General features: G+C 45.1%; 2 protein-coding genes, 4 long non-coding RNA genes and 2 pseudogenes across 8 annotated transcripts; 4 read left to right on the forward strand and 4 right to left on the reverse strand.

The window, feature by feature from the left end:
* Window positions 1-3,797: 3,797 nt before the first annotated feature.
* On the forward strand, window positions 3,798-11,199 carry LOC101673898 (zinc finger protein 792). The gene is made up of 4 exons (XM_045075972.1): window positions 3,798-4,306; window positions 6,767-6,893; window positions 7,365-7,487; window positions 8,124-11,199. The coding sequence occupies exons 1-4, from the start codon at window positions 3,917-3,919 to the stop codon at window positions 9,629-9,631; spliced, it is 2,148 nt and encodes a 715-aa protein (XP_044931907.1). The 5' UTR covers window positions 3,798-3,916; the 3' UTR covers window positions 9,632-11,199.
* Window positions 11,200-42,893: 31,694 nt separating this feature from the next.
* On the reverse strand, window positions 42,894-43,670 carry LOC123390956. Its single transcript, XR_006605551.1, has 2 exons — window positions 43,498-43,670; window positions 42,894-43,291 (listed from the first exon to the last, which is right to left on the reverse strand). It is a non-coding gene; the product is annotated as an uncharacterized LOC123390956 (long non-coding RNA).
* Window positions 43,671-43,741: 71 nt separating this feature from the next.
* Window positions 43,742-59,660, forward strand: LOC101672653. 2 transcript variants are annotated; one of them, XR_001181640.2, is made up of 4 exons: window positions 43,742-44,013; window positions 50,349-50,458; window positions 51,379-51,500; window positions 54,848-59,660. It is a non-coding gene; the product is annotated as an uncharacterized LOC101672653 (long non-coding RNA). The 2 variants fall into 2 exon arrangements; XR_001181639.2 differs by lacking the exon at window positions 43,742-44,013 and adding an exon at window positions 48,428-49,907.
* A 3,657-nt stretch (window positions 59,661-63,317) lies between these two features.
* ZNF599 (zinc finger protein 599) lies at window positions 63,318-79,139 on the reverse strand. Its single transcript, XM_004765020.3, has 4 exons — window positions 78,739-79,139; window positions 76,571-76,697; window positions 74,494-74,589; window positions 63,318-65,579 (listed from the first exon to the last, which is right to left on the reverse strand). The coding sequence occupies exons 1-4, from the start codon at window positions 78,754-78,756 to the stop codon at window positions 64,057-64,059; spliced, it is 1,764 nt and encodes a 587-aa protein (XP_004765077.2). The 5' UTR covers window positions 78,757-79,139; the 3' UTR covers window positions 63,318-64,056.
* Window positions 79,140-82,726: 3,587 nt separating this feature from the next.
* LOC101685039 lies at window positions 82,727-91,817 on the reverse strand. Its single transcript, XR_001181641.2, has 4 exons — window positions 91,588-91,817; window positions 91,064-91,211; window positions 86,511-86,925; window positions 82,727-84,682 (listed from the first exon to the last, which is right to left on the reverse strand). It is a non-coding gene; the product is annotated as an uncharacterized LOC101685039 (long non-coding RNA).
* Window positions 91,818-92,696: 879 nt separating this feature from the next.
* Window positions 92,697-93,491, reverse strand: LOC123390957 (annotated as a pseudogene).
* Window positions 93,492-101,161: 7,670 nt separating this feature from the next.
* Window positions 101,162-102,561, forward strand: LOC123391021 (annotated as a pseudogene).
* Window positions 102,562-103,704: 1,143 nt separating this feature from the next.
* LOC106007103 lies at window positions 103,705-112,922 on the forward strand. 2 transcript variants are annotated; one of them, XR_006605552.1, is made up of 4 exons: window positions 103,705-104,226; window positions 104,821-104,940; window positions 108,256-109,264; window positions 110,500-112,922. It is a non-coding gene; the product is annotated as an uncharacterized LOC106007103 (long non-coding RNA). The 2 variants fall into 2 exon arrangements; XR_001181642.2 differs by lacking the exon at window positions 110,500-112,922 and having other exon boundaries at window positions 108,256-109,704.
* The last annotated feature ends 1,234 nt before the right edge of the window (window positions 112,923-114,156 follow it).

Below are 114,156 nucleotides of genomic sequence, written 5' to 3' on the forward strand. Positions count from 1 at the left end.
GAATATGATACAGCCATTAAAAAGGATGAGCTCGTGAGATTTGTGACAACATGGATGGACCTAGAGGGTAGTATGTCAAGTGAAATAAGTCAGATTGAGAAAGACAAAAGCATTTCATTTCACTCATATGTAGAATGTAAAAAAAAATATAATTCCAAATGAATAAACAAATAAAAAGCAGAATCAGACTTATAAACATAAAAATGAATTATGATTAATCCTTCAGGGCATTTGGGACATTAAAAATCTCTGCTAATCTGAATGTTTTTTTCACAGTAATTGAATGTAATAGTTGATATGGTTGGGTTTTGTGGTTTTTCTTTGCCTCACTTGGTCTTCACCTAGTCCTTTAAAAATCCTTTCTACTCATTTATAATCCACAATTTTTTTCTAGTTTGGAAAGCATATGCTTTGATTTTACTTCTTCTTTTAAGCTAAAAATTATAAAACTTATCTTAACATACTGGTGCACAGAGTTATGAAAACCTTTACCTTTCTCCTGGGCTATATAGGGAACTTAGAATATTCATCCCTTTGTCCCATTTTGAGTACTATGATTTATTTTTAAAGATTTTATTTACCATTTGAGACAGAGAGAGAGAGAACACAAGCAGGGGGAGGGTCTGAGTTAGAGGGAGAAGCAGGCTCTCTGCCAAGCAGGAAACCTGATATGGGGCTCAATCCCAGGGCCCTGAGATCATGACCTGAGCTGAAGGCAGACGCTTAACCGACTGAGCCACCCAGGCGCCCCAAGTACTATGATTTTTAGGATATGCATGGTAATGCCTTTGTTCTAACTCCATAGGAGATAATATTCACATTTGATACAGAGAATGCACTATTAGCGGAAGCCACAGACACATGCCTTTCTCAGATCCTCACTCCTCTCTCCCTGAGGATTCTGCCTGGAATTACTTTTTATTGTTCTTAAGTTATAGTCATTAGAATCACATTTTATGTCGGTTACTTTTCCATTAAAATTTTCCTTTGGGTCTTGAAATAATCTTATTTCAGTTATCTTTTTTCTTGGGACACACTTTTGCTATGTATAGAAATTTAGGTTGGTAGTAATTTCTTCAGTAGTTTAAAAAGGTCCTTGCACATGTCCCTGAACCACAGGTTATACTGGGAGTGAGAGGTGACAAGTACCTATTTCGTTATAGTCTCCTGGGATTAGTATAAGTACTAAGTACTTATAAGTACTAAGGAGTATAAGTACTAAGACTGAGATTGAGGCAGTGACTGGATAGGGTTTGGGAGCTGTCACATAAAATAGAGGCAATGAGTGTTGAATGTACAAGAGGAGAAAAAAAATGCGTATTTGGTTAACAAATTGATGGATTGTCTTGAAACTCATGATACGCTCATCCATCTCTCTTTCTGAAAAGGATTTATTTATTCATTTGACGTTCAGACTTCCATGTTACTGTCTGCGTTGTAGCAAGAATCCCAAAGTCAGTTTGACCAGAACTACCCTCTGTATCTGATCACTGGTGATATCTGATCAGGTCCCTCATTCCCCAACACCCCCTACCTGACAGCTGATAATCCCAGTGGGCCTTCAGCAAGAATCCTGTTAGGTTTAGCCAGAACCTCTCTTATCCTTCTATGTCTTCTCTTAGTAACTTCCCATCCCCGAGCCCCCACCTGTTTCTTGACTATTAATTCCCACTTTTCTTTGTTCTACCTGGATCTCAATCCCCCTCTCTCACTAGAAGCTCCTATGGTAGTGGTCCCTATGCCTAGCACAATAGGGCTTGAGAATTGAGTCTGCCTTATCATTCCTCAGCAAGTGTCTTGAATAATTTTTTCTTCAATGCCTACAAATTAGACATGAGTGATGACATGACACCCTGTGTAATGAACTTGACACCATGTCATTTCCATGATGTCCACTCAAGCCTGAGAAGCAAACATCTAACCCTGATGTTCTCCAACGTTGAATCATGTGGCCTGTAAGAAGCCGTCCCTTACACAATAGGCCTACCTCTTGTTTATGAAACTCTCCTGCGTGATGTATTTCTTTCTGATGTATTTTAAATAATAAAATAGCCAAATGGTAAAAAGGGTGCTTTCATGTAAACATTATCACCATCACCCATGCCGTTTTTTGCTGAATTAGAGAGTCATTATTTTGACAAATATCCCAGTTAACCTGTAGAGAGCTGTCTCTGATTCGCCCTCCCACAGTGGGACTTGGGATGACAACATTTTTGCTGCTGCTGCTGGCTCTTACCTACGTAGCAATAAACACGTGTGGGCCCTGTTACGTACCAAGAGAGAGACACAAAAACACAGGCACACACCAGCGCGAGACTGGGCCCCACCTGCAGAATTTCCGAGTCTAGGTTTCCGTTGTAGCCCAAGACCTTGCGTTTTTAACAATCGGTGCTGCTGCTGGTTTGAGGAGCACTGAATTAGAGCTACATTCACTATGAGTACACAGACCCCGCAGATCAGGTGTTGATTTTTCATTAGTCACTGTGAACCTGGGTCCTCCAGAAGGTCTGAAAGTGTAAGGGCCTACTTAGCCAGATCAACTCCACGTCAGTGAAACAGCCATTTTGTTGTTTGTGCAGTAAAACTTACACTGACCTTGCCCCCCCAACCCCCCTCCAACCTGGAGGAACTTACTAGAATCAAGTCTGGGAAACCAGCAAAATATGGTCGACCAGTATCTGATAACGGAGCCCAAACACAAGGTCGGGTCAGGTCAGGGGAAGATAACAGAGCCCAGAATACAAGGACGAGTCACGCCAGGGGGAGACATCCAATCCATAAAGCGCACAGACTATCCACCTAACCACCAAAGAATGTAAACCCTGCCTTTTGGGCGCCAAACTTGGGGCCCAATTCTGACCAGAGTGATAGGTTCCTCAAACAGCTACTACAGGGTAAATTGTAATTTAATTGCCCACCTGCATGTGACCTAACATGACTATGCAACTTCCTCTGTGTGTGTTACAATCGCATTGGCCAGGCTCAACTGCATGGCTTTTGCTCTATAAAAACTAGTCTGTGAGCCGGCGGGTGGTCGCTCTCTCTATAAGAGACACCGGAGCCAGTCGGTTTCATCCTCCTTGCTGGCGGGAAACAAAGCTTTGCTTCACCTTCGCTTTGCATCGGTGTCGCTCCTTTGATCACGGACCCCATCAAAAGGTGCAGGACTCACCTGCACCCCCGCACAAATTGGTCTCCCGTGAGAGTCCCCTAAGGGCGACTGGGACTTGGCTCCAGACAGAGCAGTCTGGGGCAGGCCAGTGAAGAAGATTAAGCTGCGGGACCCCCCAATACCAGAAAACCAGCAGGAAACAGCGAGAAGCAGGAAACCTGAGCACGCACCGCCCCTCCGCGCTGACCTCTCCCACCTAACACCGCCCCGAGGGGGCGCGGCTTCCCAAGCACCGCCCACTCGCCCCGTTCCCGACAAAACCGCTCCACTCCACCGCCCCGCACCTCCCGCACCACAACCCGGCACCGCCCCTTCGCACCACCCTCCCGCTCCGCGTTCTGGAAACCACCTCCTGTCATCCCGCCCGCACCACCATCCAGCGCCCCCGCCGAGGACCGTCCCCCAGACGCATCACTACCCAGCGCCGCCGTCCCAGCACCACCTCCTAGAACTGTCCCCTCACACCGCCCTCCCAGCATCGCCCCCGCTCCCAGCACAACTACTTAGCCCCGATGCCCCCCCAGAGCCGCTCACTGAGCACCTCCATCACTACCGCACCGCCACCCGGCAACTTCCCCAAACCGCCACCCAGCACCGCCTCCCAGAACCGCCCCCAGCACCTCCACAATAAGCACCGCCCCACCCAGGACCCCACCTGGCACCGCCCACCAGCACGGCAGGGGGCGGAACCGGAAACGCGATCCTAGGAGACTGAACCTGGAATCCGCCCCGGGCGACGGGCCAATGACAGCCCGGGATCGCAGGGCCGCTCCAGGCCGGGACTTCCTGCGTTCCAGGTCAGCCAGCCCGGCCCGTGCAGCGGGTCGCGCGCCCGCGTCTCCCTCCCTTTTCGGAGCTAGGTGGCCGAGATCGGGGGATGGGCCCCTGCTCCGCCCGGCGCCCCGGAGACGCAGGTCCGCCAGGTCCGCCCGCGCCTCGCTTCCCGCACGCCGGGATCAGCCGGGAGCCCCAGCCCGCCGTGCCCCGGGGTCAGGCGAAGCTGTTCGGTACCCGCCGACTCGGCTGCGAGCCCCGGCACGGATGGCGGCATTGGGCGCTGATCCGTCTCCGGCGGCTCCGCTGCGAGCCGGGGCAGCGATGGTGGTGGCGACGGCGCTCAGGGCCCCGGCACAGGTGAGTGCACAGGTAGCCGCCGCGACCCCTACGCCCTTGTGCCTGACGCGGACCCGCGAAGGTGGCCTTCTCTGTCTCTCTCCTCTCCCATTTCTCCTCGGCTTTTGAGTCTGGGGAAGCTAGAGGGAAGCTACGCCCAGCCTGGGGTGCTGGATCCAGGCCGGAGGTGGTACCTCCAGAGCGCTTCGCATTTCCGAAATCTAGTGGCAGGAGGCGAGGAGAGGTGTCCTAGACACAGGCACCGGCGTGCGCATACGCTTGGCGGAGAGATTGAGCTGAGTGTTTGGAGAGCAGGTGGGAGACGGTGAGGCCCCGAAAGGCGGGCTGAAGAGCAGTTCTGAGGGTGTTGGGAGCCATAGGCGGTTTCGAGTAGAAGAGGGAGATGATCTGACTTGGGTCTTGACGGGTTCCCTGTGGACGCAGAGTGGAAAAAGGACTTGGGGTTAGGGTGGAGACAGGCAGGGCAAGGAGCGCGTTATTGGAGTAGCTCAGTTGAGTAGTGCAGGTGGCTGGAGGCAGAAGTGATTGGATTGTGGATCCCTCTTTTAAGTCAGGCCGACCAGATTTTCCGAGGTGGAAAGTGAAAAAGAGAAGGGATGGTTTTTGGCTGCAGCAGCTGGAAGGATGGATGCGCCATCAACTGAGATGGGGAAGTTGGTTCTAGAAGGAATTTTCAATATAAGAACAGAAGTGAGGTTTTGGCCCTGCTGAGCTCTGAAGTCCCTGAGACCCCTGAATGGAGTCGAGTGGGCAGCTAGACACCGGATCTGGTGTGTGAGGGTGGTATAGGTGAGGTCAGGAGAGGCCTAGTACACAAAGGGACAAAGGCCAAACCATATATAAAAATAGAATTCTTAACCCACAACCTGCAGGGACCTGCCCAGGAAAACAACCTCTTTCTCTACAACAAAGAACCCAGGACTCTAGCCCGCTTAAATTACACTCGCAGGAAGCCAGATTGCTATCTCTAGTGACAATCCAGAAACAGTACCTTCTGTAACAATCCACCCCACACGACTAGGGCTGGATTAATAACTGCCAGCTTCTCTAATTTTTGTTCCTACTTCCAGTCTGGGACCAAGGAGAGAAAACCAAACACGCACGCCTAACCAGTCACATAGGATACCCCGCATCTAGCTAGCCTGCCTACAGCCTCTCCTGGCCAGCAGGCCCCCAGTCAGGGCACATCTGAAGCCTTCCCTTTCCTACTAAAAGCTTTCCCACTCCTCTGCCTGCCTTTGAGTTTGCCAAAACATGAGTGGCCGGGATGCTCTCCCTTCCTATCACAAGCTCAGTATCAATAGCTTTTGCTCTTCTTACTTGGTTAGTCTTTCCACAGTTAAAATATCTAAAATGTGGTATCTGGTGCATGGACAAGAGTGTGGTTGTGTGTCCAGTTCTAGAGGGTGAACCTTCAGGTCATGGTGGCAGTGGTGTTAGAGGGAAAGAGGAAGGCGGGGCCTCTGATCGGAGAATGGGGTCTCTCACTGGGACACCATGGTTGGTTTGTTGGGCGTCATGGAGACAGAAATGGAGGAGTAGTTGTCCGGGTGAGGGGGGCAGGGAAAGGGGTCTGGCAGGTGGTGTAGCTATGGGAGGGATGGGTAGGCTTAGTAGTAATGAAGGTAGTATTACAGCTAGCCCTAAGCTTATGCTTGTTCACCACTTTGCATTCTCAGCAGGCCCTGTGGTGCCCCTTGATGGGGCCCAGGGGTTTGCATTTGGGTTGGGAGATTAACTCAGTGGCAGTTGGGAGTGGGTGACCCTGAGGGTGAGGATCGGAGAACCCATGTGCAGCATAGAAGAGGGAGAGACCCGAGGGTATCTGGTGTCTGTGTGGCTCTGTGTGGCTCAGGCTGAAGCTAGGAAAATGCTGGGCGAGGAGCCCTTCAAACCATGGGCAGGTGTTGCTCTTGGCAGTGGGAGCCATCCAAGGGTCTGGATGGGATCATGGTTGTGTTTGCTAGAATGTTCTGGTTGTCGTGTGCAGAGTGATGACATGTGAGGGTCTATAGCGAGGCTGTGATGTGGGCTGGGATGGGGAGAGGGTACAGTGACAATGGGGATGCAATGATGAGGTCCAGAGTCTGAGGAAGGTGCAGTCCAAGAAGTGACACGCATATAAGGAGTGAGTGTGAGCTGTTTGCTCCAGGGCCTTGGTACTGGCCGCTAAGGGAGGAGATTGAGTCCATGTTTGTATATGGGAAGGATTATGTTGGTGACATGGGAGGGGCCCACAGAGGAGGGCATTGGGCCCTGGTGTCTCTCTGCCCCCCTGCCCGTTGATGCTGTGGACTGACACAGAGGTCAGGTGAGGCATAGAAAAGAGCAAACAGTGGTGGAGCCAGGGCCTGGGATCTCCTGTGAGTTGGGTAGCTGGGGAGGAAGGGGAGCAGGGGACAGACGGGAGTGCCTGAGGAGAGAAGCTGATCCTGGAATGAACTGTCCCCCTTATGACAGGGATGTGTGACCTTTGAGGACGTGACCATTGACTTCTCCCAGGAGGAGTGGGGGCTCCTTGATGAGGCTCAGAGGCTTCTGTACTGCGATGTGATGCTGGAGAACTTTGCCCTTATAGCCTCGCTGGGTAAGGCCTTCACCCCCACTGGGTGTCCTGAGCTCGTTTCCGCCTGTCCCCTTTTCTTTCACTTGGCCAGCCCTACTGGCACCGCTTCTTTCCCCACTCTCCCAAGATATGCGCTGCACGTTCTGGTCCCAGGCGGAGCGCAGTGTCCCAGCTCCTCCGGGAACTGCGCCAGTACCTGCTGCCGCAAAGCATTGTGGGGTGGGGCCGGGAATGAGGAGTCCTGCGGGTGGCCCAGTGGATCCCGGAGGGCTCGGCCACTCCCTGCCTGGGTGATCACATCCTTTAGCTAACGTTTCCTGGGGCCTGACTGCCACTACGCTGATGCGGTTCCCACTTGCCATGACCACTGGGATGTTCTTGCCGTACCTCTTGTGTGTTCCTGTTGTACTCTTTACGTTCTTTCCTGTGGTCTGTCATCAGGTGGGTCACCTCGCCAGGTGCTGGCCACTTACCTGCCCTGTCTTTCTTCAGGTCTGACGTCTTTCAGGTCTCACGTAGTTGCCCAGCCGCAGATGGGGGCAGAGCCGTGGGTGCCTGACAGGGTGGACATGACATCAGTCATGGCAAGAGGGGCGTACAGTGGACTTGTCTCTGGTGAGTGTGGGATGGGGGGGCAGGTGATGTCACTGCTGTCTTCAAATCTCACCTGCAGTGTTTCCTCGCATTCATCATTGTTTTGGTACTGAAGTCATTGTCTACATCTCTCTTCTACCTTTCCTTTCCTGCTCTTGACGCACAGCCCACTTGTTTCTGCTCTGACTTGCGTCCCCTGGCTCACTCTTTACACAGCTCCCTCTGAGACTGTCTCCAGTGTGGACCTACACTCACTATGTCACGATAGGTGCGTATTCCCTTCTCTGGTTCGTAAACATGAGCTGCTCGGTAGCAGTCAGACTTTCCTGGGCCTGGACACACCGTTCTGCAGGGGGCTCATGTGTTAGCAGCGGCCAAGGCCCTGCCACAAAGCCTTTAGAGAGGAGGGAGTTGGAGACCCCACTTTCCCGCCCAAGACTAAGCCCCATCCTTGTGTCCTTAGGCCTGGCAAGGCCTCCCCTGGCTCGTGACCCTGCCAGGCATGGTACTGCGGCAGACCATTCCTTACCCCGACGTCAGGCTCTTCCTCCTGCCAGCAGTCCCAAGGACTCATGGCAGGGTCAGGCATGATTTGTCACGGGCTGCTTCTTTCCCTCAGGGATCCTGGGAGCTTCACCAGCATTTCTCTGCTTTCAGGTTTTGGCTGTGGAGCCGAGGGTGAGCGTAGTATGTCTGCAGAAGGAGTGTCACAGGACAGGAAGCTCAAGGAGGCTCTGTGCAACCAGAAAAACTACTCCCGTGACGCACGTGGCCTGCCCATGAAAGACGTTTCGCACCTGACCGAACACCTGGCAACACATCCCAGGCAGAAACCAGATGCGTGTGAGGCTACTGGGAGAGGGTCGGAGTCCAGTACAAACCTTCAGCAGCAGCAGAACATAGACAAGCCTGGCAGAAGGGATGAGGACAGGGCCTCCCTTGTGAAGACCTGCAGAGATGACACATCAAAGGAGCCTCTCACAGTCAGGGCGGATGGGAAGGACTTCGCGGGCGGTAGGGCCACATCCGGCTTTCTCCAGCGCCAGGTCGTTCACAGAGTGGAGGAGCCTCCCCAGAGCACTGGCCCACAAAGTCACAACAAGTGCAGTGAATTTGGGAACGCTTTCCCTGACAAGCCCGCACCTGTTCGGCACCAGAGAACCCACACCGGGGAAAGGCCTTTTGAGTGCAACAAATGTGGGATATTCTTTAGCCACGCCTCCGGTCTCTCTCAGCACCAGAGAGATCACAATAGAGGAAAGCCTTATGAGTGCTCCGAATGTGGGAAGTTCTTCAGCCGACACTCTAGTTTCATGAGACATCAGAGAGTTCACACTGGGGAAAGCCCTTATGTGTGCAGCGAATGTGGGAAATTCTTTAGCCAAAGCTCCAACCTCATTCAGCATAAGAGGGTGCACACTGGAGAGAAGCCTTATGAGTGCCGTGAGTGTGGGAAGGCCTTCAGCCAGCACTCCAATCTCATTCATCATAAGCGGGTCCATACGGGCAGAAGCGCTCATGAGTGCAGAGAGTGTGGGAAGTCTTTCAACTGCAACTCCAGCCTCATTAAGCACTGGAGGGTTCACACTGGAGAAAGACCTTATAAGTGCAATGAATGTGGGAAATTCTTCAGCCGCATCTCCAGTCTCATCCAACATCAGATCATCCACACTGGTGAACGGCCTTACCGGTGCAGCGAATGTGGGAGATCCTTCATCTGGAGCTCTGACCTCATGAAGCATCAGAGAGTCCACACTGGGGAGCGGCCTTATGAGTGCAGCGAATGTGGGAAATTGTTTAGCCAGAGCTCCAGCCTCCATAGCCATCGGAGACTTCACACTGGGGAACGGCCTTATCAGTGCCCTGAATGTGGGAAATTCTTTAAGCACAGCTCCAGCCTCCATAGCCATCGGAGACTTCACACCGGTGAGCGGCCTTATGAGTGCCTCGAATGTGGCAAAACCTTCAGCAAGAGGGCTACCCTCGTCCGGCACCAGAAAATTCACACAAGAGAAAAGAGTGTGGAGAATGTGCACCCTCCCCCAGCACAACGATGTGCACAGGTGATAAGCTCTGAGAACAGTCTTGATGAGGGGGCCATCAGCCAGAGGGTGAACCTTGTTCATCCCAATGTCCACAATGGGCAGAGTCCCTATGAATGCTAGTTTTGCTGGAAGCTTTCTGGAACAAAGTAGCTTTTTTCTCACCATGGACTCTACCAGAGCCTTGCCACTGTGAGTGTTTGAGGTAGTAGCCATACAACTCTGGCAGGTCTCCCAAGAATATGTGTCAGCCAGTCCCTGTGTTTGGACCTCTTCCTTTTCTGAGAGGGAATCCTGAGTAGCCTGAGGCCAAGGAAGATGTCATTCCTTCCCTCTGTGACCAGCGTAGCTATGGACATGACCCATCTTTGACTGTGAAGACCTGAGCTGGGTTCTGCTGGCAGCTTGCAGAGAAGGTTTCCCTTCTTTCAAAGACATGGCTGATCTCATATGATGCCCATAATGGATTTATCCAGACTCCACATTACCCATCCCAACAAGCACCTACTTTACATTGCCTTAATGATCAAGCCACCTTTAATCAGATGTGTTTTGATCATTGGGAAGTGGGTTGAGAGCACAGTTGAGGTCTACCAATCGAAAAGGGTTTCTAAATGTATTGCCTCAGAGGAAGAGCAGGATGGTGGAAAGAAAATATCTCTCGTTTCAGATTTGGCCTCCTTTGTGTTGCTACTCAAGGTCTCCTGGGAATGATGGTAGGATTTTGTGGGCCTAATGTTGGGATCTGAGTGGCGGGTATTTTTGTGAGCCAGAGATGACCCTGAGGATGGGGCAGTTGTGACAACCTCCTCTGCATCTGGGAGCGGTATGAATAGGGCCCCATGTTTCCACGGAATGCCTCACATTCCCTAGCACTGTTAAGTATACACTGTTTACCTGACATCTGCCAAGGAGCCATTTGCCTTGAAGTTTACCATCTGGTATTCAGGTGTCCTGTTAGGTTTACTGGCCCAATTGAGACCATAATTGGTATGGAAACACTGGGTGTGAGACTAGAATAGCCGAGTCTGTAGCAAGCTAAAGCGAATGTACCTGTTCTAAAAGTACATCCACAAATATTCCTTTCAATGTGACTGTGCAGGATTCAGGCTTTGCAGAAATTCTCAGGACCTCTAGACTTCTGTTCTATGACTTAGGTCCCTGACAGAGCAAATACCTAAAGCTTTTGTGGTTAATAAGGCTCCCTGCGGTAATCGTGCCACAGCTGTTGCTGCTTTGGCGGGAGAATGGGGCTGAGAGAAGGCAGATCTGTACTCCAGGGGTGCAGCATTTGTAACATAGCCATTTTTCCTGCCAAGGCATGAGAGAGAAAGAGTCAATGTAGGATTGCCAAATCCTCTAATTTTCTGACATGAATGGGAGATGAGATTTTTATGTGCAACAATTTCTTTAAATGCTTTGTTGAGATACAGTTGTCATTCAACAGTCGTACGTATTTGATGTGCACAGTTTAAGAAGTTTTTCAGTATGTTTGCACTCAGGGAACCAACACCAGAACCATGACAATGGACCTATCCGTCACCCACAAAGCTACCTCATGGCTTTTACTATTCCTCCTTGCCTTCCCAGTAAACCATTGATTTCCTTTTCTTTCTTTTTTTTTTAACTACAGATTTGTTTGCCTTTCTTAGAATTTTATACAACTGGAATCATAAAGTATTTATACCTTATTTTTGGTCTATTTTCTTTCACAACATAATCATCTGGAGAATTATCCATGCTGTATGTGTGAACGGGTCATTCTTCTTGCTATTGCATAGTGCTTTCGAGTGAATTCATCAAAATTTTTTATGCTTTATTTTTTAAATTAAAAAATTTCTGGGAAAATACACATAACATAAAATTTACCATCCAGACCATCTCTAAGTGCCTAGTTCAGGAGTATAAGTACATTCATATTGTACAGCCATCACCACCATTCACATCCCGAGCTCTTTTCATCTTGCAAAACCAAAAGTCTGTAGCCATTAAACAATAACTCCAAAGTCTCTCCCTGCTGCCAAGCCCCTGGAAACTGCCGTTCTACTCTCTGTCTCTCTGAACTTGATTACCCCAGGTACCTCCTATGAAGAGAGTCATCTAGTATTTGTCTTTTTGTGGCTGGTTTATTTCACTTAGCATAATGTCCTCAAGGTTCATCCGTATTTTATGCCATGTGTCAGAATTTCTTTTTAAGGCTGAATAATATGCCATTGTATTTCTGTGCCATATTTTTGCTTATTCACTCAGCTGTTGATGGTTATTTGGTTTACTTCCACCTTTTAGCTGTTGTGAACCATGCAGCTGTGAACATGGGTGTACAAATATGACGTGGGGTTCAATCCCAGGACCCCGAGACCACTACCCAAGCCGAAGGCAGCATCCCAACCCACTGAGCCTCCCAGGTGCCCCACTAATTATAAGTTTATTCAGTTATTCTCTTCATGGTTTAGTCTTGATAGGATTTGTGTTTCTAAGGATTATCTATTTCATCTAGGTTCCATTTTTTTGTGTATGTGTGTACGATTGTTCAACGTACTCTCATAATCTTTTTATTTCTGTAGAATTGGTAGTAATGTCTCCACTTGTATTTCTGATTCTAGTAATTTGAGTCTTCTCTCTTCTTTTAGTCACTCTAGCTAAAGATTGGTCAATTTTGTTAACTTCATGAAGAACCGTCTTTTGGATTTGTTTGTTTTTCTCTATTGTTTTTCTATTCTCTATTTTTAAAAATCTCTCATCTTTATTATTTCTTAACTTTGTCTACTCTTGGTTTAGTTCTTTTTCTAGTTCTCTAAGTTGCAAAGTAAGGTTGTTGATTTGAGATCTTTCTTAGTATAAGCCTTCTTCCTTCCCTCCCTCCCTCCCTCCCTTCCTGTGCACGTGCCCATATGGGCAGGAGGTGGAGGGGAGGAAGAGAGGAAAAGAATCTCAAGCAGACTGTGCATAGAGCGTAAAGCTTGACCTGGGGCTTGATCTCACAATCCTGAGATCGTGACCTGAGCCAAAATCAACAGTTGGACACTTAAACGACTGAACCACCAGATGCCCTGTGTTTTTGTTTTCTTTCATCTTGGGTGTTTTCTAATATTCCAAGTGATTTCTCCTTTGTTCCATTGATTGTTTAAGCATGCATTATTTAATTTCCACAAATATGTGAATTTTCCAATTTGCCTTTTGTCAGTTTCTAACTTCATCCTTTTGAGATTACATAGTTTGTATAATATCTTTTGAAACCTATTAAGCTTTAATTTGTGACCTAATGTGGTCTATCATGGAAATGTCCCATATGCACTTGAGAACAATGTTTTCTCTTGATGGTGGCTAGAGTATTGTGTACATTTCTGTTAGATCTGATTGGTTTATTGTGGTGTTCAAGACCTTTATTTTCTTAATGACTCTTTTCCATTATTGAGAGCAGGATATTTAAGTCTCTAACTACGGTAAAATTGTTTTTTCCTGTCAGTTTTTGAGTTTTATATTTTCTTGGTCTGTTAATAGTTTTATAAATGTTTATCGTTGTTATACCTTTTGCCATATAAAACCTTTTATTAGGATAGAAAAATGTCCAAATTTATGTTGTAGACTTACTTGTATGGAATGTTTTTCCATCCTTTCACTTTCCACCTACTTGTGTCTTTGGCTGTAAAGTTAGTCTCTGTAGACAGTATATAGTTAGATAATTTTTTTTTAATATTTTATTTATTTATTTGCCAGAGAAAGAGAGGGAGAGAGAGAGCGCGCGCAAGCGAGCACAGGCAGACAGAGTGTCAGCAGAAGCAGAGGGAGAAGCAGGCTCCCGGCCGAGCAAGGAGCCTGATATGGGACTCGATCCCAGGACGCTGGGATCATGAACTGAGCCGAAGGCAGCTGCTCAACCAACTGAGCCACCCAGGTGTCCCTTTTTTTTTTTTTTTTAAAGATTTTATTTATTTAGTTAGATAATTTTTTAAACATCCATTGTGTCAGTCTGTGTCTTGCTTGGAGAGTTTAATCCATTTACATTGACATAATTACAACGAGGGATTTACTTCTGTGATTTTGCTATTTGTTTTCTCTGTGGCTTTTTTGCCCTCCATTTCCTATATTACTGTCTTTTGTTTTTTTATTTTTTTAATGTGAAGTGTTTTAATTCCCTTCTCATTTCTTTTTGTGTATATTCTATCACTATTTTCTTTGTGGTTACCGTGGAGATTATCTTGAATATTCAAAAATTATTGACACTCTGGGGTGCCTGGGTGGGTCAGTGGGTTAAAGCCTCTGCCTTCGGCTCAGGTCATGATCCCAGGGTTCTGGGACCAAGCCCCACATGGAGCTCTCTGTTCAGCGAGGAGCCTGCTTCCCTTCTTTTCTCTCTGCCTGCCTCTCTGCCTAATTGTGATCTCTGTCAAATAAATAAATAAAATGTTTTTTAAAATTTATTAACACTCTAAGTTGAATTTATATCAACCTAACTTCAATACCATACAACAACTCTGCTCCCATGTAATTCCATCCCCAACTCTTTCAGTTATTGATACTGATACTATACATTTTATGTCCAAAACATAGGCTAATGATTGTTCTTAAAAATGCACAAGCTGCATGAACTTTTTAAAAAAGATTTTATTTATTTATTTGACAGAGAGACAGCAAGAGAGGGAACACAAAGAGGGAAGTGGGAGAGGGTGAAGCAGGCTTCCAACTGAGCAGGGATCCCGATGCAGGGATCCTGGGATCCTGATTGTGATCCTGAGCTGAAGGCAGCCGCTTAATAGCTGACCCACCCAGGTGCCTCCTGCATGAACTTTTAAATCATGTAGAATTTTTTTAAAAGATTTTATTTATTTATTTGACAGAGATCACAGGTAGGCAGAGAGGCAGGCAGAGAGAGAGGAAGGGAAGCAGGTTCTCTGCTATACAGAGCACCTGATGCAGGGCTTGATCCCAGGACCCTGGGATCATGACCCGAGCCCAAGGCAGAGGCCTTAACCCCCTGAGCCACCCAGGTGCCCCAAATCATGTAGAATTTTTAAAATGGTAAATTGTCCATGTATTTATATTTACAAGTGATCTTTATTCCTTCATAATGCCCTTTGATTTCAAGTGGAAGGACTCCCTTTAGCATTTCCTGCTGGGAAGATCTAGTGGTAACAAGCTTCCTTGGATATTGCTTATCTAGGAATTAATTCTCCTTCCTTTTGAAAGACAATTTTACCAGATATGTGATTCATGGTTACCATTTCTCTTTTCTTTTAATATTTTGAATGTACCAGCCCACTGCCTTCTGGCTTCTAAGGATTCTGATGAAGAATCTGTGGATAATCTTACTGAATATCCTTTGTATGTGACAAGTCCTCTCTCCTGTGCCTTTCAAATTTTTCTGTCTTTGTCTTTTGACTGTAATTTGTCTTGATTTGGGCTTCTTTGAATTTATTCTTGAGGTTCATTGAGCTTCTTGGATGCTTATATTCATGTAATTCATCAAATTGCGGAAGTTAATTCTTCAAGTTATCTCTCTACTTTCTCTCATCTCCTGGAACTCCTACAATACGTATATTGTTCTGCTTGAAGGTGTTCCAGAGGTGCCTTATATTCTGTTCACTTTCATCTTTTTTTCTTTAATTTTCCTATCTTGAAGTTCACTGATTCTTCTGTATTGTCACATCTGCTTTTGAATCCCTCTAGCAAATTTTTCATTGCAATTATGGTAATTTTAGCTCCAGAGTTTTTTTTTTATTTATTTTTATGTTTTCTGTATCTCGAGATATTTCCATTTTGTTCATACAGTACTCTCTTGCCTTTCTCCTTGTCTTCATTAGTTATTTGGTCATCTGTAAGATAGTCTTTTTAGTCTTTGTCTAATGGAGCTGCCATCAGATCTTAAGAGATAGTTTCTGATGATTTTCTTTCCCCCTGAATGGGCCATACTTTCCTGTTTCTTTATATGCCTTGTGATTTTTTTTTTTTTTTGAACAGTGGACAATTTAAAGTTAATAATGTGTTAATTCTGGAAATAAAATTTTTTTTAATATTTATTTATTTGACAGAGATCAGAAGTAGGCAGAGAAGCAGGCGGAGAGAGGAGGAAGCAGGCTCCCCACTGAGCAGAGAGCCCAATGCGGGGCTTGATCTCAGGACCCCAAGATCACGACCCAAGCTGAAGGCAGAGGCTTTAACCCACTAAGCCACCCAGGTGCCCTGGAAATAAGATTCTTAATCTTTCCCCAGGGTTTGCCATTTTTACTTAATTTTTAAAATTTAACTGTTATAAGCTGTCTCCGCTGGGGAACAGCCTGTGGTATATCTCAGGTCTTTTCTGAGCCTGTGCCTTGACTTTCAAAATTCTCCTATATATGTGATTGCTTTGGAATGTCTTAATCGTAAATATTTGGCTCCCAAAAAGAGAGAGTGGAAAAATGAAGGGGAAAAAATGTGCTGGTACTTTCAATTCCCTGGAAGTCACTCTGCCAGAGAGGGAGGGGCTTGCAGCAATTGGATAAGGGTTGCACAAATGGCTGCCCACTGTGTGTTTTCATCTCTGCTATCAGGTTGGAGCACAGATCCTCAACATTTGGAGAGTGGGGTTCTACCTAGACTCCCAAAAATTGCATGCAAGGTGCTCCAGGGACACACAAATGGCTGCCTGCTACAGGGCAAGGGGATAAGGGATGGGAGCTGCTACAGTGCTAAGGACTGACATTGACCCAAATTAACTGTCATTTACTACTGCTTAAGCCTTCCTCTGGAAGTTGTAAGCCTTTGAATGGACCCCAGAGTTCCAAAGTAGTTACAATAGACACAATTCTGCCAGTACAGTTTTTGTCAGAGTAGGGAGATGACTTCCTAATGCTTCTTATCTACTGTCTTTGCAGAATCCTTATTCAAACACACTGTAACTTTTTAACATTTTTATATGTTATATGACATGGGTTTTTAGCTATTCAAAATTAAGCTATGACTGTGAATGTACAGGTCTTCATAGGGGCTGATGCTTTTGTTTCCCTTGTGATAATATCTAGGAGTACAGTACCTTGTCACAGGGCAGAGGAATATTTAAATTTTTAGAAATGGACAAACTGTGTTTTAAAGTGCTTATACCATGTTACTTTCCCCCAGCCGTGAATGAATTCCAGTTCTTCCATATACTAGGCAACAATTGCTATGATCAATGTTTTTAATGTTTGCCATTTTAACAGGTAGGTAGAATCTCACTGTCGCTTTACCTTGCATTTATCTAATGGCTCATGACCTTGAGCATTTTTAAAATGTTATTTACCACCCACATATCTTTGGTAAAATGTCTTTGCATTCATATCTTTTGCTTATTGTTGAAATAAATGTTGGTTAATATTCCTCTTTTCATTAACAAGAATACAATGAAACAGCAAAGAACTTTGTTGGAACTTCAGTCATTTATCAATGATATTGGTAACTTATTTACTTTGAGGTAGTAAGTTTGAATATTGAAAATATTTCCTCAAAAAGTTATGTTGTTCCCAGTAGAAAACTATAGACATAGTACCCTTTTAATTTGAATTACTAACATGTCTATTTTCTTAAATCATCACAGCTAATGAAACAATAAGTCAAGTTCTGAGTTAGAGTGTTTACCATGTGGCCATTTTCAAGGTATGACATGCTGTCCCTGACTGGGAAGTTGGAAACTATGTGGACACCATTCTATTCTATTCTATTTCCATCACAGAGATGCAACAGATGTAAATAAACTTATTATTTAACTTAATAGATATAGGACTACACAGGTTATCTATTTTTTTGTTATGTAAACTTCCGTTATTTCTGCCTTTAAAGGAATTTATCCATTTCATTTAAGTTGTTCATTCATTGGTATAGATAGGCTCATGATTTTCCCTTATTCCCTTTCAGTATTTGTATAATCTAGTAGTGCTGTCTCCTTTCTCATTCTTGATATTGATAATGTGTGTATTTTCTTTTTTTAATGTGGTAAATCTTGGCTAGAGACTTATCTATTTTATTTTTCTTAAGACTTTTACCTTACTTTTGCTTTTATCAACCTTACTGTTTATTTCCCTGATTGCCACTTAGATTTTTTATTTTGTTTTCTTTTGCTTTTCTTTCTTTTTTTTTTTTTTTAAGATTTTTATTTATTTATCAGAGAGAGAGGTGGGGAGAGAGTGAGCACAGGCAGACAAAATGGCAAGCAGAGGCAGAGGGAGAAGCAGGCTCCCTGCCAAGCAAGGAGCCCGATGTGGGACTCGATCCCAGGACCCTGGGATCATGACCTGAGCCAAAGGCAGCTGCTTAACCAACTGAGCCACCCAGGCGTCCCTTCTTTTGCTTTTCTTTTCCTAGTTTTCATTTTACTTTAAGATTTATATAAAGTAAACTCTTGACCCAGCGTGGGGCTTGAACTCACAACCCTGAGTCAAGAGTCACATGCTCTACTGACTTGAGCCAGCCAAAAGCCCCTTCTTTTCCCGTTTTGTTTTTTCTTAATTGTGGAAACAGATCCTTTTCTTGATATTTTTTGTGCATTTAATGTTTGTTTATTATTCACTTACCCTTCAGTCCTAACAATTTCCTCTTTTTTTTTTTTAAGATTTTATTTATTTATTTGACACAGAGAGAAAGATCACAAGTAGGCAGAGAGGCAGGCAGAGAGAGAGAGAGGGGGAAGCAGGCTCCCTGCAGAGCAGAGAGCCCAATGTGGGGCTTGATCCCAGGACCCTGGGATCATGACCTGAGCCGAAGGCAGAGGGTTAACCCATTGAGCCACCCAGGTGCCCCACAATTTCCTCTTTTATTTCCTTCTCAATATTTTGTACTTTTACATTTTATTTCAGTCTGTGATCCATTTTATTCATTTTTATTTACAGTAAAAGGATTTTCTTCCTCTTGTGTCTCACATTTGGGCAAGCTGATAAGATTGCCCTATTAGTCCCTTCTTTTGCAAGATTCAAACCATGCAAGGCCCTGCCCAAGCAAGGAAATGGTATTTACCTCAGCCCCACCTTCAGATATTCTGGGTATGCTGGTCTGTTTCTATTAATTTAAAAAAAAAAACTAATTAAAAAAAAGAAACTATATTTTGGAAATTTTAATAATAAAAAGTTATTAAAAACTAATATAGTCCTCTCCAGACACAGAGAAGTGAGCTACATTTCTGGCCTGTTACAATTTGAGCAATAGAAAAGAATATAGACCATTATGGGTTAAAATACATTGAACACATAAAAATGAGCCCAGAAGGAGACTTCTTTAAAAAAGATAAGCAAAAAGGTTTTACATGCCATTACATCTGTATGACATTGCAGAAAAAATAAGTATGAAGCTTTCTATGAGTTTAAGCTCTCATAAAAGGATTAGGCAAAGAATAAAAAAAAATGTAAGTGAAATTTCTATAAAGTGGATACATACCAAATCCACATTGATTGTTACTTCTGGGGAGGTAGAATATGTGAGTAGGTATTCAGACAAAGAAAAATTTCTCAGACTCTTAAAAAAGAAGAAGAGGAAATCCTCCCAAACTTATTTAACAAGGCCAGCATTACCCTGATATCAAAACCAGACAAGAACACCACAGAAAAAGAGAATTGCAGGCCAATATGCCTAATGGACATAGATACCAAATCCTCAGCAAAATATTAGCAACCCAAATCCAACCAACCAAGTCCAACCAAACCCAAATCCATTAAGAAGAACATACACTGTGATTAAGTGGGATTTATTCCAGGCATTAAAGTTCAACAGCCATAAATCAATCAATGTAATAAACTACATTAACAAAATGAATCAAAATCATATGGTCATCTCAATAGTTACAGGAAAAGCATTTGACAAAATTCAACATCAATTTATGATAAAAAAAAAAAAACTTTCAATAAAGTGGGTATAGTGTGATCAATCTCAACATAATAAAGGCCATTTATGGCAAAGTCACAGCAAACATACTCAACAGTGAAAAGCTGAAAGCTTTTCCTCCAAGATTAGGAATAAGACTAGAATGCTCACTCTCTTCACTTTTATTCAATATAGTATTGCAAGTCTTGGCCAGAGCAGTGAGGTAAAGAAAAGAAATAGAAGACATCCAAACTGGAAAGGAAGAAATAGAACTATCACTATTTGTGGACAGTAAGATTTTATATATAGAAAACCCTAGAGATTAAAAAAAAAAAACAACAACCCTATCAGAATTAATAAATTCAGTAAAGTTGCAGGATACGAAATAAATAAAACAGTTGTTTCTATATAAAAACAAACTGTCAGAAAAAAATTAAGAAAACAATCCCATTTATAATTACATCAAAAAGAATAAAACAACCAGTAAATTTAATCAAGGAGGTGAAACATCCTTACATTGAAATTTTAAAGACATTGATAAAAGAAATCAAAGACAAATAAATCTAAAGATATTTCATGCTCCTGGATTGGAAGAAATAATATTGTTAAAATGTCCATATTTGCTTGTCCCCAAGCAATCTATGGGTTCAGTGTAATCCCTATCAAAATCCCAATGGCATTTTTCATAGAAATAGAACAATCCTAAAATTTATATGGAAACACAGAATTTGTACTACATAACCAAAGCAATCTTGAGAAAAAAGAAAAAAGCTGGAGGCATCATATTTCTTGATTTCAAACTGTACTATAAGACTACAGTAATCAAAACTGTGATACTAGCATAAAGCAGATACAAAAACCTACATGATGGCATAGAGAGCCCATAAATAAATCCGGCATACACAATCAAAGTTCTGAGAAAGGAGCCAAGAGTAAACAATTGGGGAAAGACAGTCTCTTCAATAAATGGTGCTGGGAAAACCAGATAACCACATGCAAAAGAATGAAACTATACCACTAACTTACACCATTCACAAACTTTAACTCACAATGGATTAAAGTATTGAATAATAGATGAGAAACTATAAAACTCCTAGAAGAAAACAGGCAGCAAGTTCCTTGATGTTGCTCTTGGCGGTATTTTTTGGATCTGACTCCAGAGGCAATGGCAACAAAAGCAAAAGTAAACAAATGGGACTAGATAAATTAAAATGTTTCTGCACAATGAAAGAAACCATCAACAATATAAAAAGGCAACCTACTGATTGGGAGATGATGTTTGCAAATGACTCATTGATAAGGGGTTAATATCCAAAATATATAAAGGACTCATACAACTAGGTAGCAAAAAACAATCCAATTAAAAAATGGGCAGATCTGAACAAAGATTTTTCCAAAGAAGACATACAGGTCCAAAGAAGACATATGTCCACAGGCATATGAAAAGATGTTTATTACCAGTCATCAGGAAAACACAAATCAAAACCACAATGAGATCTCACCTCACACCCGTCAGAATCGCTATTAGGGAAAAAAAAAAAAAAATAGCAAGTTTCAATGAGAATGTGGAGAAAAGAGAATCTTTGTGCACTGTTGGTGAAACATAAATTGGTGTAGCCACCATGGAAAACAGTATGGAGTTTCCTCAAAAAAATGAAATATATAACTACCATACAATCCAGCATTTCCACTTCTAGGTACTTATCCAAAGAAAATGAAATCACTAATTCAAAAAGATATATGTACCCCTATGTTCATTGCAGTATTATTATGGGAACAATCAATGGATGAAGAGATCATGAAAATGTGGTATTTATATACAATGGGATACTATTCAGCCATAAAAAGAATAAAATCTTGCCATTTACAACAACATGGATAGATCTTGAGGGTATTATATTGTGATATAAATCAGGAAAAAACAAATACCATATGATTTCACTTATATGTGTAATACAGAAAAACAAAACACAGATGCAGAGAACAAATTTGTGGTTGCCAGAGGGGGTTAGGTAAAATGGGTGAAGGAGGTCAAGATGTAACATTTCTAGTCATAAAATAAGTCATGGGGATGTAACATACAGCATAATGCTACAGTCAACAATATTGTATGAATACAATATTGTATGTAGCTTTATATGAGGATAGAAGGAAACTAGACATTATTTCATTTCACACCATTTCACAGTGTATATACAAATGTTGAATCATGCTACATACCCAAAACTAATATTATATGTCAATTATGCCTTAATTTTAGAAAAAAAATTGGAAAAAATGAGGCACTAACACTGCTGACTTAAAACTGTGTGCTTCTAATTATGGTAGAGTTGTGTTGGTTACCATCATTTCATCTGGATAATACCAAATATCAGTATCTATAATCATATTTTTGGATGTTGCATAGTTTACTCAGAAAGGAAACATTCAAACTCCATCAAAATGAGTACTATATAGTAGCAAAATGGAAAAGATAAATGGAGACATAAAAACTCAGATGATGATGTGAGTGGCCATCATGGTAGGGGAGGGTCCGGATGGAAGCTGGGGCTCCAACATAAATACTATGGAGCCCATGGAGTCCAAAATATATAATCAAAGAAGGAAATGGCTATAAATGGATCAGAAGTTGTTGAATGGTCTCAATCATTATTCATAACATTTTTCTGATACATCTAATCTTTCTTGGTCCAGTCATAGGCACGATGATATTTACTGGGAGGTGGAAGATTCATTTTTGACAAAAGTTCAAAGGCAATTCAATAAAGAAAGAATAAGCTTTGCAACAAGTGGTGTTGGAACAATTGGACATTCAAATGCAAAAAAATGAACTTCAACCTGTAACTGCACATATTACACAAAAATTATTTCAAAATGAATCATAGACACAAAATGTTAAACAAAAAACTTTGAGAAGGGAATACAGGAAAAAATCTTCATGACCTTGGGTTAGGCAGAGTTCTTAGATAAAAGTACTGTATATAAGGTAAGCTGACAAAATGGGAGTACATGAAAAATTAAATACCTTTGCTCTATAAACAAGAGTTAAGATAATAAAAAGACAAACTGTATTGGACAAAACATAAATCATACATCTAACAAAGAGCTTATATCTAGAATATATAATAAACCTCAAAACTCAACAGTATGAGAACAAATAGCCCAATACATAAATGCTTCGCAAGATATGTAGATGTTAAATAATCGCTTGAAAAAGTGGTGAACGTATTAGCCACTAGGAAAATGCAAATTAAAAACACAGTGAGGTACTATCAGACACCTATGAGAGTACCTGAAAACAAAAACAAATTGACAATACCAAGTATAGACAACAGTGTAACAACTGGAACTTTCACACTGATGTTGGGAATGTAAATGAGTACAGTTCTTTTGGAAAATAGTCTGGCAATTTCTCCTGATGTTAAAAACATATAGTTACTATATGACACCACATCCACTCTTAGGTATTTACCTGAAGAAATAAAAATGTCCACACAAAACTGAGAGCAGTGCCTTTATTTGTGATTGCCAAAACCTGGAAACAACCAAAACTGGTATCATCTGTCGAATGGACAAATGGATTGTGGTTCAACCATAAGGAATACTTCTCAACATTATATATATATTATATTTATTCAACAACAGCATTTATCAAAACCTCAAGAATTATGGCATACTTAAGGATAAGTTTAACAAAATATGAGGAAGACTGAGTATTACACAACATTGCTAAGAGAAATTAAAGACCTAAATAAAAAGAAACATGTTCATGAATTGGTGGACTCAACAGTGTTAAGATGTGAGTTATCTCCATATTGATCTGTAGATTTAATACAATCCACATAATAACCCTCCAAAGCACTTTCCCCCATAGCAACTGACAAGCTGATTTTAAAATATGTAATTGAAAAATACTTTCAACAAAGCAGTAGCAGTTTTGAAATGTGCAGTAATCAACACTCTTTGGTATTGTTAGAATGATAGACACATGGTACAATGGTATAGAAGAATATTCTGAACTAAATATTACATAGTCTACTAATTTTCAGAAGGCAACTCAATGGGAGAGAGAATTCAAGAATTCAAAACTCATACTGTTGAGTTTTGTCCTAGAACAAATGTGTATGATTGTCCCTTAATAGCTTTATTCATTGCATACACTGTGACAGTAAGCTTTTAGTTAATTCATTTTTTTTTTAAGATTTTGTTTATTTGTCAGAGAGAGAGAGAACACAAGCAGGCAGAGTGGCAGACAGAGGCAGAGAGAAAAGCAGGCTCCCTGCTGAGCAAGGAGCCTGATGTGGGTTTTAATCCCACAACCCTGGGATCATGACCTGAGCTGAAGGTAGTCACTTAACTGACTGAGTCACCCAGGCATCCCAACTTTGTTATTTTTAAAATTTATGTTCCAGGGACACCTGGGTGGCTCAGTTAGTTAAGTGTCTGCCTTCAGCTCAGGCAGCGATCCCAGAGTCCTAGGATCAAGCCCCACATCAGGCTCTCTGCTCAGTGTAGAATCTGCTTCTCCCTCTGCCCCTCCCCTGACTCATGCTTGTGAGCTCTCTCTCTCAAAATAAATAAAAATTTTTTCAAAAACTAATGTTCCAATTACAGTTCTGACCTCATATCGAAATTTCTGATACACAGGCATTTCATTATCTTCTCTGAGTAGAACGTTATTTCATAGCATTTGGTTTTCTCTTTAATCCTAAACTTATGGATACACGTGATCACTTCCCAAATTGAGATGTTAAAAATAGCACTATTCAGATGATTAATTGCAAAAGAAGCTATACAATGGAAAGCTCCAGCAGTGACGACCCTACCAAAGCTTCAATATTTAGTATTACTAATTATGTGAAACACCGATGTTGTGTTTACAAAAAATGCAGAATTATCTTGGAAGTGTTCTTCAGAACCCAACGAAATGTGTAACTTCCAACTTGGAAGAAAATCTGGGTAGAGGAACAAGTTAGGTGACAGTGTGAGGAAACAAACAAACAAACAAAAAAATGTGAGGCATTCTCTAATACAACTTCCTTGGACTTTTCCCAAAAAATCATGTAAAAAAGGTGGGACTCTAGGGTAAAAGGCTAACATTTAGGAATAAAGTCAACAACTTCCTCTTACATGTAGAAATAAACATGTACAATAGAGATGGGGTGCCTGGGTGGCTCGGTGGGTTGGGTCCTTTGCCTTCAGCTCGGGTCATTATCCAGGGTCCTGGGGTCAAGACCCGAGTCAGGCTCTCTGCTCGGCTGAGAGCCTGCTTCCTCCTCTCTCTCTCTCTGCCTACTTGTGATCTCTCTCTCTCTGTCAAATAAATAAATAAAATCTTTAAAAAATATATAGAGATAAAATAAATAAGGCAAAATGTTACCAAAGATGGTGGCAATTTTGCTATTCTTTCAACTTTTCTCTATGTTGAAATTTCTATGAAAAAAAAAGTTAGAAAAGAAATTTCTAAGTGGATGTTTTTCTGTCCCATTATTAATTTTGAACCTATGCTGAGTTTTGGATAAAGAATGTAGATTATATAGGTTGTTCTCAACAACTTCACACACATTAAATCCTGCGTATCTTTCAAGAATTGTTTGATTCAACTTAAGGGATGAGTTCTAAATGAATATCCTCTCGTGTTTCTTTTTTTCTATGAAGTTTTATCCAGAAAGAGTTATCCAAAATTGTACAATGGATAAATATAAGGACATTTCTAAATTAATGACTCCTGCAGGGTCTTACATTCAAAATTTCACTAGCAGTTTTAAAAAAATGCTAATAATAAATAATGAGCATAGATTTTTACAATCACCACCATTTTAAAGCAATGTCCTGAAATAAAAGTAAGGGGCCTACTGCCAAACAGTTTGAAGGTGGTGGCATGACAATGATGAGAATTGACATCTGTGCTGTGGCAGGCTTTCCAATATATAGATAACTGTTCTTAAGAAATCAGGATGAATTTCATGTTCAGCAGTGACTTAAGAGTAACTGGAAGGTTTTTTATTCACTCGTTGATTCAGCCATATCAGGAAATTTCATATAAAATTTCATGCTATCTATGCTGTATTGATGTTTCCCGCCTTTTCCAAATTGGCCATAATCCAGAGTATTCAGATTCAGATATCATATACACAAGAATGACAAATAAAGGCTTTCTTATGTTTTCTAAATTCCATTATGAATTCTCTAATGGGAGATATTTTCTAAAGACCTACCAAGATTTTTAACATCCATGTTTCTCATTAGCATAATGCATTCTCTGATGCTGAACAATGTTTAAACCATATATAATGGACTTTCCAAATTCTTTAAATTCTTAGGGTTTTACATGCATATGATTTCTCGGATGTACTTTAAGGGCTGTACTACAGGTCTTTCCACATTTTTTACGTTTAAAGGGTTTCTCACTGGTGTGTATCCTCTGATGTTCACTAAGGAACGAAATAAGTCTAAAGGTCTTGCCACATTCCTTACATTCAAAGGGTTTCTCACCAGTATGAACACTCTGATGTCCAATAAGTTGTCCATACCTTGGGAAGGCCTTTCCACATTCCTAACATTTATAAGGTTTCTCACCAGTATGAATCCTCTGATGCTGAACTAGGTAAGAGCCAGAACTAAAGGCCTTACCACACTCCTTACACTCATAGGGTTTCTCACCAGTATGAATTCTTCCACGTTGTACAAGGTATGAGGCACAATTGAAAGTTTTTCTACATTCCTCACATTTATAGGGTTTCATGTCAATGTTGTTGTGTTCTGTTCTGTTGTGTGAGATGTACATGTACTCTAAAGGCCATCCCACATTCCTTACATTCATAGGAATTCTCACCACTATGAACCCTTTGAGGTACAGTAAGTTGATGGCAACTAATAATAGCCCTTCCACATTCCTTACACTCAAAGTGTTTCTCACCAGTATGAATCCTCTGGTGTTGACAAGGTACGAGCCAGAACTAAAGACCTTGCCACACTCATTACACTCAGAGGGTTTCTCACCTATATGAAGTCTTTCATGTTGAAGAAGGTATGAGGCATGACTAAAGGTCTTCCCACATTTCTTGCATTTGTAGGGCTTTACCCCTGCATGATTTCTCTGATGTACATTAAGAAATGAACTAAGTCTAAGTCCTTCCCACATTCCTTGCATTCAAAAGGCTTTTCATCAGTATGAATCCTCTGATGTCGAGTAAGTTGTCGATACACAATAAAGGCCTTCCTACATTCCTTGCATTCATAGGGTTTCTCACCAGTATGAATCCTCTGGTGTCTAAGTAGGGGTGAGTTACTACTGAAGGTCTTCCCACATTCTTTCCATTCATAGGGTTTTTCACCAGTGTGAATTCGCTCATGTTGAACAAGGCATGAGAAGGTACTGAAGGCCTTCCCACATTCTTTACATACAAAAGGTTTTTTTCTCCAGTATGAAGATTCTGATGCCGATGAAGCTTTCCACACACTATAAAAGCTTTCCCACATTCCTTGCATGCATAGGGTTTCTCACCTTTATGGATTCTTTGATGCTGAGTAAGGTATGAGCTACTAACAAAAGCTTTTCCACATTTCCCACATTTGTATGATTACATACCACTATGAGTACTCTGATGTATAGTAAACTGACGGCTACTACCAAAGGTCTTCCCACATTCCTTAAATTCATATGGTTTCTCACCACTATGAATTCTCCCATGTTTAATAAAGGCTAAGCCTCTAATAAAAGCCTTCCCACAATCTTTACATTCATAGAGTTCTCTGATGTTGAACAAGGTATGAAAAGGTGGTAAAGGTCTTCCTACAATCCTTACATCTATAAGGTTTCTCACCAATATGAAATCTCTGATGTATGATGAGTTGATGTCCATTACTAAAGTTCTTCCCGCATTCTTTACGTTTGCTGGGTTTTTCACTAGAATGTGTTCTCTCATGTTGAACAGGGTTTGAGCCTTGACAAAAAGTCTTCCCACATTCCTGGCATTAATATGAGTGCTCTCTATTAAGCATTCTCTGATGCAGAGCAAATGGTGGACACTTCTCAATGGTGAGCATTTCTTTAGAGCTGACTGTGTCCTCCTTCAGCTGAAAATCTGAAGGAAAACACACACACAGAAAAAAAAAATCCAAATATTTTGTCTTCCTATATGAAAAAAATGTAGGAATATAGATTCCTATGGAAGAAAAGGTACACACTGAAAATATCTATTAGAAATAAACAACCTAGGGGGCACCTGGGTGGCTCAGTGGGTTAAAGCCTCTGCCTTCATCTCAGGTCATGATCTCAGGATCCTGGGATCAAGTCCCTCATCAGGCTCTCTGCTTGGCAGGGAGCCTGCTTCCCCCCTCTCTCTCTCTACCTGCCTCTCTGCCTACTTGTGATCTCTGTGAAATAAATAAATAAAATCTTTAAAAAAAAAAAAGAAATAAACAACCTAGTACTGTTAAAAAAAAAACAGGTCAAAGAGAAATGCAAAGATTAATGAGAGTTTATTTAAATACTAAGGTTGGTGACTGAATAGGTTTCACTTCTGATGCATGGATCAGAATCTTTGAAGAGCTCTTTGAGAAACTGGTATTCCAGCACCATTCAGACCTCCCAAATCAGAATACACGAGGCAAGTTCCTCGGCACTGATATGTTTAACATTTCTTATGAATGGTTCTGAAACAGATGAAATTTTATTTCCCCCCATTGTGGCTTCTGTTTACACTTCAAATAAAATCCATGTATCTTTCATTAATTAAAATGGCCCCTGCTTACCTATCAGGCCTCATATTAAGTCATAATTTTCTTTGTTCCTTATTTACCTCACTTTCCCATTTCAGCAATTGGAATGTGTCACATATTTTCTCATCTTTTGGTTCCATCTGCAGGTGATGTCATCTCCCCAAAATTCTTTGGCATGTGTTATTTGCATAGGGATCTTTCTCATCCTATATACATTTAAGATAAAGTGTCACTTTATCAGGATTACTGTAAATTGCTGACCTTGCCTAAGGATGTCCACGTTTTACCTTCTGTTCTAACCCTTAGTTCTTATAATTCCTACCTGTTCTCAATTACACAATTATCTCTCTTTGTCAAAAAGTTTAACTTATGTCTCCCAAACCTACCTGCGGTAGATATTTTGACCTTCATGACCTTTGCCGACATCACAGCTGTAAATATGTTGCACCAAATGCCAAAAGATATGTAATTAAGGTTACAAATTAGTTGATTTAAGATGGAGACATTAACCTGGCTTATCCATGTAGGCTTGCATTACATTCTAGGTGACAAAATGGTATGTGGTGTACTATCTTACTAATATTATTTACAGTAAAAAAAGACCACTGAGAGACAAATTGCATACAGACTGAGAAAATAGGAAAACCCGTCGGAGGGCCAATTCTGTAGTGCACTGGGGGTTATGGTGGTCTGGATTAGAATGTTAGTGGTGGAAAGTGGTGAGAAGGTATAGCACTCATAACATATTTTGAACACAGAAGTAACAACATGCTGGTGTTCCTGCTTTGTGGTATTTTTTGAGTAGTTAAAGCCAAGATCAAAAAAGGTAGTCTTAGTCTGAATGTTCATTTGAGCCTAAGATGACCCTCTCATAGGCACTGGTTATAAGAATAATGTCCTTATTCTTAGGATATTCTTAAGTATTAGGGATAAAATGTTATAATTTATGCAACTTACTTAAATGGTATCAGCAAAACTTTTTTATATAGATACAGAACAAAGTAACAAAATACTAAAAATTGGTGAATCTATGTGGTGGTTTCAAGGACTGCTATATTACTCTTTCAACTTTTTGTGAATTTTAATTCAGTTGGCAAAATAAAAAACCAAAACAAACTACCAGACTTGCCAAGACTACCAGAAACCACCAGAAGCTACAAAGAGGCAAAAAAAGGATCCTCCCCCAGAACCTTCAGAGACAGCTTGCCCTTGACTTCTTGATTTCAAACTTCTGGTTTTGAGAATTGTAAGGCAGTAGATTTCTGTTGTCTTATGCCACAAAGTTTATAGTAATTTGTTATAGAACTAATTTACAAATTTGTGGCAATTTATTATGGCAAAAACTAATACACAAAGATAAATATATAATACAGAAGAGAGCTATGAAATACGTGTTAAAGATTTTTTTTTTCTTCAGGTAATTTCCATTTCTGAAAATCAATTCTAATCAAATACTGAATAATTATAGGAATAAATAGAGTTAGTGTCAATATAAAAAAAATAAGTGGGGGCCCACCAAAATATGTGACACAGAATTGAAACTAAATAAAAATTTTAAAGGCAAATGATTATAGACTCTGAAAAAAAAGATGAATTTTAAACACAAACATTTTCTGTTCTTTTCTTTTTTATTTTAAATTATTACTTAGTTAACATACAATGCAATACTGGTTTCTGGAGTAGAATTCAGTCATTTGTCACTTACATACAACAACCAGTGCTCATCAAGTGCCCTCCTTGATACCCAGCACCTGTCTAGTCCATTCCCCAACTACCTCCTTCCATCCCCAACTACCTCCTTCCAACCCTGTTTGTTCTCTATCTTTAGGAACCTTTTATGGTTTGTTTCCCTCTCTCCTTTTTTTGCCCCATTCCCGTCCAATGTGAACATTTTCTATTAGAACTTTTATCAACTTTTTTAAAAAGCTGAATTTCTTCTGTTTGCTTTTTAAATGAAAAAGAATTAGTTTATCCTCCTAACTATATGATTTTCAACCATAGAACTGTATTTGAAATGTTGCAAAAGACCTTCATTGTATCAAAAAGACATGGTCTTTTTCATCACTGCTAGGACACTGCACTTTGTTCTAGGACATTCCTCCTTCCCAGCCACTCATGGGCATCTCTCCTCAGCAGACTCCAGCGTCTATATCTCTTGCCCTCACTTACATCTCCATATCCTACTAGAGCATTTGTTTTTATTAAATTGTGAATGCCACTTAGTTATATATTCTAGCTCACATATTAAGGCTAAATTTCATTGTAAGTTTTAAGTAAAAAAGAACACAGAGGCTACCATGGCTCCCATTTGCCAAATATGAGATAATTTGAATATCAAAATGATAGTAGAAGATTACAACCAAGTGAATACAGTAAGAATGCCTGGATTCACACTGTATTAACAAATGAAATGTTGTTCAAATCGAAGAACAATATGTAAAGGACATGTACTTATCAAAAATGCCAAGGTCAGGGGCACCTGGGTGGCTCAGTGGGTTAAGCCTCTGCCTTCAGCTCAGGTCGTGATCTCAGGGTCCTGGGAGCCCGCATCGGGCTCTCTGCTCAGCAGGGAGTCTGCTTCCCCCTCTCTCTCCGCCTGCCTCTCTGCATACTTGTGATCTCTCTCTCTCTCTGTCAAGTAAATAAATAAAATCTTTTAAAGAAATGCCAAAGTCATAGGCAAGGAGAGACCAAGAAATTTTTTCAAATTAAAGATTAAAGTAAGAAGTCTATTAAGTGAAATTCATGATTTTTGTCTTGGCTACTGGGTTGAATTTTATTTGTTTTTCTATAAAGGATACCACGGAGGAAGCGCCTCCATGGCTCAGTCAGTTAAGCATCTGGCTCTTGCTTTGACTCAGGTCATGATCTCAGGGTTGTGAGACTGAGCCCCGAGTTGGGCTCTGCACTCAGCAAGGAGTCGGTCTGGGATTCTCTCTCACTCCCTCTGCCTCTGCCCCTCCCCCTGCTCATGGGCTCGCTGATACACTCTGTCTCTCTCTAAAATAAAATAAAATAAAGAAAAAAAGAAATACACAGTGAAACATTTAGGGTAAAGGTGAAATCATTTCAAGGGAAAGGGACAGAATGAGAATTATAAAAAGCAAATATACAAAATTTTAACAGTCTCCAGGTAAAGGGCACATGTACATTCTGTGTTATTCTTACAAATTTTCTGGTTAGGAATTATTTCAAAATAAATAGTTTTATAAAACCATCAGTTAAGAACCTTGTACATATTTGTTTACAATCTCGGCTAAAAGAATATATAAATGCAGAATGGCACGGTGATTTTTAAAGATAAGCCAGATTCTGTCTAAATTATAGTCCTAACTAGCTCCCTAATTAGGAAAATTTCTTAATCATTCCAAGTCTTAGTTCCCTCAGATATAAAATACTGATAGCAATCTGAAAAACATCTCACAATGTTGCTGTGAGAATCAATTAGGCAATACGTGTAAAATGCTTAGAACAGGGTCAGGCATAGAGTACAGAATCAATAGAGTAACTGCTATTATCACCACCATTGCTGGCTGCATAAGAGATAATGGTTAAAAAGGGAATAAGTCAGGGGCACCTGGGTGGCTCAGTGGGTTAAGCCGCTGCCTTCAGCTCAGGTCATGATCTCAGGGTCCTGGGATCGAGTCCCGCATCGGGCTCTCTGCTCAGCGGGGAGCCTGCTTCCCTCTCTCACTCTCTGCCTGCCTCTCTGCCTACTTGTGATCTCTCTCTGTCAAATAAATAAATAAAATCTTTAAAAAAAAAAAAAGGGAATAAGTCAGTATAGCATGAGTAAACTCAACAACAAAGATTTCATACCTCCCCTCACTAATTTTCAGGTAATGATTTTTCTTCTTACAGCTCTGAGAAAACACAAGATAAAAGATACATACTCATTCCTCTACTATATCAATTAAGTTATCTATATCCATATCCACGGTCAACATTTTTTCTTATGCACAGGATTCCACCATCTTACCCACCCAGCTCAAGGCCATCGCTTCCACAATAATGTCTCCTCATTCACCCATTTTTACCACTGTGGAACCGTTCCCAACAGCAATCATGCAGGTGTAACCCCCTGCCCCAACCAACCCCATGTCTTCACAGGCAATTCGTCTACAGAACATGGTACTCACTGTCATCACTGCCTCCCCTCATTCTGCTTAAACCTCTCCTGTCAGGCTTTCACTCCTTGATGCCTCTGAGGATTTCCCCTTCGGGGAAGGCCAACTATTGAGGCCAATGCTCATTTCTTGCTTTAACTCATGGTTCAGTGACCATTCGTCCACCTTGAAACATTGTCTTCATTTGTCTTTCATGGTACCACTTTCCTGGGTTTTTTTGGTGATTTTTGTTTGTTTTGTTTTGTTAAGATTTTATTTACTTATTTTACAGAGAGAGAGGCGGGGGAGACACAAGCACAGGGAGTGGGAGAGGGAGAAGCAGGCTCCCCTCTGGGTGGGGAGCCTGATGTGGAGCCTGATGATTCCATCATGACCTAAGCCAAAGGCAGACACTTAACCACTGAGCCATCCAGGTGCCCCCACGTTCCTGTTTTAATTCTGCCTTAAAATGTGCTTTTTCTCAACAGTCTATTTTGTAGCTTCTCTAACAGACAAACTGTGAGACTCCTCTATCTGCACTGGTCCTCTGGGAAACTTCATGTACTCCCCTGGCTTAAAATGCCAGCCATATGCCAATAAAACCCAATGGCTGAGAGCCTATACTCTCCCTGAGCTTAGGCTTGCATATTCAACAGCCTAGTCAGCATTTCTAATTAGATGATTAACAGCCATCTCAAGCTTCACATAATCAAAGCACACATCTTTAGATTTGCTCCCCATCCTGCCTTTTCTCTCTCTTTCCCATCTCAGGCAGCTGTGTCACTATTCACCTGCTAGGGTCAAAACCTGCTCATCCTTTTCCGTGTCCCTCTGGCACCGCCCCCATTTATAATTCACCAGCCTATTGTTGTTCTACGGTCAAAACACATTATGAGCGCCATACCTTCTTACCACTTTCCACCACTAGCATTCTAATCCAAACCACCATCACTCCCTGTCTGCACTACAGAATTGGCCTCCCGACAGCTTTTCCTGTTCTTACCCTTGTCCCCGTTCAGTCCACCCTCTATGCCTCTGTGCAGGAGAAAGCAGAGGGGAGCAATGGAGGGACTCTGCAGACCTGGACTTCAAAATAACCAGCAGATATCCATCCAAAAGGTTAGCAGGCTAATTGGAGGAGAGGTAGTGGAACCAATAGTGAGGTTTGGGGTGCTTGGTAATGTCTGATGTTGCTGGAAGTGATCTATCAGGGAGGGAGGAAAGTGGGTTGTGATTACGTAGAGGCAGGTAAAGAGCTTAAGGGTAGTTGGAGAAGTTTTATCTCCTCATTTGGAGAATCTGGGTGAAGAGAATATGAAAACTCTTTGTATAATTCTGCAATTTCTCCATAAACCTGAAATTATTTTATATTTAATTTATTGTGGTTTTTTAAAAAGATTTTTATTTATTTATTTGACAGAGAGAGAGGATGATCACAAGTAGGCAGAGAGGCAGGCAGAGAGAGAGGGGGAAGCGGCTCCCTGCTTAGCAGAGATCCCAATGTAGGGCTCGATCCCAGGACCCTGAGATCATGACCTGAGCTGAAGGCAGAGGCTTAACCCACTGAGCCACCCAGGTGCCCCTATTGTTTATTTTTTAAAGATTTTATTTATTTATTTGACAGACAGAGATCACAAGTAGGCAGAGAGGCAGGCAGAGAGAGAGAGAGAGAGAGAGAGAGAGGGAGAAGCAGGCTTCCTGCGGAGCAGGGAGCCCGATGCGGGGCTCGATCCCAGGACCCTGGGATCATGACCCGAGCCGAAGGCAGCAGCCCAAACCACTGAGCCACCCAGGCGCCCCTTAAAGATTTTATTTTTAAGTAATCTCTACACCCCACATGGGGCTTGAACTCAGCCCCAAGATCAAGAGTTGCTCACTCTACCAAATGAGCCAGACAGGTGCCCCTGAAATTATTATTTTTTGCTCAGGGTACTGTTTTAAGGGTATCTGCCTTATAATAACTCATTAAGCTATATATTTTAATATGGCTTTCTAGTTTTTATCTCATTTAAAAATTTTTTTTAATTTTAAAATCAGAAAAATATAAATTAGATTGTGGCTTCTACTTTCAGAAAATAATCCAGGTTCCTGATAATTAACCAAAAAACATACATGACTTGGTCCCTTCTGATATCCCCCCTTTTTTCTTGTTACGCTCCCCTCATTAATTGTGTTCCACTCTGCTCATTGCTCCTGAATCACACAAAGCTCATTCCCACCTCAAGGAATACACATTTGCTATTCACTCTGCCTGGAATGTTCTATATAATAATACAACCTAAGCCCTCCTTGTTCTTGTCTCTGTTCAGTTATCACCACCTCAGAATACACAAATAAATCTAAATGCAGAAGAGGAGTTGAAAGCAGTTCAATTCAAAATATAGCTGAAATATTCAAAATATTCAAAAATATTCAAAATATAGCTGCACTGGGAAAATAATAGACCAAATAAGATCTCATAAGGGAAATATGAGAAGGTGTGGGATGATAAAATCAGTAAAGATGAAGTTTTTCTAGAAATTTTGGTGAGATATTCATCTCTTTCCCAAGTTTCAGGCTTTCCGTGCAGGCCTGGTTGGAGCTTTAGAAGGGACATCTCAGAGATGTGTCTACTTCCTGACCCCATGGGTTACTTCCAGTTGTGAGAGCTTCTCTCGCTGACCCGCTCTTACTCATCCGTGTATGGTCTTCTTTGATCTTTCCTCACTATCGTCCACGGCTCTTTCCAGTGTTCCAATAAAGTAATCACATGTGGTTTAGAAAGGGAATGTCCAGCCTATAAGGTAAGAATGCCATACAATGTAGAAAAGAAATAAAGTAGGAATGAAAAAAAAAAAACTTTGAGCTTAGGTTAAACTTGGAATAAACTAAAGGTCAAAATGACATTGAGAAGTACTTCTGGGAAGGGCAAGGGGATTCAAGAATCCAAATAGATGGTCAAAAGATTTTATTTTTAGTGAAATCTATTCTCTCTCTCTCTCTCTCATTCTCTCTCCTGTGTCTTGACAGAAAGCATGACCTTATAATTGAGAACACAGACTCTGGTACCAGAGTGCATGGGTTCAAATTCCTGCTTCTGCCTCCTACCAGCTATGTGACCTTGGGAAACTCACTTAAACTCACTGTGTTTCAGCACTATCATCTGAAATGGTTATCAAAATAGTCCCTATCTCGGGTGCCTGGGTGGCTCAGTGGGTTAAATCCTCTGCCTTCGGCTCAGGTCATGATCCCAGTGTCCTGGGATCGAGGTCTACATCGATCAGCTCAGCAGAGAGCCTGCTTCCCTTCCTCTCTCCCTGCCTGCCTCTCTGCCTACTTGTGATCTCTGTCTGTCAAATAAGTAAATAAAAAATCTTAAAAAAATAGTCCCTATCTCATAGGGTGGTTGTGAGGAGACAAATTAGTTAATACAAATCATATACAAACATTCAAAGAGCTTACAATAGTGACTGGAACATAGTAAACACAACAGGAGTTAACATTATTACTGTTATTTTTCTAGGAAAAAAACCCAAGAAGTTTCTTAAGACATCTCTATCTATAGGATACTCATTTAATCTGAAGTGCAGAGTTCGTGAGTTATAAATTGCAACCACAAAATCAAGGTAATTGTTTTGTAAGAAAGAAAATGAGGTCCCTTCAGGCTTACATGATTTGTTGATCCAACCCCCCACTGTATAAGCTGTGCAGGCTCTTCAGATACGACAAATCAGGACTTTGTGTCTTGCTCTTTTGCCTGAAGTTGGGTCAGAGAGTAATAGTGCATTTATAGCAATTTTGAGCATAAACATAATAGGAAATTTGGCTTTTGTCAATGTTTATGCAATGAACACCCCAGAGTTCTCATCCTGCCATTCTGTCCTTCCCAGCCTAACAAAGCTCAAACCATTTCTTTGGGGAAAGAGGGAAGAAATTACATTCACTTCTTAAGATAGCCCTAAAATGTCTGATGAAGAAAGCATTTTGGATAGAGGAATTCTAATTTATTTGAGAGAGGCAAACTTACCCAGTGAGACCAAGTTACTATTGTTGTCCAACATCACATCTCTGTACGAGTGCCTTTGAGCAGAATTCAGACTCTCCCATTCCTGCTGAGAGAAGGCTACGGCCACATCCCAGAATGTCACTGCCCCCTGAAACTGCAAACCCATGTACATCTGGTGAAGTTTTTTACAAAATGTTTTCAAGATGAAAGAAGAGGAGATAATAAGTTTCCATGTAGCAAGGGAGCAATCACAGAGCAATCAAATAGGCTAGAAGCTTATGATATCAGAAGCAAATGAATCAGAATATCTGCATATTCAGGAAGAAGCCTGTTGCTATAAACAAAATTTTCTGTATGTGTGGGATACCACAGTACTCCAGACCTGCTGCAAAATTGATAAAATAATCCAAGTTCCTCTGTTAAATAAAACAGCATACACAAAGACACTGTCTGCTCAGTACCTAACCTAATAAATTCTCAAGAAATATTAATCTGTACATTATTTTCTCTAAGAGAAATAGTCATTTTTTCAAGCATAAAATCCTTATTTGAGAAAATAGATATTACAGAAATTTGTTAATTTCTCAAGCTTCAGGATTATTATGTCAGATCGTACCATAAACATTTTTCCTTATATTAATGAAATTTTTTTCTTTTTTTTAAGATTTTATTTATTTATTTGATAGACAGAGATTACAAGTAGGCAGAGAGGCAGGCAGAGAGGGAGAGGGAAGCAGGCTCCCTGCTGAGCAGATAGCCTGTTGTGGGGCTTGATCCCAGAACCCTGAGATCATGACCCAAGCCAAAGGCAGAGGCTAAACCCACTGAGCCACCCAGGTGCCTCAATAAAAAAATTTTCATGATGGCATCACAGTACTTCCTGTGAGTATATATCAGAATTAGTCATTATTTTAGATTTAATTCATTCAAATAAAATGTCTGATTTCTCTAATTCAGGTAGTCTGCATTAATCTATAATTTATGATAAGAAGCTCATATTGTCATGCAGCATTCCTCACTCAACACTTCTGCTGTTTTCCAGTTAGTGGATTACGGTGAAGATGATTCAGAATCACCCAAGTCTGACAGGCCCCATTCCACCACAAAATTGACCTACTGCCACTCTCACACACCTGGCAAGAATGATGGTAACGATGTTTCCAGGTCACAGTTATGGCCCTAATGTGTCCCTAAAAGCCTCAGAGAGCATGAGAACTCATCATAGTAAGACTGAGACCAGTCAGTACAAAATCCCATCCTCGCAGGTCTGTGGAAAATGTTAAATCTTCTGCTGTATGGACAAACTCACCAAACCACTGACGCAGGGAGCTCAAATAATTCAGGAAATTTCACATCTTCACTGTTCCATCACAGTCCTTCCACAAAGACTTATCACGTAGGACCTTTTCAGTAATTTGCTCAATGAATTAACCAACACCGAGTAGAGAAGGAGACCTCACAAGGAAGAAACAATTATTTTTGACACTGTTTCAATGAGGAGGAATCAAGCAGATAAAGAGATGGTGCTTCATGAAAATATCTATGTAGTCTAAAAATCCAGTATTTCACAGAGAAACAACTTATATGGGCCATGCTTTTAGAAATGTAAGAACCGATCAGTCTTCCCAGGGGGTTCCTCTACCAGAGAAGTTCAAATTCTAGAAAATTCAGTGCTGAGAGAAGAAAAGGATTTCGTGTTCCCAATAACTTCAACCAATAAACCTTCCTGTCCCTGCACTCTGGCTTCCAAATGATGTTATAACCACCCTCACATAAAATTTTGGAGAACAGAGGGATTCTGGATAAATCCAAACCCTGGTGAACCAAGCCGCATACAGATGGATGCAGAACAACAGTGCTCCTTCACGGAAGCCAGAGTTAGACACGTTGGCAGGTTTTCTGGTCAGGCCCTCATTTTGGGGAGGCTGATCTGGATTTAATATAGGCCTGTGAAGTTCTGCTTTGAACAGATCCTCATACCTACATTCCTACATTATTTTTTTTTTCTTTTGGTTGGAATTTTTTTTTTTTGAAGTATAGTTGACATATTAGATTCAGTTCCTGGTGTACAACACAGTGACCTGACATTTATTCACATTATGAAATATCACCCAATAAATCTATCACCTGCCACCATACAAAGCTATTATAATATTATTGACTATATTCTCTATTCTCTATATCTGTTACTTACTTATTTTGCTGGAGGTTTGTATCTTTTAACCCCTATTACTTCTCTCACCCATCTTCTTCTCTCCTTCCCTCTGGCAACCACCCATTTGTTCTCTGTATTTTTTTTAAAGATTATTTATTTATTTGACAGACAGAGATCACAAGTAGGCAGAGACAGAGAGAGAAGAGAAAGCAGGCTTCCTGCTGAGCAGAGACCCCTGATGCAAGGCTCGATCCCAAGACCCTAAGATCATGACCCTAGCTGAAGGCAGAGGCTTTAACCCACTGAGCCATCCAGGTGCCCCTGTTCTCTGTATTTTTTTAGACTGTTTCTGTTTTGTTTTGTTTTGTTTGCTTGGTTGTTTTTTTATATTCAACATATATAAGTGAAATCATGTGGCATTTGTCTTTCTCTGACTTATTTTACTTAACATAATACCCTGCAGGTCTACCCATGTTGTCACAAATGACAAGATTTTATTCTTTTTTTTATGGATGAGTAATATTCCATTGTATGTATGTACTACATCTTCCTTATCCATTCCTCTACTGATGGATGCTTCCATATCTTAACTATTGTAAATACTGCTGCAATGAACATAGGGGTGCAGATATTATTTCGAATTTTGTTTTTGTTTTCTTTGGGTAAATACCAAAGTGGAATTGCTGGATTGTAGGGTAGTTCAATTTTTACCTTTTCGAGGAACCTCCATGACACTTACTACAGTGGCTGCACCAGTTTGCATTCCCACCAAAATGCACAAAGTTTCCCTTTTCCCCACATCTTCACCAACACTTGTTATTTCTTGTCTTTTTATAATAGCCATTCTAACAGTGTGAAGTGGTGTCTCATTGTGGTTTTGATTTACCCTTCTCCTGATGATGAGTGATACTAAGCATTTTTTTTTTTAACCAAGCATCTTTTTTATGTGTCTGCTGGCCATCTGTACATCTTCTTTGGAAAAGTGTTTATTCAGGTCTACTGCCCATGTTAAAATCATTCCTACATTCTAAATGAAAAAGAAGCCATATCACTAGAACTTCTTTTGTGGCCTCAGAATGTCAAGACATGAGAGAGAGAAAATATTGAAGACATTGATCAGGAATTTACTAATAACTCAGTGGCTCAGTTTTCTCATCATTAAAATGGGGATAAGAACTACTACATATGGTTATCTTAAAGAATAAGATAAGTATTCTTATCTTAAAGAATAAGTAAGAATAAGTAAGAAAATCCATTTAAAACACTTACTAGAATAATGGCTTAACGTGAATTAGCTATTATTATTACTGAAGAACATGACATCCCCCTCATTTCATTTTTTTTTAAAGATTTTATTTATTTATTTGACAGAGAGAAATCACAAGTAGTCGGAGAGGCAGTCAGAGAGAGAGAGAGAGGGAAGCAGGCTCCCTGCTGAGCAGAGAGCCCGATGCAGGACTCGATCCCAGGACCCTGAGATCATGACCTGACGTAAGGCAGCGGCTTAACCCACTGAGCCACCCAGGCGCCCCCCCCCATTTCATTTTTATAAAGGACATAATTTGTTTCCATTTTTTACTTCTCTCCAGTATGTTTTATTATAATTTTAACAAAAATACATAGATCCTGACCTTAAGACTGCAACTTTTCTTTTTCAAAATAGCAGGAAAGATTTCTCTAATGTTTAAATTTTCTCTCTCTATAGAAATGACAGAGAGATTGGCACCTGGGTGGCTCAATGGGTTAAGCCTCTGCCTTCGGCTCAGGTCATGATCCCAGGGTCCTGGGATCAAGTCCCTTGTTGGGCTCTCTGCTCACTGGGGAGCCTGCTCCCCCCTCTCTTTCTGCCTGCCTCTCTGCCTACTTGTGATCTCTCTCTGTCTGTCAAATAAATACATAAAATCTTAAAAAAAAAAAGAAAAGAAATGACAGAGAGGCACCATTGTGTAATAAGATGCAAAACTGAAATAACAAACAAAGGTTGAATCCTGTTCTTTCTGTGCAACTTGGAGATTGGTACACATGTTTATAACTGCTATCATCTTACTCTCTTCTTACATAAATTTGTCACTGGAAGAGTAATTTGTACAACAGATCCTTGGAAAGTCCTTTCACCTGCACCTATAATTTTTATATGACATTCCTATAATCCCATAAGGTGTAAATACTGATAAGGTTTTTCAAACAAGAGTATCACTAGTGCTTCTCTCTTATTCCTGCTGCATGCAAACAATATTGAGTCCTATGGTTTCCCTTTTTTAGTCTAAGAGTCTTTGCTGCTTTACATAATCAATTCGTGTGACTGTATTCTGCAGATACAATAAAACCCTATATATCTGCTAACAAAAAAATGGGAGGGGGAAAATGCACACCAAAATATTATTATTATGTCTGTATTTAGGATACATGCATTGGTTTCCTCTACTCTCACAGTGCTTCTGATACCAACTATGCATTTTTTAAAAAACACATCAATTCTCTGACACCAACTGGATGCCCTACAGTTTAATTCAGCTCTGAGGTCTGACACCATCTACCTGGAATTAGCATCAAATCTCACAAGTTAAGAGCTCAGTCCAAGACTGTCCCCACTTCAGAAATCAACTACACGTCCAAGGCTGTCATCTGTACTTCTGACCAACTAGCTATAAATTGGGGTTCCCACAACCTCCTCCTCAGGTTCAAAAATTTGCTAGAACAGCTCAGAGAACTCAGGGAAACACTAAGTGTACTGGCTTATTATACATTAAGGGATATGATAAAGTATACAGATGAATAGCCAGATGAAGATACACAGGGTGAGGTCTGGAAAGCCTCCAAGTGCAGGGGCTTCTGTCTCTGAGGAGATGGACAGGTGTGCCATGCTCCTGGCACAGGGATGTGCTAACCAGCCCAGAAGTTCTCCAGACCCTGTACTTTAGGGATCTTTATGGCAGTTCATCACATAGGCATGATCAATTATTAACTCATTTTCCATCCCTATCCTGAGACCAGGAGCTAGGGCTGAAGGTTCAACCTTCTTCTTCTTCTTTTTTTTTTTTTTTCTTTAAAGACTTTATTTTATTTTGTACAAGATCATTCCCAGCTATTAAAATCTTTGCTTGCACACTAACGGTTGTAAATATTTTTATCACATGTGCCACCTTTGTTAATTGAATAAATCACAATGTTTTTCTCCAGAAAAATACACGTATACTGAATTCTGAAAGGAATGACCCAGAATCACCAATGATGAACAATTAATACTTCGGAGTGCTCATTAGGTTCCAGACATTGTTTTAAGGAACTTTGCACATATTAATACATCTTATCCTTGTTATATTCCTATGAAGCAGGAACTACTGCTGTATCCATGTGAAAGATTTAGGAAACAGTGTGTGCAGAGTGTAAAGACTGTAAACATCTAGTAGTGGCAGAGCCAAGATTCAAAGCCATCTGGCTTTGAATTTAAGACTCAGAACTCATACTCTTCAACAGCATACCACACCGCCTCTCACTGTCCAATGATATGTAAACAAATTCTCCTGTCAAATCTGAAATAAGGGGGCGCCTGGGTGGCTCAGTGGGTTAAGCCGCTGCTTTCGGCTCAGGTCATGATCTCAGGGTCCTGGGATCGAGTCCCACATCGGGCTCTCTGCTCATCAGGGAGCCTGCTTCCTCCTCTCTCTCTCTCTGCCTGCCTTTAAAAAAAAAAAAAAAAAAAAAAATCTGAAATAAGGCCTAACAAATTTAAAAAAATTAAAACTTTTTAAAAATTAAAATTAGGGGTGTCTGTGTGGCTCAGTCAGTTAAGCGTCTGCCTTCTGCTTAGGTCATGATCCCAGGGTCCTGGGACCGAGCCCGGATCAGAGTCCTGGGGCTGAGCTCCACATCAGGCTCCCTGCTCTGCGGGGATTCTGCCAGTCCCTCTCCCTCTGTGGGCACACTTGCTCTCTATCTCTCTCTTAAATAAATATTTATCTTTTAAAACTTAAAATTTAAAAAACAAAACAAATGACTAAGGACACAGATCTACCAATGTGTTCAAACCTACGATCACATTCCCACTTCTAAAAGTTTCACATGGAAGAGGACTGTTATATGCTACTGAAACTATTGAATCAATGCCTATCTTGCTGAACTTAACAATGAAGCCTTGGGACAAGGTGAGTATGGAGCAGCAGCACTATGCCAACCAAATATCAATACTAATCTTTTTACTCTATTAAAGTCTAAAATAAAGCCCTGAAAGCAAACTTCAGAAGTTGTATTTCTACAACCTACTATCACAACGCTTAGAAAGGGGATCACAGAATAAGATGTAAATGATTTGTAATCAGTAGTGAGAAATAACAACTAAAATGGTAACGAGAATATTGGGTATAAAGAAAGATGAAGGGCCACAGGGAGAAGGAATCCTTCTCTAAGGACCCCATCATTCACTGTAAAGAAGACACAGAGAAGGTCACAATTACGTGGAGCACCTCCGGCAAAGGCAAACAAATGTACTCTTAAGACAATTTAGAGAACAACAAGGAAACACAAGACCCGCCTAAATCTTAATTTTTGGATGTGCAACAACCACAATCTCTTTGGGGTTTTTCTTCTGGAGAGTAACAGAGCTGGAGAAGAGACTTGTAAGACCTTTATTTTTTGGAGTTTAGAATGACTCAGAAAACACTCTGCCAGATCTAACGCGACCTCACACCCTTCTTCGCCCTTAACACTTTTTTACTTGACTTGCTCGTTAAGTGAAGGCAAAGCGGGTGTCTGCGGTCAGCGATGTGTTAATGCTGTGGTTTTCAAACCTGTGAAAGGCCCTCACAAAGGTCCCCACCGGGGAACCCTGTCGGGAGGGAATGCCACTCCGGGGATTTCCCATCCAGTCTTCTCGGGAGCTCTTCTTGGAGAAGCTGCAGGCTCTAAAATTCCCATCTCCGGATCAGCGCCTGGCCTTCCCGCTGGGAAGCTTTGCTTCAAAGGCTCCATTACCTCCCTCTGGCGACCGGCTGTCTAGGGCAGACCACTTGCTGGCGAGAGGAAAGGGGCAGGAGGCAGCAGGAACCGAGAACACGGCTCACGGTGGCACGTCCCTCCCCGACCCCCCAGCCTCCGCCGGGCACAGCCCTCGGCCGAACCACACAAGCGCCCGCCCGCACCCCGCCACTCCAGCACACACACGCGTTGGGGACGCGGGCAGCGCCGGCCGGCCCCTCTTCGCACGCCCTGCACCCACTGTTTTCCTTCACACAAGTCGACGCTGCCTTGTGGGCGGGGTCGGAGTCTGCAGTGCCCTCCTGGTGAGGCTGGGTGTTGACTTTTCCTTCCCACACTTCCAAACTCGCAGCCGCGCCCACCGTCACAAAACCTCCGGAGGGAAAGGCGGACGCCCGGGTTACCCCGGTGGCCTTTGGGAAATGTAGTCCCAGGCTGATCCGGCCTGATTGCAGTAGCCTGTGGGAAATGTAGTCCGGGGCGGTAAAACCGTAGAAGCTATGCGGCCCACCGCCCCTAAGGACCGACCACTCCGCGCCCGGGAGACTTCTGGGAGTTCCCTTCGGTCCTGGGATTACGCAGGCGCGTAGGCTCTCGCTGAGCTGACGGCTGGACCTGATTCTGCCAATTTTGGGGCTGGACGAGTTTGTTGGGCTGGTGGTTGCAGCGCAAAGGAAGCGAAGAAGTACCTGACCTGACCAGGGAAGGCAGAGATGAGGATTCAAGAGTTCACCATCACCCGACACTTGATGCCAAGGTAGAGAGCCAACCCAGGACACTGCTGTACCAGACCTCCCCAAACCATAATAGAATCTTCTAAACTGTGTTATTATTTTTGTAAGGGCCTACTTAGCAAGAGCGAGCCATTTTGTTGTTTATGCAATAAACTTAGATTGAACCTGCCCCTTCCCCCCAAGAGAAAAGCGCTCAGAAACAGAACTGGTGAAATATGACTGACCAGCCCCTGATAACAGAGCCCACATACAAGGACGTGTCTGGCCAGGTGGAAACGTCCAATCAGTGAAAGTGCACGTATTACCTCCCTACCCGCCAAGGATGAGCCAGGCCAGCTGGAGATGTCCAAATCTTTGCTTGACCTTAGCTTTGTATCAGTCTCGTCCTTTTGTCTATGGACCCTTTCTATTTTAACATAAAAATATAGAAAAAAAGGCATTTGAGATTATGTCTTTCTGAATTGTTTACTTTTCTATTACAGATGTTACTAAATCAAACATCCATAGGACTAATAGTGGCAATTAATAATAGTAAGACAAACGTGTGAAACAAATGTTTCTAATCCCTGACACAGCCACTTCCTACTCTTTGAATTTGGTATATTATTTTGTAGTCTTAAGATACATAAATGTAAGAACACCTGTGTGGCTCAGTTGGTTAAGCAGCTGCCTTTGGCTCAGGGCATGATCCCAGGGTCCTGGGAATCCCACATCAGGCGCCCTGCTCATCAAGGAAGCCTGCTTTTCTCTCTGCCTCTGCCTGCCTCTCTGCTTGTGTGCTCGCTCTCTCTCTCTCTCTCTTTCTGACAAATAAATAAATAAATAAAATCTTTTTAAAAAGATACATAAATGTAAGAACTTTAAAAAGAAGAATGTAAATAAAGTAGGACTAATTATGTATATATATATTTAAAAGAAACATTTTTCTAAATATATGCATTTCTATATATATATATACATATATATACACATTTAAAAGAAATGTTTCTTCTTGTCTCATCATACATTAGGATATTTTTACTCTTTCTTTTTCCAATAATACTTGTCTAAACTGTCCATGGGCTTTAAGGCTTTCTTTTTTTTTTTTCTTTTTATGTAGTACGAAAACAATACGAACAATTCACTTTGACTTGCAGATCTTGTCTTTTTCTTTAAAATTTAGTATGTTGAGGGACGTCTGGGTGGCTCAGTTGGTTAAGCGGCTGCCTTCGGCTCAGGTCATGATCCCAGCGTCCTAGGATCTAGTCCCACATGGGGCTCCTTGCTTGGCAAGGAACCTGCTTCTCCCTCTGCCTCTGCCTACCACTCTGCCTGAGCTCGCTTGTGCACACTCTCTCTAACAAATCAATAAAATCTTTAAAAAAAAATTTAGTTATTTTGAGAGAGAGAGAGAGCATTAGCAGGGAAGGGGCAGAAGGAGAAGAAGAGAATCTCAAGCAGACTCCACATTGAACCTGTCACTAGGGCTCTATCTCACCACCCTGAGATCAGTACTTGAGGAGAAACCCAGAGTCTGTAGCTTAACCGACTGAACCACCCAGGCACCCCTGCAGATCTGGTCTTACTAAACGTACATTACACTATTTTTAGTGTTAGCCCATAACCAGTGTTATGATATCAAGTTAAATATACTTTCAGCAAAGTGTTTGCATATGGAATACTTACTTTACTTAATAGCAACACTATGTTTTCAGCCTTGTAAGAATTAGTTTCCAGCTCTCCAAAAATGTCCCTCCACTTTCTGAGCTACAGGGTTTGTGTTTTTCTTGTTTTCTTTCTTTTTTTTTTTTTTTTTTGGTAGAGCACCTATTTGTTGACCACGCCCTTCGCCTTATAAGCACTCCTCAACTTAATTCAGTCACTATAATTATGAAATTTTGATGGCTATGAATTATTCTATTTTATTAATAAAATAACATTTAACTTATTTTCTTCTTTTAAGTTACTGATGTTACAAAGTGGCAGATGGAGCCCCCACAGCAGGGTTGCTGTTGCCACCGGCACTGATTCATCTAAATTCACATTCCCTAGGGACCTGGGCTCCCTACACCCATGCCACACAGGTCCAATTGCCTCGTTCATATTCGCCCTCCTGGTCCAAAGCCTACTTTGCTTAGCCCAGTGTTTCTACTCCCTAAAAGACTCCATCACCAAGGTCTAATTCAAGATCAAAATATCAAGGGGCCAACTGTATTGTAAGGCCTGAGTTTTCTTTTTTTTTAAATTCATCTAAATAAAAAATTGATATATAATTTTGTTAAAGGTACACAATGTATTGATTCAATGCTTGTATATATTGCAATACGATCTCAGCCATAGCATTAGCTAACACCTCCATCACATCCTCTAACTATCATCATTTTTTGTGTGTGTGGTGAGATCATTTAAGATCTAGTCTCTTAACAACACCCAAGTATATAGTACAGTATTGTTGTCTATAATCACAATGTTATGCATGAGGTCTGCAAAACTTACTCATCTTCTAGTTGTAAGTTTGTGCACTTTAACAACATCTTTTACTTGTAGGTTTGTGCACTTTAATCCTTCTAGTTACCCCATGCCCCCAGCTCCTGGCAATCACAGTCCTACTGTTTCTACACATGTGGCTTTTTCACATCCCACATGTGGTACCATGCAGATTCGCTTTCTCTGACTTATCTCATTTAGCATAATGCCTTCAAGGTCCAACCATGTTGTTACAAATAAAAGGATTTCGTATTTCTCATGGCTGAATAATAGTTCAGTGTGTGTGTGTGTGTGTGTGTGTGTGTGTGTATGACATCTTCTTTACCCATTCAAGCTAAGTGACAGTCACTTAGCTTGTTTCCATATCTTGGCTATTGTGGATAATGCGGCAATGAATGAGGCCTTTGTGAATTCTTCAAATTTTCTGTCAACTACATTAAAGGATGCCAAGAAGGATATCATGTAGGATTGGGGCAGGGTGAAATCTCTTTGTGAAAATTGTGATAAAAACAGGTGTAACATAAAATTTATACTGTAACCATTTCTAAGTATACAATTCAATGGCATTAAGAACATTTACATTGTTGTGCAACTAACACCAGTATCCATCTCCAGAACCTTTTCATTGTCTCAGACTGAAATTCTGAAATTCTGTGCCCATTAAGCAAGAACTGCCCATTGATGTCTGGGTGGCTCAGTCGGTTAAGCATCTGTGTTTGGCTCAGGTTATGATCTCACAGTCCTGGGGTGGAGTCCCCCATCAGGCTCCTCGCTCTGTAGGGAGCCTGGTTCTCCCTCTGACTCTGCCTGTCTCTGTCTCTCATGAATAAATAAAATCTTAAAAAAAAAAAAAAAGAACTTCCCATCACCCCCCATCTCTAACTCCTGACAACCAGTGTTCTACTTTCTCTCTCTATTGACTTGAATACTCTAGATATCTCGTGTAAGTGGAATTGTATGATATATGCCCTCCTATTTCACTTAGCATGATGATTTCAAGGTTATCCATGTTAAAGCATGTGTCAGAATTTCATCTCTTTTTAAGACTGAAAAATAGTCCATTATATCTGTATACACCACATTTTATCCATTTATCTGTTGGTAAACACTGGAGCTGTTTGCACTTTGGGGCTTTTGTAATAATGAACATTGGTGTACATGTGTTCATGTCCCTGCTTTCATTCATTTGGATATATACCCAAAAGTGGAATTGCTCCATCATATGTATCTGTTTTTAATTTTTTGAGGAACCTCTATATTTTTCCCCATAACTGCTGATTTTTCCACCAGCAATGCACCAGGGTTCCAATTTCTCCATAGCCTTGCCAACACTTAATTTCAAAATTTTAAAATAAATAAATTTTAAAATAATAAAATATTTGAGAGAGAGAACACACAATGGGGAGGAGCAGAGGAAAAGAGAGAGAGAGAGAAATGCAGACTCCCTGCTGAGCAGGGAGCCAACCTGGAACTCCATTGCAGGACCCCGGGGGGTCATGACCTGAGCTGCAGGCAGACCCAATTGACTGAACCACCCAGGCACCCCAAAGTACAATTATTTAAATAAAAAGGTAAGTAATGCTGTGTGCCATTTTGGACCCGGGTGGTAAGGATCCTTTGAGAAATTGGATGGAATATCTTCAGAATTGTCCCACCAAAGCATGGGGAGGCTGGGGTGCTTGTCCACAGCTTCCCACCCCCACTGGTTGAGAGGTGCTCCTACTGTCTGGTGCCTGTGGATGGCTGAGCAAGCTTTTGTGTTTTCCTATAACATCTCAGGTACATGGACATATGCACTCATAGATTTTCTTTTTTATCAATAAGCAAGACAATAACCACATATTTGGTCTTTATTTAGATGCTTTAGATTCATTTTTTTTTCTCATTTTCCCCTCTATGTTTTCTACTATTTTTAAGGTTTCCTTAATATATTCAAAAACAATTCTCACATACTTTCTTTTTGTTATATTTCCTTTTCTAAATATTTCGTCTACCATCTATATAACATTGCCTCTCCTTTGTAGATTTCTATTGTTCAGATATTATACCACATTCCAATTCTTCAAAGAAGCTTTCAAAGGGGCTTAGGAGTTTGGGGACAGCTGACTCGGACCTCAAAACAATGGCAGTGGTGGCCTCAGCGGGGGCACTGGAATTTTGTTTGCAGAGCCTACTGCTGGCAGGTGTGGGTGGACAAGTCCTATTTGACATCATATTCTGAGACTTTTCTTCCCTGGCTCTTCCACGGCTTCTGAGGCATAGTGAACAGGGTTCATCAGCTCTTCCTTTGTTGAACTTTCTGGCAACACTGGAGCCCACGGAGGATGGACCAGAAAACACCCAGATTATTCCTCCCAAGAGGCAGTTCTGCTCCAGCAGGACACCTGAGCTGGTGATGACTTAGCCTTTGATGAATGAGCTCCTATGTCTCCCGTTTCTTACTCTTCTGGATGGTTGGAATGGAGGTTTCCCCTAGAGGCTCAAGCCTGCGGGGGAAGGAGTCTTAAGACTCCACTGCCTCGGGGGTAGATGATTGCACTCCCCCGCTGCTGTGGTGGGGCCCCTTCTATTGTCCTGCCCTTCGATTACTTCAAATCTTTCTCCACCTTCACTATCCCTTCCTGATCTCTCTTGGAGTCCTCTGTTCAGTCTCCTTTAGGCCAGGATTTAGGAAGTGTCTGGGTGGCATTGACATAGAGGAGACGGCCCGCTCAGGTGGCAGTTGGAGTGTCAGTTTGCCCCCTGGACAATCTACTTAACTTTCTGGAGTGAGCAACATTATGGACTTGCGGGCAGACAGCACTGGGCTGACCTGAGAGCCCTGCAGGGACACGGGGTCGGGACTCCAACACGGAGCGCTGAGCCTGTGGGATCAGGTAACCCCTCCTAGGGACGGAAAAACCGAGCGGAGGAGACAAGTGATTGCAGTAGGTTCCGGGGTGGGGTGGGAGGCAGGGTTAGCGTGGTGATCCCAGCGGGACCCATGCAGCACTGGAGGGTGGTGGCTGTGGGGGTGAGGACCGAGGGTCGCCTCAGAGGGTGCGGCGAAGAACCGTTGCGTGCCGCGGGGTCCTCGGGAGCCGGGTGGGGAAAGCAGGGAGGTCTCCGTCTTGCAACCCCTCCGCCACGCAGCTCGCGCTGCCCTGCGGGGGTTGGACCAACTGCAACCGGTGACGAGAAACGGTGCGCGAGCCAAGGGCGCGGAGATCTAGCGGCCAACGGCAAAGGGCGGGGTCTAACGGCCCAACATACCGGGCCTTCGAGCCTTCTTCCCTCGCTTTGTTACGGGCGTTTGGCACGCAAGAGCTCCCTCCAGGTGTGGAGACCGTCCGGTACTGCCGAGGCTCTCCTGACATCCAGGCCTGTGAGCCCGCCAGCCCTTCCTGCTCGGGTCCCGGGAGGACAACGGGCTCCCCCCACCCAAGGCAGGAGCGACCCTGATCCTTCCAAGGTGCGGATGCGGCTTATGGGGCGGGCCAGGCCGGTGCTGTTGGCGCGGTGACCGACTCTCCGCGTGGGGTGGGGGTGCCGCGGGCCAGTGCTGGAGGGTCGTGGCGGGGGGTGAGACCAGAGCAGCCGCGGTGCTAAGAAGCCCCAGCGTGTCCCTTCCAGGCAGCCGCCCGAGCGGGCACGTTTTCCGTCCCTCCACCCCCACACAGGTAGTTCAGAGCCCCCCCGGAACTTCTCTAGTGCCGGACGGGGCCCCGGAGCCAGGGAAGGTACGAGCCTACGGCATCACCATCGGGGCAGTGAACTTCTCTTGAGGCGCAAACAAGATGCCCCCAACGGCCTGGATGCCGCTTTCCGCACCTCTTCCTAGCAGGCAGGTTCTCTTCCCCGCTCTTTTGGTGAATTTGGTAAAACAGCATTTAAGTCTTCGAACTTTTCTCAGGTTCTACAGGTGGTAGTGGCCGAGCCGGCACTGGAACCCAGTCTGTGTCATTCCAGACCTCCTGAATGTAGCCGCGGGACTGTGGCGCCTCCTCATTATGGAGACATCAGGTATTACCATTTCTAACCGTCCTTAGGGTGCTTAGCATCAAGGCTCAGCTGCAGTGAGCGCATGCGCGGCTATAAGAGTCAACTTGTAAGTGGACCATTGGCTCCTCAGAAGATGCTGGCCAGAGACCACCAGGTGGCAGCATTTCCCAGAGCGGATTTCTCTTCTGATGGATCCTTGCAGCCAACCACATAACTGGGCAGGGACAGGAGATACACAACATCAGATGAGTGAAGGATCCATCCTGGCTTAAAAGCCTTGTGCCCCAAGGGCACCAAATAACTTTTGAAATCATTCCATAGACCAGTTTTCAGAATTCTACTTGAAACTGACCACATTATATTAATTTTTGCAGTCTACTGCATGTACGTAATTATGTCTTTTTCATTTTCTCTGTTTTGTAGCAAGGAACAGCAAATTACAGCCTATGGGCCAAATTCGGCTCATCTGAGGATGGTGAACCAACCATTGTAACATTTTAACATTTAACATTATAAAAATTTTAAAGAGCTATAAAATTTAAAAAAAAGAAGAATATGTGATAGAGACTATATGTGAACCACAAAACTACATTATTTGCTCTCTGGCCCTTCACAGAGAAAGTTTGCAACTCCTGCTTTGTAGTTCTCTGTGAACGGGTCTTGCATAGCTTTTGTTAATTTATTCTGAATTCCTAATTTTATGAGATTTGTAAATTTTATTTTAAATGGTGTCTTTTAAATAGATAACTAGTAGTACATGGAAAATACACTTCTCTCTACGTATACTAGGACCTTGCTAAGTTTACTTTTGCTTCTGGTGGTCTCTTTGCAGATTCCTTTGAGTTTTCTACATACACCAAGTGTTTTCTGTAAACTACATATCTCTGAATAATGTCAGAGATATGCCTTCTATTTCTCTTTCTAATCTCCTACATTTGCAGAAACCGACAATTGTCAGCACAGCAATATTGGGCATTTCTCTCCTAGTTGAGCCTTGCAGCTGACTACACGGCTTTTGATGAGTGACCTTCTCCCAGAGGCAAGGAGAGGAGATGAGTTTCAGGTGGGTGAAGTATGCACCCTGGCTTAAAAACCAAGGACTGCTAGATATCTTATGATAATTCCACAACCAGGGGTGCCTGGGTGGTTCACCTATTAAGCATCTGCCTTCGGCTCAGGTCATGATCCTGGGGTCCTGGGATCGGGCCCCACATTGGGCTCCCTGCTCAGCGGGAAGCCTGCTTCTCCCTCTCCCACTCCTCCTGCTGTGTTTCTTCTCTTGCTGTGTGTCTCTGCCAAATAAAACCTTTTAAAATAACTCCAGGGGCACTTAGGTGGCTCAGTGGGTTAAGCCTCTGCCTTCAGCTCAGGTCGTGGTCTCAGGGTTCTGGAAGCGAGTCCTGCATCAGGCTCTCTGCTCAGCAGGGAACCTGCTTCTCCCTCTCTCTCTGCCAGCTGCCCTGCCTACTTGTGATCTCTCTTTCTGTCAAATAAATAAATAAATAAATAATTTTTTAAAAATTAAAATAAAATAATTCCATAACCAGCTTTTAAAGTCCTGGCTAAAAATGCCTACTTACCAATATAGAGACATAAGTTCAGGTAGCGATAGAGGCATAGCTACAGATGATATATAGACATGGATATGTATATCTGTGTTCCTATCTAGATATGGTTTTGGTAATGATTTTTGGGTTTTTGTCACCAAAAGCAAAGGCAACAAAAGTAAAAGTAAACAAGTAGAACTACATCAAACCAAAAAGCTTCTGCACACACACAAAAAGAAAAACAATGAAATGCAAAGCCAACCTGCTGAGTGAGAAAAGTATTGGCAAATCATATATCTAATAAAAAAATTAATATCCAAAGTATATAAGGAACTCATGCAACTCAATAACAAAAAATCAGATTTGAAAATGAGCTGAAGGAGGGAGACAAACCATAAGAGACTCTTAATCTCACAAAACAAACTGAGGGTTGCTGGGGGGTGAGGGGTGGGGGGAGGGCAGTTGTGGACATTGGGGAGGATGTGTGCTATGGTGAGTGCTGGCAAGTGCGTAAACCTGGCATTTCACAGATCTGTACCCTCCTGGGGCAAATAATACATTATAAATAAAAATAATTAATAAAAAAAGAAAATGAGCTGAGGAAGGAAAAATAAAAATAAGAATATAGAGGGAGGCAAACCATAAGAGACTCTTAACTCTAGGAAGCAAACTGAATGTTTTTGGAGGGGAGATAGATGTGGGGTGATGGGCATTAAGGAGGGGCACTTGACATAATGAGCACTGGGTGTTACACACACTGATGAATCATTAAACTCTATCCCTGAAACTAATAATACACTATATGTTAACTAAATTGAATTTAAATTAAAAAAAATTTTAAAGATTTTATTTGACAGAGAGAGAGAGGGAACACAAACAAGGGGAGTGGGAGAGAGAGAAGCAGGCTTCCCACCAGGCAGGAAGCCCTAGGCAGGGCTCCATCCCAGGACCCTGGGATCATGAACTGAGCTGAAGGCAGACGCTTAACTACAGAACCACCCAGGCACTCCTAAATTTAAAAATGTAAAAATATAAAAATAAGCAGAACTGAATAGATATTTTTCCAAGAAAGACATAGGGTTAGCCAAAAAGTACATGAAGACATGCTCAGCATCAGTAATCACCAGAGAAATGCATCAAAACCACAATGAGGGACACACACACACACACACACAATGAGATACCTTAGACCCTGATAGAATAACCATCATCAAAAGACAAGGAACAGTAAGTGTTGGTGAGAATGTGGAGAAAAGGGAACCCTTGTGCACAGTTGGTGAGAATGTAATGGTGCAGTCAGTATGGAAACAACTGTAGAGGTTCCTCAAAAAACTAAAAATAGAACTACAATATGATCCTGCAATTTCACTTCTGGATATCTGTCCAAGAAAAGGAGAACACTATCTTGAAGAGATATCTGACCCTCATTTTCATTGCAGCATTATTCTCAGGAGCCAAGCCATGGAAGCAACCAAGGTGCCCATCAATGGATTAATGGATAAAGAAGATGAATGGATAGGAGTATTACTCAGCCCTGAAAAAAGGAATTGAATCTTGCCATTTGTGACAACCTGGATGGGCCACGAGGGCATTATACTAAACGAAATAAGTCAGGCAGAGAAAGGCAAATAGTATTATGATCTCACTTACATGTGAAATCTAAAAAAAAATTGAACTCCTGTATAAAGAGAACAGATCAGTATTTGTCAGAGGTAGGGGTTAGAGGTGAGTGGAATGAGTGAAGGGGAAGGTAGTGAAAAGGTACAAACTTCCAGTTATAAAACAAATAAATCCTGGGTATGTAATGCACAATTTTATATCCTTGAAGTTTTCTAAGAGAGTAGATCTTAAAAGACCTTGTCACAACAATTTAAAAAATATAACATTAAATACGACATTAACTAGACTTACCACTTTGCAATACATACAAATATTAAATCATTATGTTGTACGTGTGAAACTAATATAATGTCATATGTCAATTGTAATTAATTACAAGACATCGTATCAATGGAAACTTTTAGAAATCTCATGATCATCCTAATAGATGCAGAAAAAACATATGACAAAATCCAACATCCTTTTACTATAAAAGAACTCAATAAAGAATAGAAGTGAACCTCTCAATCTGACAAGGTCTGGACAAAAAACCCACAGCAAATATCATACTTAAAGGTAAAAGATGGGTGCTTTATCTCTAAATTGACGAACAAGATTAGAATGTCCACTCTTACCACTTTTACTCAATATTTTACTGGGCTTTCTAGCCAAAGCAATTAGGTAAGAGAAAGGGGGAATAAAGTGCCATCCAAATTGAAAAAGCATGAGTAAAACTATATTCACAGATGATATGCATCTTATATAGAGTATATCCAAAGGAATACACTAAAAAATATTAAAACTAATAATAATTTCAGCAAGATTACAGGACACAAATCAAGGTATAAAAATCTATACCCTTGTGGTGGTGAAATAATATGGAAACGTTTTCAGTACCATCATAAAAATGAAATGTTTAGGAATAAATTTAACAAGAGAATTTTCTGTTTATACTCCGAAAACAAAACACTGTTGAAAGACATTTTAAAGGATTAAACAATATGAAAAACAGCCCATGTTCACGAATAAGACTTGATTTAAGATGGTGACACTTCCTAAAGTGATCTACAAATTCAGCATGATCCCTGTTAGGATCCCAGTTGGCTTCTTTGCCGAAATTTATAATCTTGATTCTGAAATGCACAAGGAATGTCAAAGGACCTCAGTTAGCCAAAGATCTTGAAAAAGCAGAGTCTGCTGGGCTAAAAGTTGCAGTCGTGTATGACATGGTTGCTACTTACTGCTGTCTTTCTTCTTTCCACAGTGAAACTTCTCGTGGCCGGTATGTTGACTTCTGATGAGCCTTCTCTGAAATGACACCATTTTACATGTACACAAACGTGGCTGAGGTATTGGGCTTCAGCTCACTCTAGAAGGACATGGTGTAGGCTAAGTTTGTTCGCCATAACCAGAGGGGTTGAGCCTCTACCCATTCATGGCAGTGGGTGGTCAGCCACCATTTCTAGATAGCCTTTGCTGAGCTATTGTTTCTTTCAGTAGAAGAAAAATGAATGGGTTGGTGACCCAACACTTCTGTCTCCAGAGAAATCTGGGCAGGTGACAAAGGTGCCCCAGGGTGAGAGTCCGGCGGCTTGCAGTGCCCTATGCCAGAGCTATGTTTGCTCTGAAAGACAGCAGCAGAGGTGCTGAAGTTTGGACATTTCCTTAGTGGGGTTGACTACTCCACATCCAAGAGAGTACTCTTGTCTAAGTGGGTCCCAAATGTTCTGAGTGAAGGTGAGAAGAGAAACTCTTCCTCAGAGTGACCCTGTCCCGTGAGCCTGCGACAGATGTGCTCTGACCACAAGTGTCCCAGCTGCTCTGAATGATGGAACAAAAATTTCCTGAAGGGCAGGTGTGGTGCTGACTTTCCCCATGGCACTGCCTGCGTTCTGGACCATGTTCCTCAGGCGCACTGACGTTAGCATTTCCAATCACAGGTACGCTGCCAGCCCCTCAGATGGCGACAGAGATGCCCTGGCCTGGTGGACACTAGGGGTCTGATGGAGGGCAGGAACAGGAGTAGCTCATGACACACATTTCTTCTCAGTGGTGCAGGCTTCTCCAAGAATAACAGGTTTTCTGTGACTAGATGGTCCTCAAGTGCTCAGTCCCGATGCGGGAAGAGAATCCTCCCAACACCCTGAATGGTGTTGGCCTTTCCCACTACCAGCCACGCACTCTTTCACGCGGGGCCCAGGACTTCTGACCGCAGGTAGGACCAGAAAGCCCTCCAGGCACAGGTGTGGCGTCTTCCCCTTGATTGCCATAGATGTCCTCTGGCTGGATGGGGCCCAGGTTATCTGAACACAAGGAAGACCCAAAGCACCTTGTGCCCCATGTTCCTTCTCAGTGATGCTCTCTCGTCCAATAGGAGTCAGCGTGTTATGGAGGGGGTGGCTCTGGGTGCTCTGATTATAGGTAGGAAGGAAAGTGTTTCCAAGGACAGATTTGCTCTCAGCAGGGCCGGCCTCTCCAGTTGCAACAGGGGTGCCCCAGGCTGACCACATCCCCAACACGAGCTGTGCTGCTAGGTATTGCACTGGGCCTTGCTCCAAAGCTGAGTGTTCCAGACATGAAGCCACTGCCTGGGATGTACACAGTGATCCCAAATTTTGCCACTACCCAAAAGGTGCAGGTCCCATAAACCCCAGTGGGGCTGGAGCATACCTGCAAAAGGTGAGCAGCTCCAGAGGAGGTCTAATGGACTAGAGGGCTCTAGCGGTGGGGAGAACAACTAAAGGGCAGCCAGAGCTGGCTGGGTGCTCCCTGAGGCGCTGCATTTGGAACAGTTGGAAAAGTTGACCGCTGATGGGGGCCAGGCCTGCTGTCGAGGCTAGGCACGGGGGTTCTGCGGGAGCTGCCAGCTTTCCCAGAGGGAAAGGTGCAGAGAAGAGACAGGAAGAGAGCAGGCTGGGAACTGAGTGTGGTATCAGAGTCCAAAGCCGGCTTGGATGACGAGGCTGAAGTGTCCTGGAGTGAGGCTACTGCAGAAGCAGTGGTAGGTGGGCCAGAAAAAAACAGGGGCCTTGAAGAGAGTGGCTTCCTGCCACCGCCCAGATCGGCTCCCACATTTCAGCTAAAGGGCGGTTCCCGCCCTAAAAGGAAGGGGGAAAGCTGAGGTAGGGCTGCTAGCCATAAAAGCAGGTGGCAACCTTGGCCTTGGCAGGGTTGTTTCTTCCCTCTGGGGAGAAGCCTGGTCCCGAGCGACGGGGCTCATGCTGGGTCCCGGCGGAAACCTGAAGACGAAAGCATGGCAAGGCAGAGCGGCGCCTGTGACAGTCACACCAAGGCCAAAGCACCCACTGGGGTCCGTTTTGCAGATGCACTGACTGTGATGCTGGGGTGGGGGTGTTTGCAGAGGCTGGTGAAGACCGAGACACTGGCTAAAGGGACTCGAAGCGGGGGCTGTAAGAAAAAGGGAGGAGAATCCACACACATAGAAGTGGGTGATTTGACTTTAAAGACAGGCGAGGAAGAAGGATGAGATGTTAGGAGGTGTGGGAGGAGAAGCAGAAGATCCTGCTGCTGTGACTGAGGGATTGGGATGCAAGGGGCCTCAATTCTCATTATTAAGTGGAGCGCCAAAGAGGGGTTGGGATCTAAAGGCAGCACGGGCCAGAGCAGCAGTGGGAGCGTTGAAAATTGTGCACCCGTTTCATGACCCATATCCGGTGTCGGGGGAGATAAAGGGGCAGACAGGTCCAGGCCCCAGTAGACAAGTCAGTCAAGTCAATGACTGCTAATTTGGTAATTTCTGGAATCTGCGAGGGGAAAGCAGCCAATGGCAAAGTAACTGTGTTCCCTGCAAGAAACGGGGAGCGAGAAGAGGCAGGCTGAGTGGAACGGCTGTGTGACGTGGTCTTCAGTTTCGTCCTCCAGCCTCGTGGTTCCGTTGCTGCTGTGTTTTTCTCCAAGCTGAGGTCTTCAGCAATGACCATCCAAGGAAGGTAGGAGGTAGGAGCAGACTCGCTTCTTCTACTGCACCGTAGTGGCAGTGACAGCAGCAGTGGCCCTGAAAATTTCTGTTTACAGAGGCTACGTGGGTGGAGAATTTCTCCTTGACAGAGTGTCTGAAAGCTTTTCTCTCTTGGGTCTTCTTTGACATCAATAAGGGGCGGAGAGCTGAGCCAATGGCCTTCATCAAGCTCTTCCTTTCTCAGCCCCTCTGGCAGCTGGCCCCGATGGCCCTCATGTACCTGGATCACTCCTGTAAAGAGGCAGGAAGCCTCCAGCAGGGCTGTATGAGCTGCTGAAGGCATGGCCTTTGGTGAAGGACTTCATGGAAGATGTCTATGATATCTCACCTAAGCTAGCTTCTTGGAATAGAGGTTTCCCCAAATGTGTGACAGCTCCACTTGTAGCCAGGAGCCTACATGCTGATGGTACACTCCCACTGCTACGGTGACCCCTTTCTGGTAGTCCTGCCTTTGGCACACTTTTGTCTTCCTTTGATATCCCCTGCCTTCACCCTCCCGGTGACTTCAGCTCTGTCTCCTTTAAGCAAGGATGTAGAGAGGATTGGATGACCCTGGCCATCTCCAAATTCGAGTTGGGGAGATTGGGGGACAAGGGCAAGAGAGAAGCTTGCTGAGGAGGTTGCCCATGCAGGACAGTTTGGACACTGTCGGGTCTTGGGAGTGTAGTAACGCAATTCGGAGAGCGCTCTCCTAGCTACCTGCTCCTCTGTGGCAAACCGTGCTCTGTTTAGCCTGATGCTTGGGGCACAGCGCCAGAACGTGGGGCAGAAAAGCACCCCGGCTCCACCTACACCTGCAAAGGGGATGCACCCAAAGTGCCAAAGGCCCAGAGGCCAAATCCCAGTGGGACTTTCTAGCACTTCCTGACTTTCTGCTGCTGGTTGCTTGGGTGTGACACCAGATGGGCCTGGTGGTTTGGTGAGACCGTTAAAGACTAGACATTCCAAGAGCCTGCATGACCATCACGCCAGTGCCTAACTGTAAGGCAGTGGCAGAGGCCACCTGAGTTTGGAGGGGGAGGGGGTCTGCCAGCCCTTTTCCCTATGGTCCCCAGAGGGCAGAGCCTGCTCAAGGCCAGAGCAGGAGAGCAAAACGTAAATCCTGCCCACATGGGGCATGGCTTGTGGGAGGCTGGGGTAGACACAAGAAAGCTATGGAGACTGGGGGTTGGTGCTGTCATGGTGCGTCCAGTCAGCATGGGATGGCAACAGCAGGGTATGTGCCTATGAGATCTTCCTTGGCTCAGCTCATGAATCAACCATTGGCTACACCAGGCTCCAGTCTCAGAAGAGGGCAGGGTCTGTGAATTGGTAACACAGCCCTATCAGACATTTTTCCTCAATATGAGCCTTGCAGCAAACCATGAAACTACAAGAGCTCTTCTCCCAGGTACGTGAGTAGCAGGTGCATATCAGGTATGCGCTGGAGCTAGCCTGGCTTACAAGCCTTCTGCCCCAAGGGCATCCATATCTCTTGTAATAATTCCATAAGTCAGCTTTCAAGGTCCTAACTTACCAATATTAACTTTTCCAGCTCACCAGTTGGTACAAATTTTGTTGAGGTCTTTAGATTTTATTTCTCTCGGTATTTTGTAGCAGAGTTCCAGAAATTATACATCATAGAGAGCATGGGTCAAATTTGGCCCACAGTCTGTTTTTGTAATGCCAATTAGCTTGAAATGATGTTAACATTTTTTAAATGTTGTAAAATCAAAACAAAACCATCACATGTGATAGGGACCATACCTGCAAAGCCTACAAATATTTCCTAGCTGGTGCTTTATAGTGAAAGTTTGCCAACCCCCGATGTGTCCTTTTCTCGGTCTGTAGGTCTTATATACAGTATCTGCTGATGTACTCCTTACCGTTTTGTGAAATTTAAAAAGTGCTATTGTAAATGGTACCTTTTAAATTTTAGTTTTCAATTATATGCTAGTGGTAGCATATAGAATATATAATTGGTTTCTATATATTGGTCTTGTATGCTGTAAGTGTGCTAAATCTCCATGCTTCTGGTATTTCTTTGTGGATTTCTTATGATTTTGTAATACACATTCATGTTTTCTATAAATAAAGAGTTTTACATAATCCTTTTCAATCTGTATGCCTTTTACTCTTCTTTTTACTTTTACATTTGATCTGACAGCCTGTAAAATACTGAGTATCAGTAAAGATAATGAACATGCATTCCAGGTTCCAATCTTAAAAGCGTTCAGTATGCTGTTAGCTGAAGGTTTTTTTGTTTATGTGCTTCATATCAAGGAAATACCCTCCAATTTCTATTTTGCTGGAGATTACTTTGACAGAATTACCAAATTTTGTCAATTACTTCACATAGAGATTTCAGATAATATGGATTCTCTCCTTTATCCTGTAAATATGAATTACATTGACTGGTTTTTTTCAATGCTAAACCAACCTTGATTCTTGGGATAACACCCCCTCACCCCACCCAAGAGGTGGTCATGTGAGACTATCCTATTGTATTTGATTGGATTGATTTCCTGAAATGGTCATTAAACACTTTTATGTCTATGTACCTGAGGGATATTAATCTTTAAATTTCTTTATTATGTTTTTGTATTAGGGTAATGCTGGTTATTATGTTTTTGTTTTAGGGTAATGCTGGCTTCTTCATAGAATGAGTTAGGAAACGTTTCCTTGTTTTCAGAAAGAGTTTGTGTAACCTTAGTAAAATATCTTCCTAATAATTTTTATACAATTTACAGGAAAACCATATGCATTTGCAGTTTTCATCACAGAATGGTGTTTACAGTCACTTGTCATCTCTTTAGTGTATATCAAATCTACAGTGATGCCCGCCCATCATTCCTGATATTGGAAATATCATTTTTTTCTTTTCTTTTTTTATTTCCTGGTCAGGTTTTCTAGGGGGGTGTCAATTTCATTAGCCTTTTAAAAATCTATTTCTAGTATGTTGATTTTTCTGTTTATTTTTTATTTCTGCTCTTAGCTTTATCATTTATTTCTACCTAATTTGGACTTAATTTCTTTTTTTTTAAATTTACTTATTAGAAAGAGAGAGAGTGCAGCAGGGGGTGGGGAGAGGGAGAATATCAAGCAGACTCCACGGAGCATGGAGCCCAACACAGGGCTCAGTCCCATGACTCTGAGATCATGACCTGAGCCAAAATCAAGAGTCAGGCACTTGACCAACTACGCCACCGAGGCATCTGGTGCTGTCCAGTGTATGTAAGTGCAAGAGGGCTGTGATGGACCTTAAAGTACACACATGTGTTAGATGGACTACCTTCAGGCAGTTGTACTGCTGTTGGCTCAGAGTTCAATGTCAATGAATCAACAATATGGCATATTCTCAAGTAGGATGAAGAAATGCACTGATCTGTACATGAAGTCATTCCAGAAAATGTTAAAAGTATCTTTCATAGTGGGTGACGAAGCTATGAAAAAGATTTTAAAAAGCAGCTCAAATTGTGGATTTGCGAGATAAAGACCCATAAAAAAGTATAGGAAGGCACTGTTCTGAGGCTGAAAGCCAAAATTTAATCCTTACCCAGATAGGGACAATGCGAAACCTGATCAGCTAGTTGGCTGGCTTGCACATTTCAAGAGACAATACGGTATGAAGAGTGTGTAGATGAAGCAAATCCTGCAGATCAGGAGGCTGTGGAATAATTGTTTAAATACCTGCTAAATATTAATACAGAGAAAGTGTTATGTGGAAGAGCAGGTTTCAATGCCAGTGAGACTGGCTTTTCTTTTTTTCTTTTGTTTTTATAAAGATATTTATTTGACAGAGATCGCAAGTAGGCAGAGAGGCAGGCAGAGAGAGAGAGGTGGAAGCAGGCTCCCTGCTGAGCAGAGAGCCCAATGCGGGACTCAATCCCAGGATCCTGGGATCATGACCTGAGCCGAAGGCAGAGGCTCAACCCACTGAGCCACCCAGGCACCCCCTGGCTTGTTTTCATTGACTCTTGACAAATGATCCTACACAATGCAAATGGCCTTCAAATCCCATCTTCAAATTATTCAAATATCATGCAGTCTTGCTACTGTGTGTCAATACCCACAGCAACCGACTAAGTGCAAACCCCTAAAGGTATACAGAGCCCCAAATCCACAAGAACGTAAAAGGAAATTCCAGAAGTTTGAGATAATGACATATGAGATTTCAGAAACATTCTGGGATCGCTTCCACAACTGCTCATCCAAGAAGCTGACTGCTATCTCTAAGGCAGAAACCTTGCCTCCAAGGTTGTATTGATTTTGAATAATGCCCCAGTCCATTACCATGAAGAACTTTCAAATGTCCACCCCAACCTAGATGTTCTTTTCATGCTCCTAAACATTAGGTCACCTAACCTCTCAATCAGGACATAATAAAGCTTTCGTGGTGCACAACACGAGGGAAATTTATAGTAAACCAATACAACACCAGCAAGGAAACCACATGACGGACTACTGGAAGTTGGTTTCTCTATGCTCCATTGGTGATCATGGTGCACAGCCTGGTACAGTATCAGGCAGACCACTATCAGTAATATCTGGAAAAATGGGCAGACTGCCTGAAAAATTTCAAAGGCTTTGGCAAAGTTATGGAAAATATAAAGGTCAGTGTCAAACACATAATGCGTATCGGAAGGCAAATAAGTGGGAAAATCTTCAGGGACATGAGGATGTGGAAGAAATTTTGGTAGAAAAGGTAGTAGAGCCCACTAAGACCCAGAAGGATGGCAAAACAAGGCACTGAAGTCAGTAATGATGAAGATAGGGATGAAAATCCATCTACCGCTGAATGAACTGTCCCTCTCACAGCAGCCATAATATCAGAATGAAATTCTGCCTTGGAAGAATTTTCAATGACATGAAACAATGGGACCCTATTAGCAAATGCAGCCTTGTGCAATTTTTCAAGGCACTTCAGTGGCTTGAAATAAGTACCATCAACTATTCTTTTGGTTTTCTTGGGGTAAGCCAAGGTCAAGACGTTTATCCAAAGTGCACTGCCCCCCGCCACATCCCACAGCTCTATCAAAACTATTTAATATTAATCTTCGATTAATTTTAACTTTTTCTGCACTTTCTCTGAATGACTGTACAGTATAGCATAGTGTAGGTGTTCACATTATTGTACTGTTTACTGTGTTTACATACATTATTAAATTGTGTGTATTGTATGAATGACTTAAAGTACAGTAATAACAGAATATACTATACAAAATGATGTAATTGAAATATTTTTATTATAATACTGCAAATAATTTATTTCTGAGAAACATATATTCAATTCAGGTGCCTTTAAATAGAAAAAAAAATCCATGACAGGTTATGCATTGTTTGGTTGATGAAAATGTAAACAGAGGCTCAGATGAACGTGTCTGCATTTCCCTTAGGAGCAATGGTTCAGTATTAATTCAGTGTTTGTGATGGATGTATAGAACACAACTACAATGAATAACAAGAATTGACTAAATATACGAGTGTGTGTATGTGTGTTAAGTATTTCATGACTTGGGCCTCTAAATCTCTCACCAACATTTATGTTCCTCAAGGGTAAAAATGACAATGTTTTAGAATAAGGAATATTTTCAAGAAATGTTGACAGCAGAGCTGCCTTCAATGTTCCAGTTCTCCTGATGATAGATATATTAAAAATACACAGGGATGCCCGGTGGCTCAGTCAGTTAAGCATCTGCCTTCAGCTCAGGTCATGATCCTGGGGTCCTGGGATTGACGCCCACATCAGACCCCCTGCTCAGCAGGGAGCCTGCTTCTCCCTCTCCCCCATCCATGTTCTCTCTCGCTCTCTCCCAAATAAATAAATCTTAAAACACACACACACACACACACACACATAGAGGGAATGAGGTCTTTCTATCTCTCATACCTACACCATTCCCCACCCCAACCCCAATGACAAATTATCACAAGCTTGGCAGGGAAATTGGAAAGAAGCCGTACACTCTTTTCTTTTCCCTTTCTCTTCTATATCTCCTCCTCTACCTCTCATTGTACTTTTAAAACACCCTTGAGGTGGTTTTATAGTATAAATATAGGAAGAATTCTTTTTTTTTTAAGCAGGCAGAGAGAGAGGAGAAAGCAGGCTCCCCACTGAGCAGAGAGCCCGATGTGGGGCTCGATCCCAGGACCCTGGGATCATGACCTGAGCCAAAGGCAGAGGCTTTAACCCACTGAGCCACCCAGGTGCCCCAAATATAGGAAGAATTCTTGCAGACATATTTCCTAAATGCAAAACCACTGGGTCTCACTCATGGATGACTCTCGAGGGTAGTGTAAGGGTCTAGGCTGGGTCAATTTCTAATATGACCCTTGAGATGACCTGCCACAAAAAGCTTTCACACGGATGGCAATTATGTTTCTCCTCAGTATGAATTCTCAGATAATGAGCAAGATATTTCACCCGCCAAAAGGTTTTTCCTGAATGGTTACATTCAAAAGAAAAGGTATTTCACCAGTAGGTGTTCACTAAAATTGACTGATGTAAACAACCTTTAAACTCTGGTATGAATTTTTCGATGGTGAGTGAAGGAGGAACTGTGGCTGAAGGTTTTTCCACATTCACCACATTCAAAGGGTTTCTCTCCAGTGTGAGTTCTCATGTGCTGAGTTAAAGCAAAGTTGTCACAAAAAGCCTTCTTACAGTGTTTGCACTCATATGGTTTTTCTCCAGTGTGGATCCTATTATGACGAACAAAATTTGCAGGTTGGGTAAAGGCCTTCCCGCATTCTCTGCATACGTAGGGCTTCTCGCCAGTGTGGATCCTCATGTGTCGAGTAAAGGAAGAGCTGTAGTAAAAGGCTTTTGCACATTCTTTACACTCCAAGGGTTTTTCCCCACTGTGGGTCCTATGATGTCGGATAAAAACAGAGTGGTGTGTAAAGGCTTTTCCACAATCACTGCACTTATAGGGCCTCTCGCCAGTGTGAATCCTCATGTGTTGGATTAAGGAAGAGCTGTCGCAGAAGGTTTTCCCACATTCCTTGCATTCAAAGGGCTTCTCTCCGGTATGAGTCCTCTTGTGCCGGATAAAAGTAGAGCGGTGAGTGAAGGCCTTTCCACAGTCGTCGCACTCGTAGGGTTTCTCTCCAGTGTGAATCCTCATGTGCTGAGTGAAGGATGAGCTGAGGCAAAAGGCTTTTCCACATTCTTTGCACAAGAAGGGCTTTTCTCCGGTGTGGGTCATATTGTGCTGGATAAAAGTGGAGCGGTGAGTGAAGGCCTTTCCACATTCACTGCACTCATAGAGTTTCTTTCCGGTGTGAATCCTCATGTGTTGAGCAAAGGAAGAGCTGTAGTAAAAAGCTTTTCCACATTCTTTGCACAAAAAGGGCTTTTCCCTAGTGTGGGTCATATTATGTTGGTTAAAAGAAGAGCGGTGGGTGAAAGTTTTACCACATTCTTTGCACTCATAGGGCTTATCTCCAGTGTGAATGCGCTGGTGCTCTGTGAGGTGAGACCTGCGTTTGAACGCCTTCCCACACTCAACACACTTGTATGGTTTTTCCCCAGTATGAAACCTCATGTGTCGAATGAAGTCTGCCATATAACGACAGGCTTTCCCACATTCACTGCATTTAAAGGGCTTCACTCCAGCATGAATCTGCTGATGCTGAACAAGAGCCCAGTTCTTGCTAAACCTTTTCCCACATTCTTTGCATTTATACAGGCTATTCCTTGCCTCTATCACAGGGTCTTTGCCTGGTCCTTGCTCGGGTTCACGTAGATCACCTTGTGTAGTGACGCGCTCCTGCAAAACCGTGAAACCCAAACGATCACCGGTCTCCAAATCATCACGTTTATGGGTCAGCTTCCTAGGGCATGTCTCCTTGTGGGGGTCCGCACCTGGCCTCAAGTTCGCTTCCTGCACTTCTGATAGCTTCTCCTGATCCCTTGCTTGCCCCAACCTGGAATCCCTTGAGACTCCCTGGGTCACTTGTTCCTCAAAGGGGGCTTCCTCAGTGAAGGCAAGCTGAGAAGCAGTAAGCTCTGTGGTCTCAGGTTTTGCTTTTTCACCTGAAGGGAATCCAATACAGAAAGGTGTCTATTAGTCACGTCGACACAGAACAAACAAAATTACCAATAGGGATAGAATGAAGATGAAAATAATTCCTCTAATGCCTGTGGCATTTATACACCTACTAAGCCCAGGCTTACAATTTCTTTCTTCACTAATCCTTGGACTCTAGATGTCTCTAAAAGGCAACTCAGGAAGAAAAGCTGGGGCAGGGCATGCAGAATCTGGAGTGGAGAGGTCCCCTCACTCTCCAGAATAGGGGAGGGCGGGCAGAGTAAAGACTACACTGCGTGTAATGACTGTGCCCTAACAGCCCATGGTATGATTGCACAGGGAAGGGCACTTAACCTGACCCACATGGGAGACAGAAAGAGGTCAGTGGAGGCTATGTGGAAAAGGTGCTGTGGTAGCTTATTTCTAAAGGAGAACAGGGTTTCCCTGATAGAGGAATTAGGGGGGAAACTGCAGCAGATGACGGAAGTACATGTGGTGTGTTAAGAGAATTCTGGATGCCAGGCAAAGTGAAGTGGATGGGAGGATGGTGGAGACGAGGCTGGAGCGGCAGGCAGGGGCAGAGGAGAAAAAAAACCTCAGGATTCTGGGCTGTGAGATTGTGGGAGATGATGAGAAACTGCTGGGTGGGCGTACTGAGCCTGCTTCATCTGAGTAAAGACCAGGTAAATAGACACCAAATAGATACCTATTCTAGATTCATCTAGATTCTAGATGAAGAGAATTATAAATTTACCACATTAATGAAGATCTATATGAAAAGGGGGATTGTATTATCCTTAAATTCATCTATAAATTCAATACAACTTCAGATAAAGTCCTGATAGAATTTTTCAAGGATGTTCACAAAATGATTTCTCACTTTGTGGAATTTATACAAATGAACAAACAGACCAGGCTATCTCCACAGAAGAATAAAAAAGGGAGTCTTGCCCTTTGAGGAACTAGAATTATGATGATTATGTACATCAAGGCAGTATGATGTAGGCACAGATTTAAGATCAACTGTCAAACTGTCAAAGGAAAAAACAGAATTAAGAGCTCAGAAATGTATGTATGAACTTTGAAATATGACAGAAGTCACAGAGAGGCCCAATGGGAAAAGGAGGGACTATTCCACAAATGGATCTCGAGAAATCATTTCCCATATGGGGAAAAATGAAACCACATTCCTACCCTCATGCCAGACTGATTAAGACCTGTCAGAAGTACAACACTCACAACATTTAGTAAACAGTAAAAATAATTATCTTTTAGATCTTGGGAAACTGAAAGATTTCATAAACAAGATAAAAAACCATTCACTGTTGGGGCGCCTGGGTGGCTCAGTGGGTTAAGCCGCTGCCTTCGGCTCAGGTCATGATCTCAGGGTCCTGGGATCGAGCCCCACATCGGGTTCTCTGCTCTGCAGGGAGCCTGCTTCCCCTCTCTCTCTGCCTGCCTCTCTGCCTACTTGTGATCTGTCTATTGAATAAATAAAAATCTTTAAAAAAAAAAAAAAACCATTCACTGTAAATGCAAAAACTAGTCAATTTGACTAAACTAAATATAATTTTTTAAAAGGCAAACAAGGGTATCTAGATTAATATCAGATACCATAGACTATAGAGCAAAGTAAATGAGAAAAAGAGGGACATTATAGAATGATGAAAAAATCAATCCACCAGGAAGACATAACAATCCTAAATCTGTACGCAACAAATACCACAGCCTCAAAATAACCCCAAAACTGAGTTCAACAGAGAAACAGATAAAACCACAATTACAGCGGGTAAGTTCAGCACTCCACTTCCAAAATGAAAATTAAGCACATTGGTACGAACTGACATTTCACAGAAGATCTACATTAGCCAATCAACATATGAACAGGTGCTCAACTTTCCTGGATGAGGGAAGGAGCAAAAATACCACAAGGAGATACCATATTATATTCACCCGATTGAACAAACTTACGAATGTAATAGTTGGAAAGGATGCAGAGCCACAGAATCATTAATACAATGCAGGTGAAGTGTAAACAGGTAAGATACCATTTGAGAAAACAGCAGGGCAGCATCTACTGAAGTTCTCCTTTTGCTCACCTATAATCATCAAAAAATTCTAGCCCTAGGAACACTACTAAGAGAAATTCTTACACATACTCAATGAGGACATATGTATGTAAATTTCTACAAGAGCATTCTTTGTGGGTATAAGAAACTAGATACATGAAAATGCCCATGAAAATAAATGAATACATTGTGTTATATTCATGAAAATGACTACAGAAAAAAAAAGAGTGAACTATACTACAGCATGAGGAATCTTTTTCTTTTTAAGATTTTATTTATTTATTTGACAGATAGAGATCACAAGTAGGCAGAGAGGCAGGCAGAGAGAGAGGAGGAAGCAGGCTCCCCGCTGAGCAGGAAGTTCTATGTGGGGCTCGATCCCAGAACCCTGGGATCATGACTTGAGTCGAAGGCAGAGGCTTTAACCCACTGAGCCACCCAGGCACCCCACGCATGGGGAATCTTAATAATATACTGCTGAATAAAAAGTACAAATCATATAAAACAATATAACCTATGTTATACTTTCCATAAAGTTCAAGTAAGTATGTGTACACTTGAGTATAATGAAGTAATGTTTAAGCCTGTTTTGAGAATGTCAGTTTATGTGGCGTTATAAAAACACATACATAGGATACATACATCCCTGTGTTTACTGCTACATTATTTACAGTGACCAAGATACAGCCCAACTGTCCACTGACTGATGCATGGATAAAGAAGATGAGTTATACATACACAATGAAATATTATTCAGCCATAAAAAAAGGAAAGAAATCTTGTCATTTGCAACAACATGGATGCAGCTACAGAGTATAATGGTAAGTGATCAGAGAAAGACAAATACCATATGAGTTCAATTATATGTGGAATTTAAGAAACAAAACAAATGATCAAAGGGTAAAAAAGAGACAGACAGAGAGACACAAACCAGGAAACAGATTCTTAACTATAGAGAACAAACTGATGGTTACTAGAGGGGAAATGAGTGGATGGGGGGATGGGTTAAAAAGGTGATGGGGATTAAGGAGTGTACTTGGCATGATGAGCACCAGGCGATTAATATATATATATATACACATATGTATGTATGTGTATATATATACACATACATGTATATTCATTTTTTAAGCCTTATTTACTGTGGTAAATACATAACATAAAATTTAACATGATAAAACAATCTTAAAATGTAATAGATAGAATAATTAGATGAAGTGGAAAAACTCCTTGAAAGATTCAAATTACCAAACTGACGCAAGAAAAACAATATATCAATAGCCCTTATATTTACTCTAAAAGCAAATTTTGTTACGAACTCCACGTTTGTGTTCTCCCAAAATTCATGTGTTGAAGCCCTAACCTCCAATGTGAATTTGGAAATAGGGCCTTTATGGAAGCAACTGAGGTGAAATAAGGTGATCAGGGTAGGTCCCCGATCTGGTAGGATTAGTATCCTTCTAAGAAGAGACACCAGATTGTTCTCCCTCTTCTCCTAACCGTCACCAGCACTCATGCGACACTAGGAAAGAGGATGGTCTCCTTTGTCTTCTTATGTGGACACCAATCCCATCACGGGGGCTCCACCCTCATGAGCTCATCTAAACCCAATCATCTCCCCAAATCCCAACCTGACAGCATCACACTGGAGGCCCTAACCCCCAGCTCCAATTATGAATTTGGGGAGGACACATAACAATGTTCACAATAACATAAGAAAAGGTATGTCAATCAACCATCCCAGGGCACAGCAAATGTTCAGTAAGCTGTACACCCCTCTTATCATTATTAGAGGTCCTGCACTTGCCAGCCAGAATGTCAGCAGTAACGTGAGTAAGAACATTTTCAGTAGTGTGGTGCTGAAAAACACTACTGGGTCTCAAATAATAAATACCTGCTCCCCAGTATGCATAGCAGCTGACGACTCTTATGCATGTCTACTGGGAATGTGAAATAATGTCGCTTTGAAACTGTTTGGTGATTTGTACTGAAGCTAATCATGTATCTACACCATAATCCAGCCAGGCCACTCATTTGCATATTCCCAACAGAAATGTGTGCTTAGATACAACAAAAAATATGATCAAGAATATTCACAGCTGCATTCTTCACAATATTCTGAAACTGGAGAACAAGCCAGATAACAAGAAAATGGATATATAAAACCTATTTATTCACTGAGACATTGCCCAGTTAAGAAATAACTCTGAATTTTGCAACCCAGATGAGGGAAACTCGGAGCCACAATTATCAAAAGAAGACAAAGACGTAACAGTATTATGCACTGTGGGGGTCCATTTCTAAGTCTTTAAAACTAATCTAGTGATTGAGTTGAATGCTGGCTACTTCGGTAAAAGGGGATATTAATAAAGAGGGAGCAGAAGAAACCTGGGAGGTACTGGAAATATTTCTTGACCTGTGTGGTGGATAGTTGGGTTTATACATGTAGTATTTCATGAAGATGAACCTTTAAAATCTATATATTTACTGTAAGTTACGCCTTCAAACAGCAATTAAAGAAAATAGTAAAACAGTAATGGGGAAGCCTAGAAGTCCTGGGTAGCTGTCTCTTCAGAGAATGAGAAAAGTCCTCCCAGAAGCTTGCTTGTTCCCGTGAAATAGAGTCGTCAACAGTTACATGTGCTGGACAGTCAAGAACATTTTGGTTTTATACTTCCCCCACGGGTCCGAACCTTCACTGTGTTTTCCGTATTGAGTTGAGAGAAGGTGAAGATACAGAAGGGGCAGGAAGTAAGTGAAGATCAAGGTCCCGGAGGCAGCAGACCCCTGTATGGAATCTCCTAATTCCTACCTCGTGGTGCTTACACCCTGCTATGACGCTCTCGGGTGAAATGCCAGATTGGCTTGATTGGCTTCTAAAGAACAGACTGTGGCCGGGCCCAGGCAGCAGAATGTACAAGATGGGGCTGTGTCCCCTCTTGCTGGAGTGTCTCCCACCACCACCTGATCTGAAGAAGGAAGGTGACAGGTGTGAGGGGTCCCTGACTGCGGCGTGAGGCGGACCCCTCCAAGTTGTGCCTGCACCTCCAAGCCACAGATGGGTAACAGGAAATAGATATTTTGAGCTATGTTTGTGGGAATACTGCCAGGCAGCAACAGATAACTAATATACCTGAGAAGTCAGGCGACAGTGTGATCTAGACTCTGCTGGGGGAACGCTCGTCACGCATGAGAACTCTCCCACAGAAGTGAGAAGGAAGGCGCAGGATGAGTCTATCCAGGGTAAACGGAAAGAAGGCTGAGTGTGTAATCTCTCTTCTGAATGTGAAGTAGGTCACATGGTGAGTTACCAGCGGCAAGGTGGGTGGTGGTATCTGGAAGGACGGTGAGTGGATAAGGAAGCGGATGGAAGACAGAGAGGGGACCAGAGGCAGGCAGCAGATACAGGGAGAGTGACTGGGAGTCTGCTAGCATAATCAGGCAAGAGATGAGTATGGCTTGGACGAGGAAGCTCATGGGCAAATGACAGAGCTGGTGAAGGTGACAGATTCTGGAGATATGGAAGATAAAACGTGATTGAGATTCAGGAATGGCGGCCTAGAGGGTAGGAAGACGATGCAGGCGGTATGGGGTCTTCCTTTTGTTCCTGGCTTCCTTGACTTGCGGAATGGTACGACCAGTAGTTGAAAATGGGGAGATGGGAGAAGAGGGCCAAATCATGAGATTCTTTTTAGGATGACAGTGGGAGACTGGAGTCCTGGAACATTCATTCAAGTGAAGACATGGAATGGCAGAGCGGGGTGACGGTATGAGACAGCCTCTAAGGGGTAAGGAAGGGAGGGCAGGACACTTGCTGGCCAAGCAGCTGGAAGGAACATGAGTGGGGAGAGATCACAAATCTGCAGCAATGCCTCTCCTTCCATGGCTCCAGCAGCTCTTAGTTCAACTGTGAGGCTGACAAAGGCAAATATCCCCTTGAGGTTTCATAAGACAGAAGGCCAAGAAGAGAACAAGGCTAGGGACTGCGTCCAAATATCTGCTTCGCAAATGGAAGGATGGATACGTGCAGGGATGTGCATGCCACACACATGTGCCGTGCCACACCCAGTTGTGGGCCCCCAGCCATGCTTGTGTTTTTCCCAGGAATGCCCCCCCACCAAGCCAGCACTGCAAGCTCTGCCTAGCCAGACACCCACAGGTGCCATTGCACACCCTGCCCAGTCATTCCTACCAGCCACTTTCACGGGCCATGACCAGCCACGCACTCCCCATCATCAGCAGGCACTGTGCCCAGCCACTGAGTGCCCAGCTGCTGCCATGCGCTACACCTAGCCACCAAGACCCCCCAACCACTGCACTGTGCACGGCAGCCTGCTCCAGCCAACATTGTATGCTGTGCTCAGCCTTGTGCCCCCAGCCACCGCAGGACCTCAGGAGATCCTCACAGGACTAGTGGTCTAGGGCCAATCTAGCTAATATGGCCACCCTGCTCCTGAGTTCCCAGGTGGGCACTACTCCCAGGAGCTGGCCTGCCTGGGTCCCACTAACACCACAGAGAACAAGCATAGCCTACAACAGGCAGAGTCAGTGTGGACAACAGCACTGAAAGGAAAAGTGACTCCGACACAGCAGCAGGATGTAAGCAACATGTCGGATACTCTCCTGAAGGACCAAGGTTCTGAACAAGGGGACATCAAACAACAGGGCACTCCAGGACCTCTTCATAGAGTCACTACTTTCAAGAGCGGAAGACACAGATGACTTTTTTTTTTTTAGGCTGACTTATCTTAACACGCAGAAACAGGCACAGAGAAGCAAAGTGAGGAGACAGAAAAATTTATCTGGTGGTAACCATGTATCAAAAATCACTTATAAATATGCAAAGAATAAAGAGAAAGAAATCTAAATATATCACTCAAGAAAATCAGCAAAACGTGAAAGAGCAAAAGACAAAAGGATCTGAGAAAAAACTACAGAAATAACCACAAAACAAGTAATAAAATGGCAGCAAATATATATCCATCAATAATTACTCTGAATGTAAATGGGCTAAATGCTCCAATCAAAAGCTAAAGAGTGAAAGAATGGATATAAAAACAAGACCCATCTATATGCTGCCTACAAGAGACTCGTTTTAGACCAAAAGATACCTGCAGATTGAAAGCGATAGGACAGAGGGATGCCTGCGTGGCTCAGTTGGTTAAGCCTCTGACACTTAAAATTTTTTACTTAAATTCAATTTAGGTAACGTACAGTGTATTATTAATTTCAGGGGTAGAGTGCAGAGATTCGTCAGTTGCATAGAATACCCAGTGCACATTATATCAAATGCTCTCCTTAATGCCCGTCATCCAATTACCCCATCCCCCCACCAACCTCCCCTCCAGGAACCCTCAGGTTGTTTCCTATAGTTAAGAGTCTCTTATGGTTTGCCTCCCTCTCTGCTTTTATCTTACTTCATTCCTTCCCTTCCCCTATGTTTATCTGTCTTGTTTCTTAAATGCCACATATGAATGAAATCATATGGTATTTGCCTTTTGCTTAGCATAGTACCCTTTAGTTCCATCCACGTTGTTGCAAAAGGCAAGATTTCATTCTTTTTGATGGCTGAGTAATATTCCTCTGTGTGTGTGTGTGTGTGTGTGTGTGTGTGTGTGTGTGTTTACACCACATCTTCTTTATCGACTCACCTGTCAATGGACATCTGGGCTCTTTCCATAGTTCAGCTATTGTAGACACTGCTTCTATAAACATTGGGGTACATGTGCCCCTTCAAATCACTATGTTGGTATCCTTTGGATAAATACCCAGCAGTGAAATTGCTGGGTCACAGAGTAGCTCTATTTTTAACTTTTTGAGGAACCTCCATACTGTTTTCCAGACTGGCCACCAGTATGCACTCCCACTAACATTGTAAGCACGTTCCCCTATCTCTGCATCCTCGCCAACATCTGTTGATTCCTGAGTTAATTTTAGCCATTCTGACTGGTGTGAGATGGTATCTCATTATGGTTTTGACTTGTATTTCCCTGATGTAATGTTGAGCATTTTTTCATATGTCTGTTAGAAACCTCCAACATTTTTAAAAAATATTTTATTTATTTATTTGACAGAGAGTGAGAGATCACAAGTAGGCAGAGAGGCAGGCAGAAAATTAGGGGGAAGCAGGCTCCCTACAGAGCAGAGAACCCGATGCGGGGCTCGATCCCAGGACCCTGAGATCATGACCTGAGCTGAAGGCAGAGACTTAACCCAATGAGCCACCCAGGCACCCCTACAAGCCTCCAACTCTTGATCTCAGCTCAGTTTTTGATCTCAGGGTCATGAGGTCAAATCCCATAGTGGGCTCTGGCCTTGGTGTGGAGCCTACATTAAAGAAAGAGAGAGAAAGAGAGAGGAAGGAAGGGAGAAGGAAAGAAGGAAGAAGGAGAAAAAGAAAGGAGAGAAAGAAAGAAAGAGAGGGAGGAAGAAGAGAAAATGAGAGGACAGAGAAACATCTATCATACAAATGGAGGCCAAAGGAAAGCCAGAGCAGCACTACTTATTTTGGACATGTTAAAACAAAGACTAACAAATGACATAGAAGGACACTATATAATAACAAGGAGGACAGTCCAAGAAGAAAATATAACAATCGTAAATGCTTGTGGCTAACGAAGCATTTAGAGCTTGTCTGGTACTCTGCATACCAAGTCCTAACTAATAAAGAAGAGTGTGGTGGGATGGAAAGACTGGAGAAACACAGTGTGGAGTGCTCCATGACCAACCAAGACCCCAGGAAGACCATGAAAAGAAGCTGCCTGTGGAATTTCAGATCTCCTGGGGGTCTGTCAGTTGCCATAAAACCCATATGCCAGGACACCCACCTGCCAGGCTCTCAGCCACCTACCTGTATACGTGCTTTTGGAGAGGCCTCTCGTCACTGTCCACAGTTCCTGCCCCTGCTCCACCAGGGAGATCAGCTCTGCTTTGGGAACAGGATGCCCTGTGCATGGAGAGATAAATGGGGCTTGGGTACACAGGGAAATACAAAAGGAGGTCTTGAGCACACAGGAGTATACACCTTTCACACACCACCATGAAACTCCAGAAAGGAAACGACTCTTTCCAGAAGGTGTTCCCTAATGAAGCCAGTAGAATTCAACCACCCCATGGATCAGAACTATCTGGAGATGTCTGGTTTGAACACGGAACAAATTAAACCAAATCTCTGGGCCTTAGGACAGAACACAAGAAGTCTAAAAAGCCCCCCAGGGCCAGAAGATGGCTAAAAACACTGGACGAAATCACCTGCTGAACGGCATCTACTGCTGTCAGATGTCTGAGATGTGACCTAAATCTGCTACCCACTCTGAAGAGCAAGCCTTTACTCCAAGTTGGGAAGACAGAGCTGAAGGTGGGGGCCTGCCGCCCGACCTGCTGCTGTAGCATCCCATGGCTACTTCGAGGATACCGGCCTGATGGCCTTGACCAAGCAGAGAATGCGAACGGACACGCCTGGGTTGGCATCTGCCAGGCCAGGAGCCAGCGTCACCTCAGGGCTTCTCATCAGGTAAAGTCATTACATCTTTCAGGGGTGAAATCAGCATGAGGACATTTTCTGGGACACACTCCAAATGCATTTTGCCAAATGTGAAGGCTTAAAGACAGGAGGATTCTAGAGAAACCAGTGACTAAGGCACCGGGACCGTCAGAAGCTCGGAATAGAAGATCCTGTACTGAAGGCCAGAGTGCATCCAGCTGTCCCACAGTGAACGGTCAACGGTGTCTGCCGGATGCCTAGCCCTGAGCTCAGGCAGCGGGCAGTGTCAGAGTTAAATCAGACCTTCCTTCATCTGTCATGGAACTGAATCCCTGTCCCCACTGGGACTTGGCGCCTGTTGGTCCCTCCACCTAGAATACTATTCCCCGTGCATCTCCTTTCAGATGACTGACCTCCAGGGAGAGACAATGTGGACACGAGGCTGGGAGAGCCCCGTCAAGGTAACCATCAGGACGTCTGGGAAAAGGGAAACCTCGGGCCTCCATCGGTTCGTATTCAAACCGATTTCTGGGAAAATTCACCATTTCAGGTTTCAGTGCAAAAATATTTGGGATTTACTGATTAGTACATATAATAAATACATGTGTCATACTTGCTATGTTCCCAATTCTATTCTAAGCACTTCACAGATACTAGGTCACTTCAGCTAAGTCAAAGTTTACTATGAAAATACAATAAAATCCAAATAACTGTATTTGGTCCCAGGAAGCTCATGCTGCATCTTCAAGGCTCCATGTCCTACAGCTCTTCTTTCTGAAGGGGAAATCGGCCAACAGACACAGGACAGCTAAAGATGCAGCATCAAGCCCAGACTCTTCCAACAACAATAGAAGGCAGGAAAGAGGAAGGAAAAAGGAAGAGCTTTCTTAGATGCCCATCAACACCGTTAAATGACATGTCTGTATACCCTCTAAAATGATCTCCCTCAGCAGCAGAGAAGCAAGGCGAAGGCCTTAGGAAATAAGGGACAATTGTGCAGGTACCAGGGGCCAAAGCCATTTAGCTGAGATTGTGCTGCTTGGAAAAATACCATGAGCACCAATGTCAAATATCTTCCTGTTTGTCTGATTCACCCACTTGGAGAACTTCCTATTACCCACAGGTCCTGTTAAATGGGCTGTGAGGACATTTGACCCAACCAAACTAATCCAATCACTTTAACTCTTATGGAGATCTGGAATAAGGACGTCAGATTGAGGCCAGCTTATGCTGGACACTTGGTAAAAATGTTGAGAACTGTTTCTTATACAACAATCCCTGTTGCACACACAGGGAGGCCAATAAGAGGTTAGCACACGAATATGCCTAGGCTGTGGGGAGACAGGAAGGTGGGTCCCAGAGACCCTCTCAATCAACCATGCTTATAGAGAAAGAGTGGAATGAAAGCCTGTGGGTACCACTCAGGAGAGCACTGAATCCTTACCCAGTGAGACCAAGAGCCCACAAGTCTCCAACATCACCTCCCGGTATAAGGTCCTCTGGGCCAGGTCCAGATGTCTCCATTCCTCCCCAGTGAAGGTCACGGCCACGTCTTGGAAGGACACCAAAGCCTAGAACATCAAGCAAAGATGGTGGGCGGCCATACATCTATTAGATGAGATGCGAACCTATCAGTTGGCCTCCGGCAAAAATCCAGAAAGGCCTAAGCTCTGAACCCCTGAGTATCTCCTGAGAAACCTAGTTCTGTTGTGGGCTCAGGAAGGAGGAACACGGTGCCTCTGACAGAATAAAAGATGTGGAAGAGCAAAGCTTCCTATGCAGGAAGCTACTGGAGAAAGACACAAAACCATGATCACCTCATGTAGGCGGTAAGGAGCAGAGAATAAGCCCCCAAGGTAAGCGCCATCATCTCCATTCACAAGCAGCAAATGGAGGCTCAAAACCAAGTGGAACAGGGGCACCTGGGTGGCTCAGTGGGTTAAGCCTCTGCCTTCAGCTCAGGTCATGATCTCAGGGTCCTGGGATCGAATCCCATACCGGGCTCTCTGCTGGGCAGGGAGCCTGCTTCTCCCCTCTCTCTGCCTGTCTCTCTTCCTAGCTGTGATCTCTCTGTCTGTCAAATAATAAATAAGATCTTAAGGGGGAAAAAAAGCCAAGTGAAACAGAGTTGTATGTCTAATGAGAAGGGGCAAGAACTGAACCCAGGTCCCTCAGGTCCAGCCATGGTGGGGGGTTTCGATTTAATCTAAGAATGACATTGTCCCAGAGGGGGAAAACCTTTCATTCTTCAATCCCTTATTGGGCACTGGTCAGGTCCAGCACTGTTCTAGGCCTGGAGATGGAGCAGAGAACAGCAGCTCACACTCTGGGGCTGGGAAAGGGTCTCCAACAAGAAATTAAAGAAATGACCAAGACCAAGTCATAGGGCTCTAATAGCTCAAAAAACAACAAAAGAGAATAACTGATTGCAAACATTAGGAGACTTTATCTGGGGCAACCAGGGAAGGCCTCTCTCAGGGGACACTGGAATGAGGCTGGAGTGAAGTTGGGGAGCAGGCCAGGTGAGGAAAGATCAGTCACTAACATAAGTCCCAAAGGTAGTCAGAGCTAAGACGAGTGAACAGGGTGACATGCTAGAGATTTAACTTCAGTTCTGTTGTGTTTACAACCCAAGAGACACAGCATTCCTGTATATTGTCCATAATGAATATTGGACTCACTCTTCAAGCACAAGTCACCCCCACTACCTGAAAGCACAGTGTTCCTAGGAAAACATCCCTAAGCCAAATTGCAGTCAAGTGAAAAGTATCCCCCAACTTTCTCAAGGTCCCTCTTACTGCTAAAAAGGAAAAACTTATATTAGCACCTGTTCTCACCAACCAAAAGAAACTCCAAGAGGATTTTTGGTTTTGCCTTACTAACCTACTCCCTCCCAAAAGCCAGTGGCTAAATCCAAACCTTTGGAAAGTGGGGGAACCTGAGTAAGAAAATGTGTTCTACAGGAAAATGGATTCTCTGCTGCAAGCTGCAAACCGGCTTCACTTATAATACAGAGATGGCAACTGCAAACTTCAGATCGGTGCCTGTCTTGTGTTCCCCACCTGACCTAGGACCTTCTACACCAATCAGAGAAGCAGCAGTTCAAAAAAACGCAGCTCCCATCCCCTCTCCCAGCTTCCAGCTGGGTAGAGGTCTGCGGCAAGGAGGCCCAAAGGCCAGACTCTCCCTGGTGTGAGCCTAAGAGCAGAGCAGGACCAGCTTGGTCCCCCTCAGAATCGCACCCAGGCTGATTGCTCTCTGAGCAATGAAGGACACTTGTCACACACATACCCTCTCGGGTTCCCTCAACTGAGAGAGAATAATCCTTAATACACACAGTATTCCGATTTTAGACCCGAAGGAATGGAGGCCAATCGCCGTGAAAAGGCAAGCTGAGGTCAGAGGCAGAAATGGAAGCCTCCCCTTCTAACGCCCGGGTTCGGAACCTCGAGTTAGGGGTGATGAGATCTACACCCTTTCCCGCCGTATTCCCCCGGGGACCTCCAGATCCAAGAGCATTAAGAAGGAATGGCGAGGAGTCCCAGGGTCAATATCACTGCCGGCTGAACCGTGAGGACCCAATCGCGTGAGCCTGCGCGACCCTCCACTCACCAGCGCCGGCGCCGCCATGAGGCCCACGGACCGAGCGAGACCGCGAGAAACAGCGACTCTACCGCGTCCAGCGGGCTCAGCCGACCCCTCACCCCAGCCCTGGGCCGGGTGACCAGGGACCTCGGTGTCCGCTGTGTAAAGCCTCAACAGGGTCCCCAGAGAGTGCCTCGGGAACGAAGGGCTAGTGCCGAGGCGCCGGACAGGCTAGGGGGACAGCCCCGCGACAGGGTCTGTCGAGCTCATATAAAACCGTGGATTTAGGTCCTATCGTCCTCACTGTCCTTCGCTCAGTCTGGAAGACCCTTCTGGGAGCGGCCTCTCCACAGCGTTCAACCTAGAGGCGCGGATCCACACAAACATCGCTACAGCCAAATGACGTCCTAAAGCAGCAGCAGCTACAAGTCCCGCCCACGGTGCGAGAGAAACGCCCCTCTCCACTCACTGTCACTGGCTGAGCGTCAATCTTCGCCGTCCGGAGCACACGGCTTTCTGGGTAATGTAGTTTCTGACTGCATCTAGGCAACAAACTTTTTATTCTCGAAAGAGATACCTGGTGTTAAAGTTCCAAAAACAGGGACGCCTGCGTGGCTCAGTGGGTTAAACCTCTGCCTTTGGCTGAGGTCATGATCCCAGAGTCTTGGGACTGAGCCCCACATAGGGCTCTCTGCTCAGCGGGGAGCCTGCTTCCTCCTTTCTCTCTGCCTGTCTCTCTGCCTACGTGTGATCTTTGTCTGTCAAATAAATAAAATCATTTAAAAATAATAATAAATAATAATAATAAAGTTCCAACGACAGGGGTGTGGCTTTTAAGAGTTCCAAGGAGAAGCTCACAGATTTCAGTGGCCCTTCAAGCAACCCTTCACCTCAAATAGGTGAGGCATACCTTGACCTTCCTCTCTGTGTAGGGTAGTGGGATAACTCACTTCTCCTTTCCGAGTCAGTATTCACAATGAAAAATGCAGATAATCTTTGAATGTAGTAATTTTTAAAGTTCCTCTAATCAGCAGTTTCCAACCTGCGGACCAGTACAGCATGGCCTGGGAATTTGTTACAAGTACAGGCCTCCCTTCACTCCTACTGAATCAGGACTCTGGGCTAGAGCCCGACGTCTTTGCTTTAATAAGCCCTCCAGAGGAGTTTAATGCTCCAGAACAGGTGAGGACCAGCCTCTTTAAATTCCAGTGAATAGATGAGATAAAACTACCTCTTTTGTGGGAGATGACTAAAAAGAGCTTAGTAGCAGACTTGGAACATAATGGCAAGTACAGAAGAGCTAGGGCCGTCATTACGATTATGATTATGGTTATTTTATGTTAGTATCATTGGCAATGTCATCCCAAGGATCTGGCATACACTCCTGTGAGACAGGAAGTCTTGTTTTCAGAGGCATTGGGGACATTTGTCAAAATAAATAATACTTTGATTCAACAAGGAGCCTCCTAAATAGTATTTAACATTTTTACATAATACACTTGAATCAGTCAGAAGCGTTATTTAAGACTGCTTTTTGGCTCCCTTTATGACAGGGACTCTTCTATCATGTGGACACTGAAACCAAAGCAAATGGTAAGAAGGATCGGTGCAGTATAGAAACATTTTCAGAGAAATGAGAAAGCAAAAAAGTCACACAAAAATTATGATGTAGTTCCACAAAGTTATATCAAGAGTGCCTGCCTCTCCTGCCTCCCCTTCCACCTCTTCCATGTCTGCCTCACAGGCCAGTGAGACTTTCCCCTCCTCTTCCTTCTCCTCTCCTCCTCCCACTCAATATGAGGACAATAAGGTTGAAGACCTTTATGCTGATCCAATTCCACTTAGTGGAATTTTTTTTTATGTTTTTTTTTAGCTTTTTTATAACATTAGTTTACACACTTAAAAACAACTTCACTGGGAAGACATAAATATGTCTATTGTGCTTAAATGCAGAACTTTGAAATATATAAGGGGAAAATTGACCAAACTCAAGGATAATACACAAATTTCAGTCATAACTAGGGATGTTAACACTTCTTTCTCACTAATTGTTAGAACAAGCAAACAAGAAGCAAATCAGAGTGCAAAAGATTTATCTTGACTTAATGGTATTTCTTAAAACACTAGATCCAACATTAGTGGAATACACTTTTTCTTTTTATAAAAGGCATGGATGAAACATTTATTCTGTCTTAACTGAATGAGGTATATTTCAGGAAAAGTGGCTGATATCAGACTGTTATTTTTTTAATTTCAATTCAATTTTACTAACATACTATATTATTAGCTTCAGGGGTAGAATTTAGTGATTCATGAGTTACATACAACATCCAGGGCTCATTACTTCGGTGCCCCCCTTAATGCCTGTCAACCACATACCCCAACACCCCAAGAACTTTCCCTCCAACAATCCTGTTTGGTTTTTATAGCTAAAAGTCTATTATGGCCTCCCTCTTTGTTTTTATCTTTAGTTTTCCTTCCCTTCCTTTTATGTTTTGTTTCCTAAATTCAACATAGGGGTGAAAGCATATGGTATTTTGTCTTTCTCTGACTTATTTTGCTTAGGATAATACCCTCTAGTTCCATCCATGTCATTGCAAATAGCAAGATTTCTTTCTTCTTAATGGCTGGGTAATATTCCATTGTGTATATACACCACCTCTTCTTTATCCATTCCTCTGTCGATGGACATCGGGGCTCTATCCATAGTTTGGCGATTGTGGACATTGCTGCTATAAACTTTGGGGTGCACTTGCCCCTTCAGATCACTATGTTTATATTCTTTGGGTAAATAGCTAGTAGTGCCATTCACTGGGTCAAACATGTTTATTTTTCAAGTGAACCGGATGGGGGCACCTGGGTGGCTCAGATTGTTGGGCAACTGTCTTTGGCTCAGGTCATGATCCTGGAGTCCTGGGATCAAGCCCACATCAGGCTCCCTGCTCGGCGGAGAGCCTGCTTCTCCCACTCCCTCTCTCTCTGCCTGCTGCTTTGCCTACTTGTATCTACCTATGTCTCTGTCAAATAAAAATAAATTAAAAAACAAAAATCTTCAAGTAAACTTGGAATGTCCTTGAGTTAGGTATTTATTGGGTCAAAATGTGTTTCAACAAATTTCCAAAGTTGAACATAGATACAGTTTTTTTCTCTGAACATGGTGGGATTAAACCAGAAACCAATAACTAAGATATCTAGGAAATCTGAAAATATTTAGAAATAAAGGAAAACATACATTCACATAACCAGTGGATCAAAGAATGAACAATAAAAAGTTAGATATAATTTGAACTGAATGATAACTGAAACAAAGCAAATAAAAAAAATTTAAGATTTTATTTATTTGACAGAGAGAGCACAAGCAGAAGAACCAGCAGGCTAGAGAAGAAGCAGGCTTCCTGCTGAGTAGGGAGTCCAACTCTGACTCCAGCACTCGAACCCAGGACCCCAGGATTATGACCTGAGCCGAAGGCAAAGGCTTAACAGACTGAGCCACCCAAGTAACCCAGAGGAAACCAAATTTGTAGAATGTGGTTAGAGCAGTGAGTAAAGGAATGTTGCATCTTTAAGTGTTTATTTTAAAAAATAAGAAAGATCTAAAAACTTGGATATAACTTTCTATCCTAAAAAGACAAGTGAAAGCACATTTGTTACAAAATAGAAATAGATAACAAATATTGGTATGGAAATGAAAATAGCACAGAATATTAATAAAGCTAAAGTTAGAGTTGTAAAAGACTAATATAATTGATAAATGTCTACTAAGATCAATCATGAAATAAAAAGTGAAATTTTAATTATCAATATCCGGGAAAAGGGAGAACATTGCTATAGATTAGAAGACATTCAAAGGATAAGGTGATTATAAACACCTTTTTTTAAAAAAGATTTTATTTCTTTGACCAAGAGGGAGACAGCGAGAGAGGGAACACAAGCAGGGAAAGTGGGAGACGGGGAAGCAGGCTTCCCAGTGGAGCAGGGAGACCAAAGTGTGACTCAATCCCAGGACCCCGAGATCATAACCTGAGCCAAAGGCAGATGCTTAACGACTGAGCCACTCAGGCGTCCCTATAAACACCTTTTTAGGAAGAAAATTGTAGGTTCAAAGATTTCTCCTGGTGAATTTCATCACACATAGAAGTTATGATACCGGGGTCATATAAACTCTCAGACAATAGAGAAGGAGGTACATCCTCCAAATCCATTCAATGAGGTTAGCACAACCTTCTTACCAAAATATAATAATAAATGTACAGATTACTATTCCTCACAAACACAGATATGGCAATCTTGAACATTACTAGAAAATCAATCCTAACCAAATTTAAAAAGATCCTCTAGAATGACCAAGTGGAAGCAGAAACTTGCCGCAGAAACTACAAGGTTGGTTTCCTATGTAAAAGCAGTCAGTGACTGACCATAGTAAGAGACTAAAGGAGAAAAGCCATCTGCATTCTCAAAGCTGTAGGGGAAGTAATTGATGAAGTTGACCATAGCTTTCCAAAAGGTCTCTGGTAAAGTAGGAATTGGAGGGAATTTCCTTCTCCCGAAGGCAGAGCAGGGTTAAGTGACCAGGAGAGGTTGTGCCTTGGGACCTGAGGCCGTGACAGCTGAGCAGATTCTGCCCTTGCATCTGGGAGAAGAGTTCCCACGAGCAGCTGTGTGGTTGGCCCCAGGCTACAACACATGGGACACGGGATGATGCGGGGCGACTACTGCCTCTGTCTTCCAACTTCTGAGCAGCCTGGAGCCCAGGTTGGCCTGTGTGGGCCTCAGGAGAGCAGCCAACTCAGACCTAGTGGGCGGCGTGGGATCCTCACAGGATCTGGGGAACTGGGCATCGGGACTGGAGAAATGGTCATCCATGATGCCTGCTTGATGAGGGGGCTCCAGTCGGGGGTGCATGCATGAGCTCTGGAATCAGACAGACCAGCTTCAGCACCCACCTTCACTCCCATGTGGGACCTCCTGAAGACCCCGAGGGTTCGTGCTGTTTGTCACTTGTCAGATGTGTAAAAGGAAGTGAAGAGAAGCCAGCTACCTGGAGGGATGTGGTGGGGTACAGCACCTGGGCAGGCTAGGACACCCCAACGGCCCCCACTGCAAAAGCATTACAGCCCACGTGGCGATGCTTAAGACTCACACTTTTCCAGGACTGCAACAAGGCTGTCCTTGTCTTGCTCCAGGACTAGAACAGACCACAGACAGCTTCCCTTGTAAGCAGATGTTCCAGAAACCAGACCCACCATCACGGAGGAAAGGTAGGATGTGAGGGGAAATGGGTGTTGCCTGTGGCGGCCGCCTGAAAGGAAGGGGCCGGGAAAAATCACTCCCTGTGTGGCTGGGGCACTCCTTATCCCCCTTATTGTACATCCAGTGAAGCCATTCCCTGACTCTGGGTGCACCTTTTCCCGTCAGAAACAGAGTCCAACATCAACAGTTCCCGTGGCGTTTCTCCCATACTGACCTAGAGTGAGCCAGGCCCCCAGACCATCCAGATGTGGGGTGCTCCAGAGCCTGGCTCTGAGCAGGCTCTGCTTCCTCTGACCCCAGGAACAATGGCTAGTGGAACTAAGAGGCACAGAGTGCGTCACCTACAGCCCAGGGCCAGATGCAGAGGAGACCTCAGACCCAGAGCCCCAGCAGTCCCCCTGCTGCTGGCAACAAGCACCAGCAGTCCGGAGTGTGCCCACATGCAGGGGAGTGTGGGGAGGTGGTAGAGGGTGTGGGTGGGATGGGGAGGAGGAGGAAGGACAGTCCCCAAGCCCTACAACCAGGGGCAGAAATCCCATAGGGACTGGAGAAGGGCCAAGAGCCCCACCCTTTGCCCTCTGGTGCCCTTGCTTCCGCCTCTTTACTGGACAGTCCTTTCCTGTCACACATTCCAGCGATGAGTCACAAGCATCGGGCTCCACAGCGCAGTTTTCCGTGGAGGAGTAGGCAGTCGGGGCACATCCAAAAACATACCGGGTTCCTGGGATCAGAGGGCAAACACAGCTCTTCATGGGCAACGTAAAGCAAGCTTCCCTTCCTGACCTGCTCCTTTCCCCAAGCCCGGGGCCATTCACCCGTTCATCCAGACCCGTGTCCCTCCTCCACTTCCACCAGTGCTCACTTTTCACTGACCCAACCATCCCTGCTTCCCCATCTCTTCCCCTGGGGCAGTCAGCACCTCCGTACAGGTGACCTCCCCGCGTGTTCTGGACCTGGGTGTCACCACGTGGGCTCAGCTCCCCATTCCCAGGCTTTTGCCTTCTGCTTTCCCTAAGGATACACTGTTGTTACCTCCTCATTAACCGGGACCCGCCAGGGTGGAACCTGTCCAGTCTCCACCAGTCCACCTGCCGTATAATCAGGAGCCCGACCCCAACTCTGAACCTCTGCCTGAGCCCGGGAGCCACACTTCCATCACATGTGGGGTCCTGATGGGCAGGAGCAGAGTCACCCTCCCCAGTGCCCCCTACTTTACTAGCTGGTCCCTGTTGTTGCAGTAGCCGACTCTCCAACTGGCAGAACAACAGCCAACTGAACATCCAGGCCTGCCTTTGACTCTGATGAAATTGATATGGCTGCCAGGCCCCTTCCCAGGCTCCTCCGGATGAACCCTTGCACCCGGCTGCTTTGCTACCTCTCACCCCTTGGGAAACCTGGCCTCGAAACACAAGCGGCAGTCTGAACCTCTGTGTCCCACCTTTGGCATCTTGGCAGCCAGCCTCATCTGCTGATGTGCGGCCATCATTGGGATGCCCGGCACTCGGCAAGGCTCAGCTTTGCTAACGTGACTCCAGATTATTTCCTTTCAAGGCATCTGCGGGTCCTTTGGCTAAAGACTATTCTAGGGCCAGGGTGTCCCCCCAGGCCCCAGCTCCAGGACTGAAGCACTCTGCCTTAGTGCAGGGCCGAAGGGGACACTCCGGACCTAAGCTCATGCCAGGGGAGTCTGAGACCTGAACCCCCGAGTCCTGCCAGCCTGCAGAGCCTCCATCTCACCTGGAGACAGAGAACCTCCCCTGGGAGACACAGTCCTTCCTGCCCAAAGTCACACCAGCCAGAATCCCCAGGCCAAGCACACTGGTCCCTCCAGCAGAGATACCATCGCTGACAACAGACATGACAGAAGACACTTGGGCTGGTCCTCCCGTCCCGGCACCTGCAAGCCATCGGCCAAAGCCCTCAGCCACAGTGAGAGCGGCCACACCACACCTGTGCTCGGAGCTCCATCTCCTCCCACGTGCAGTCCGGCCCCCGCGCTCCACTCGTCCAGGGCACAGGGAGAGTTCCAGTGAGAGGGTCCAGGACGAGAACTGGCGTGGAGAAGCTGCGTTCCCTTTCTCTGTCTGCTGGGGACCTGTCTGGCCAGAGCCAAACTATTCCGGGTAGAAAAGCTACCACCAAAGAGAAGAAAGCTGGGCCTGAGGATGCTGTTGTTCGTGCTTCTGCCAGTTGCTTCTGGGCCACCTGGCCAGGGCACCTCTGTTGCCGTCAGAGGGGCCGGCACCACGGGTGTGGCTGGAGAAAAGACTGTCCCTAACACATTCTGGGCACCTGGCGTCCATGCAGACAGGGGATGGGGAGCGCCGTGGGAGGCGACAGCACGGGAGCTGTGGTTGGGCACACTCCCTGTTCCACCAGCATCGCAGCAGCTGGGGAGGCTCATGGCCAGAGCACGTGGCTACAGTCAGATGGGACAACGTCACTTTTAGGAAGACACCTGGGGTGTGGCCTTCATTCAGACCACTGGAACCTTCCCGGCCGGGATGTCCCCCTTGACTTTGTAGGAACGCACACGACTGAGAAAATACCTGAGCTTGGGGCCTCATTCGCCTCCCGTAGACCAGATCACAGCTGCCTCTTCAGCGGGTCCAGCAAGGAGCAGCCTTGCCTTGCGGCAGCCTTGTCATCTGTCCGAGGACTCCTTGTGGACACAAGAGTGGGACCACCAACCCGCGGGTCATCTTCTCCTGCAAGAACCAGGATCTCAGCAACTAGGAATCAAAAGACTACTCTGCACATGGCGGCAGCCACAGGCCCTCACTCCCGGGTTTTCTCTCCTGGACACAGGCTCCGGTGCATCTAGTTCCATCAAAGAAACTTAAGCTGTTTTCTGTTTTCCTAGAGCCAGCCAGAGGCCCGACAGCTCTGGGTGTTTGTGCATGTTTCCGTGCCTGTGGGGTCCGATGGCACTGGTCGGAGGACACACTGGCTTGGAAAGGTGCACTGTAGAGAGAAGGGAGAGAACCGTAAATACCAAGCGTGCAACAAACACTCTGCTTTCCATTCTTGGCCTGGAAGGCTCGAGCTCTAGGCTGGTTTTCCTCTAGTCTTAAAACCTGCAGGACACCCACTGCTGCCTGCGGCTGCCCCAGGCCTCCCCCCAGTTGGTTTCAGTGCGCCCTGACCTTCCGTTCCCAGACAGAACATACACGGACATACGTTGTTCTTGTTAATCGAGCCTCTGCTCATGTGTTTGGCTTCTTCAGCTCGATGAGGGAAGCAGAATTGACCTGTACAAGTGGCAATGTGTTGAGCCCAATGTCACTGTGCAAAGCTTCCGTGGCCCAGGATGTAGGCTGCAGAGGCAGTACCGCTAAGGCAGCAGGAGCTGACTTCTGCAGTCTGCTGTGTCAGGGGCAGCAGCCCAGAGGGAATCAAGGTGCGGGGGCTGACACAGGGCATGGCTCTCCCTCGCCTCTTCCTTCTGAGTTTCTCCCGGGATGCCCGGCTTCCGTGGAGGCCACACCAACTTGTAAGCCAAGCACGCTCTACCACTGTAGTCTGTGGAAAGTAGCTTAGTGTCCTCGTTCATTTGCACTAGGCCAAGCATCCACACACATTCACACGCCACCCAGGGAGAACTGGCTTGGTAGGGAAAAGGAAAAACTCAAGTCTCTTTTATAATTTTTGAAAAATTTCAGTCAAGGATCAATATATAGATACTGTTCTCATGCTGCCTTAAAGCATCTGACTGAGCATTTTCCTCTGAAAGGGGAGTCAATTTTGTCAATTGCTTTTCCCGCAACCAAGAGAGGATCCTATGGCTTTCTCCCCCAGTCTCTTAATATGGTGATTGTACATTAATGCAGTCAACAGCTGGGTAGGTTCTATTTTGAAAAGCAAGTCTTCCTCCCATCGAACCCTCTGATATTGTCAAATGCAAGAGTTAGAACGTCATTCAAGCTTGGCTGGCCTTGGAGTCAGGCCGTGTCTCCACTAGACTTTACTGCTAAAAACAGAATCTTTTCTAACTCATTTTGCAGCCCATAAAACCACCTTAAGCTGGGGGACAGCAAAAAGGCCAGCCTTTCCCTCAGCTTCTTACCTGTTCTTTCATCAAACATTTATTTGGGGCTGACCCTAGGCTTGACATTGCGGCACACCCTCGTGACGCAACGTTTAAAGGCGTCTCTTGCTGCACAGGAATTTACGATATCGAGAGAGTCTGACGAATAAACCAAATATTACTGAGGAGGGGAGACTGGTGGGGATTTCGAAGCTGGTGGGAAGGACGTAAAACCAAGGGTGGGACGGATGGAACTTTACATTCGAGAAGAACCAAGTGGCCTGGTAGAGAAGGACTACTTTCAGGTCAGGGAAATATCACGTGAAAAGGCAGGGAAGGAGGAGCAGTCACGACCCAGTGCCCAGCACGAAGAATATTCTCTCTGACCACAATTAAAGTAGCATCAATAATAAGATGAGTAGAGCCTCCTCAAATACCCAGACATAAAGCAAAAAGGAACCAGTGAGTCAAAGGGGAATAAGAAAAAAATGGGACAATAAAGTAAATGATAATTAAAACGAGAAGGTAAAACTTTGTGAGAAACAGCTAAGGCAAAGTGTGTCAGGAAACTTTGTAGTTTCGTGTGTTTATATGAAAAAATAAGAAAGAATTAAAAATAGTCGTTCAAGTTTCCATCCTTAGACAAGAGCCATTGGTTTAAATAAGATCCAAAATAGGAAACTGAAATTACACTGCACTGAAAACTAAGCTGAGAGAGGAATTTTCTTTAAAGATTTTATTTATTTATTTGACAGACAGAGATGACAAGTAGGCAGAGAGGCAGGCAGAGAGAGTAGGGAAGCAGGCTCCCTGCTGAGCAGAGAGCCTGATGTGGGGCTCGGTCCCAGGACCCTGAGATCATGACCTGAGTTAAAGGCAGAGGCTTTAACTCACCTAGCCACCCAGGCACCCGAGAGAGGAATTTTTAAAAGATTGATGAAACTCACAAACCCCTACTGTGACTGAAGGAGAAATAAAAAATGAATTCAAATTTTATGAACATTGGAGGAGTTAAGACAACCCAACAGGAAGACAGGAAAATGGTAACAAGGATGTTACCTTGCAAGGATGACATTTCTGCCTCCCAATGTTTTGTGTTTTTCCCTGATGAACTCTAGAAAACCTCTAATGACATTATTTACCAGTACTACCCAAATTCTTTCAGAAAACAGACAAGGAGGCAACTCTTGCTAACCCACTCTAGGAACCCAGTGTTAGTTACCCTCAGCCCCAAACTCACCAGAAACAAAAGGACAGGAGAATGCCTCTGATGGCCCTGGAAATCTTTGATAACCTTCTCAGAAGTCAAATCTTCCCAAATATACAAGCATGATCTAGCATGATTAAGTGGGCTTTTTCTCAAGAATGTAAGGTTGCTTTGAGTGATTAATAATGCATTAGTATGATCATCAGATTAAGAGACCAAGGGGGGAAAGTCATAGGATCCTCTCAATGGTTGTGGGGAAAGCAATTGACAAAATTGACTCCCCTTTCAGAGGAAAAGGCTCAGCAAGGTAGGAATGGGAGGGTTTCACTTGTGTGATAAAGCCCATCTACCCAAAAACTCCAATTAAAGGCACAATGAATGTGTTTACCCTCTGATCAGAAACTGGGAAAGGATGAGCTTTGTCTCCACTTGTCTCCACTCAATATGTTCCTGGATTTTGGAGCTAATGTCGAAGGTAAAGAGAACTACTCAAAGACCTACATGTTTAAAAAGAAGCAAAAGTGGCTTTCTCATAGAGAATGTGATTGTGCATGTAGAAATCCAATCTACATGTTTACGAAGAAGCTCCAAGAAGGAGGAAATGAAGTGCGCCAGTTTCCTGTGTCAGGTCGACATACAAAAGGCAACTGCTTTGTCTGTGTGCTACCAAACACCAACACGCGTGTAATGCACACGTACAATATATGTACAGATCCATATATCCTACTTGTGCCCGGGAAAAGGTCACACTGCTATGTTGTCCATTTCAGTCCGGACCCTGAACGATGGGCCGTGGAATTATTATATGGGATGTGGGTGCCCTTGGGTAAAGCTCTTAAGCCAGGCTAGATCCTGTCTCCTGTCCTTGGACCTGGGAGATCATTCACAGACAGCTGTGTAGTCGGCTGCCAAGTCTTCCCAAGACAAGAAATGCCTGGCGGTGCTATGCTGACTGCTGTTACTCTCTGCAGAGGGAAAAGAATGAGAAATTCAAGGCATGCAGATGAAAAGGGAAGTCAATTAGCTTTAGTCATAGAATCACGATTCAGAGGAAACATTACTGCATATGTAGAAAATCTTAAGGAACCTACAAAGAAGATTCCAGAATGCGATAGCTATGTGATCATAGCATGTTCTGTAAAGTACCAATGTACTACTGAAAAATAAACTTCACAAAGCCCACACAGTTCATAGGAATAAATTAGCAAAAGCTGTGGAAGATCTACAGCCACAAAACTATAAGAGGGTGGTTGCAAACATGCTCTTAAAAGTCCAGAAAATAGGTATTATAGGCTTTGTGGCTCACAAACCTCAGTCACATATTTGTGCACGTGCATGTGTGTATGCTACAAGTACTTTCCATTGTTGCATGGTTCTTTGCTCTCTCACCTTACAAAAACAGGCTGTGGGTTGAATCTGACCCAGAGGCCTCAGTGTTGGCTGCTAGTGGAAAATATTGCATAGAGAAATTTAGAAAGACCTCATATATGGAGATGCATACCGTGTTTGTGGCCTAGAGAAGTTAATACTGGCCAATTGTCCATTTTGACCAGGACTCTGAAACCTCATCTATGGGGTTATTCTGCGAAAAGTTGGTGCCCTTGGGGTATAAGAGTTTTCAGAGCAGGGGATCCTGTGCCCACCTGATGGGCCTCCCCCATCCCCGCCCTGGAGGAAGACAGCTCCCAGCCAGCCCTGTGGTTTGCTGCAAGAGGCAATCACAAGAGAGCTCTGCCATGGAGATGTGCTGACACCTGTGGTCCCTTATAGCCTACGGCCCCGTTTGTCAAGGCCCACTTAGAGGAGTTGTGCCCCTAGCTAAGTACCTTACAGTCTTAAGAAAAAAAAAAAAAAAAAAAAAGGACCACCTGGTGTGTAAGTGATGGGGAGTCACCAGGGTCTGGTGGGTCCAGGCTGATCTGTAGAATCAGACAGCTTGGGTCAAGCCCTGGCAGGGCCACTACTGCCTGTGTGAGCTGAGGAAAGTTCTAGGCCTCCCATATGGTTTGGCCAAACCTGTAAAGCAAAGAGAAGAGGTTCTGACCTCCAGGAAAGGGTGATGTGGGGCGCCGCCTGGGAAGCCCGCCCAGGGGCTCCTCTCCTACTAACGGCTCGGGCCTTCCCAGGGTGGCAGCTGAGGGGGCGGCCCCAGAGAGACTGCCAGAGGTCGGGGCCCGGCGCCCTGCGCTCCCCGCGGGCGGCGGCGGGGGCCTGGCATAACGGCTTCGGTCCGTGGCGGTTGGAAGGACGCGGTTGGCGGCCCTCGCGGCCGCTGCTGCTCTATCCCGGGTCCCTCACCGCACCGCCCCCAGCCCCCGTATCCCGGACACTGCCCCTGCCGCCGCCTCCCTGGAGCCCTGGGTCCCCCAGTTCCCTGGCCTGCGCCCCCCACCTTCCCCGGCATCAGGCTGTATCTAGCACTGCCGCTGAGTCAGCTCCTCGCTCAGACGGTCGCGGCCCCGGTACTCCGGACGACCGGTACTGCCCGCGGCGACCCGAGGGAGAGAACGGAAGACCCAGGCCCCAGACGCCAGGCGGCTGTCCGGAGCCAGACGCACAGGAGGCCGACCCGCTTCCCGGGAGCCATCCCCGCTGTCCCGGATGGTACCCACGGAGCGCGCGCGTCAACGGGTGCCACCAACTGCAGCCCAGTGCGCAAGCCTCGAGGCGAGCGAATCCCGCGAACCGGGACCGTTGTCCTCGCCTCTTGCCCTCGCCTCTTGCCCTCCGCTTCATTTCCCTCCAGCCAGCCCGTTGAGCGCGGGTTCTCTGTCCCCCTGGCCGGTGGCCCTTCAGAGCCTTGGAGAAGGGTTCGCTGGCCACCAAGGGCTCTGGAACTAGGGCACCTCGCTGACTTTTCTGCTGAGTCCAGGGATTCCTCGCACACAGGCGGCTCCTCCCCAAAGCTTCTGCAGCCAGCGGGTGCCATCCAGTGTCCCCCCCCCCATTGGGCCTGGGTCACCCCTGTCCTGCCCCTCACTTGGCATGCTTGCAGGCTCCTGGGTCTGCACCCTTCCTCCCCTGTTGCCTGGCAGAGCTGGGAAAGGTCTCATCTCTGATCCTTTGTCAGGACAGGCTGGGACCACCCCCTGGACGATCTGAAAGGGCGGTGGGAGCCCACAGTGAGAAGCTAAGGGTGGCGGCCACTCTGGGACTTTGTATCTGAATCCAAGATTCAGCCCAGCTTAAATATGTGTGTTTGGTGGTCTCAGGAGGACAGGGAGGGGATGGCATTAGGCCTAAGTTCAGAGGGGTGCTTCTAGGCCTCAGGCAGGCAGGAAAAGGGCAGTAGAGTCTATCCTTCATGCTAAAACTGGTTTTAGGAGGAAGACTCAGGGAGCTGAGCATTGCTTGTCTCTGAGCCCTTCCGGGAAGTTTTGCTCACCAGGCTCTCAGACTGTAATTTGTCTTCAAGGCTTTAAATCTTTTCTGCTTTATGATTTTGGATGAGATCAATTGTCGGGCTTTCAAATAACCCATTTGAGGATTCTGCCACCCGTACTAGGGGGAGAGGACCTTGGAGGGCTTGTGGGAAAGGAGGTATTTGTTCAGACGGCTCTCATCATGCCACACGGCCTTGATGTGGTTGGCTTGGTCCACCGTCATGGTTTCGTGGCAGGCCCTGGTCAGCCTGTAAACCTCTGACACTGACCCCCCAATCAGACCCCTATGGAATAAAAGTCCCCTCATCTTCAGGAATATGGGCACGTGACTGAGGCTGGCATTCATAGGGGAAGTCGGTCTGATTGAGCCCAAGGTAGGCGAGATGGAGAGTCCCGAACAGGGAGGCGAGGATCTCCACGCCCATGTGGTTGCTGAAGCTCTCGTCCACATCCGTACACACGAAGTAAGCCACCTCCCGCTGGAAGCGCTGCTGGGAGAAATTGCTGATGGTCTCTGAGCCGTGCGTGGAGACACCCTCCAACAGGCAAAGCATCGGATGATGATCTGCTTCCCTTTCTGTTGGCTGAGATGAGGAACATACTCTGGCTTGTCAGTGAAGATACAGTAGTTCACCCTGTGTCCCACCAAGTACCTCTTGACGGACTGCAAGAACTGCTTTAGGAAGATCGTGTAGGACCTCACAGAAAATACAGTCGATCTGAGGGTCGTGGTTCAGAGCTGGAACTGCTCATTCACGATGTCCGTGTTGACAGTCCCCTCCCAGATGATGGGAGCCATCCAAGGGGTCATGACGAGGACATCTTTCCTAGAGGGTGTTAGACCATCTGGTTGAGGATACACCATCCTTGATAATTTTACACTTTGCAGGCCGTTGCGTTCTCTCACAGGCATGCTGACCTTACCCTGATGCTTTCCAGCTTCCGGCTTCTTGGGTTCAGGTAACCCTGATCGCCAGAGAAGGTCATGATGGGCGTTAGGAGAAGAAGCGAGGCCACTTGATGAAGCGAGCAGCGTTTCCGTGTCACAGTGAGGATCTGGAGTCGCTGGGCCATGACTGTGTGACTGAGGATGCACTTTTTGTCTCCCCCAAGATACGAGGGTACTTGTCTCTCCCGACTTCCCCCCCTCAGTGGTCTCCCTGAAGCGAGGTGAAGCTGATCGCCCGACCCTAAAACATCCACACTCACACATTCTGCTTACTAGTCCAGCAGCCCAGGCTATCCTGAGGCCTGGGCCTGCACAAGTGGGCACCTGGGCATGGGGACATCGTGGATGCCCTGTGGACAAAGACAGGATCCAAGGAGACCTTGATAAATTCAGGTTTCGTTTGAGGTGCCGTCAAGAAACCAGGTGTCAGGTCTTAGTCAACAGATAGCTGAACTTAAGGACCAGTGTACAGGAGACAAATCAGAGCTCGAGCTCCTGAAACAGATTCAGGCGGCTTGCTCAAGAGAGACCACTGAGAAGGTCAAGGCCAGAGATTATGATGAAATCAGGGCAGGGCTGTAGCCCCCAGATCCTGCCCAGAGGGTCAGGACAAATGCTCTGGCCTTCCCTTGGCCCTTAACTGCTGTGAGTTAAGCACCGAGTTTCCTGAAAAAAAAATCCACAAAGTCAAGATCAGACTGTCTTCAAGATCATATCCATGCAGCTAACATGGGCCATCCTCCAGAGGCCTGATCTGGAAGACGCGGTGAAGGGGACAGAAGATCTACAGGCTGGAAATGTTTATCCTTTTTTCTCTTAATAATTACTTAAAATCCATAGCATTTGCTTTTTATGCTACTGGCCTTACACTGTTGTTAGGATTAGGCTGCTTAAGTGTGCACCGTCTTATTCAATCCTTACAATAAGTTTGGGGATGGATGCGATGTCCTCCACCTCATACAGATGCAGGAGAAACAGCCTCTGAGAGGTGGGCGAGTGGCCCGTGAACACGCGGCTGGCTGGTCAGAGCTGACAGTGCTGACAGCGTCCCACACCCTGCCTCATGACCCCTCCACCCGTCGCAGGGCTTCAGGGAACCCAGCAGAGGATTCGCCACCCAGCCCAAGTTTTGCTGACACCTCGGCCCGGCTCACGAGCTCCCCCTGCAGACACGCCGCCTCAGAGCTGGCCTGCCTGGGTCCCTCCAGTGTCACAGAGAGCAAGCATTAAGCTCACAAGGGGCAGAGAGTCAGGACAGACAGCCGCCCAGGAAGAAAAGTGACTGAGATGCAGCAGCAGGACGTAAGCAGACGAGCCATGTCTCAGAGTGAACGAGGGACACTGGCCGGCAGGACCTCCTCTTCATAAAATCACTCCTCTCAAGGGCAGAAGACAGAGCTTTCTCAGCACACAGCAAATTGTATGTTGCAACTATTTTACTACAATAAAATGACTGAGAAACCTCAAGTGTCTCCCATACCTGAATGTTGGCACAATCACGGAAAACTGATGGGTAAGACCCAAAGTGAGAGCATAAAGGTTTGCTTTCTTGTGCATCAGGGAGTGATTGGGGAAGTGTTCTGAGTAAGGATGGGGGATTTCTGGACACCCCTCAAGTGACCTCGAGAAGAATTCTGTTGAATAAGTTTATCCTTCTTTAATACTTTGAAGAAAAAGACATCGAAGGGAATCTTCTAGCTAAGAAAACAGCAACTCCACGAGCTACATTTGCAATCGCCAATTTTCCTCACAAGAATTGGCGTGAGTACTGTATATAGCTGGTTCTGGATCTAGGATTCTTCTTTTGTGGGGGGCATATCTCAATCCTGTTGCCGCTGTAATGGGGGGCACCCAGAGTTTGCTCCATATTTCTCTTTCTGCTTGGATCCCAGGCCTGAGCAAGTGGCTAATGCATCCTTCTGTCTGGAATCCCAAGGATTCCCATAGGCTGAGGTTAGAAGGGTGCCATAAGAACATATTTGCAGGACAGTTTGGGAATCTACAAAGCATGGTCCCTCGATAAACCTAGAGACCTAGAAGTACCTCTAGGTAAACCTAGATGTCCCTAGAAACCCTCTCTACCCAACCAAGGTTCCCTCTGAAGGATCAACAACCTTGCCCTGTCCCTACCCTTGACCTTCCTCTCTTCTCTGGCCTTCTGTTTGGTAGTCTTTCCTTCCGGCTTAGGCAAGTGTACCTGGTTCACTATATAAGTTGCGTTCTTGCTAAAGCAGACTCTGAGACAAAGTTGTCAAAACAGAATGTTCATTTGGGATGTGATTTCAGGGTGAACAAGTGAGAACCTGGGAGGGAGAAAAGCCATGGCAATGAGCAACTAGGTCCTGAAGCTAGTAGGACCCCTCTCAGAAACAGTATGGAACTTACCTCAGAACCAACCCACTAGAGATCAAGGAGTTTGTATATTTTTTAAAGGTTTCTCTGTGTATATTAACTACCCTCCCTGCTTTCCGAACGAGCTTGACCATGACCCACCAACCTTCCATGTGGTAGAGAAAGCTACCAAATGGTAAAGATAGATACAAGTGTTTGAGGAGGCAGTATGTCTGCTGGGACGTGGTGGGGGAGACTGTCCACTTGACTCAGGTAAGCCTACATGAAAATAGGGTAGGGGATCCCATGATTATAGAGGAAATGATAGGTCAGAGTTAAATATGAAAAGATAAATCTGGCTTTTACCTCCAAATCCTAAATTTGGATATCAAAGCTGTAGGGTATCCTATCATGATATTTCCCCCAACAATAGATTAGATAAAGATTGTATAGTTTGGAGGCAGGAAGTGAGAGGGAAGAGAGTACATGGACGACACAGAGTTTCCACTGGTGCCCAGCAGTCCTCAGAGAGCTCTGTGGAAGTCGAGCGACAGCAAGTATATTACGTATGTTGTGAGGACAAACTAACTGTCTCATCTCTTCCTCAGCTTTGGATGGGCACCCATCCTATCCATAAACTCATCTGTAGGTCAGAGTACTTATCCAAGACCTTGTGCCCATCCATTTCATCTGGGTGGCTAGTAGGTTTTCAGTAGCCCTGGAGAGGGGAGAGTACTGGCACATCTCCAGTTCCCATGCACTTGGAGTGCAGATTCTCTGCCCACAACCTCCCTGTGTCCCCCTCCTTCCACAGAGGCAGGGACTCGTGCCCCATTTTAGAAGCAGTCTCTACCCATGACGTAGAGTGGGGTTGAAGGGTGAGGGCAGCCCCAGAGTCCTATCTTATCCTGAGCAAAGTAGCCTTCCCTTGTCACCTACCAAGCTCACATGACAAGGAGATGAGTGACTGTCAACGTGTCCAGCTCAGGAAACATTCCGTAGACTCCTTGCCATAAGGATCGCAGAAACACTGAGAGGGTCCCTGGGGTGAATGCCTCGCAGGGTCTTTTCTCAGGTAACTCTCAGTGGGCTGTTCCTGAACTGTAAGAGAGTGTGTGGGTTAGGCATAAAAGAGTTCCAGAATCATGGCTATGGAGCAGAGGCACAGGAGGAGTTCTAAAGCCCCAGAACCCAGAAACCCAGCTCTGTATGTAAGTAAGACCCACCTTGTAGCGACAGTAGGTGGCAGCAGCTCGGCCCACCATTGCACAGTTGGGATGAGAATAAATTGAGGTACAAGAGGCAATTTCTTGGTCCTGGCCAGGCTCAGCCCTTGTACTGTAACCAAGAACCATACCTTTGTTCTTCTCCTCCATAAGTTGCCTGGGGCCCCTTTATACCAATTATTTTACTGGGTACTCACCACGACCATGGAAATGGAGGTGTTGCTCCCATTCTTTAGATGTAAATCAGAGGCCCAGGGAGCTAGAATAGGGGCACAGGCACAAGTGAGTTTGTGAACCCAGCCTTTCCAGCAGCTTCTGAGGCCTCCGTTTCCTTACTTGTAAGACTATGAGGATCACTCAACACTCATAGTCATCAACCATTTCGCAAGGTCGTTGGGAGGCTGAAATCCGGTAGGTAATGCCTGTGACCTGTGGGTCCTGGTCCACAGAAGTGCTCAGACACTCTAGCTGTGTTAGTGTCTTCTTCCCCATCTTCCACACCCTGTACCAAGTTCAGCTGAGGAAGAATATCCCGAGGGCATTCACATCCGGCCCCCATCAGAAGACACAGGTGTGCTCCACAGAGGAGCCCCCCACCTCACCCTCCAGAGAGCCCAGGCTCCAGCCCAAAGAATAAGCACTTGCTGGTGAATTGCAAGGCTTTATTGGAATCTTCCATCCAAGATAGCTGAACATGGCAGGTTGCCAAGACTACTTAGATGAGGCAGATGGCTTCTTGAGGGATCCTGGCAAGGATGGCTCCATTAACACAAAGGACTTGAGTAGGTGGTTTCCTAAATGGGCACCTGGCTTGCTCAGTCAGTACAGCATGTGAATCTTGAACTCAGGGTTGTGAGTTCGAGCCCCACATTGAGTATAAAGATTATTTAAAAATAAAATCTTTAAAAGACAGGCACCTGCGTAGCATAGTCCATTAAGCATCTGACTCTAGGTTTCAGCTCTGGTTTGATCTCAGGGTTGTGGGATCGAGGCCTGCACAGAGCCGCACATCGGACTCCACACTCAGTGTGGAGTCTGCCTGAGTTTCTCTCTCCCTCTCCTCTCTCTCTCCTCTCTTCTCTCTCTCTCTAAAATAATCTTTAAAAAAGAATGTTTAAAAGAAAAGGGCCTGAAACCCGATGAGGCCTTCAAGGGTAGGAGACAGACAGCAGCACACAAAATATTGGGATGCTTCTGGAAGAGGCACTCTGGAAAGGGGCCTGACGCCTTATTTGGAGTGTGGCTCTTGGATCTGAGCAAGTAAAGGTGGATTCTTCTCAATCTTGTGCACGGGAGTACCCAAAGGTATGCCTGAGAGCTCCTATGGCGCTCGCTCCAATAGAGCAAAAAAGAGGAAGGATTCACTTGTCCCATCTGGAGGGATGGTGCCCTGAGGCAGGACAAAATGCAGTTGCTGAGAAGGCCTTGCCAGTATTCCAGATGAGTCTGTGATGTGCCTAGGAGATGGAGGGGACTGCCGTGAACCTGTAGCAATGAACAGTTCCAAGTTCATTTCCTCCTGCTACACTCACAGGCCCAGGGCTGAAGCAGGGCTCTGTGCCCAACCACTGTGACAACAGTGGAGAGAGGATACATTCTAGTTCTCATCTTGGGACGTCCCAGGTAAAGGGAGCAGGGAGCCCTTTGGAGCATGTGTCCTGGCATGTAAGCCACAGAATAACCCCCTGGATTCTACAGAAAGAGGAATAACGAGGGCTTTAGGGAGGCATGGGCAAAGGGTTGGGGATGTTAGGATAAAGTCTGGACAATGGAACTGGCCAGGAATAAGAGTCTGAAGAGGATCTGTTGAGGCTGGAGTGAGGAAGGCCAAGGGTCAGCATAACATACTGGTGTCCTGGTGACTCATGGAAGCTGGAGGGTCTCAGGCTAGTGGTCTGGCAGATCTGAGCAGTCAGGACCTTCCCAAGTGGTCAGAGGCCATGCTGAGTGCCTCTTCCTGTCTTTTCTGACACCGCTGGTGTCTGTCCCATCCCTCTACCTCTTCATTCTGCAAGCTTCTTTAACCTCCAAGACTCTCAGGGACATGCCATGGAGAGCAGTGCCGTGGGTTCCCTCCACCACCGCCTTGGGAAGACCAGGTTCCCCAGATTCCCACATACAGCCAGACCCACAAGCACATCAGGCACACGCTCCTTATCTTCTGGAGGGCATTTTCTCCTCAAAGCAGTGCTTCCATTTTCTGGCATTTGTAACGTCATTGAGTTGGCCTGATATATTGCCACTACGTTAGCATTACTGAGCAGGGCTGACAATCAAGATGACACAACCACTCCTCTACCCAGCTAGACAAATGTCAGAGTCTGGGCCCCAAAGACAAGGTGTCAGCCTCTTAAGACACAGTCATCAAAACTCACTCATTCCCTCCTCCTAACATGCTCAGAATCAGCCTGAGGAGGTTTCAGAAAGCCTGGAAAAACCATGTCTCCAGCCACCTGCTCCTGTGGGAGGGGAGAAACAAGGTGACAGAGGCAGCAGCACAAGAACACCAACCAGCTTCAGGGGGCACATGGCAGGGCCTCCCCGCACACCACAGGACTCTTTTCTACCAACTGTTAGTCCCACAGTGGGCCCGAAGTCTGTGCCACGGGTCTCATTTTCCAAGAGACTTGTACTTGGAACTGCCCAGGACTGCAGAGGGAGACATACATGTTGGGAATACAATAGGTCAAAAATGGCACTGGGTCGGGTTTCTTTCTTCATTTTGAGGACCTTGCCTAAGGTCAACTGGCATGGTATCCATAAGGGACAGAAGCACAGGAACCCAACCAGGAAAAGAGCCCAGAAACAGGAAACCACGAAGGACTGACAGGCAAGGCAGAGGACCAGAGTACAGGGTGGTCAAGGGCTCAATCCTGGAGTCTGGCTGCTCTGTTGGCTTTTACACTTTCCAGCTAGCCATGTGGTCGTGGACCAGTCACCCATCTCTCTGAGCAGATTTCCCCATTTAGACCATGAGGACAACACAGCATCCATTCCCCCAGCCTTGTTTGCAGGGCTCAATAATATAATGCACAATGAGTATCTGCGAAGTAAACACTCAGTGGCATTTTATATAATTATTAGAGGAATAAAGGTAAGCAATCCTTGATCTGTAGGCTCTCTCTCTCTTGGAGCATGGTTACCAAATCAGGCTTTTTTTTTTTTTTTTAAAGATTATATTTATTTATTTGACAGAGATCACAAGTAGGCAGAGAGGCAAGTCTGGAGAGATGGGGGGGAAGCAGGCTCCCTGCTGAGCAGAAAGCCCGATGTGGGGCTCAATCTCAGGACCCTGAGATCATGACCTGAGCTGAAAGCAGAGCCTTAACCCACTGAGCCACCCAGGCGCCCCCAAATCAAGCCTTTTTGCATGATGCCCACATCAGCCTCTCTGGATAGGACCCTGAAGACATTGTTTCCAACTTTATTGACTTCCAGGAAATTGGGGGTTTTTGTAAAGGTCTCATAGCCAGTGAGTATCAAGGGGAGGCTGGAGCACAAGCCCTCTTAATCTTCAGTTCAGGCCCTGCCCTGCTTTCATCATAATCTCTGTCCTTGACCTGCGTAGTGGCCTCCATGAGCCAGTCTCCTGAGCCTATTACAGGAGACGGACTTCTCCCCTACATGCTGGTCCAGAAGTTCTGGTGGCCCAGACTGAGTCCTGCCACCAGGTTTTTCTGATACAACCTCAAATCAGAACTGAATTGATCAATGTCCTGATAGTCTGGGAGTCTTACTCAGTCTTACTCAGCTCGGTGACCCTGAATAGCACTCAGGTGCTCCTTGCATAGAGGTAGGACCCCAGGAGAAGCAGGGGGCACGAGTAACTTATAGTCAATGGTTTCTCCTTCACTCCGCCCAGGAGAGGCTGCTGTGAGTGGAACCTCGAGCAGTTACAGATGCTTAACAGCATCTAAGAGATCTCAGCTGCCAAGAGTAGGAAGTAGAGCCATGGCTCAGCCCGAGAGGACATTCTTAGAGAACCCCAAATGCTACCTGCCTCATCAAGTGAATTTTCTTCTTGTAATAGTTCTTGCCTTGGCCTTTTGCTATTGCTACCTGAATCCCAGAAACCAGATGCTAGGAAGCATCTCAGCTGGGACAAGCAAGGTTATTAGCAAAATCTATGGCCTGGAAAGTGTAAAATTATCAAGGATGGTATATCCCCAACCAGATGTTCTAACACCCTCTAGGAAAGATATCCTCATCATGACCCCCTGGCTGGCTCCTGTAAGGGCCCACTTAGCCAAGAGGGAGCCATTTTGTTGTTTATGCAGTAAACTTAGATTGACCCTGCCCCTCCCAGAGGAACTTACTTAAAAGCAAGTCCGGGAAACCAGTCCCAGGTAGAAAAGCCCAGATACAAGGGCAGGTCAGGCCAGGTGGAGACATCCAATCAGTGGGGCGCCCATACTGTCTCCCTAGCTACCAAGAGGAGTGGGCCCTGCCTTTTGGGCGCCTATTCTGACCAAGGTGATAGGTTAGTTCAAATATCTACTAGGGTAAATTGAAATTCAATTGGCCACCCATGTGTGACCTAGCATGACTGTGCAGTTTTTTTTGTGTGGTGCAATCTCATTGGCCACCTGTGTGTGGCCAGGCTCAACCACATGGCCTTTGCTCTACAAAAGTTAGTCTGTAAGACAGGGAGAGGTCGCCTCTTTGTAAGAGACAGCCCTGACTGGTCAGTTTGATTCTCGATGCTTGGCCCGAAATAAAGCTTTGCTTGACCTTTGCTTTGTATCAGTCTCACTCCTTTGATCACGGACCCATTATCGGGGGACCTAACAGCTCCCATCATCTGGGAGGGAACTTTCAACATGGACATCGTGAATGAGCAGTTCCAGCTCTGAACCACGACCCTCAGATCGACTGTATTTTCTGTGAGGCCCTACACGATCTTCCAGAAGCAGTTCTTGCAGTCCGCCAAGAGGTACTTGGTGGGACACAGGGTGAACTACTGTATCTTCACTGACAAGCCAGAGTATGTTCCTCATCTCAGCCAACAGAAAGGGAAGCAGATCATCATCCTCAAGGCCCCGAGCTTTGCCTGTTGGAGGGTGTCTCCACGCATGGCTCAGAGACCATCAGCAATTTCTCCCAGCAGCGCTTCCAGCGGGAGGTGGCTTACTTCGTGTGTACGGATGTGGACGAGAGCTTCAGCAACCACATGGGCGTGGAGATCCTCGCCTCCCTGTTCGGGACTCTCCATCTCGCCTACCTTGGGCTCAATCAGACCGACTTCCCCTATGAATGCCAGCCTCAGTCACGTGCCCATATTCCTGAAGATGAGGGGACTTTTATTCCATAGGGGTCTGATTGGGGGGTCAGTGTCAGAGGTTTACAGGCTGACCAGGGCCTGCCACGAAACCATGACGGTGGACCAAGCCAACCACATCAAGGCCGTGTGGCATGATGAGAGCCGTCTGAACAAATACCTCCTTTCCCACAAGCCCTCCAAGGTCCTCTCCCCCTAGTACGGGTGGCAGAATCCTCAAATGGGTTATTTGAAAGCCCGACAATTGATCTCATCCAAAATCATAAAGCAGAAAAGATTTAAAGCCTTGAAGACAAATTACAGTCTGAGAGCCTGGTGGTGAGCAAAACTTCCCGGAAGGGCTCAGAGACAAGCAATGCTCAGCTCCCTGAGTCTTCCTCCTAAAACCAGTTTTAGCATGAAGGGTAGACTCTACTGCCCTTTTCCTGCCTGCCTGAGGCCTAGAAGCACCCCTCTGAACTTAGGCCTAATGCCATCCCCTCCCTGTCCTCCTGAGACCACCAAACACACATATTTAAGCTGGGCTGAATCTTGGATTCAGATACAAAGTCCCAGAGTGGCCGCCACCCTTAGCTTCTCACTGTGGGCTCCCACCGCCCTTTCAGATCGTCCAGGGGGTGGTCCCAGCCTGTCCTGACAAAGGATCAGAGATGAGACCTTTCCCAGCTCTGCCAGGCAACAGGGGAGGAAGGGTGCAGACCCAGGAGCCTGCAAGCATGCCAAGTGAGGGGCAGGACAGGGGTGACCCAGGCCCAATGGGGGGGGGAAACACTGGATGGCACCCGCTGGCTGCAGAAGCTTTGGGGAGGAGCCGCCTGTGTGCGAGGAATCCCTGGACTCAGCAGAAAAGTCAGCGAGGTGCCCTAGTTCCAGAGCCCTCGGTGGCCAGCGAACCCTTCTCCAAGGCTCTGAAGGGCCAATGGCCAGGGGGACAGAGAACCCGCGCTCAAAGGGCTGGCTGGAGGGAAATGCAGCGGAGAGCAACAGGCGAGGGCAAGAGGCGAGGACAACGGTCCCGGTTCGCGGGATTCGCTCGCCTCGAGGCTTGCGCACTGGGCTGCAGTTGGTGGCACCCGTTGACGCGCGCGCTCCGTGGGTACCATCCGGGACAGCGGGGATGGCTCCCGGGAAGCGGGTCGGCCTCCTGTGCGTCTGGCTCCGGACAGCCGCCTGGCGTCTGGGCCCTGGGTCTTCCGTTCTCTCCCTCGGGTCCCCGCGGGCAGTACCGGTCGTCCGGAGTACCGGGGCCGCGACCGTCTGAGCGAGGAGCTGACTCAGCGGCAGTGCCGGATACAGCCTGATGCCGGGGAAGGTGGGGGGCGCAGGCCAGGGAACTGGGGGACCCAGGGCTCCAGGGTGGCGGAGGCAGGGACAGTTCCCCGGGGTGCCGGGCGGGTGCTGGGGGCGGGGCGGTAAAGGATCCGGACAGAGCAGCAGGCGCAAGGGCCGCCAGTCCCGCCCTTCCAACCGCCAAGAAAGACAGAGGTTATGCCAGGCGCCCGCCGCCCCGCGGGGAGCGCAGGGCCTGGGGCCCCGACGTCTGAATGCCTCTCTGAGGCCGCCCCCTTTGTGGCCACCCTGGGAAGGCCTGAGCCCGCCCCAGGAGCAGCGCCCCTGGACTGGCTTCCCAGGTAGCGCCCCGGGGCTCTCACGCGCCCCAAGGCTGAACCCCACATCACCCTTTCCTGGAGTCCAGAGCCTCTTTTTGCTTTACAGGTTTGGCCAAACCATATGTGAGGCCTAGAACTTTCCTCAGCTCACACAGGCAGTAGTGGCCCTGCCAGGGCTTGACCCAAGCTGTCTGATTCTACAGATCAGCCTGGACCCACCAGACCCTGGTGACTCTCCATGAGTCACCTGGTGTGTAAGTGTTTTGGGGTTTTTTTGGTTTTGTTTTGTTTTTTTTCTTAAGCCTGGACCCACCAGACCCTGGTGACTCCCCATGAGTCACCTGGTGTGTAAGTGTTTTGGGGTTTTTTTGGTTTTGTTTTGTTTTGTTTCTTAAGACTGTAAGGTACTTAGCTAGGGGCACAACTCCTCTAAGTGGGCCTTGACCTTCGGGGGCCTCAGGCTATGTGAGGATGTGGGCAGGGACCACAGATGTCAGCACATCTCCATGGCAGAGCTCTCTTGTGATTGCCTCTTGCAGCAAACCACAGGGCTGGCTGGGAGCTGTCTTCCTTCAGGGCGGGGATGGGGGAGGCCCATCAGGTGGGCACAGGATCCCCTGCCCTAAAAACTCTTATGCCCCAAGGGCACCAACTTTTCGCAGAATAACCCCATAGATGAGGTTTCAGAGTCCTAGTCAAAAAGGACAATTGACCAGTATTAACTTCTCTAGGGCACAAACATATATGCATCTCCATATATGAGGTATTTCTAAAATTCTCTGCCTGTTTTTGTAAGATGAGAGAGCGAAGAACCAGACCTTGAATTTCTCATTCTTTTCCCTCTGCAGAGAGTAACAGTGGTCAGCATAGCACCGCCAGGCATTTCTTGTCCCGGGAAGACTTGGCAGCCGACTACACAGCTGTCTGTGAATGATCTCCCAGGTCCAAGGACAGGAGACACACACCAGGTGGGTGCAGGATCTAGCCTGGCTTAAGAGCTTTACCCAAGGGCACCCATAACCCTTATAATAATTCCACGGCCCATCGTTCATCTGTACATATATTGTACGTATGCATTACATGCATGTTGGTTTTTGGTAGCACACAGAAAAAGCAGTTGCCTTTTGTATGTCGACCTGACACAGGAAACGGGCGCACTTCATTTCTTCCTTCTTGGAGCGTCTTCGTAAACATGTAGATTGGGTTTTCTACATGCACAATCACATTCTCTATGAGAAAGCCACTTTTGCTTCTTTTTAAACATGTAGGTCTTTGAGTAGTTCCTTTTACCTTTGACATAAGCTCCAAAATCCAGGAACATATTGAGTGGAGACAAGTGGAGACAAAGCTCATCCTTTCCCAGTTTCTGATCAGAGGGTAAACACATTCATTGTGCCTTTAATTGGAGTTTTTGGGTAGATGGGCTTTATCACACAAGTGAAACCCTCCCATTCCTACCTTGCTGAGCCTTTTCCTCTGAAAGGGGAGTCAATTTTGTCAATTGCTTTCCCCACAACCATTGAGAGGATCCTATGACTTTCCCCCCTTGGTCTCTTAATCTGATGATCATACATTAATGCATTATTAATCACTCAAAGCAACCTTACATTCTTGAGAAAAAGCCCACTTAATCATGCTAGATCATGCTTGTATATTTGGGAGGATTTGACTTCTGAGAAGGTTATCAAAGATTTCCAGGGCCATCAGAGGCATTCTCCTGTCCTTTTGTTTCTGGTGAGTTTGGGGCTGAGGGTAACTAACACTGGGTTCCTAGAGTGGGTTAGCAAGAGTTGCCTCCTTGTCTGTTTTCTGAAAGAATTTGGGTAGTACTGGTAAATAATGTCATTAGAGGTTTTCTAGAGTTCATCAGGGAAAAACACAAAACATTGGGAGGCAGAAATGTCATCCTTGCAAGGTAACATCCTTGTTACCATTTTCCTGTCTTCCTGTTGGGTTGTCTTAACTCCTCCAATGTTCATAAAATTTGAATTCATTTTTTATTTCTCCTTCAGTCACAGTAGGGGTTTGTGAGTTTCATCAATCTTTTAAAAAAAAAAATCTTTTAAAAATTCCTCTCTCGGGTGCCTGGGTGGCTAGGTGAGTTAAAGCCTCTGCCTTTAACTCAGGTCATGATCTCAGGGTCCTGGGACCGAGCCCCACATCAGGCTCTCTGCTCAGCAGGGAGCCTGCTTCCCTACTCTCTCTGCCTCTCTGCCTTCTTGTGATCTCTGTCTGTCAAATAAATAAATAAAATCTTTAAAGAAAATTCCTCTCTCAGCTTAGTTTTCAGTGCAGTGTAATTTCAGTTTCCTATTTTGGATCTTATTTAAACCAATGGCTCTTGTCTAAGAATGGAAGCTTGAACGACTATTTTTAATTCTTTCTTATTTTTTTCATATAAACACATGAAACTACAAAGTTTCCTGACACACTTTGCCTTAGCTGTTTCTCACAAATTTTTACCTTCTCGTTTTAATTATCATTTACTTTATTGTCCCATTTTTTTCTTATTCCCCTTTGACTCACTGGTTCTGAAAGAATCTGTTTTGCTTTATGTCTGGGTATTTGAGGAGGCTCTACTCATCTTATTATTGATGCTACGTTAATTCTATTGTGGTCAGAGAGAATATTCTTCGTGCTGGGCACTGGGTCGTGACTGCTCCTCCTTCCCTGCCTTTTCACGTGATATTTCCCTGACCTGAAAGTAGTCCTTCACTACCAGGCCACTTGGTTCTTCTCGAATGTAAAGTTCCATCCGTCCCACCCTTGGTTTTACGTCCTTCCCACCAGCTTCGAAATCCCCACCAGTCTCCCCTCCTCAGTAATATTTGGTTCATTCATCAGACTCTCTCGATATCGTAAATTCCTGTGCAGCAAGAGACGCCTTTAAACGTTGCGTCACGAGGGTGTGCCGCAATGTCAAGCCTAGGGTCAGCCCCAAATAAATGTTTGATGAAAGAACAGGTAAGAAGCTGAGGGAAAGGCTGGCCTTTTTGCTGTCCCCCAGCTTAAGGTGGTTTTATGGGCTGCAAAATGAGTTAGAAAAGATTCTGTTTTTAGCAGTAAGTCTAGTGAAGACACGGCCTGACTCCAAGGCCAGCCAAGCTTGAATGACGTTCTAACTCTTGCATTTGACATATCAGAGGGTTCGATGGGAGGAAGACTTGCTTTTCAAAATAGAACCTACCCAGCTGTTGACTGCATTAATGTACAATCACCATATTAAGAGACTGGGGGAGAAAGCCATAGGATCCTCTCTTGGTTGCGGGAAAAGCAATTGACAAAATTGACTCCCCTTTCAGAGGAAAATGCTCAGTCAGATGCTTTAAGGCAGCATGAGAACAGTATCTATATATTGATCCTTGACTGAAATTTTTCAAAAATTATAAAAGAGACTTGAGTTTTTCCTTTTCCCTACCAAGCCAGTCCTCCCTGCGTGGCGTGTGAATGTGTGTGGATGCTTGGCCTAGTGCAAATGAACGACAGGACACTGAGCTACTTTCCACAGACTACAGTGGAAGAGCGTGCTTGGCTTACAAGTTGGTGTGGCCTCCACGGAAGCCGGGCATCCGGGGAGAAACTCAGAAGGAAGAGGCGAGGGAGAGCCATGCCCTGTGTCCGCCCCCGCACCTTGCGTCCCTCCGGGCTGCTGCCCCTGACACAGCAGACTGCAGAAGTCAGCTCCTGCTGCCTTAGCGGTACTGCCTCTGCAGCCTACATCCTGGGCCACGGAAGCTTTGCACAGTGACGTTGGGCTCAACACATTGCCACTTGTACAGGTCAATTCTGCTTCCCTCATCGAGCTGAAGAAGCCAAACACATGAGCAGAGGCCGATTAACAAGAACAACGTATGTCTGGGGCACTCGGTTGGCTCAGTGGTTTAAAGGCTCTGCCTTCGGCTCAGGTCATGATCCCAGGGTCCGGGGATCGAACCCCGCATCGGGTTCTCTGCTTAGCAGGGAGCCTGCTTCCTTTCCTCTCTCTCTCTCTGTCTCTCTGCCTCCCTGTGATTTCTGTCTGTCAAAATAAATAAAATCTTTAAAAAAAAAAAAAAAAGAAGAACAACATATGTCCGTGTATGTTCTGTCTGGGAACGGAAGGTCTGGGCCCACTGAAGCCAATTGCGGGGAGGCCTGGAGCAGCTGCAGGCAGCAGTGGGTGTCCTGCAGGTTTTAAGACTAGAGGAAAACCAGCCTAGAGCTGGAGCCCTCCATGCCAAGAGTAGAAAGCAGAGTGTTTGTTGCATGCCTGGTATTTACGGTTCTCTCCCTTCTCTCCACAGTGCACCATTCCAAGCCAGTGTGACCTCCGACCAGTGCCTTCGGACCCACAGGCATGGAAACATGCACAAACACCCCGAGCTGTTGGGCCTCTGGCTGGCTCTAGGAAAACAGAAAGCAGCTTAAGTTTCTTTGATGGAACTAGATGCACCTGAGCCTGTGTCCACGAGAGCAAACCCAGGAGTGAGAGCCCGTGGCTGCCGCCATGTGCAGAGTAGTCTTTTGATTCCTAGTTGCCGAGATCCTGGTTCTTGCAGGAGAAGATGACCTGTGGGTTGGTGGTCCTACCCTCGTGTCCACAAGGAGTCCCCGGACAGATGACAAGGTTGCCGCAAGGCAAGGCTGCTCCTTGCTGGACCCGCTGAAGAGGCAGCTGTGATCTGGTCTACGGGAGGCGATTGAGGCCCCAAGCTCAGGTATTTTCTCAGTCGTGTGCGCTCCTACAAAGTCAAGGGAGACATCCCAGCCGGGAAAGCCCAAGTGGACTGAATGAAGGCCAGGCCCCAGGTGTCTTCCTAAAAGTGACGTTGTCCCATCTGACTGCAGCCACGTGCCCTGGCCATGAGCCTTCCCAGCCGCTGCGAATGCTCACGGAACGTGGAAGTGTGCCCAACCACAGCTCACGTGCTGTCGCCTCCCACAGCGCTCCCTGTCCGCACGGACGGCAAGTGCCCAGAATGTGTTCAAGGACAGTCTTTTCTCCAGCCACACTCATGGTGCCAGCCCCTCTGACGGCAACAGAGGTGCCCTGGCCAGGTGGCCCAGAAGCATCTGGCAGAAGCACGAACAACAGCATCCTCAGGCCCAGCTTTCTTCTCTTTGGTGGTAGCTTTTCTATCCGGAATAGTTTGGCTCTGGCCAGACAGGTCCCCAGCAGACAGAGAAAGGGAACGCAGCTTCTCCACGCCAGTTCTCGTCCTGGACCCTCTCACTGGAACTCTCCCTGTGCCCTGGACGAGTGGAGCGTGGGGGCCGGACTGCACGTGGGAGGAGATGGAGCTCCGAGCACAGGTGTGGTGTGGCCGCTCTCACTGTGGCTGAGGGCTTTGGCCGATGGCTTGCAGGTGCCGGGACGGGAGGACCAGCCCAAGTGTCTTCTGTCGTGTCTGTTGTCAGCGATGGTATCTCTGCTGGAGGGACCAGTGTGCTTGGTCTGGGGATTCTGGCTGGTGTGACTTTGGGCAGGAAGGACTGTGTCTCCCAGGGGAGGTTCTCTGTCTCCAGGTGAGATGGAGGCTCTGCAGGCTGGCAGGACTCGGGGGTTCAGGTCTCAGACTCCCCCCGGCATGAGCTTAGGTCCGGAGTGTCCCCTTCGACCCTGCACTAAGGCAGAGTGCTTCAGTCCTGGAGCTGGGGCCTGGGGGGACACCCTGGCCCTAGAATAGTCTTTAGCCAAAGGACCCGCAGATGCCTTGAAAAGAAATGGTCTGAAGTCATGTTAGCAAAGCTGAGCCTTGCCGAGTGCCGGGCATCCCAATGATGGCCCCACATCAGCAGATGAGGCTGGCTGCCAAGATGCCAAAGGTGGGACGCAGAGGTTCAGACTGCCGCTTGTGTTGCAAGGCCAGGTTTCCCAAGGGGTGAGAGGTAGCAAAGCAGCCGTGTGCAAGGGTTCGTCCAGAGGAGCCTGGGAAGGGGCCTGGCAGCCATATCAATTTCATCAGAGTCAAAGGCAGGCCTGGATGTTCAGTTGGCTGTTGTTCTGCCAGTTGGAGAGTCGGCTACTGCAACAACAGGGACTGACCAGCTAGTAAAGTTGGGGGCACTGGGGAGGATGACTCTGCTCCTGCCTGTCAGGACCCCACATGTGACGGAAGTGTGGCTCCCGGGCTCAGGCAGAGGTTCAGAGTTGGGGTCGGGCTCCTGATTATATGGCAGGTGGACTGGTGGAGACTGGACAGGTTCCACCTTGGCGGGTCCCGGTTAATGAGGGGGTAACAACAGTGTATCCTTAGGGAAAGCAGAAGGCAAAAGCCTGGGAATGGGGAGCTGAGCCCACGTGGTGACACCCAGGTCCAGAACACGCGGGGAGGTCACCTGTACGGAGGTGCTGACTGCCCCGGGGGAAGAGATGGGGAAGCAGGGATGGTTGGGTCAGTGAAAAGTGAGGCACTGGTGGAAGTGGAGGAGGGACACGGGTCTGGATGAACGGGTGAATGGCCCAGGGCTTGGGGAAAGGAGCAGGTCAGGAAGGGAAGCTTGCTTTACGTTGCCCATGAAGAGCTGTGTTTACCCTCTGATCTCAGGAACCCGGTATGTTTTTGGATGTGCCCCGACTGCCTACTCCTCCACGGAAAACTGCGCTGTGGAGCCCGATGCTTGTGACTCATCACTGGAATGTGTGACAGGAGAGGACTGTCCAGTAAAGAGGCGGAAGCAAGGGCATCAGAGGGCAAAGGATGGGGCTCTTGGCCTTTCTCCAGTCCCTATGGGATTTCTGCCCCTGGTTGTAGGGCTTGGGGACTGTCCTTCCTCCTCCTCCCCACCCCTCCCTCACCCTCATCCACCCCCCCCCCACACTCCCCTGCATGTGGGCACACTCTGGACTGCTGGTGCTTGTTGCCAGCAACAGGGGGACCGCTGGGGCTCTGGGTCTGAGGTCTCCTCTGCATCTGGCCCTGGGCTGTAGGTGACGCACTCTGTGCCTCTTAGTTCCACTAGCCATTGTTCCCGGGGTCAGAGGAAGCAGAGCCTGCTCAGAGCCAGGCTCTGGAGCACCCCACATCTGGATGGTCTGGGGGCCTGGCTCACTCTAGGTCAGTGCGGGAGAAACGCCACGGGAACTGTTGATGTTGGGCTCTGTTTCTGACGGGAAAAGGTGCACCCAGAGTCAGGGAATGGCTTCACTGGATGTACAATAAGGGGGATAAGGAGTGCCCCAGCCACACAGGGAGTGATTTTTCCCGGCCCCTTCCTTTCAGGCGGCCGCCACAGGCAACACCCATTTCCCCTCACATCCTACCTTTCCTCCGTGATGGTGGGTCTGGTTTCTGGAACATCTGCTTACAAGGGAAGCTGTCTGTGGTCTGTTCTAGTCCTGGAGCAAGACAAGGACAGCCTTGTTGCAGTCCTGGAAAAGTGTGAGTCTTAAGCATCGCCACGTGGGCTGTAATGCTTTTGCAGTGGGGGCCGTTGGGGTGCCCTAGCCTGCCCAGGTGCTGTACCCCACCACATCCCTCCAGGCAGCTGGCTTCTCTTCACTTCCTTTTACACATCTGACAAGTGACAAACAGCACGAACCCTCGGGGGTCTTCAGGAGGTCCCACGTGGGAGTGTAGGCGGGGGCTGAAGCTGGTCTGTCTGATTCCAGAGCTCATGCATGCACCCCCGACTGGAGCCCCCTCATCAAGCAGGCATCATGGATGACCATTTCTCCAGTCCCGATGCCCAGTTCCCCGGCTCCCTGTGAGGGTCCCACGCCGCCCACTAGGTCTGAGTTGGCTGCTCTCCTGAGGCCCACACAGGCCACCCTGGGCTCCAGGCTGCTCAGAAGGTGGAAGACAGAGGCAGTAGTCGCCCCACATCATCCCGTGTCCCATGTGTTGTAGCCTGGGGCCAACCACAGAGCTGCTCGTGGGAACTCTTCTCCCAGATACAAGGACACGAGAGGCGCTGCAGCTGGGGGCAGAATCTGCTCAGCTGTCACGGCCTCAGGTCCCAAGGCACAACCTCTCCTGGTCACTTAACCTTGCTCTGCCTTCGGGAGAAGGAAATTCCCTCCAATTCCTACTTTACCAGAGACCTTTTGGAAAGCTATGGTCAACTTCATCAATTACTTCCCCTACAGCTTTGAGAATGCAGATGGCTTTTCTCCTTTTCTCCTTGCACTGACTGCTTTTACATAGGAAACCAACCTTGTAGTTTCTGCTGCAAGTTTCTGCTTCCACTTGGTCATTCTAGAGGATCTTTTTAAATTTGGTTAGGATTGATTTTCTAGCATGTTCAAGTTGCCATATCTGTGTTTGTGAGGTATAGTAATCCGTACACTTATTATTATATTTTGGTAGGAAGGTCGTGTTAACCTCATAGAATGGATTCGGAGAAAGTGCCTCTATTTTCTGAGACTTTGTATAACACTGGTGAAATATCTGCTATGTGTGATGAAATTCACCAGGAGAAATCTTTGAACCTACAATTTTCTTCCTAAAAAGGTGTTTATAATCACCTTATCCTTTGAATGTCTTCTAATCTGTAGCAGTGTCCCCCCTTTTCCCGGATATTGATAATTTGAAATTTCTCTTTTTATTTCGTGATTAGTCTTAGTAGACATTTATCAATTGTATCAGTCTTCTACAAATCTAACTTTTGCTTTGTTAATTTTCTGTGCTATTTTCTTTTCCATACCTGTATTTTTATCTATTTCTATTTTGTAATTAATGTGCTTTCACTTCTCTGCTTTTAGGATGGAAACTTAAATTCCTGTTTTTAGATTTTTCTTATTTTTTAATATAAACACTTAAAGATGCAACATTCTTTTACACACTGCTTTAGCCACATTCTATTTGATTTATAACCACTGGGTGGCTCAGTCTGTTAAGCATCTGCCTTCAGCTCAGGTCATGATCCTGGGGTCCTGGGATCAAGCCCAGAGTCAGATTTGGAATCCCTACTCAGTGAGGAGGGTGCTTCGCCCTCTGCCTGCCACTCCCCCTGCTTGTGCTCTCTCTCTCAGTCAAGTAAATGAATAAAATCTTTTAAAAATTTTTTATTTGTTCTGTTTATCATTCAGTTTAAATTATTTCTAACTTTTTATTGTTCCTTCTTTTACCCATTGGTTATGTGAACATATGTTTTCCTTTATTTCTAAATATTTGCAGATTTTCTAGATATTTTAGTTATTGGTTTCTGCTTTAATCCTGTCATGTTCAGAGAAAAGGCTATGTATGATGCTCAACTTTGGAAATTTGTCAAGACATTGTTTTTGACCCAATAAATGCCTAAGTCATGAACATTCCAGGTTCACTTGAAAAAGAAGTATGTTCGACCCAGCAGTTGCACTACAAGGTATTTATCCAAAGGACATAAACATAGTGATCTGAAGGGGCACATGCAACCAACCCAATGTTTACAGCAATGTCCACAGTAGCCCTACTATGGATACTATGTCCATACTATGGACATACAGATGTCCATCGACAGAGGAATGGATAAAGAAGAGGTGGTATATATACACGATGGAATAATATCCAGCCATCAAAAAGAAATACTGCTATTTGCAGTGATGTGGATGGACCTAGAGGGTATTACGCTAAGCGAAATAAGTCAGAGAAAGACAAGTACTATGTGATTTCACCCCTATGGGAAATTAAAGAACTAAAACACATGAACATAGAGGGAAGAGAAGGAAAACTAAAATAAGATAAAAACAAAGAGGGGGTGCCTGGGTGGGTCAGTGGGTTAAGCCTCTGCCTTCAGCTCAGGTCATGATCTCAGGGTCCTGGGATCGAGCCCCACATCGGGCTCTCTGCTCAGCAGGGAGCCTGTTTCCCCCTCTCTCTCTGCCTTCCTCTCTGCCTACTTGTGATCTCTCTATCAAATAAATAAAAATCTTTAAAAAGAAAAGAAAAAAGAAAAATCTGCTCCAGAACCCATACATAGGCATAGATACTTGCACATAAATAAACTGACTGGTAAAAGAGAACATGGTGGACTGAAATTTGGAACCCATTACTGGGTGTGACTCCCATGAATATGTGGTTTAGGAGACTTTGTGTATGTAAGCAAAGTTACTAACCAGTTGATCTTCAAATGGGATAATCCTGGACTATCTGGGTGGATCTAGTCTAATCTCAGGAGCCCTTAGATGTAGATTAGTTTCTTTGGCTGGTTTGTAAAAAGGAAGGGGAAGCACTAAACCCACTGTCACTGGGTCAAAAGTCAAGGAGGACACATGGAAATCGTAA

Source organism: Mustela putorius, unplaced genomic scaffold (genome assembly GCF_011764305.1).
Source record: "Mustela putorius furo isolate JIRA1106 unplaced genomic scaffold, ASM1176430v1.1 tig00000174_pilon_pilon_pilon, whole genome shotgun sequence".
Classification (NCBI taxonomy): Eukaryota; Metazoa; Chordata; class Mammalia; order Carnivora; family Mustelidae; genus Mustela; species Mustela putorius.

Excerpts from the sequence above, each read along its gene's own strand:
- LOC101673898 (XM_045075972.1), top strand. The coding sequence starts at position 3,917 with ATGACAGCCCGGGATCGCAGGGCCGCTCCAGGCCGGGACTTCCTGCGT. Across the intron at positions 4,307-6,766 it reads CGCTCAGGGCCCCGGCACAG|GGATGTGTGACCTTTGAGGA; the intron begins GTGAGTGCACAG and ends CCCTTATGACAG. Across the intron at positions 6,894-7,364 it reads TGCCCTTATAGCCTCGCTGG|GTCTGACGTCTTTCAGGTCT; the intron begins GTAAGGCCTTCA and ends GTCTTTCTTCAG.
- ZNF599 (XM_004765020.3), bottom strand. Across the intron at positions 74,590-76,570 it reads TGGGCTCTTGGTCTCACTGG|GGCATCCTGTTCCCAAAGCA; the intron begins GTAAGGATTCAG and ends CTCCATGCACAG. Across the intron at positions 65,580-74,493 it reads CTCCAAAAGCACGTATACAG|GTGAAAAAGCAAAACCTGAG; the intron begins GTAGGTGGCTGA and ends GATTCCCTTCAG.